This window comes from Letharia lupina, assembly GCF_014066315.1.
Source record: "Letharia lupina isolate WasteWater1 chromosome Unknown contig_19, whole genome shotgun sequence".
Classification (NCBI taxonomy): Eukaryota; Fungi; Ascomycota; class Lecanoromycetes; order Lecanorales; family Parmeliaceae; genus Letharia; species Letharia lupina.
Window position 1 is genome coordinate 74,507 of NW_023502988.1, and position 129,290 is coordinate 203,796.

The 129,290-nt window shown below is 45.1% G+C and overlaps 26 protein-coding genes across 26 annotated transcripts; 11 read left to right on the forward strand and 15 right to left on the reverse strand.

Moving 5' to 3' along the window:
- Nucleotides 1-946: 946 nt before the first annotated feature.
- On the reverse strand, nt 947-3,132 carry HO133_003906 (uncharacterized protein; the record flags this gene model as incomplete). Its single annotated transcript, XM_037294828.1, has 6 exons — nt 947-1,199; nt 1,384-1,715; nt 1,805-2,248; nt 2,278-2,418; nt 2,477-2,553; nt 2,610-3,132. 6 exons carry the CDS (start codon nt 3,130-3,132, stop codon nt 947-949), a joined length of 1,770 nt encoding a protein of 589 aa, XP_037148875.1.
- A 5,804-nt stretch (nt 3,133-8,936) lies between these two features.
- On the reverse strand, nt 8,937-10,744 carry HO133_003907 (uncharacterized protein; the record flags this gene model as incomplete). Its single annotated transcript, XM_037294829.1, has 2 exons — nt 8,937-8,971; nt 9,055-10,744. 2 exons carry the CDS (start codon nt 10,742-10,744, stop codon nt 8,937-8,939), a joined length of 1,725 nt encoding a protein of 574 aa, XP_037148876.1.
- A 611-nt stretch (nt 10,745-11,355) lies between these two features.
- Nucleotides 11,356-12,172, reverse strand: HO133_003908 (uncharacterized protein; the record flags this gene model as incomplete). The annotated part of the gene is made up of 2 exons (XM_037294830.1): nt 11,356-11,538; nt 11,915-12,172. The coding sequence occupies 2 exons, from the start codon at nt 12,170-12,172 to the stop codon at nt 11,356-11,358; spliced, it is 441 nt and encodes a 146-aa protein (XP_037148877.1).
- Nucleotides 12,173-14,057: 1,885 nt separating this feature from the next.
- Nucleotides 14,058-15,587, reverse strand: HO133_003909 (uncharacterized protein; the record flags this gene model as incomplete). The annotated part of the gene is made up of 3 exons (XM_037294831.1): nt 14,058-14,636; nt 14,694-15,397; nt 15,470-15,587. The coding sequence occupies 3 exons, from the start codon at nt 15,585-15,587 to the stop codon at nt 14,058-14,060; spliced, it is 1,401 nt and encodes a 466-aa protein (XP_037148878.1).
- A 1,364-nt stretch (nt 15,588-16,951) lies between these two features.
- Nucleotides 16,952-17,711, forward strand: HO133_003910 (uncharacterized protein; the record flags this gene model as incomplete). Its single annotated transcript, XM_037294832.1, has 3 exons — nt 16,952-17,062; nt 17,400-17,631; nt 17,689-17,711. 3 exons carry the CDS (start codon nt 16,952-16,954, stop codon nt 17,709-17,711), a joined length of 366 nt encoding a protein of 121 aa, XP_037148879.1.
- Nucleotides 17,712-19,467: 1,756 nt separating this feature from the next.
- HO133_003911 (uncharacterized protein) lies at nt 19,468-19,958 on the forward strand (the record flags this gene model as incomplete). Its single annotated transcript, XM_037294833.1, is given in 2 exon segments — nt 19,468-19,816; nt 19,831-19,958. The coding sequence occupies 2 exon segments, from the start codon at nt 19,468-19,470 to the stop codon at nt 19,956-19,958; spliced, it is 477 nt and encodes a 158-aa protein (XP_037148880.1).
- Nucleotides 19,959-32,465: 12,507 nt separating this feature from the next.
- Nucleotides 32,466-34,166, reverse strand: HO133_003912 (uncharacterized protein; the record flags this gene model as incomplete). Its single annotated transcript, XM_037294834.1, has 3 exons — nt 32,466-32,614; nt 32,683-33,620; nt 33,673-34,166. The coding sequence occupies 3 exons, from the start codon at nt 34,164-34,166 to the stop codon at nt 32,466-32,468; spliced, it is 1,581 nt and encodes a 526-aa protein (XP_037148881.1).
- Nucleotides 34,167-36,493: 2,327 nt separating this feature from the next.
- HO133_003913 (uncharacterized protein) lies at nt 36,494-37,305 on the forward strand (the record flags this gene model as incomplete). The annotated part of the gene is made up of 2 exons (XM_037294835.1): nt 36,494-36,623; nt 37,166-37,305. The coding sequence occupies 2 exons, from the start codon at nt 36,494-36,496 to the stop codon at nt 37,303-37,305; spliced, it is 270 nt and encodes an 89-aa protein (XP_037148882.1).
- Nucleotides 37,306-38,424: 1,119 nt separating this feature from the next.
- Nucleotides 38,425-41,884, reverse strand: HO133_003914 (uncharacterized protein; the record flags this gene model as incomplete). The annotated part of the gene is made up of 3 exons (XM_037294836.1): nt 38,425-38,463; nt 38,520-41,135; nt 41,189-41,884. The coding sequence occupies 3 exons, from the start codon at nt 41,882-41,884 to the stop codon at nt 38,425-38,427; spliced, it is 3,351 nt and encodes a 1,116-aa protein (XP_037148883.1).
- A 567-nt stretch (nt 41,885-42,451) lies between these two features.
- Nucleotides 42,452-43,632, reverse strand: HO133_003915 (uncharacterized protein; the record flags this gene model as incomplete). Its single annotated transcript, XM_037294837.1, has 4 exons — nt 42,452-42,939; nt 42,987-43,360; nt 43,410-43,465; nt 43,528-43,632. The coding sequence occupies 4 exons, from the start codon at nt 43,630-43,632 to the stop codon at nt 42,452-42,454; spliced, it is 1,023 nt and encodes a 340-aa protein (XP_037148884.1).
- Nucleotides 43,633-43,678: 46 nt separating this feature from the next.
- HO133_003916 (uncharacterized protein) lies at nt 43,679-45,754 on the reverse strand (the record flags this gene model as incomplete). Its single annotated transcript, XM_037294838.1, has 6 exons — nt 43,679-43,686; nt 43,748-44,001; nt 44,063-44,486; nt 44,540-44,952; nt 45,005-45,293; nt 45,346-45,754. 6 exons carry the CDS (start codon nt 45,752-45,754, stop codon nt 43,679-43,681), a joined length of 1,797 nt encoding a protein of 598 aa, XP_037148885.1.
- Nucleotides 45,755-47,093: 1,339 nt separating this feature from the next.
- On the forward strand, nt 47,094-48,685 carry HO133_003917 (uncharacterized protein; the record flags this gene model as incomplete). The annotated part of the gene is made up of 4 exons (XM_037294839.1): nt 47,094-47,141; nt 47,194-47,375; nt 47,428-48,126; nt 48,190-48,685. 4 exons carry the CDS (start codon nt 47,094-47,096, stop codon nt 48,683-48,685), a joined length of 1,425 nt encoding a protein of 474 aa, XP_037148886.1.
- Nucleotides 48,686-49,335: 650 nt separating this feature from the next.
- On the reverse strand, nt 49,336-55,232 carry HO133_003918 (uncharacterized protein; the record flags this gene model as incomplete). The annotated part of the gene is made up of 36 exons (XM_037294840.1): nt 49,336-49,390; nt 49,519-49,555; nt 49,693-49,716; nt 49,785-49,847; nt 49,992-50,139; nt 50,192-50,206; nt 50,270-50,299; nt 50,373-50,421; nt 50,596-50,613; nt 50,666-50,691; nt 50,752-50,782; nt 50,921-50,984; nt 51,037-51,063; nt 51,113-51,119; nt 51,209-51,258; nt 51,316-51,356; nt 51,504-51,583; nt 51,721-51,733; nt 51,870-51,886; nt 51,961-51,987; nt 52,040-52,105; nt 52,162-52,208; nt 52,367-52,390; nt 52,442-52,489; nt 52,548-52,739; nt 52,791-52,820; nt 52,889-52,927; nt 53,068-53,127; nt 53,245-53,612; nt 53,673-53,710; nt 53,865-54,128; nt 54,180-54,226; nt 54,277-54,529; nt 54,600-54,641; nt 54,730-54,818; nt 54,956-55,232. 36 exons carry the CDS (start codon nt 55,230-55,232, stop codon nt 49,336-49,338), a joined length of 2,706 nt encoding a protein of 901 aa, XP_037148887.1.
- A 745-nt stretch (nt 55,233-55,977) lies between these two features.
- On the forward strand, nt 55,978-56,343 carry HO133_003919 (uncharacterized protein; the record flags this gene model as incomplete). The annotated part of the gene is made up of 2 exons (XM_037294841.1): nt 55,978-55,986; nt 56,053-56,343. The coding sequence occupies 2 exons, from the start codon at nt 55,978-55,980 to the stop codon at nt 56,341-56,343; spliced, it is 300 nt and encodes a 99-aa protein (XP_037148888.1).
- Nucleotides 56,344-58,033: 1,690 nt separating this feature from the next.
- HO133_003920 (uncharacterized protein) lies at nt 58,034-60,507 on the forward strand (the record flags this gene model as incomplete). The annotated part of the gene is made up of 3 exons (XM_037294842.1): nt 58,034-58,425; nt 58,498-59,197; nt 59,260-60,507. The coding sequence occupies 3 exons, from the start codon at nt 58,034-58,036 to the stop codon at nt 60,505-60,507; spliced, it is 2,340 nt and encodes a 779-aa protein (XP_037148889.1).
- Nucleotides 60,508-61,776: 1,269 nt separating this feature from the next.
- On the reverse strand, nt 61,777-63,522 carry HO133_003921 (uncharacterized protein; the record flags this gene model as incomplete). The annotated part of the gene is made up of 1 exon (XM_037294843.1): nt 61,777-63,522. One exon carries the CDS (start codon nt 63,520-63,522, stop codon nt 61,777-61,779), a length of 1,746 nt encoding a protein of 581 aa, XP_037148890.1.
- Nucleotides 63,523-64,182: 660 nt separating this feature from the next.
- On the forward strand, nt 64,183-65,029 carry HO133_003922 (uncharacterized protein; the record flags this gene model as incomplete). The annotated part of the gene is given in 2 exon segments (XM_037294844.1): nt 64,183-64,268; nt 64,282-65,029. 2 exon segments carry the CDS (start codon nt 64,183-64,185, stop codon nt 65,027-65,029), a joined length of 834 nt encoding a protein of 277 aa, XP_037148891.1.
- A 3,514-nt stretch (nt 65,030-68,543) lies between these two features.
- HO133_003923 (uncharacterized protein) lies at nt 68,544-69,937 on the forward strand (the record flags this gene model as incomplete). Its single annotated transcript, XM_037294845.1, has 2 exons — nt 68,544-69,124; nt 69,157-69,937. 2 exons carry the CDS (start codon nt 68,544-68,546, stop codon nt 69,935-69,937), a joined length of 1,362 nt encoding a protein of 453 aa, XP_037148892.1.
- Nucleotides 69,938-71,366: 1,429 nt separating this feature from the next.
- HO133_003924 (uncharacterized protein) lies at nt 71,367-72,304 on the reverse strand (the record flags this gene model as incomplete). Its single annotated transcript, XM_037294846.1, has 2 exons — nt 71,367-71,643; nt 71,733-72,304. The coding sequence occupies 2 exons, from the start codon at nt 72,302-72,304 to the stop codon at nt 71,367-71,369; spliced, it is 849 nt and encodes a 282-aa protein (XP_037148893.1).
- A 5,716-nt stretch (nt 72,305-78,020) lies between these two features.
- On the forward strand, nt 78,021-79,258 carry HO133_003925 (uncharacterized protein; the record flags this gene model as incomplete). Its single annotated transcript, XM_037294847.1, has 2 exons — nt 78,021-78,073; nt 78,127-79,258. 2 exons carry the CDS (start codon nt 78,021-78,023, stop codon nt 79,256-79,258), a joined length of 1,185 nt encoding a protein of 394 aa, XP_037148894.1.
- Nucleotides 79,259-82,801: 3,543 nt separating this feature from the next.
- Nucleotides 82,802-84,762, forward strand: HO133_003926 (uncharacterized protein; the record flags this gene model as incomplete). Its single annotated transcript, XM_037294848.1, has 3 exons — nt 82,802-83,202; nt 83,258-83,835; nt 83,894-84,762. The coding sequence occupies 3 exons, from the start codon at nt 82,802-82,804 to the stop codon at nt 84,760-84,762; spliced, it is 1,848 nt and encodes a 615-aa protein (XP_037148895.1).
- Nucleotides 84,763-86,153: 1,391 nt separating this feature from the next.
- On the reverse strand, nt 86,154-87,949 carry HO133_003927 (uncharacterized protein; the record flags this gene model as incomplete). The annotated part of the gene is made up of 3 exons (XM_037294849.1): nt 86,154-87,075; nt 87,148-87,371; nt 87,440-87,949. The coding sequence occupies 3 exons, from the start codon at nt 87,947-87,949 to the stop codon at nt 86,154-86,156; spliced, it is 1,656 nt and encodes a 551-aa protein (XP_037148896.1).
- A 2,842-nt stretch (nt 87,950-90,791) lies between these two features.
- On the forward strand, nt 90,792-92,470 carry HO133_003928 (uncharacterized protein; the record flags this gene model as incomplete). Its single annotated transcript, XM_037294850.1, has 6 exons — nt 90,792-90,874; nt 90,942-91,014; nt 91,184-91,392; nt 91,526-91,665; nt 91,744-91,864; nt 91,918-92,470. The coding sequence occupies 6 exons, from the start codon at nt 90,792-90,794 to the stop codon at nt 92,468-92,470; spliced, it is 1,179 nt and encodes a 392-aa protein (XP_037148897.1).
- An 18,208-nt stretch (nt 92,471-110,678) lies between these two features.
- Nucleotides 110,679-113,315, reverse strand: HO133_003929 (uncharacterized protein; the record flags this gene model as incomplete). Its single annotated transcript, XM_037294851.1, has 1 exon — nt 110,679-113,315. One exon carries the CDS (start codon nt 113,313-113,315, stop codon nt 110,679-110,681), a length of 2,637 nt encoding a protein of 878 aa, XP_037148898.1.
- A 2,692-nt stretch (nt 113,316-116,007) lies between these two features.
- On the reverse strand, nt 116,008-119,422 carry HO133_003931 (uncharacterized protein; the record flags this gene model as incomplete). The annotated part of the gene is made up of 5 exons (XM_037294852.1): nt 116,008-117,922; nt 117,976-118,555; nt 118,616-118,872; nt 118,962-119,261; nt 119,313-119,422. The coding sequence occupies 5 exons, from the start codon at nt 119,420-119,422 to the stop codon at nt 116,008-116,010; spliced, it is 3,162 nt and encodes a 1,053-aa protein (XP_037148899.1).
- A 793-nt stretch (nt 119,423-120,215) lies between these two features.
- On the reverse strand, nt 120,216-122,050 carry HO133_003932 (uncharacterized protein; the record flags this gene model as incomplete). Its single annotated transcript, XM_037294853.1, has 8 exons — nt 120,216-120,448; nt 120,511-120,619; nt 120,684-120,900; nt 120,968-121,109; nt 121,162-121,549; nt 121,605-121,687; nt 121,749-121,930; nt 121,998-122,050. 8 exons carry the CDS (start codon nt 122,048-122,050, stop codon nt 120,216-120,218), a joined length of 1,407 nt encoding a protein of 468 aa, XP_037148900.1.
- Nucleotides 122,051-129,290: the final 7,240 nt, after the last annotated feature.

Genomic DNA, 129,290 nt, shown 5'->3' on the forward strand with positions numbered 1-129,290 from the left:
CTGGCGGGCGCTCTCGGCTGGATGCTACCGGAGCACTAAGCCTGAACAGGTGCGTGTTCGGCTTGGCATCGTATGCAACTAAGCTCGCGGAAGGAGTGATAGGCGCTGGGTGTCTATGTCAGCCCGCTGTCCATTGGCCCTCTACATGTTCACCGAGAAGTGGCATAGATGCAACGCTGCAAGAGATTGAATCAGCAGCCACGGTTCTTACATCAGCTGCCACATCGGCCGCCACGTAGCCCCCACTAGCGAGTGTCACCCTTTGTATACGGATTTGAGGGAGGGAGATATAATGCAGTACAACACACTGTTGTAGGTTGAATGGATGCGTTTTGGCCCATCCCTAAAGGACTCTGTAGAGTACCAAGCGCTCGCGCTAAACCCAAAACATTCTATCAGATAAAGTTCATATGCTTGGATCTTGGCATCGTCAATCTGATCGAAAGATGTGGTAGTCTTCCCGCTCAGCTTGCCACTCTGTTTATCTCCACAAGGCAGGGTAGAGTGTGTGTCTAAACGTGCGATGACCTGCCTTCCCACACTCCTATCCGATCTACTCGTCATCGTCAGAAGCTACGCGATGAAACACAGATATTAAGATCTATGAAATCAAGTTGTAAGCAGGTTGCGGAAGGAATTGATAAGATCTAGGCTTGACCGTTCATGTCGGTGGGGCACTTGGCTTCCGGCATTTTACGTCCAGGGAGGTAATGTAGGGTAGCCACAATTCTATGGGAACAGTACGTTGAAGTGGACATGTCAGTATGGAGTGATGTGTATAGAGTAAAGGAAACAATTCACGAGGTCCATCATATGTACCGACCATGACATGCAGAGACCCCGAACCAAGAAGCCAATGAAATCAGATAATATTTACCTTCAAGCACTTCGTACACGCATGGCCAGCATGGTCCGTCTCCCTCGCTTTGATTCCCTCACAGCACCCTTATGATGGTGACTCCCCGCACCCACTCGGATAATCCGTCCCATCGAACACACAACAAGGGTTCGCACTCTTAACCGCCGCAGTGAGCCCACTGGAGATGTGATCACTGAAAAGTTGCGACGGTGCCGCTGGCGAATTGGCACTCGCGTATAGACATCCGCACCAAAATTGCGGATCGGTTTGTTCATTGGGCGGGTAGAAGCCGTAGACGCTGTCGAAGTCGAAAAGTTGGCAGACGGGGAGGTTGAAGACGCTAGTAGAGGAGAGTTGGGAGTTAGCAGTGTGGATGTTACTTCTTCGGGGTGTAGGTAAGGCTCAGGCAAGTATTTAGGAGAGGATGGGGCGCATAAGATAGGGCTAGGAAGGGAAGAAAAAAGAGCACTTGGTGGAAGGAAGAATGTCTGCAAGTTCGTTGATCAGAGAAGTAATGTACGTACCCTTCAGTAGTCATCGGCAGATCCCCAAGACTCTGCACATCGCCCAAATCAGACACATCAATGTTCCCTGTCTGCAAGCCCGCGACGAGCGGATTCGAGATATTAGCGTTGAATCCCGTGTGCTGCCAAGCACCCACACTGGACGCCATAATGTTATGATAGTCAAAGGGGGTCCCGGCGATATCGATTGTGCTGCTGTATCCATGGGGAGCGACGCCAGGACCGATGCTAGGGTTTGAGGCGTCGCCGACAAGAATGGTCATGCCGTCGCCTTCACACAGCGTGGGAGTTGCCCAAATATGGGACGTCAAGAGAGCTTGGCAGTCTGATTGCTATGGCGGTGGGAGAAAAGGTCAGTCAGGATCGATAGCAGAATCATCACAGCGAATGCCTTCACGTTGGAGAGACGGGAATAGCGTACTTGAAAATTGGTATACGGCGGAATGTGAGCGTTATAAGGCAGGTACACAATGAATACATCTGCATCTCTCCACACCGTATTGATAGCCGTCCAGCCAAAGATACGGGCAGAACCATCGCGCATATTTTCATAGAATGTCTGGTCTTCGATCGAAGAAAGAAGGCTACTTTGGCCGACCCCCTCATCAACGAAGGCGCCTCCCTTGAGGAGATCCTGGACTTGGGGGAAACCACCTCCACTGCCATTGTTCCAGAGCAGGACGGTTTGATAGGTAACGGCTAGTCCATTGTTGAGTGACCAGTACAAAGTCTCCATTGAACCTTCCAAATCATTTATGCTGTCAATCCGAGGGTCTGCAGGGGCTGCATCTCCAAGACTGATGCCGCCTACAATCCCACTCAGGAGACTGCCAATTACACCGGTCGCGGCGGAAGCAGTGCCGAACTAGCACATGTTGAGCCACCAAAGCTTACCAAGCGCTCGAGGGATTGAGTGAAATCCTGACTCACTGACAGAGCTCCAAGAATAGCAGATACACCTCCAATTGCTGGGGTAGCAGCAGATGTGGTCTTGTCCCACGATGGACCGCCAGAAGAGGTATCGTTGCCAAAGGTCTACCCGATGGGTGTTCAGTGAGAGATGCTTACGGTACTAGCGGGTAGAATGATATACTGATCCAATGACGCTTGCAACACTAATCTGATTGACTTCGGAAGAAGCCGTTGCTACATTCATCTGGTAAAACAACTCTGAATATGATGTAAGCTGGAAGGGCGGGCGGTCATTGAGGACGGATCTCACAAACCTGCAAGTGCCCTCCAGCCATTATAAAACACGTAAGCACGGATGGCATCGAACGATCCATTAGGCGCTGGTGTCAGCCAATCGGAGCACTGGAGAGAGACAGTGATGCAAGCTACACGTTGTAAGCACAATGACTCCGACTGGGTGAGGGTGGATGGCTCTTTACAGTCGGCTATTGTGCACGTGATGCCATCCCGTTGATATATTTCGGATATCACATACGGAACGGTGGGAGGTGTAACATGATTGTTGTAGTATATTGCTGGCACGTCAGTCCAGAAGATATCGAACCAGTCGTCGATCTGAAGATTTATCCAATCCGTGACGGTAGGGATGTTGAGGTCCCCACTTTTGCACTGTGCTACTGCGGATGCTTGCTGGGCCGGACTGAATGGTGTTTGTCGAGCCTGGAGAATGTTGTCGGATGTTGGAGTTTGTCGATCTTCAATCACCGGCGTAGCCTTTGGAAGAGCGGTTGCGAGCGCGGAGAGATAAAGTATGGAAGCGACAAAAGTTGGAGACATGATGAGGAACATATTGGAGACTTGAGATCCATCGAAGGACAATGTCGATGATGGTCTATGAAAAAGACATCCGAGGCCATATATACACCTTTTCCGCAGAACCAACAGCAAATATATCATGGTACACCATGGTCAGTGATGCAGAAGGTGTTTCCACCCGTCGTTGGAGGGGAAAATCATTTTGATCTTCGATGTACTGGTGTGACACACAAAATCGAAACACTGCTCAAGAGAAGCGATATGAAATACGGTTCCTATGCCAGAGCTGTCTCAGAAGAATTAGGCAATGGCGAACGAAGCCGACGAAGACTCCAGTTTTGCTGGTGGAAGAAAGAACGTGGGCGGCGTATGTGCCGGTCCCAGGGGACATGTGTACGAATACCAGAAGGAGGTGGTAATGGAAGCCGACGAACAGTGTCGTTTAGCTCCTGATATGTTTGCATGAAACGGCGCTGTAAAAGTTGAATGATTACAGGAATCAGTCACGCGCGTCACGGGTACCGGGGTTTCAGCCCCTCTATCCCGTAACGAGAGTAGAAGATGGGAAAGCTGAAAGTCTCTCCAAGTCATGCGATATGTGAATCTAGGAGCCGACGGTAGACACATAGGTGTGAGATACTGCAACCTGGGGTAGAAAACCATGCGGGCAATGAGGTGATGCTCGATTACCATACGCGCTCCGATACAAATTGTGCACTTCATTCCCTCACGCTGGGCATTCCGATGCGCCATCATCTCAAAAGGTCTTCCGGACAGTTCAGACTCCAAGTGGTCCTCAATTAGAGCCTCCGATACGGAAGAGCGGATTTTTGAATGGCTCAGCAGTTGGGACGATTACTCTATAGACGTTCTCGATTGATTAGGTTTGAGTCTGCCGGATGAATGGAGACGGTACCCACGACCAAGTAGCCATGTTATCAAGACACGAGAAAATCCTGCCGCGCGTCCATTTCCAAGTCTCCTGCGTTGAGGTCAAGGATGAAGGAGATCTCCCGAAACCTCTGCGCTCTGAGATCGAATGGGATGACAGACCTGCATAAAATTCGGGTGTGGGCCCGCAAACCGTCCCCAACGAGGAGGAGGTGTTGTGTGGTTTGGCGAAACGCTGTGCCGCAGAGTGGTGCAAAGTCTATCTTTCCAACCGGCATGCTTGATTCAAGAGTATGGATGAAGTTTCTGCCCGCCGCACGGCACATCCTTTAGCTGATCCCTTGTTGATCATGGCCAACTCGTTACGTGTGACGATGAAAATTCAGTCACCCCCACCCCCAAACAGACCTCCGAGACTTATATATCAGGCCAATCATGCTTGTTCTGCGCCATTGAAGTCTTTCACTGGGACACGATGATGGTGATGACGGCGTTTCACCAGTCTCAACGTCAGATTTTAGACCATGAGAGTGCAGGCGCGGGTCTTACTTTAGTAGTCGTCTGGTTGCAGTGTTGATGAGCAGTGACATTTATTTACTTGAGGGGTGAAATCTTGGCATAATATTTCGAGGTAAGACACTAACCAAGAAGGAAAGAAGGAAAGAAGGAAGATGAAACATGTTGTTGGCGGTATTTAGTTCGTATCAGGTTCGATTCCTAGTGGCGCTGGTACAATGGTGTTGCCGTGCTTCTTATTTTCTAAACAGCGGGGAACCATGTTCAATTTTGGCAGTACAGCGCTAGTCCGGATTTGGTCGCTCGTGCCTCGATGACGTCGGTTGCTATTTTTATCTTTGGCGAGGATTGGTGGATCTCAATCTTCTCAGATACAAAGTACCATCCACCATCAGAGTGAAAGTGGTACGCAAGGCCAAAGGGTCAATTGTACCTAGAAGTGACAATAATGCATACATCCTCTGTTCACATAAAGTTGGACTCTCGCAATTACTACTATCTAAAAGACAATGCTCCGAGCCAGGTGTGTTGACTACCTTTCAGGTCAACCAGGAAGGTTGCTCCGTAGCGGAATCGAAACGAGGCAAGGGCAATCTATCCCCAAACTCACACTTCCTATTCATGCTGCCTGCCTATGACACATCTTGTGACATGGCTACAAATATCACAAGCGAAGGAAGGTAGCACTATGACATTGATGCATGCCCCCTGAGCAAGGTTCCCGCCGTCGTCAAATTGCCCAAGAAAGAGACATCGCTTTGCAGAGTCGCTGGATTACTTGGATGGATCCATGCCGGAAATGGCGCGCTCATGTAGTTATTCATCGTCCGGTCAAATCCCGATCCATCCTGCCACACGAATACCGAAAGCGATGGAAAACCTAGAATGCCTTTGAAATGCCAAAGTCATTAGCGACACTCCCGGTCTTGAAAATTGGATATTGAGATGCAACCTTACCATTGACTACAGCAGCACCACCTTGATGGTTGGAGGCAAGACACGTCATCAGCGTCTGCAATCCAGCGGCGAATATTTTCGACCACGACGTAGCCGAAAGTTGAACACGCTCCTCACCATGAGCATAACTCAGCAACGCAATGTTGCAATGCCCTAGGTGCTGTCGTCAGTCATGGGCCTCGTCACAATGCTTCAGCTAGACCGACCATGACTCCACAATTTCGGCACCTGCAGAACTCCTTTCTGCGACCCACTGGTACGAGGATCAGCGAATCGCGCCCAATTGGCTTCTGGTAATCCTGTACGGAGCTGCTGCTCGACGAAAAATTGTACCACGTCATCCGTTGGCACTGCCGATAGTGCGCCCATGCAGTCTCTATAGCTGGGGACCCCGAAAGTTTCTCTGCTACAGAATACGAAAGCCTCCACAACAGACATATGAGCGAACCCCAAAGCTAAGCAGAAAATGTGAAGATAGTTCAGCGACAAGTATGAGGCTCGCTGTGGCAACATCGTGTGTGGATGGCCCGCCTCGCCCGCACGGCATCTGAAAATTAGATCAAGGAAATAAACATCGGGACTTCTTGGCTGTGCTGTCTGGGAGTTTTCAGGCTCGTGGTGGGTTCTGATTAAGAGAGAGAGATTGATCAATCATGATGTCAAGACGTAACCTTCCACTTGAAGAAACATACCTAATCGCTTGGGCCTTGAAAAATAATCGGTATAGGCGCAGAGCCGCCCGCATGTCTACTTCCGACGCACGTCCTAATGCGGATATCACCTGCCCTGTTGAACGCTGAAGGCCTGCGCTTCTCCGTGTGAGCATAGACATACAATTCCAGAAGCTTCATCCGTCGAAAATATAGAATCCCCTCCCCTCGGTCATACACACCGCTCGTCAAATGGGTCCAACCTACCATTTCCACCAAGGACACGATGTTCTCCTGCTTCAGTACAGGCATCCTATTTCTATGCAGCATCTGTTTTCCGCTTGTCTGCTCCCTCATTTGTAGCGAAGAGATCTTCGGCACCCCAAAGGTAGACGACTGCAAACAAGCTCTGCTAGAAATACCTTTCGCCAGACGACCTGTGGCCAGCTACCAATCCCAGTACTCTCACCTCTTCGCCGAGCCACAATTTCAAGAGCCCCCTTTCCGTTCGGTCACCAACAACTTTCGTCCACAGGCGATAATACAGCTTCCAAAAATCTGGAAACACAGTAAGTCGCATTCCCCATGTCCACATCCGCTATCAGCAATTCGCCATTTGAATGTTGTGCAATTGGCTGAACAAAAAAATTAGACTCCTGCCGCATAGCGCTCATGAGTCAAGGCGTCTCAGGTAGTCCAGGGGTTATCGACCCGACGTTTACTGCGACATGGAGAAACGTCATAGACCGGTCCGCACGGCTACGAAGTTGTTTTGCGTTCAATCCGCCTCGAGGCGGATGGATATCCTTCCTGTGTACCTATTTTTCTCCCACGCTTTCTCCTCCTCTCACATCTAAGCCGCGCTTCACTAACTTCAACCAACGCAAATAGCAACCACAAAGCAGCCAGCGGCGACGCTATACATGTACGACAGCGATTCGCTATTCAGCGCTCTCATCAACTGCTACATGAGCAGCGGAATCCCCATCGTTCCTGTCAGCAATGAAGACTGGGCCGATGTACTGAAGAATGCAACACTTCGTCTTCCGAGTCTAAGCGTGCTCACGAATGTTACCCGAACGCTGTCGCCAAGCGAGTATAAACTTTTGGATTCGATGTAACCAAAGCATCAATAGACAACGTGCAAGGTTCTTCCGCCATAGGTAGAACCCCTTGCTTCGAGCTTCGGACAAATCGGGCCCTTCATTTTCAAACTCAATCTCGTCATATATTAGAATTTATAGCCCCAAAAAAGTTAGCAGATTTACGCGCGCAAGTCCACAAAATATCAGGGTCTTTTGGCCTCGATGAGTGTTGTTACTTTTGCCCCAAGTCTCATCACATCACTTCCTCGCCCTTTGGCAGTATATTCAGAAAACAGACCGGAGCCAAAGAAAGCCAATTCCACAGCAACGTGCCTACCCAAGAGCATACCCAGTCGCCCGACCGAGACGCTTCACCCGTATTATCATCCAATACTCGACTTCCGCAATCCCAACGCAGCAACACCTCCTACCCTCCCTTCCGAAAGCTTTCCCATCCACCAACTCAAACGCCGACATCTCATTCACCGTCACCAACACCGATCGTTCCCTCCACCACCTCATCAGACCTCAAAGTCTCCCGCAAGGAACGCGTCTTCGATCTCCAGCATGATGTCGATAATCCGAGCCGGACTCGACGCTAATCCTCCACTCCGATCTTGAAAATGTGACCGCCCAGTACAGATGACTTGATACGCAGTATGCAGGTACTAGAGTGCACGTAACGTGATGTGTCGACCAATAACATCCCCAAGAGAATCTTCCGTGAGTCTTGCTATCAAGACAGACCCGTCGCCGATACCTATCCGAGGAGACCGGCTGTCCCATAAAAGCTAGTTGGCGAACGAGGAAGTGGGTGATAGACACAACCATCCCCTCTCCTCTACCCTAAACGAGTCGAACACCTCCCCACACGTTCCTGTTCGCGTTGAGAGAAGAAGAAAAAGAAGGACGTAGTGGCGCTGACTCGCTAGTTCGCAGTGAGAATCTCTCCGTGACCTCCATCCATCGACCATATACACATCCAGCCTACTACCCCGGTGTCCCTTCCAATGACCCACACCGAAAACACTGCCCGCCACAGAATGACGCGATCTGAAACCAAGTCAACTCTCCTCCTCCTCCTCCTCCTCCTCCTATGACAGCGACCGACTCACACCCACCGCCAAAACCCCGTTGGAAAGCCAAATCGTAAGCGCGTAAAGTAAGTAAGTAAGTAAGTAAGTAAAGTAGCAACCAAAGCCGAACTGCTCCAATACATAACACTAGCACTCGACCAACCTCGCCGACGAAACACCGGATACCATCCCGCGGCATCTTCCCTTCTCTTCCCCGACTGGTACCGAAAGATGCGTCGAGGACGGGACAGGATATATTGGGGTTGAGACGGGGCTTGCGGCCTCTAGGAAGCGGGTTCCGCATTTGAGAAAATTCGCTCTGCTTGCGGTCAGTGTGGTAGGAAATTGGGATAGGGAGCACGGGGTGGGGAGATTCGGCATTGTGGGGGGTGGGAGGGTTGAAGGAAGGGGTGAAGGTTGGAGTGCTTGGCGGGCTTTGGGTGCCAGGATGCCCAGTAAGGGATAGCGTGTAAGGATTCTCGGATTCAGCACTGCCGAAATCTCGTACGGTTTCGCCCGTTCACTGTTCGATTTCACCCTGAGCGTTGGAGATTTGAACGGGTGGCATATGAAGGTGAAGTAGGCTTTGGCTTTGGAATTATATAACACTTTAAATAGGAAGACTAGAGGATACTGAATGCCAGTCCATTTTATATATCCGCAGCGTCGAAATTCCGTATCATCTCTGCTCACGTCATCAGCGATATCCTCATCGGTAGTCCTCGGAGATATTAGGATATAGGAGTGAGGACAGGACTCCAGACTCACCGTAATATACCCTCATCCCCTCTAGATGCGCCGTCATATCAATACGCTCATCAATCGTATGCACGCCGAATCTCGTGCCCTCCCTTGCCGGCGAGAAGCGGTAGATATTCTTCGTCAAGTTCCAGTATTGGATCGTATCGGTGTTTCCTTGCATGATATCGCCGACGGGGATGACCTTCTTACCTTCGAGGGTTTTGGTGTCCTCAAAGACTTGGCGGATGGTGCCGCTGAAGACGTGCCAGACGGGGTTTTGGATGTCTGTGGGGGATATAGGGGAGGGTGAGAGGTCATTCAAGCTCTTGAGGTAAAGGGTCCCCAACGATGGTTTTGCTTCCTCACTGTTACTGCCCTCACTTCTGCGTTCTCCGCTACTCTTGCTGCCAAAGCCTTCGACTTTGACATTATGTTTCCGAGCGATGGGTTCCAGTAGGTCTGCGATCTTGCTCTTCACGATGTCCAGCGAGTCATGAGGAGCGATACGGTAATTGACAATGGCGGAGACAGTCTCAGGAAGCGCGTTCACTTTATCACCACCTTTGATAATGTCCACAGCTTGCGATGTCTGCATCGAAAACCGAATCTGCGGTCCTCTCTCATCAGCAAGCTTCTTCCCAATCTCCGTACCATCATCATCACGCTGCAGAGAACGCCGCAGCCAGGGTTCTAGCTCCCCCGGCGTGTACTTGGCTTGACATTCCAGTAAGCCCCGGAGAGGGTTCTCCTTGGTCAGTACTGGTGTGTAAGGGTTCTGCTCTAGAGCAACTATCATTTCGGCTATAATTCCAATTCCGCTGTGCGCTGGTGGTCGCGAGCTGTGGCCACCGGCGGTCTCGAGGATGAGCTGCGCGTCCATGTACCCTTTCTCCGCAACACCTGGGCGAGCGTAGACATACTCGCCGACAGTCGTGAGACCCATACCTCCTTCATCCAGGATCAGAGCGAAGCCATCACGACCCCAAGCTTTCTCTAGTACTTCGGCAATCTTGGCAGCACCGCGTACACCGCCGGTTTCTTCGTCGAAGCCAAAAGCTAGCACGACAGAACGCCTGGGCTTCCAGTCTTGTGATAGTAGTGATTCTACGGCTGACATGACGCCGATGAGATTGTTTTTGCAGTCGCTAGACCCGCGGCCCCAGAGGTATTGGCCGTCGTAGTGAGGCTCGAATGGCGGGTAGGTCCATTTCGAGATGGAGGAGGCGGGGACGACGTCTTGATGGGCGGTCAGGAGGAGTGGTTTGAGATGTTGGGATGCACCTTGAAAGGAGTACACGAGGCCATATCGGTTCACTTTCTCCAGCTTTGCATGGCCGTGAATAAGCGGGAAGAGATCTTTCAGCGTGTCGTGGAAGCCATCAAAAGTCCTCCATCGCGGATCCTCATCAACGTCACCGTTGTCATCAAAACTTTCTGTTGGGCACTTTACAGCCGCCGAGAGTCTTTCGATTTGCTTTTCCAGAGAAGCATCGAGGCTAAAGTCCTTGGATGGCCGTAAGTTGTCGGTACTGGCTTTCATGGTGTCTGGGTCTGCGAGAGGACACCAAGATTCGAAATCACCGTGGTCTCCGACTGTAGCAAAGGTCATAGAGGGTCCAAAATGAGCTGACAGTTGCCATAAAGCTAGAAGTATGACGACGAATACCGCGATCTTCTTCCAATTCTCCTTGATGGTGGTTTTCTCCATCGATTTCATGGTTCCCTGCTTTTCTGGCAGATAGGACTGTTGGATGAAAAGACTCATTCTACAGTTAAAAAGGTGCTTTCTGTTGTTCTCACGAAGCAAGCCCGCATGATCATTTTGACACTTTTTGTGGAGAAGATGGAGTTTTTGTTTTCCAGACCCCGCTCAAAGCACAAAATTAAAACTTTTGGTCAGGACTTTCGGATAGGACAATGCTAAGAAAAGGAAGAAGAGAAAAAAAAAGGGGGTTTCCGGACTCTAAGGCGAAAGTGATTAACGGACTTTTTCTATGCTTCCTTAATTCCAAACACTCAAAATTTCAGTCCTCAAATATTACTATCCGTAAAATGTATGTACTCATCAGGTCCAAAGAGATACGATCTGACAGATGGCACTTAGTGAAGCCTCTGCCTTGAGTTGGTCTGAGCCTGTCCATACCCACCGCCTGCTTTGACCTAGCCTGAAGATACTGCCATCAAGCAACATAAAATACTACGTTGTAGGTTATCAATATGCTATGATATACTTTTCAAGAGACCCTCTTCCCTCATTCCCAAAATGTCTAATGCAAAGCCAATTACATTCCCATCCATCGTCCAGTATTCGATGATACGGAAGAATGTCTACACAAGAGACATGGCCACGCCCTCCTCGCTCTCAAAAACGCCCGATTCCATTTGCCACGCTCGATCCAAAGAGGAAGATGAAGAATGTTTGTCGGCGTAGGCAGATGCGGACCCTTTTGATCTGGCTGGACTTTCCAGACCCTGTTCCAACGGCGTACACGGCTTTGCCAGTCGCCAATACTAACACACGTTCAATATCATGTGATTGGAGGGGAGAGTCATAAAGCACAGGGCGCTAAAATGGTTATGAACTTGTAAGTTGACTTGAGATCCAGAACTCTAGTCAAATCGTCTATTTTCGCCTTTACTTCCCGCAACAGGATATTTTCAACAAAGTACCGTTGAAAGCACTGTCTACGGGCCGGCTTGAGCCTCGCTCTCACAGCGTCAATGCTCTCGGATTGACGGTGCCGTAGTCCATTTCCGGACCGCGAGAGCTCCACCTGGGTACTCTCTCCAAGACCAAACCTTTCCATTGGTGGATTCGGCGAAGTCTCGAGGGGCTGAGTTGTGAGATGTGCATCAGAGTATGAGCCTCAAATCAGGCTTGTGTTACAGTCCTGAACCTCAAATGCAACTTTCTGCGGGCCCGTATTATCATGAAGGCACAATCTAAAGCAGTGACCGGTGCCGTTCCATAAAGACGCACGTACGCCATTTCTGATAGCACACCACCGTTCGAGGTGACGATAGTATCGACGGAGTCCATGTTCAAGACCCCAACGCCTCCTAGAGTAGTAGCTGGCTTTCCAGATCTGGTGGCGAGTCCGAAAGACACGTTCCGTGGATTGGGAAACGGATCACACAACGCCATCTCACAGTTTGTGCTTAGGGTATCATTGCCATTCTGACAAAGATGTTCTCGATAACCCAAACAAAATGATACGAAGATAAAGAAATTCCAAACCTGCTATTCGATACAAAACTCGACAAAGTCTTTCTTCACAGTCCACGCCGCCAGCCTCATCCACGCGTACTCCAGTCCTTGCTGGTCGTATGTGTAGCGTAGCCCCAACGCTCCAATCATGACCGAGACGACGATTGCAACCGAAGTCGAGCAAGGCCGTTCCCGCGCATACCCCTGACCTATCGTTCGAACCTTGGACCAGCTTTGACCAACTCGCGTCCAAGTATCGGTGAGCAGATTTGTCAATCTTCCCGAAGCCGTAGACTTCCTTCGTCAACTGACCTCCGTGCCAGGCAGGCTGCACTGTGCCATAGCTTGTGCTTGCGAGCTAGACATGGTCCGGCCCCAAACGCTTCAACAAGATATACTGAGGGCAGGTGGTACACCTCAATGGTTACTGACCTAGGAAGGATACTTGGAAAGCATGGCTCTACCTTTGAAGCTCCGTAACCCTGTTCATAGAATCCCGGCAGCCCGCATGAGCGTGAACTGGATTTTAGAAGCTCGGTCTCGGGACTTCCTTCTCCCCGCTCCTCCACCGGTTCACATCATCTTTCCCGACAATCTATCGATCTCAATATATTCGAAGCATAGGTCGATAGCATCCAGATACGTGAGACAGAGGTCGAAAGCGTGACGCCAAACCTCCAGATCCAACCACCCAAGTAACATAACAAAGCATCATAGTCACAGACCCAATCAACCCGAAAAAAGAAAAGAAAAAAAACTACAATAACATCCCCAGTCCAGCCTACCCAAACAGCACAATCCCTAACAATCCCAGACCCACCACCCAGACCCACCACCCAGACCCACCAAATCCAACCCACCCTCACAACCTCAAAAGCCCCCCCCTCCAACCCATCCCCAAACAACCAACCCCACCCACCCACCCTCCCTCCCATCCCATCCCATCCCATCCCATCCCATCCCATCCCATCCCATCCCACCCCCCCCCATCCCATCCCATCCCACCCCACCCCCGCAACCCAACCCATCCCACCCCCCCAAACCCTTCCGCTCAAACACCGCCCAAACCCTTCCGCCCAAACCCTTCCACCCAAACCCCACCCCAAACCCTTCCGCCCAACTCCACCCCAAGCCCTTCCGCCCAAACCCTTCCGCCCAAACCCTTCCGCTCAAACACCGCTCAACCCCACCCCAAACCCTTCCGCCCAAACACCAACCAACCACCCAACCAACCCCTCCACCCCCACAACCTCAATCCGCCACTCCACTCCACGATCCGCCGCGCCGCGCCAACGGTGGAGTGATACCTTGTATCCGTGACTCCGATTCGTCGCGCGAGTTCGAAGGGAGTGACGCAGAGAGGGAAGGGAGAGAGAGCGAAGACAAGCACGAGGGGTGTTTCGACGCTGCTAATCTTAGTCTATCGGCGGACGGACTTCTGTCCGCACGGGGAGGATGATGTTGTTGTTGTTTAGGTTTTTGAACTCGATCGAGGTGGGGATGGAGTTGGAGCTTTGATGGGGGAAAGTGGCCTCGTGGCCATGACCGAATAGATATCATTCCGCTGGTTACGATCCTGCTGTGAAGGTAGCAGGTCTTTCGCGGGTGACGCAGGGTGATTGTAACGTGTTTCAACATTATATTTTGTACAGCTCACGGCAAGCCCTGACAAAATCGACGCCAGGTGTAAATGCTCATCAAAAAAAAACGCCAACTCAGCCCAAGGCGCAAGCCAATGCTGTCTATCCACCGCGCGGCTCTATTCATGATGGACCATTATCAAAAGACATTATGTGCCATAGCAAAGCACTCGGCTTCGCGATCACGCGATCATCCACCATGAGCAACCAATCACCGATATCAGTACCAGACACGTCAGGATCCCAGCACCAGCTTTTGACCCTCGCGTTATCACATTCTGCGAGAGCGCCGGATTGCTTGTGGAGATGCCGCCTCCGCCGCCAGCTGCGGCATTGCCTTTACTCGTGCCTCCAGTTTTATTCGTCACAGGGACGGTGACCTGGTCGATCAAGTTGGCCTGGATGATCGAGAGCGCTCCCATCTGCTGTCCCACCCCTTGTGTACCGTCCCATGTAGAGCCCTGAGTCCATTTCATCCCGCACATCTGACCGTTGGTACCGCCGGAGCATTGCAGTGCGGCTGCGGTGGCGGAGGCCTGGACCCATGGCATTACGGTGGGCTGGATGAAAGGAGCGTATTTGATGGATGCGACGAGCCAGCGTGCCAGATAGGCCTTGAATGAGTAGTTGTCTGTATCGCAGGTGTTGGGAGGTTCGCAGGCGACTTCATACATGACGTCTGGGGGATTGGTAGCGAAGAAGATGGAGGTGGCATTCAGGATGCCCATAACTCGCTCTTGCCAGAGCGGAGAACCATTAGTCTGCGAAAAATCATTGTCAGTGCGTGCTTCTCTTCATTGAATATGGGAGAACCTTACGTAGTTGTACATGACAGAAGCTCCAAGCAGGAACACTCCTGCATTGTAGGTCCATTGGACCCTGTTGATGTCGCTGCAGTTCAGAGTTGTATGAGCACCGTCGTAGAAATGATAGTTTTGATCCATCAAGCTGACGGCTTGAGTCCAATTAAATGTCTTCTCGGCCCACTGCGCATAAGTGTCATTGCCGGTGTACAAGGCCAAGCGAGCGCCTAGGTTGAAGAAACAACCGTTGGAAATTGAGTTCTTGTAGTCGTATCCAGTGTTGAAAGTGAAGATCTGCCATCTCAGGCCGCCATCGCAATACTGGTTGTCCCATCGACTAGCTTGATCGTTGAAGACAGCCTGCGCTAACGCCAACCACTGAGGCTTGGTCGATGGAGGGTCTGGGAATTTTTGCTCCGCAGCTGACATGGCAGCCATGCCCCAAAAGCCTTGATCATCATTCCCTTCCGTCTTGGTCTGATTGGGCGTCATATAGTCATTGTCTGGCCCCACCTGCCAAAGCATGCCTTGTGTGACGAGATCATTGTATTGGCTGTCGTTGGTGTAGTAGTAGTAGTCGATCAAGATGCCAAACATAGCTCCGGCTTCCCACCAGTAGTAAGGTTGAGGCAGATTTCCTGGTACATCCCCAGTGTTGTTACCCGTGTAGAAGGTCAAGAGATTGTAGGCGCAGGTAGAGGCAGCGGACTTGATGGAATCTGTGATAGATGGTTAGTCAGGAGCGATTGCTAGCAGCCCAAAGTAATGAGCCAGAAGGGGAGATGGCTTACTTGGATCTTGTAGGTCTAGGGTGATGGCGGTGGTCAAGGTGCTCCCAGCCAACAGTGAGAGCGCTGTGGTTGATAACCATGACAAGCATGATTTTCGACTACAAGGGGTGAGTCTCATGATGTGCGAAAATGTTTCAAGTGCCCTAGATCTGTTGACGGCGGTAGCCGGTATACACGATTGAGGTGAGGATCTGATGGCGCGGCAACTTCGCTATTTGAATAGCAAAAGTCCAAAGTCGACCAGGAGGAGTCGAGCAGATGCTCAGAAGGTATTCTCCAATAGTTTCTTCAATCCGACTCGGTATAATGATTCCCAACTCTTCTCAGTCTTACAATCTCTTGTACAGGTGGTGGAGAGGTGGCGTGCAGGGAATCCAGGAGTTGAAGGAAGCGACGGCCTGCTGACACGACAATACACTCATAAAGCGAGCGACAAAGACTGACAAACGAGTGACGGAGGATGATGCCACTATGCTGACTGCAGCAGTGACGGGGGTGAGAAGATGATGGGGGAGTTGAGGTTGAAAAAGAGTGAAGTTGCTTTGTTCAGCTGATCTTTGAATTGATTGATTGTTTGACTGGTAATGTAAATTTCAAGATTAGAGTACTTTACTTTACGAGAGGACCCTTAGTTTTCGATTTTTAGCTGACGCGGCGGCGGCTATCCGGCTTCCGTTGCTAGGGGCAAATTTATGAATGAAATTAGTACGCAGACTCGGTCAACGAACGTAAGCGAAGTACATTTACTGTGATCTCCTCTCTTTTGACTCTGGAGATGGAGCTTACGTGACAATAAAACAAAGGAAAAGAGAAAGACCATGCTGACGCTGACGCTGATGCTGATGCCAAGTTTGATATCCACGGGGGTAAAGTAACGCCCGAACGTTGGCAATTTCGCCTGGGTCCGGGCTAAAACGCGGTTTGCTATCTTGGCTTACTGAATGTAGGTACCTAGGTACCCCTAACGTTTCAGAGCCTCAATTACTGTGCTTTCTTCATAAGACTGTACCGGGAGTAATTTAGACTTGATCTCTTTCCTAGGACCACACGGGAAAATGTTGCAAAATGAAAGTGTAGAGCCACCATGGCTGAAGCGTTAGAGAACGAAAGAGGCTCATCTCATCTCTTTGTCCACGCCAAGCCCGCCACGTCACGTGATGCTCCAAAATTAGCGCTTTTAGGACTTTCCAACCTTTGTACCTCACCATCATCCAAACACATCACCATTATCGCTCCTTAAAGTCTCAGCAATTCAGAATCACAAGTAACGACTGCGAAGCCATACTGACATATCAACACCGCTATCAGCACAGTCGCACGCCCGCCGCCCGTCGGACGCTCACTCCGCATTGCTGACACCTAACCTCCAACCTGACATCTCCACCGCGAAATTACATCAACCACACCAACTTCCTCTTACCTCTCACCACATCAACACTTCTTTCTATTTAAGCCCCGCATCCTCCGACACAGCTAGTAACAATGGCAGGCCGTGAGCTACCATACGACCCCTACATTCCCTCGGGCGGTTCAGGTCAAGGTGGAAGCGCGGGATATGAGGGCGGCAACACACGGACTGCTGCGATTCAATCGGTACGTGCACATACCTTATGAGGGGTTGATGGAGCTTGCTGCGCGTTGGGCCTCAGAGGTGGCTTCTATAGAGCGGGTGCCTGAAGACTACACTCCCCACAAGCTCTTCCTACGATGGGCAAAGCTACGATCCAGAGGCGATTCACATCCAGTGGCACTGCGCCTCGCAACTCGCGATTTTGAGACCTTCAGCTGCGATAGCGGTACCATGCGCTAGCACATCCCACTTCCGTCACGAAGCCGCCGCCATTTACCGAGCTGCCCACTTTGCTACAAGCCTCATCTGCTCTCCTCATACTCTACAAAGCACAATCGCTAACATCGCTCTCCTTGGTAGCAAATTGACGACACCGTCAATGTCATGAAAAAGAACCTCGAATCCGTAGCCCAGCGCGGCGAGCACATCGACCAGCTCCAAGATAAATCCGAGAACCTCAACCAATCCGCCCAAGGCTTCCGTCGCGGCGCCAACCGAGTCCGCAAGCAGATGTGGTGGAAGAACATGAAGATGAGGATCTGGATCATCGTGGGCATAATTGTGCTGTTGTTGATCATCATCATTCCGAGTGGTGAGTCCCACGGCCTTTTGTCGTACAAATGCAGAGAAACTGACAAACTGCGTGCAGTGGTTGCATCGAAGCATCATTGAGCGAGGGAAGATGGAGAGGGTCGCTATGTCCCGCGGCGCTGGAAATATTGTTGCGGGCATGACTGGGAGAGACGGATTCCACTTTCAACGACGGATTCGGGTATCTCCTACGCTTGCTCTGCAGAGCATGAGACTGTGAACGGAAGAGCCGCACCTCAAGCCATCGATCTCTCAGCGCGCGAGATGGAGTCCGGTGTCTTTTTCCCTTTGTGCTGCCCATCCGCCTAGAAAATGCTTCACGCCAAGGCGGCTTGCGTATAAGGCTTCTGTAAAACACGCTTGGATCGAGGACTCGTTCCCAAATTAAAGTAATGAAAACCCAATTCCCCCAACGAACACTCCGTCCCGAACCAAGATCCCGCTCCCAAAGTCCACATCCCCTTCCCTTCCCAACCTGTGCACCGCCTTCTAAACATCACCGACCGAAACTATCAAGCGACAAAAACATCAACGCGTGACAACCCCTAACCATTTCTTCCTCAGGTGATGGCCCGGTAGACCTATGTAGTATATGTAGCTTACTTGCCTCAGCGGGCTACGTACCGCTGCAGCCGCTTCATAGATTCCATCAATCCCCCCCACCTACCCACAAGAACCTCGTCTTCAATCTCACCCTTCCAGCTTAGATACCCTCACCACATACACAACACACGTATCCCAATTAGGCCTAGCGTATCTTGGCACTATGGGCTTCAACACCGACATAAGGTACTTCAGACCTCCACAGATACCTACCTGCCTTAGGATCCCATCCCCATTGCGACACCACCGAGGGAAGAAGAACCGGAGCGACGCTACGTCCAAAGCCTGACGTTCGGCTCGGACGAGGGTGGAAGGGGTGGAAGGGGTCCGGACGGGTTTAGAAGTGACAACGCCTGATTCGTCTGCTCTTCGCCTTCTTCTCTTCAGATGACGTCTCAAGGGACGAAGGCGGAATTGTATGATATGGCGAATGCTGAGCTTTTCTTCACCGACTTGGACGGGGTTCCGAAGGGATCAAAAGATAGGAGTGGGACAAGTGCATCCCCGCCCCCCTCCTCAACTCGAAGCGCTGCTGTCACAGAAAGCTGGGGGCGAAAGAGGGCGAAACGGGGGGGGAATGAAAAGTCACGAATGTCTGACAGGTTCCGGCCCTGTTGCCCTCGACTCGAGCTCTGGCACACACGAAAGCCGCCCCGATCCCGTCTTCTGGACTCGACGCTCTGCCACAGGTGAGATGCGCGGCCGGAAGCGGAAGATGTCTGACGAGGTCCGCCTTTTTCTTCTCGACTCGAGACTCGACCACATATGAAACACGTAGATGAAGCTGTAAAAACCTCCCAAGTGCTTGCTCTCCCCCCCCCATCAACTCGAGCACGCCTCTCCGGTGCACAACCGGAGACGTTTAGCCATTTCCTCCTCATCTTCGTTTCACTTCGTTTCGCCTCGTTTCGATTCGTTTCAAGCCTCCCAGTCTCTTCGTCCCCAGGCTGCACTGTCTCGGGTTTCCAGGCGGTTGTAAAATGGATATAAGAAGGTAGATTCTCTCTGCAGAATCTTTTGATTTTCCTTTCATATCCTCCAGCAATCACAGACAGTTCAAGACAGTTCATACATACCCATTCATCCAACAAGCATCCACAACCACAAGCATCTACAACCACAAGCATCCACAATCACCAGCGTCCGCACACACCAGCATTTCCACACTGCACCAATCTCAGCGTCAGGAAACCATCCATCACCAGCAATACCAAGCCACTGAACATCAACCACGATGTCCTCAGCCCAGAAGTCCGCAGCCCAATTAAGAGAGGAAGCTTCCAAGGCCGTGATGGAGAACGGCTACCATGTCCTTCGGCGTACTTTCAGAGTGGAAACGGACGGCACGAGCCCAGAACCCCCCTTCTTCCCGATACCGTTCCTTGGGCTCATCCAAACCGATGATCTAGACCGTTTGCCTTGTGATAGTGAACGTTTGGAACTTACTGGCCCCCACTGGAGCCACCTAAAAGATACAGGACCCTATCACGACCCTGTCACTGGAAAGTCTGATGTTATTGTCATGAAATTCTCCCGCAAGGCTGGCAAAACCAACGCAAAGTGGCACATGGACATTGACAAACGTACGAAAGGCTAGTAAGCGTTCTGGGAGGCCTTGGTGGTGTGAGCGTGGGTGGACCGGGGGAAGGGGTCCGGCAGGGCGGTATCTCTCGGCAGCGCCGAGGATCGGGGTCATCAAGTTTCGTTGAGGCGCAGGCGTCATGACCTATCGGACAACGGTGGACTGTTCCGTGCTCTGCTTGCGATGGAATAAATCGGTTTGGCGTTTGGGGGGAAAAAATCATGCGTTGCTATTCTTGCGGACTCTGTTTCACCCTGTTCTGATACCCCTCCTTTTGTCAGAGCACCAGACACAGCACCTAATTCCAAATGAAAATACTCGTAACCCAATCACCGAAACTCTCCGTCTCTGACGGGAAGAGGTGCAAGGATCTTCTTTGCGTGATTCCTGATCGGAGATTATGTGAATGATGGAAACCCCTATTTTGCCAACGTAATTGGTCGTGGACAGGGTCAGGGCTGCGGCTGCGGTACATGAAACATGCAATGACGCCATGCCACTACCGTGGAAGGATCTGGGCCCTCCCCAATTTAGCGCCCAGTATGTAGTCATGCTGTCAGATCCGCTGGTGAAACACGACAAGCAGCCCTATGCGGGCACTCGTCATATCCCGGTGGCAACGTGGTATTTCGAGAGATGCAGGCAAGGCGAATGGAGAAGGTGGCAGTCGAAATGATACAGATCCTCAAGTGATCGGCAAAAGGCATGCCAAAGAGGAGTGTTAACCATGACAGACGGAAATTTTCTGGGGTGATGTCCAGAACCGGTGTGACGACCAGAACTTCTCGAGCCGCAGAATGCCACTTTTCTAGGGTAGTCTACCAGGATGTCTCTACCATGTCGCCATCCTGGATGTGCTGATGGCAAAATTCTGTACTTGCTCTCCTCATCGTCACTGAAGTCCCCGTCCAGCATGTGGAAGCGTACATAATCTATCCTCCGCAATGCCGCACCTTCTCGCAAAATAAATGTTTCATCGACCTCTTAGTCCTGATGCAGGAGATCGCGGTGTAGACGACGGATACGATCTCGCCGAACGCGTCTCTTCGCATCTGCGCAACTGACAAGGGCCTTTCGATTTCTAATTTGCTGCTCTTTTACCTCTGCTTCCGTATCGTCCTTGGCAGTGACGCCCATGCAGCCATCGCAAATGAGCTCAAAGAATAGCGAGCGTTCACAGTCGATACAGTGCCAGTCCTCCTGCCTGAAGCCACGGTTCTCGAGTATCTGATTGAAGGTTCCTGGCTGTCTTTCCGTGAGTCCACAACAGAAGTCCGACATTGTGAAGACTGATTTAGCTCCACGACGGAGTACTTCTTCTCCTCGGCAGAGAAGAGTGAGAACAGCTACCTCCAACTAAACGTGGCTGTCTGCTCCGTGTCATCCACGGTGAGGTCTGGGAGGTATATATCGTTCATCTGCGTGCGTATCTTCACTACATGCTTGGTAGCAAAAACATGATGTACCTCCGCCTTGAACAGCCTCGAGATGCGTCAACAGTCAAGTCAGAGGTGAATGAGGTCTTCATCTGTGGTACCAAACTTGCCAAAAACCATTCTCCATAGTTCGGCAGGCCATTGTGGGACATCGAAGGAAGGGTTCATTGCAGCGGTTATTCAGGGGGTCTAATTTCAGCGGGCAGCCCAGCTCACGATCTTGGAATACTCTTGTAGACAGAGAAAAGTAGGTATCACGATTGAAGAGGTCTCCACCGTTCACCCGCCATTTCTGTCCTTCCGAGGGTCGGTGACAAAGGTCGTTGCACACCGATCCCCGCTAAGCCCTATGAAAAATATGTGCTGGGGCGCGGGCTTCCCAGTAGTGAAAAGCTTGCCGAGTACTGGTTTTTGACTGTTTAATTCTTAGAGAGACCCCCTAAAACCCCTCGAACCCTTCGAGAACTCTTTAAAGGCTCTTCGAGAGCTTCTATCGAAGAGGCTATTAAAGTAAACTCGAAATTTAATTATTTTAGTAATATTTAATTAATTTCGAGTTTACTTTAATAGCCCCTTCGATAGAAACTCTCGAAGAGCCCTTAAAGAGCTTCGAAGGGTTTAAGGAATTTTAAGAGATCTAACCTTAAAAATCGAGAGAGATAGTTAATATACTTAGGGGGGGATCCTCTAAAACCCCTCTAACCCTTCGAGAGCTCTTCGAGAGCTCTTTAAGGGCTTCTATCGAAGAGGCTCTTCTCGTAAACTCGATAATTTAAATAAAAATCTTAGTTTTTAGTATATCTTTATAAATACTTTATTAAATTTTATTTTCGCTATATTATTTAAAAGTGTATAATTAACTCTATAACTCTATAAATTTATTTTATTATTATTTATTACGTAATATTAAAGAAATTAAATAGAATAAATTAATAAAGTTAATATTCGAGGTTTAGTCTTATAGTGCTTTCTCTTTTAAATATATCTATATTTAAATTAAAAATAAAGAAATAAGGTGTATTTTAGACTAGAAATCGTAAAATCCGATAATTTAATTAATCACTAGCATCTTAGCGTAGTATTCATTCTCGTTTTCAAGTCTTAAGTATTAAAAAAGCAAGCTTTTCAATCAATAGTATTCTTTAAAGAGATCCTTTCATTTTCTTTCTATTATAATTATTATTAATTATAATATTTAAGACTAAGCGTAAATAAATTAGTATATCTATATTCTTATTAGATTTAATCGAAAATTTAAAATAGTTTACTTTTAAATAAACGCGTGTAAAATAAATAAAGAAGTTAAAATATATTAATAACGAGATTTAGTAAGAGATTAGTATCTTACGATATATATAATATATTATTTATAAAGTCTTAAGTTAATATATTAATAAGAAATAAAGTAATTAATCTCTTAAAATTAATTAGAATATCGTTATAAAGATAATTAAGATTTTATAAGATAAATATAATTAGCGTAAAAAGCTATAAGATCTTATTACTAAGAAATTTACATATTTATCTTTAATATATTCTTTATCAAAATTTAGATCTTTTTTAAATATATATATTATTAAGAGATATATAAATAACGCTAGCTATTATAAGTATCGAGTTTATTAAAAAAGCTAAATTAATAAAAAATAGATAAAGAATTAACTTTATTAATATAAGAGATATAAATAATTAAAGTAGAAATAAATACTTATTTATTAGTCTGATAAGTATTATTTTTATTAGAATTCTCGCTATACGAATTAGATTATATATAATTCTTATAAAAGAATATATTTAAATTATATTTAAAAGCGGAGATATTAGTATATCAGTATATACAAGTAAAGGCCTATAAATTAAATTCATGAAGTTGGATTTTTCATTTTTCTAAGTTAAATGGAGTTGAATTTTTCTAAGTTAAATGGAATTTTAGCCCTAGCCCTAAGTTAAATCGAACTCTAATCGCTTACTATACGTTTTTAACTTACTTCTATTATTACGAAATTAATAAAGAAGGTAAAAGCTCTAACTTTAAGTTAAATTAAACTCTACTTGCTTTTTATATAGTAAATAGTCTACTTCTATTACTATAGATCGCTAATTAATTATATTCTTATTTAAGAAAGTAATATCTATTTGATAATCTTATTCTTAATATACCTCGTCGATTGAGTGGGTTGTTTTCTTAATAGATCGCCTAGGATTATAATTAATAGGCTGATCTTACTAATAACTCGACTTAGAGCTATATATAATTAATTATAGATAAAGACCTCGGGATATAAATATAAGCTAACTTACTATAATAATTAGTCTTAGAACTTATTAATTATTATATTAAAGATTAATTAGATTAAGAATTAAATACGTTAAAAGAGAGTATATAGATCGTTTAAATTAGGCGAAGCTAGAGGGATATATAATATATAGTATTATTTATCGTTATATTCGCTCTTAAGAATATGATAATTAAGTATCTTAAACTTAATATACTTAATTTATAGATATATTCTATTATATAAATCTATACGCTACTCTAAATTTCTTAATAGTATTATTATATAATTTTATTTTAACTTTAAATAATAAGGTGAAAGTAAAATCGATTTAAAGGTATTTATTATTTCAGTAGATAGGAGGAAGCTATTTTCCTTATTAACGACTTAATTCTTATTATTATAAATAATCTTAGTTTTAGAAAACTTATTAAGAACTTAACTATTAAATTAAGCGATATTCTTATTAAGAATATAAAGAATCGCCTTAAATATGTAGAAATTAGCTATTTGATATAGATTAAGGTTATTATAAATAGTATTAATTAATTAAGTAATAAAGTCGTCTAATAGTTACTCGATAGATTAATTAATAGCTTTTCATTTTTCGAAGCTTGTTAAAATATTATTATCTATATCTAATAGCCTTTAAACGAATTTCTCTATATTAGTTTAATCTTAATTAATTAGATTAGAATTTCGAAGTCTTATATTTTCTATAAGCTTAAGGATTTAAATATAGTTTTAAAGGTAGAATACTTTTAATATAGTTTAAGCGATATGATTTAACTTAATATTCTTAATAATTGAAAGAATTTAATAAAAATTATTATAGAAGTATATAACTATACTATTAAAAGGAGTAAGGTTCTTTTAAATATCTTAAAGTATACGATTAACGACCTCGATATTATAGTAATTTTATATAGAGACCTCGTCTTAGAAAATAAGCTCGGTCGCCTTTAATAATTAAGTTAAATTAGACTCTATCGATATATCGTAATTAGATTAAATAATAATATTAAGAGAAATCTTAAAGCGAGAATAAGTAATAATATTATTTTAAAGAAGAATAAAGATAATATTAGATAAAGTTATAGTAATAGCTACTTTAGAGTTATATCGTACTCTTCGCAATATAATATTCTAAAGTATAGTCTTATTAATACTTTTATAGCTATCTAAAAAGAAGAGTTAGCTATTAAAATAAGAGATTATATTTTAAATAGCGTCGACTATAGTAATTTAATCGTTATTAAAACTTATCTATATCTACTCTTAGATATTAATTTAATAGCTATATTCTTCGCGTAGAAGTCGATTTTAATCGTTAATATAGTATTATTTATAGTCTTATTAGATTATTAATAGATTAAAGCTAATAGTAAGACTAATATCCTTTATAGAAGTAATATTATTCTCCTTTAAGCGAATTTAAATTAAATAAAAATAGAAGTCTTTAATAATAGCTTATTTATATTATATATCGTCTAGTAAAGAGAGAATATAATATTAAGTCTAAAGGATATAAATATAGTTATTAGATAACTTAAATAAAGAATAATATATATTAGTTAAGAAATATACGCAAAGTACGAAAGAAAAACTAAATTATTTATAGATAAAAAAGGAAAAAATATATCTAGCGCGAAAAGTTTTAGTATATAAAAAAAGAAATACTATATTAAAAAAAGTCGCGATATTTTAAAATTATTATTAGCGCGATAATCTTCTTATTCTATAATTTAAAGTACTTTAATTTATTAAAGAAATTACTAAGAAAAAATATATCTAGCGCGAAAAGTTTTAGTATATAAAAAAAGAAATATTATATTAAAAAAAGTTATAATGTTTTAATATTATCGTTAGCGCGATAAACTATTTATATTATATTTAAAGTTTTTTTATTTAATAAAAAAGAAATTGTCTATATATCTTAATTTATAATTATTTTATAGATCTAGAGAGTTATTAAATTTACATTATAGTAGAATTATTATAAAGAGATCTTATAAGCGATATTCTCTCTGCTAAGCCGCTACTTTATTTAATACTTAATTTTATTTAACGTTATTATAAAGTAAGTCTCTCGCTATATAGATATTATAATAGAAAGAAAGAATATTATTATTTACTATATATAAGTCTTCGAAGAATATAGGATTTAATATATTTAGAAGGAGATACCGTAGATAGAAGAGCTTTTCAGCGTTTAAATTAATATAGTATATTCTTATAATAATACCCCTACGCCTCTAATATGAACTTTACTTAAATATATCTTACTTATTTTTTTTTTAGATATATTACTTCGATAGATCGATATAGAAGAAATCTTCTATTTATCTTCGCTATTAATATTATTAATTTAGTTAAAAGAAGGCTACTAGCTTAATCTAGTATTTATATACTATATCGACTATCTAATTTAAGTTATTATTATTATTAAATATTATATTATATTAATTTAAAAGATAAATAAATAATCGTTTAATAGAAGGATTATAATTATATAATTTAAAGTTAAAAATCCTTTAATAGACTTTCGTAGAGCTTATTTATCGTATATCTTAATACTCTTAAATCTTATTTATCTAGTTTAAGCCTATATCGTCTTAATCTATATCGTCTTTATACTCTATTCGAAGATTAGCTTAATCGCTATCTTTATAAATATATTTAAAGATATATTTATAAGCTTTAACGTTAATATAGATCTCTATATTAATATAAGCGTTATACTTAATTAATAAATAGAGACTATAAAATATTACCTAGTAATTCTACTTAAATTTATTATCTAGTATCTTAGTAGGCCTACGTCGACGGTATATAAAATATTTAAAATCTAATTTAAAGACGATATAGTCGCTAAAGTTCTTCGAAAATCGCTTATTATATATATTCTTATCTAAGTCTTAATAAAACGAGATAATATTTATTCTACTAATAATATACTAGCTATAGTTTTTATAAAGTATATATCTAGTAATAATTGTATAGAGATTAGAAAATAGATTTTAATTAGAAATCTTAGTATTAATAGCGGTATTTATTTTAGCGATGTTAAAGAATCGATCTTTAGAGTGTAATATAATAAGAATATAGATATATAATAGGCCTTATTTTTGAAATTCTATAGTATAGATATAGGCGGGAACTTGACCTGTTACTTATAAAGTTAGTTAGAGTTAAAATTAATCGATATTTTAACTAGTTATACTTCGCCTTTATAGAAGTAAAGAAATTTTTTAGATAATATATAGGGCTAATCGATAGAAATTACGATATATAGTAGATTAAATTATATTAGAAGTATCTTTAGAGATTATAATCTATATTAATTATTTAACTTATATATCGTCTAAGAAGCTACTCTATTAAATAAAAAGAAGAAGAGTTATTATACTATAATGGGGGGTAAGAAGAATAAAAGTATATCTAGTATCTTCCCCTTTAGAATATCGTTTATAAGGGTCTTTAGCTTTAATTTAAATATTCTAATAATTAGATTAAGTTGATTAATAGCCTATTCGCCGAGTAGAAGATTTTTGATAATCTCGATTTATTTTAGATTATAGATAAAAGTTATAAAGAGGTTTAGTTAATCGAATTTGATAAATAGAGTAATAATATTTTAATAGAGTTATTTTATAAATTATAGGCTTTCTTAATAGAAGAAAGAGAGGACGATACGTTATTTACTAGCCTAATTATGTGTAATAGCTTTATCGATATAAGTATTAATAACTACTTAATAGATATTAGCTTAAATAGTCTTCTAATTTATTTTTAATTAATAAAGTTTATTACTTTCGATAGCTATATAGATATCGTAGATAAAATATTATAGTAGTTTACCGCAGTAAAGAAGGCGATTAAACTTACTAGAATAAATTTATATTATATATTTATAAGAAGTTAGCGACTAATAAAATAGAAGAAATAAACGATATAGATCTATAATATAAGATAAGCGTTATTTATATAGAGTTATCTTAGCTAATAATTTCACTAATTTATAGAGTAATTTTATTATTACTACGTCGATAAGTAAGAAGACTTTCACTTAGTATAACGTCTATATTGAATATATTATTATACTATAATTATTTATTAAATAAGAAGATAATGAGATAGCGTAAAAGTATATAGACTAGATACTAATATGAAATACTAAATCTCTTATTACTTCGAGCTTTTATTAAGATATTCTTAGTCTTAAATAAACTTAATAAGTTATCTATATTATTCTTTTAAACGATAGTAATCTTATCTGAAATAGAATAATTATAGATGCGCGGATTATAATATCGTAGGTTCTTATAAAGTAACTTATAGCCTTATATATCTAGATTAGCCTTTAGCTTTTTGAATATTAATTTAAGAGTAGTAATATATAAATTAATGCTTTTAAGTATTATAGCTATTTTGCGATAAAGTATTTAATTAGTATATTTATAATAGCTATGTCTAGCAAAGTTAGTATAGAAAACGCGATTAAGAGAAAGTTATATCGTATTATAAATTAATCTTAAATATTATTTATAATATAGATTTAATTAAAGATCGATTTTTCGTCTTTTAAAGATATTAGAATAAGTATATAAGTAGTAATCGCTTTCTAGATTTTATATATATAGAAAATAATTAAATGATTAATAGTAATCTACTATAAGGTTATAAAGATTATATTATTATATTAAACGCTATAGCGGCGGAATTCTTTATAATTATTAGTAAAATTTAAGATCTTTAATATTAAAGAATAGAGGATTTAATTAATAATATGCTCGCTAGAATTAATCGAATTATTTATACTTATTTCGACGCTCTTATAGCTCTATTCTATATCGTTTACTTTTTAATCGATATCTATTTCAGGTATATCGACTTTAGTCTTTCCGCTATCGCAGTACTACTTAACTATCTTATCTTTTTATAACGCCGTATCGCAGCTATCGTAAATTTGATTTATAAGATCTAAATTATATCGTATAGGCTTTATAGTATATGGGTGACGCGTAATATAGCTAACGAGCCTTGCTAAAAACTAAGTAGGATCTAAATAAGAGCTAAAAGGTGAGCTGAAAGAACGTGGGCTGTCGAAAGAGTTATTGTTAAAGAAGTCTGCTAGTAAGTCTTATAATAGAGAATCTTCGATAGCGTCTTCCTCTCGTTTAGAAGTTTTTTCTTAACGATATTTAAGATCTAATACGCGTTAAGAGACTTTAAATTAAGATAATAAAGAATAAATAAGAGAGAAAGACGCGTTTTAAGAGGTAGCATCGCTAGGTAAAAAGATATTATCGCTAATTTAGAAGGAATCTATAGAGGAGGATATATTCGTTTAGACTCTTTTTAAAAGTTTTCTAACGCGTTTATAAGTAGTAGTAGATAGCTATTAAGCTCGCTTATAGCCTCGATTATTAATAATAGCGAATTTATTAAGAGATAACTTAGAAGCGTTAATAGAGACTCTAAGAGGCGAGTAAAAGGGATATATATACCTAAAGCGTTTAGTAATATTTTCGCGAGGGGTATCGAGAATAATTATATTTATATTAATAGAATTAATAGAATTAATAGAGAGATAGAAGAATAATAATTATATAAATAGGTGGAAGGATTATTCGATTCTAGACGCGTTTTATATAATTATATTTAAATACTACTTCGCTTTACTAATAGTAGATTAAACTTTATAATTTTTATAGCGTTAGAAAGTATAAAGCGAGTTTTATAATTTAAGAAATTATAAAGTAACTATATATATTATAAGCTAAGTACTTTAAAGTATAAGACTTCTATATATAAATTTTTAATAAGAAAGCTTAAAAGGGCTAATAGATTAATTTAGTCGATCTAACTAAAGAGCGTAATAACTCTAAATTTATAATTAGCTATATATATAAATTTAAGATTTCTAAGCTTAGCTCTATCTTATTCTATTATATATATTAATAATAGAATAAGATAGAGCTAAGCTTGAAAATCTTAAATTTATATGTGCAGTCAATTATAAATTTAGAGTTACTACGCTCTTTAATTAGATTAGCTGAGTCATCGCGGGTAAATAAATTAGCGTCCGCAACCATTAAACGTCCGCAATTATTAAAAAAATAGGTGTACGTTATTAACATATAGAATAACTTTTTTGTTTTCTATTAAATTTTTGAGATTTTTTTTTTAAATTATAGGGCGTAGATTGCGCTTTTGAATGCTTTAAAAATTTTGAAATTTGGTCTTATAATTATTAAAAGGTAAGGCACTCAAATATCGCTCATCAAAGATCGCTCACCAAAGATCGCTCCCCAAAGATCGCTCACCAAATTTACTCGATAGGCCTGATTAAAAAAATGATTATGAATTTAATTCATATGTCTTTACTCGTATAATAGAATAAGATAGAGCTAAGCTTGAAAATCTTAAATTTGTATATACAGTCAATTATTAATTTAGGATTACTACGCTCTTTAGTTAGATCGACTAAGTTATCGCAGATAAATAAATTAGCGTCTGCAACTATCAAAATCTCGCCCTCCCGCGCCTCCCTTATTAAATTATAGATGTACGTTATTCACAATAGTAATAACATTTTTATTTTCTATTGAAATTTTGAAATTTTTATTTTTATTTTTGAAGCGCTATTTACGCTTTCCGAATTTTTAAAAAATTTAAAATTTTGTCTTATAATCATTAAAGCGCAAGGAATTCAAATATCGCTTATCAAAGTTCGCTCATCAAAGATCGCTCACCTATTTACTCGATAGCCCTAATTAAAAAAATGATTATGAATTTAATTCATAGGCCTTTACTCGTATATTATAATAAGTTAGTTTTTTATATAGATAATAGTCTTAATAAGCTTTAAATTCAATCTAGTATTCTATATATATATCGAAGAGATAGATAAAGAGTTAAAAAATAGAAATATTCGATAATAAAAATAGAAATTTAAGAAATCTATAATTTAAGAATAATATATTAATAAGATTCTTTCTATTATAAAAAGAAGAAAAGAAATATTTAAGATTAAAGAAAAAGAAATAATCTTTTAAAAGAATAATAATAAGAGTTATAATATTTAAATTTTTAAAAACTATTATATCTATATTAAAAACGAAATAAAACTTAATTATATTAATAATTAGTCGACTAATTTATTAGATCTTAACTCTATTAAGAATATATAGCGAATTTTTAAGTCTCGAGTTAAGTTATATTATACTATAAATTATAAATAGCTTTATAAGATTATTAAAAAGAAGTAAAAGACTATCGAGTAATAGAAGATTAATAAGTATATTCTAGAGTCTTCTAAAAAGCTAAATAAACGAGGTAGTTTTAAAGAAAAGAACTATTATATTTAGAACCGTATGAAACAGTATATAGAGCGAAAAGGCCTAGCAATCAAGTACTGAATAGATAATAAGAGAATCACACTTATGTCTCCTAAAAAAGGCCGAAAAGGGGGCTTTTTTGATAGTTAGGCCCGGAGAATTCTCGGGTGTGCAACGACTTTTGTCACCGACCCTCGTTCTGCGGCTTCTCGGTGATCTAGCCGCATGCGGTTATCTTGCCAAGGCTACTCATAATTCAGCCCTAAATCTTGGCATCACTCCGCTCCGACGCTTCAGCATCTTCAATAATCTGACATATACAGTACAGAAACCGCATCAAGGCCACCTTTTGAATATGACCGGGAACATTACGCATGAAAAAAAGAGACTGAGATTTGACACATGCTAAGGCGTTTCCTGAGAATGGGAGTAGCTACTGCCCATATCGTCTCGTCAACAAGGAAATCCCTCCGGCGTAGAGCAAGCGCGGTCTAGAGTGCTCCGTAGATAAACCATGTGGCTATATCTGTATCGAATCCAGCTGTCCATCATCCGTCCCAGCCGCACCAACTCTACCGGCTACGCACTCGCGCTCAAATCCAACCCGCTCTGCCACCTCTTCGTACCGAGGCCCTTGAGCATCTTCGATGGACCGAACCATTCCCACTGCGACGCCCCTACCTAGGCTGCCTCGGTCTTGCTTCTCCTTTCAATCTTCGCTGCCTCTGTTCTTGCAAATCTCGCAAGAACCGATCTTCATTAGCGACCAGTGCACTTCCGCCAGGAATCTGTCACCCACGGACAGAGGGCGTCCAACGATAGCAGGATAGAAATGAGCAAGGCGAGTTTGGCGTGCAGCGACTTTAACGAATCGGAGGCGAGCGAGGGTTTGTGGAGAAGACTATCGACGCTTCGATGATGCTTCATTAGGCAGCGTATTAGACATCGCCGCATATCTTGCGGTCTGGTGAGGGGAGTTGATGGTGTGAAATTGAGCTTAAAAATCGTAGTGGGATCGGATTACTGTATCATGATGGCAACAAAGTTGACTGACAGAACCTAGCAGAAAGCCTACCAGATGGGCCAGAATGGGACGAAACAAGTGCTTCTCTGTAAGGAAGGTCGACACGAAATCCTTCCAATCGAGCTCTACGATCCCAAGCTTAAGGTTCACACATAATCGTGGAAGATGAACATCATTGATGGTCGTCCCAACCCCCACAAGATGGACTGGGCGGATCAACATTTTTTTGATAGTATCACCCTGGACGAATCTTGCCATGGAATCTTTGGGAACGAACTCTCCTTGAGCCGTTTGCTTGCAAACAACGCTTTCCGCTAAACACCGCTTTCTGCTTGTCGTCGGTATAAGTATCAGATGAAGGAACCGGACTCGTTCCGGACGCTTTGAGAAGATCGGCAGCACCCAAATCACCTGTGTAATACCTCTCATGGGTCAAAGATATTTAGATTATAGTCAATAGGATTTGGAGGTAAGGAGATTCTAGTGCAATCCAGAGTCGAGGATTGTGTTAGGCTGTGCATCAATATTCCGTATGCTGGATAGCGATGACCACAACATCAACTTGCTTGATCTACCTAACGGTCTCATTGCCAGTCAAATTTGCCTCTGCTTCTTCGCGCCTCAAAGTTTGTCCTCTATACCCCCTCTTTCCCCGCGCAAACCAGTCCACGACGATAATGAACACAACGACTCCATATACAGCAGAGACGTAATTCATATCTGCAGTGATTGTCAGCCCTCGCACTTTCCGAAGCAAAACTTCCTTAGACAGGGATTGGACGACTTACTTCCTCCGGAAACGGGTTTTGCCGGCGGGAATGAGTACATAATAATCGTAAAGCAGGTCCACAACAGCAACACGATGTTGGCGAATAGTCCAAAAGAACCCAACCAGAAGGGACCATGATGAATATTGTTGCGACCTTTGATCAGGAGACAGATGACCGGAATCGAGTACGAGACATAAAGCAGAACGATGCAGGCCGTGACCATGCTGTTGAATGCTGTATAACTTCCCAAATAGAGTAGTCCCAGAATGGTCACGATAACGCAACTGACGAAGTGCGCACGGAGAGGGACATCCACTCGAGGATCAACATGGCTGAGGAATTTGCTAAAGGGTAGGCCGCCATCGCGAGCAAAGGACCAGCATAAGCGACTCTGCCACGTATGACTTGCGACTAGACACCAAATGCCCGTCGCTATGAACAGACTCTCCAGCATGATGGCTCCTGCCTTACTTCCAAGGGCTTGGTAAAACAACGCCAAGATCGGTACGAGAGTAGAAGTGGTCTGGAGATCGCTAAGGTTGTTCATGCTGAAAAACAGGGCGATGGAGTAGAACCATGAGGTGACGAATCCAATGGCGACGGTACCCATGATGGCGATAGGGACCATCTTTTCAGGGCGGTTGACTTCCTCGGCAAGGTGAGTGGCACAATCGAGGCAGGCGAAGGCGTAGTTGGTGTTGATTAGGCCGACGATGAAAGCGATCCCGTTTGCCGACCACCCAGTGTTGTTTACGAAGTTGGCAAAGACGAACTTTGCATCCTGGTGCGTTGGCGCCTTTGCAGGGACCGTGACCAGAATAACGAAGAAGGATATCAATGAAGTGAATATTGAAATCTGAGCTATGACGGGTAGCCATTTTGCATAGCAGTTCCACATGAAAGCGAAGACATTGATGACGAGGTATCCAACCCAAACATGCCATGGCAATATCACGCTGCTTCCGTCAGCGACCTCGCTCAAAAAGGCAGTATGGGCGAGATACATACAAGTCTGGATGCGACAGCTGCCAGCAGCCCACCGCGGCACTTGCCGTTGCCAATGCGACACTAGCACTGGTGAAGATACTTCCCGCCCAGGCAAACCACCCTGTCAAGTAGCTGGCGAAGTTCGCGTATCTTTTTGGCGCCAGCTCATTCGCCCAGAAATACTGCCCTCCCGCATTCGGCAGTGCTGATGCCAACTCTGATAGACTTATTCCCACGCATGTTGAGATGAGTGCGAAGAAGAGCAAACCGTAGACGATTTGCACAGGGCCCCCAGAGTTGATGCCGGTGATGAGGGCGGCAGAGATGCCCCACCAAGAGTTGGTGAGGGAGAAGCCAACGCCGAGGAGGGAGAACCAAGTGTAATTGCGCTTCATCTCTTGGGTGTAACCCATCTGCGCCAAGGCGAGAGCGTCAGAGTCTAGAGATTTGAGGTCGACATTGTCATCAGACGTATTGCGGGCGATGTCGTCGAGGGTGGACTTTTCGTTCGCCATGGTCGCGAATGCTTGTCCTGAATGGTGGAAGTTGTTTGGCAACAACGGTAAACCGCCCTCAAAATCAAATTCCTTGGTGTAGCGTATAGGATGGGTACAAGCGTCGCGTCTAGCAATGGAAGTAGAAGACCAAGTAGGTGTACAAGAAGAGGGAAAATCCCGACTATAAGACCGAGGCGTGGTCTACAAAACCCGGTTAGAGTTCCTTGCTCACGTAGAAGGTCCGCTCTTGCGTCTTGAGTATCCTTCTGTTGCTGTGTCAACGTAGCTTTCGATGCCTATTATCTCGCTGGGATCGATTCAGCTTCGACGCTGAATGAGCAAGGGAGAGAATGCGATCAGCTCAATGGAAGTATGCGGCATAGATCTAGGTCGGGGTCGCTAGGGCTGATAGCCTTTTTTTTCACATGCACCCGAGCAAGCCTGGAATTCTGCTTCTATGCTGATCTTCTGAATTCGATCTCCGCGTGCATCCCTTAACCGACGCGTGATCATTGAGATTGGGTTCCGTCCCTAAGGTACACCAATAAAATCATATTAGCGATCATTCGCAGGCTGCGCGCGCTGGTTAGACTGACCTTTCAGAGTTGCGCACAACTCCCCTCTCTCCTTAATTCCTGAAGTCACTCTCCTTATCTGTAAGTCGATACTCGTATGCTCGAGTACATTTATCATTACCAAAAGAAAAGATCACTCAAAATCCTGAGCCACAGGCGGGGGAAGCGGCACACGATTGGCCCCCAAAGGACGCTGACTTGCATCTAGGAATATAGGGACCGCGATAGCGCAGCCTAGGGATCCTTCGACTACCTTAGGCAGCTAGCTAGTGGGCTCAGGCGTCATTTAGCACGCAGCTACTGCAAGCACCCGCGAAGAGGTAGGTAAGGTAGGTATTCCAGAGAAGCAGTGGGAGACTGCAACACCAGCACAACTGCTTGTATCTAGAACGTTGGCGATATATCATAGGGCCGCAAGGATCACAGAGAACGAATGCAGGTAAAGAGGCAGACAAAATATATCTTAGAATCTGCGGGCATGGAAAATGATACCGTACGAGGCAAGCCCGCCAATACCGTTGCAGCCTAGTGTCTCGGGACTGCTTTTCCCGATAGAGGAAAGCGGCAGTTTGCAGCACGCTAGAGAATCGTATCTCCTCGTTCAGCCTTCCACTCCAACATTCGACAACATGCAGGTAGCGCCATGTCTACTTGATATATTCAGAGCATCCAGAGGTCCATCCGTGTACTCGTTGCCAGCTGTCAGTATCACGTCAAGTCGTCGTCTCATTCCGGAAGATCCATGCCGAAGAACCTTCGCTGTCGCTTCCTGCAGTGCTGCTTCCCACCCTCACAAGTCGGTCATCTCGGGATGATAGTACCATTGTTCGATGTGTTCAGTCGCTTTGCTCGTCCTGCAGCTCCTCTTCTCCCCAAAATGTGACTGCGCCGCCTTCGATCCCACCATCGCCTCCAATGTTCTATGTCTCAGAAATCGTTAGGCTGAGACAACTCAACCTTGTTCTCCTTCTCGTTATAGTGAGACAACGCATCAAGATGATCTGACACTTGGGACTTCCGTGTTCTCTATAGACTCAGCATCGCTGCAAGAACTTCGCTATCCGCGGCCTAAAGGTGATGGTATCTCGATGGAGCCTCCCCCTCCAATCAACCGCTCATCGACCCGCAAGGTAATGACGACTGACCTCAAAGGCTAGCGCTTAGCATATAAGCAGGGACCCGAGACAAGTTGACAATGATCCACTATGTATCGAGATAGGGCTGGCTAGTACGAAAGAGACTACTGATGGACGTTCCTGCGTTGGAACCCCGGGGAACCCCGGAGAACATCAACAACTGGATCCGGGCGAATCTTCTTGGAAGATCCAGCGAGCTCCCAGAGAGTAGACGTGATTAGTAAGAAGACGTCGCAGTAGTTGAGGATGCCCTCGTCGCCACCTTTCGGGGTGATGTGAATGTTGAGTCAAGACTGCGCCATGTATCCTATTCTGGCAGTGTTATTGACCATCTGAATTGTCGTGGTGCCAATAAGCGATCGATATCTTGTCCATGTTGAGTGTTTCATGAAAGGACCGTCCCCTAAATGTCAACGGGCTTGTCAACAGCACCAACGTTGAACACATCAAAGCCAAACGAGACCTTGTTCTACTCAGGCGCTACTTTGAGGTACTCGAAATGCTTGTCGTTCTTCCACATCATGGAAACAGCAATAACTACACCCCAGATCGCGATACGTCGTTGCAATTGTTGCCCTTCACCGTATAGAATGTCATCAATGACAGTGTTAGCTCAGTAATGGGGGAGATAAGAATGTCTTCCGCCGGCAGCACCCTCACTCCAGTCTTCGAGAGTCTTCTGTTCGAGAGCTTCTACCGTGGTCATGAGACATGGAAGAGGCAGCTTGCGCCGATCGCATTCATCTCAAAACACCAACGAAGTGGTACGCGCTCAATACAGCCACTGATCTTAAGCCAGGTTAGATTAGATTTGAAGCTTCAGTCATTCAATATTTTGATTTAATCTACGTTAAAGATCGTTCGCAACTTCTGTCTGATGTAGAACCAATCCGGAAACCTTCCACCTGGACTGACTGCGTTACCAATTCCTTGACGCCTTTATCAGCGCTGGGAGCATTTACAGCGGCACTCCAGCAGGCACTCCTGGAGGAACGGTTATGCCTTGCTCAACTCATGCTCTACACTGAAATTTCATTTCTCAGTGCTTGTCGTACTGACAGCCAAACCCCGCTTCGGAGCCCGTGCTTCTCTTTCGAGCAAGTGCCCAGGAAGTGCGCCAACAAACCGTGGCAACTATGATCTCAACGCAGCCAGTGGCTAGGTCTCACGCACTTGCAGCAGCTGACGTGTTTCCTGCCGTCATTTGAAACAGTGACCGCCGTCTCTTTGTTTGATTCTAGCATACATTCAACCTTCGACCCTTCAAATCCACTTAAACCCCTTCAAACCCTCTGCACATCCCAAGAAACACTGCATCCCAAGAAGCACTGCACAACTCCTCAATCACCAGACGACATCCGCTTCAAGGTCACCACGTCCTCCGCCAGCGGCTTCGACAAATCCCCTCCCCTCGAACCCAACAACGCCGACCACACCAACCAATGATCCCACTTCATCTCCACCGTCCTCGGCCACCACGGAGACGACCCACACCCCGCCAACACCGAACCACCCCTCTTCCCCATCGGCTTCATCGAATTCAACCTCGGCGAGCACCACCCCCTCCACCCCTACGACGGCGGCAAATTCCCCCCCTTCAGCTCCCAGGTCAGCAGCGGCGGCCCGACCACGCAGCGGGAAGCCGTGTCCGTCATTCGCCAGGTGTACGGAATCGCAAAAGATAACTTTGTCGACAGGGGTCTCCCTTCGGCACGGGTGCGCCGAGCACGGGGACAATCCTTACGGGGTTAGGGGAACGGTGTATGGATCCGCGGAGGCGAGCGAGTCGTTCGAGACCTATAGGACCGAAAAGGGTACGTGAGCCGGGTCCAGGATCCCAGACTTCCGCCGTGAAAGCTGACACTGCATCAGAAGCCGAAGGGCCGCAAAGCGAAAGCACGCGCAGGGGCTGGACTGAGGTCGATTTCATAGAGCGGTGATAGAGTAAAGTACGCCTGAGGGTGCAGGGAATGCAACTCACACGATCGATTCACAGTGTTAATATCACGACAGCAGCAAATCCGTAACCAAACCTCTACGTACTTGCCCTCTCCCCGACTAGTGCACCAAAATGTCTCGCCCATCGCTTCCCACCGTCTCGGCATCCATCAAGCGCCCCTTTCCCATCATCTATCACGTCGGTCATCAGGTGTATCACTCGGGCTCATGGGCAAATAATACACTGCTGAATGGAGGCGATGTGCGCTGCGATATGGACTGGGTATAGACAGCTCGTGCTCGCGAGGTACTGACCCTGTTTACGTTGTGAAGAATTTGGGAACCTGTAATCAGTGAGGATGGGAATCCACGGAGGGAGAATACAGATGGATGAAGGCTTCGACGATGGAATGACGGATAAGTGATAAACGTCTGCAGTATCCTGATTGATACCTAGATAAGTCTTCCCCAGCTTAAGTGGGAGACTTCCAAAACGCCTCTATGGCCCCTTTTCTCATTTTCTGCCCCCGGTAATCTAAAGGAGGTATCTTCTATCACGTAGCCCGAAAGAACGCCGTCTATAGTCATTACGCAAGACTCTTCCCACCATCTAGATGTCTCATATGCCTATGCATCATCATCCGTGTCTGGTGGATGAGGCGTGCCCTATCTCTGTGTTAGCCTACGACCCGACATTCGATGATCCGAGCAGGGAAACATACCTTGGGCGAGTTCAACCACTCAATATGCCTCAACCTCCTCCTCGTCTCCCTCTCCTTCATTTGCGCCCTCGTCAACTTCTTCGTCTTCTTCTTGACCTTGAAATTCATACCCCCATCACCTTCCGCATCCGTGTTGACCGCGCTCGCCGTCGCGCTAGAAACATTACTGCTCGCCGCACTGCTACCCGGCCTGCTATCTTCAAATCGATCCATTGAGACAGCCAAATGCCCTTTGTGCGTCACTCGCCCGTCAGCGACGTGCCACTGCTCGGGGCATAAAGCGCCCACGAATTCTTCGTTGTGGGAAATCATGACGACGCCGCCTTTGTACTCGCGGATAGCTACGGCGAGACCGCCTAGTGAGTCGCGGTCGAGGTAATTGGTAGGTTCATCGAGGACAAGAAGATGGGGGTTGTTCCACATGGCGCCTGCAAGGACGACCTTCACTTTCTGTCCGCCTGAAAGACCGGAGATCTCGTTGTGATTTGCGATCTCAGGGTCCAGGCCGATGTCTTCAAAATGCTTGGAGATCACTTTGGGCTCGAGGAGGCGGAAGCCGAGACCTTCACGCGAAGCTTCGTGGTCGTCGAATTCCTGGATCAGCTTACCAAAACCGAGTTCTACAAGCGTTTCGCGGGAGACTTGGGTGTTGTGTTTGGGCAGCATGCCTGCCCACTTGACTTCGTACTGGAACGTCTTCTTGTATTTCTGTCTTCCCATCAGGTTTTCGACCTTCCGCTCGCCAAGTCCTGGCAGGGCGACAATTTTCTCCATCTGAGCCTTGTCCTCTGGAGTGAGCACTCTGGTCTGCTTCATCAGCACTTCTCGATCATCACCATTCGCATACCGCCATTGGAGATACTGATTTGGGGTCTTCTCCATATGCATTTCCACATGCTCAAGGGCATGCTGCTTGATGTAGCCAATACGCAGATTGGGATGCTTCTCGACTCTGCCGGTCTGAGGGATTGTCTCGCCAGTCAACAATTTGATCAGAGTAGACTTGCCCGCACCGTTAGCTCCGATGATTGCTGTTCGGGAAGAGAGTGTGAGGGCGCATGTGACGTCTTGAAGGGATGGTTTCGTGGATCCAGGGTAGGAATATGTACAATTCTGCATGCGGATAATGGCCCTCGTGGATGATTTAACACCAGTCAGGATACCCGGGTTCGGGAACTTGAATTGGACCTGAGACGCCGACAGCGTATAATAACTCTTCGCTTCAGGCTTGACTCGGACAAAGGCCGCAAGGTTTCCAGGGTAGCAGACCAGTTTTTTCTGCTCATAATGGTAGATGTCCGTACACACATTGTCGAGGAAGCCAGAGTCGTGACTGACTATCAGACTGGTGATTTCGGTATGGCTCCTGAGGTACTCCTCTAGCCACTTGACGTTCCCAACGTCCAGATGATTGGTAGGTTCGTCCAAGAGCAGCACATCCGCACCCATGAGCATAGCTCTAGCCAGAGCCAACTTCATCTTCCATCCACCAGACAGCGATCCGACTTTCTCTTGTTGCCGTCCATTGGGACCAGCAGTGAATCCAACTTCGCTCAGAACCTCTGAGATACGCTCTTTTCCAGAAGCTGCCAGCTCAGGATCCTTGGCAACAAATTCAAGGATGCTCAAGTCCGCGTCTTCGCCTTGGTTGTGCTCCACGAAGCAAGTCTTGAGCTGATCCTTGCTCGGAAAGCCTTCCAGCTTGCCCTCTGCGATACTTCGCATAAGGGTGGATTTGCCAGCCCCATTTCTTCCGCAAAGACCATATCTGTGACCTTTATGCAGGGTGATGTTGGTGTGTGACAAGAGCAGCATACCACCGTATGCCAAAGAAAAATCGGTGTTCACGATCTCGATCTCGCCTGTGTCTTCCTTGATGGGCTGTCCAAACTTGCGATGGTCTTCGTCGACAAAATACTTCTCCAATGCCTGCGAGACCAAGTCGGCTTCTCCCGTCTTCAACAGCTGCTGTAGGTAGCGACCGGTGCAGGAGCCGATGCGAGAAACCTGGCGAAGGTTTACATCCTCCTTGACCATTTCCGAGATATAACCTTTTGTGACTGTCCATAGCTCGACATCGCCTGGCTCTCCGGTAACACCACCACGCATTTTGACGTCTTTTTCCAAGACTCTCAGCACGTCTTCGGCAGAAGTAGGCGCGATTTGGCCACTCAACAAGTTGCCGTCGTCATCTTTCATGGCAGTCCTTATGACCTGCAATGCCCTCGTAGCCATTTCTCTGACTTCGGGTAGAGATGCTCGGTCTTTGACTCCCTGGACACCAGGCTTCAATTTTGGCAGGAAGGTTCTCGCCTCAATCGGATCGTGCACCAGTTTTGTCAGATTCTCCACTACAACCACTGTCTGCCGTAGAACTTCCTGAGATGTTGTAGGGGTATTCAGAGATCGCTCAAGGAGCGGCGTGAGGAGGGCGAGGACAGGAGATGTGACAATGGCGACAAAGGTAGTCTGGGACAAGGCGTGTATGGCCTTTTGTAGGGTTTCAGTGGAGGGGTTTTGCATAGTCTTGATGAGGAGCGGTATCCGAGGTGCTACATCGTCATTAGACAGTAGGGTTGTAAGGGATGTCATCGTCTTCAAAGCTTGCTTGCCAACCTGCAAAAATTGGTTAGGATAGGCATTGCGCTTGGTCTCCTAACATCACATACCTCAGCTTTCAAATCGTGCATCCCTGTCTCAACTATCGGTATCAGCCCCGCCAACTTCTTTCCCATACTCTCCCTCAGCAAGTCCTTGGTCCTTTCTTCCTCCTTACTACCTTGACCCATCTTCGCCTTGACCGCCATTCTCCCCAACATCTCATACGCGCCCACGGCTCCCTGCCATTTCCCAGACCTCTTACCCAAGTATTGTGACAGTACGGGAATGAGACCAACGACCAAGCTCTCGGGGGATAGATTCTTGAAAAGCGCATCCAGGGCATACTGCGCAGATTCCTTCACCACGGCGCCCTTGTCCGCCAGTGCATCCAGCGCAGGCGAGACGACGCCCCCATCTTGTAACAAAAACACGACCTCGCTGATCGCTTGCGCAGGTGGAAACTTCTCGAACAGCGCACCCAGAAGATTCATCGCGCTCTCCCTCTTCGAGCCATCTTTCTTGTCTGCAGCAGCCTTCCTGATCTCGTCCAGTACGCCATATGCGCGAAAGCCGCGGAAGCCGACCGAAGTGATTAGGAGGTTTGTGAGAGCGTAAGAGGCGTCAACTGACTCTTGCGAGGTCTTGGATTTGAAGATTGTGTCAAGGAAGGAGGAGACTTCCTCAAGGGTTGGAGGTACGCCTGAGGGAGCGGATGATTTGGTGAGCATGATGGGGACCGTGGGAGGAGAAACTGAGTGTGGCATTCTCTGCTGGTGGTGTAGGAATGGAGTCGTACGAGTTCGGGGTTTCCAGAGTGCGGGGAATTAGATTTTTCCGAGGCTGTGGCCGTAGGAAATCGAGGCCTAACGCTGCGCGGACGTGCAGCCTCAGGGGAGTAGGGTGGGATATTGCAAAGATGCAGTATAGAGGGATATGGAGGTCAGATATGAGGGTGAGCCAGCAACCCTCAGAAAGAGAATTTGGTGTTGGAATGGGGAAAGTTGGAGCATGTGGAAGGGCCACTGGTCAGGAAATTTTCAGCTGCTTCGGCTCAGGACTTTTGGGTGCGTCAGCAGCACAGGAATTCTTTGCGGCTTCGGTCAACCGGGCAAACTCTTCCTCCTAGCGGCGGGCACTACGGATAGAGCAAGACAACATCGCACACATTTGTAGACCAATAGACTGACCCATTAACTCTGGTTGAATGCAAGAACTCTACATTTCTCTATTGATTATGAGAGGACTGAAAGGAAAGACCTTCTGCGATCGTTGATGCGTCCTTTGAGCAACGGGCTTTCGAATTGTGATCCTCATCTGGCCAAACAACCCACTCAGCTCGTCTCTTGAACCTCGTTCAGACCATCACCAAGTCTCTGAGCCTTGCCCTCATCATGACTCTTGAAGAATGCATCATTCTGAGCCTTGAACTCGGGGTATGTGCCCAGGCTTTTGATCTGGGCCTGGACCCTATCATGCTCTGCAAATAATGCTTTTACACGAATGTCATCCTCTGTCTCTGCCTTGTCTAGGGGCGGGTCGTCTTCGGCCTCCGTGTCTCCATGAGGGGTGTCATCCTTCGTCTCTGCCTTCTCTTCAGGCGTGTCATCTTCGGCCTCTGTCTTTCCTTGAGAGGTGTCATCCTTCGTCTCTGCCTTTCCTTCAGGGATCTCACTCGACGTTTCCTCCTCTTTACATGTCAGGTAGACTACGATGTCGTCGAGACGAGAGTTTATGTCCGCAAACAACGCATGCATTCTTGTGTCCCTCCAGGTTGACAGGCGTTCGTGGTATTCTACTTCCCTTTGTGCCCAATTCTCCTCTAATACTAGGTCAGGATCAGCAAGATCGTTGGGTAGGTAGACTAACGTTCCACAGCACGTTCGTGTTGTTCCTGTTTTGTGGGCAGAGACTCTTCGAGCTCCACGTAAAGCTGCCACAAGTGAGCAAGGTGTGCCTGCTCTTCCTCGGTCCCGATTTTGCCAGCGCGCGCTTTGTACTCTTCCATGTTGCCCCCTAACGTCAGGAATGTGAGTTTGATGACTGCGAGCTTGCGCGTGAATTCAAGCAGCCCTGCAAACGTCTGTTCACGCACCGCCGTGGCCAGGTTTCTGCTTCTTTTCTTTTCCGTCAGTTCGCGATCCCCTGCCATATCGACCAGCTGGAAAATTCCGTCCTTGCAAGGCGTCTTAGGCTGGTCTTCAATGGTGTTTTTGCGAGTTGAATCCATGGATGTTTGGTCACTGGGGGATGTTAGAAGCGTGTTTCTTAGTTATGCGGTAAATTACAGACCGTTTGAGTAGTGGGTGGTGTTGTGCCAGTGTGCAATAACGGTCTTTGTTGGCTAGCTGTTATTGCTTTTGTGCAGCTTGCTCAACGCAAGTCGCAACGTGTTGGGGCAAGTATTGACCAGTAGCAGGAGTTTCAGACTGATCAGAGGTGCCTCAGCATTATTGTGGATGGCGTTTGTGCAATGCGGAAGGAATCTGTTGATGCACAGGTCGGCAAAGTTCATAGGGCTGAATCCTGGCGTTCTGATTTGTTGTGCCTATAGCTTACATCTAGAAACCTGTGGACACAGACCTGTCAGTACGCAACAGATAAAGATGTTCGCAAAGAGATTGATATACCTGTCTCTGTGTTTCCCTCACCCATACTCTTGCTTCCACTGCTTCCGCTCTGAATGGCGCCCAATATGCCGTCAACATAGGCCGCTCCGCTCCACTTCTGATGAGTCAAGACGTCCACACCGAGCTCCTTCTCGCGTCTCTGAATCAGCTTCACATAAGCCAGCATGCCATCCTCCTTGAAGTCTCTTGAAAGCTCTGCTGTTACTGCTGCGGTAGAGTGCAAACCAGCCAGAGAGATCAGCTGCAGAACGAAGCTAGGAGCAACAACATCAGCTGTTTTTGCTCACTTAGTAGGGAAGAGATATCAGTGCTCACCCGTGTTTGGCAAGATCCCAAATGAAAGACTTCAAGGAAGCTTCATTGAAGCCCTGGCCCATCCAATTGAATGACGGGCTGAGATTGTAAACTAGTTGCTTCCCAGGATGAGCTTTCCTGATCTCGTTTGCAAACTTCCCACCTTTCTCTACGTTCGGATCCGCAGTCTCGAGCCAAAGCAAGTCAGCGTACGGAGCGAACTCGATTGCCCGCTTTGTGGCTGCTGCTAAACCCGCACGGTAGTGGTAAAAGCCCTCGCGAGTTCTTGGAATGTCCCAGGAAAAGAACAAGGGAGAATTGGTATACTGTGCTGCGAGAGTACGTCGCCTTGATAAAGGGAGATTGCGATCCATTCTCACATGGGCGCCGTACTGGAGGATCTTGCTCTGGTCTGCACCTTCCGACTCAAGGTGTTTCACGACAGCTGAAGATGGTCAGAGTATGAACTCGGTCTGGAGACGAGTGTGCTTCCCCTACCTTCATCAAACGTCATGAGCTTATGCTCCTTCACCCACTTCGCCTCATAACGGTCAACTTCCTCTCCAGTGGTACCTTGGAGCTCCATCGCTTGCAAAGTCTCGGCCAACGGCTCCGCGTCTTCGTCTACACCGAGAATGTATTCATGATCCCGAACGTCTACAGCGCTGCTGAGAAGCTTTCCAGACTCGGAGTCTGTTCGAGCAATTACGAGATTCTCGCAGCCCATCAGATCCCATTGGAATCTGGTAGCGACCAGTCGGTTAATGTGTTCGCCCACGGGGACCAAGACTTTGCCTGCCAAGTGGCCGCACTTCTTGCCACCGTGCAATTGGTCTTCGAAGTGTACGGCTGCTGCACCATTCTCCGCAAAAAGCTTGGCCAATTTCATAACAGCAGTAAGGCCTCCGTGTCTGAAGTCATATCAGCATCCTGTCCTCGTTGGCCAATGTCACAGATCCTCACCCGGTATCCCCGTCTGCAACGATTGGTCGCATATAATCTATGTATGGTGCCTTCGTCCTTTCGTCCTTGCTCATCTTCCTCCTTGCATCCCAATGCTTCCGATCATGCAACTGTTGTGCTTTGAATATTCGCTGCACTTGATTCGGTACCGTGTTGTACGGGTAGTCTCCGAAATCCGGAGAGACCTCGTTCGTGGAGGTAAGCACAGAGGAGCAAGCCCACCCAGAAATATACAACACTTCCTGGTTGACAGCTTGTTGGGTCATTTGAATAGGGTCAATGGCTCCCACTACCGATTTGTCAGCCCTCTTGATCGAGAAGCCTCACTGGTGGCTTTTCACTTGTATGGACAGGCTGCCCAACGGCAGCCCTCTCTTTGAAAAGGCTGAACAACTTCCTCGCCATCACAGAGCTCGGGTATGTTTGCTGCAGTGTCCCTCTCTTGCCGACCACATCCTCCGCAGAGTATGGTCTCTTAATACCCTCATATCGGGCTGAGGCCCACCATTGCTTGACGTCTTCCACTTCTTGGATGAAGAGGGCGTCTTCAGCGGCGCCGCTCTTCTCGGATGTTGGAAGGAGCTGGTAGGAGTCCGAGGGTAATGCAGTAGAGAGCGGAGGCTTGACGGCAGGGAGATGGGAGGACAGTGCTCTACCAGTGTGTCTTGGCTGAAAGCAAAGTATAGGGGAGGAGGGCATGCATCTCTGGGTAGCTTTCCTGGGAAGGCTTCTGGCAGCTGTTCCAAGCATTGTCTAGGATGGAATAGCAACTCTATGAATCTTGACTATGCTCGTGCAATTTTATAGCTGTCTATTGACTGGGAATTGCTTGTAATGATGGCCGGATACTAAAACTTGATGGCAAAGAGACGCTCGAACCATTCCAACTAGACACTAAATTGCATATTCGATGGCTGTTCCTCGCGAGCATAGGCCGTCTTTGGGGTCTTGGGGAGGCGAAGACGCAAATTGTATGGGCCAATTCCCCCACAAATATGTTTTTTGGCCGAGGTCCGGCACCGCCGCTTGCCCGCGGAATTATGAATTGCAAATTAAATAAGAATGCTTGGCAAAGCTGATTCAGCTCCGCCTCCGACTTTTTGTTAGCGCCATTCATAGAAAATTGTAGAGAACGTACTTGCCACTCTTGTACCAGCCCACAGTCCCACTCTTACCAGCATGCTTATGCTCTGGAACGATTAGGTCAGGGAGAAGGTCATAGAGAAGGTGGAGGATTTTGATTGATATTACGTAGTATTTCATTGTAATTACTCTGTTATCTCCATAGTCAGATGCTTCAAATCTCGTTCAAATGCCTTAATTTCGCCGTCAAATATGTAGCCTGCAGTGCTCTGCTTGAAATGCTCCACCGCAAATCTATCACAGCCACTAACATCGATTGCATACTTCAGGAATCCCGCTGGTAGTTAAGAAGAGCGTCTAAAGCAGCAGGTGAGAGGCTGCGGCATCGCCCTTGTGTATGAATATACCTGTCATGAGGGATCACGGTGTCACCATAGATAGCAAGGTTCCGCTCCCATCGATACGCCGTCGATACACTGGAATAGGCATCCGCAGCTACGGCTTCAGGTCGCCAATGGAATTCGAGCAAGAGTTAGGCATGCTGGCGTATAGAGGGATTCTTTCTGAATGGTGGCATCGCGTCCGGAGCAAGGGCTGGCGATGTGGCTATTACACGCCTAAATCAGAGGTAAAATACTAGGAAAAGCGTGTATATCCACTAGCTTCGGTATCACGAATGTCCAACTGAGGTAGCAGACGACAGTGGCTATTGCAAGAGTGGTAAGTACGTTCTCTACAATTTTATATGAATAACGCTAACAAAAAGTCGGAGGCGGAGCTGAATCAGCTTTGCCAAGCATTCTTATTTAATTTGCAATTCATAAAACGTCACCTAGGTGGAGCAATAACAGTCTTAATTCCGGGCATCGCTCCCTCAATTCCAGACATCAATTGCAATTGTCAAGCTTCTCAAAGAACTCCAAACGGGCACAGACTCCACTGATGCCCCTATAGACCACTAAACCGCCCCCAAAACCTCGCAATCCCTGGGGCACTTACCTGCGCCATGCTCTCGACGACAAGGGTAGCACCAAGGGCTGCCGTGCTACTACAAGTATTTTATCCATTGAGCAGTATCCTGCTCATGCTGACCTTGCTTGTGACAGCCTAGACTCTTATCTTCCATCGCCCACTCGATACGAACCTACTCCTCCGCCTCCGAACCAGACCTCAAAACCACCCTTAAGGAAGCCATACCAGCAAAACGCGAGCTTCTCAAAAAAGTCAAGAGCCATGCCAGCAAAATAATTGGTGAAGTCAAGGTGGAGAACACGCTTGGTGGCATGAGGTACACCAGTCACCACTACTATCTCCTGCGGCCAGTCTGACAAGCATTGCAGAGGGCTTAAAGCAATGTTATGGGAAGGATCCGTCCTCGACGCAAACGAAGGCATCCGATTCCACGGCAAGACGATCGAAGATTGCCAGAGTGTCCTGCCCAAAGGCACCTCCGGCACCGAAATGCTGCCCGAAGCCATGTTCTGGCTGCTTCTGACCGGCCAAGTCCCCACTACAACACAGATCCGTGCCTTCTCTCGAGAACTCGCTGAGAACTCCACCCTGCCGAACTTTGTCGAGAAGATGCTAGATAGCTTTCCTACGGACCTGCACCCTATGACTCAATTTGCCTGCGCTGTTTCTACACTCAATCACACCTCTGCTTTTGCGAAAGCGTATGAGAAGGGTGTCAACAAGGCCGATTACTGGGAACCTACATTCGACGACAGTATCTCACTGCTCGCCAAACTTCCTACGATAGCCGCCAAAATCTACCAAAACAGCTACAAGGGTGGAGGGTCTCTACCAGCACAGGTAGATCCAGAGCAAGACTGGTCCTACAATTTCGCGGCCATGCTCGGCAAGGGCGGCAAGGAGAACGAGAACTTCCAAGACTTGCTGCGACTCTACCTTGCTTTACACGGTGATCACGAGGGTGGCAATGTCTCTGCGCACGCTACCCATCTGGTCGGGAGCGCGCTGAGTGATCCGTTCCTCAGCTACAGCGCCGGTCTGCAAGGTCTTGCCGGACCACTGCACGGGTATGCTCCTCAACCTTCAACTTTCACTTCTCGACTCAGCAGATGCTAACGCCAGTCCCACAGTCTCGCAGCACAAGAAGTCCTCCGCTGGATCCTAAAAATGCAGTCACACATCGGGACCTCCTTCGCCGACGCCGACGTGAAAGACTACCTTTGGTCAACCCTGAAATCAGGCCAGGTAATCCCCGGCTACGGGCACGCCGTGTTGCGAAAACCCGACCCGCGCTTCGAAGCCCTCATGAAGTTCGCCTCTTCCCGCCCCGAGATCGCCAGAGATCCTGTCTTCCAGCTCGTAAAGCGGAATAGCGAGATAGCGCCGGGCGTGTTGAAAGAACACGGGAAGACGAAGAATCCTTTTCCGAATGTGGACAGTAGTTCTGGCGTGCTATTCCACCACTACGGCTTCCACGAAACGCTCTACTACACCGCCACCTTCGGTGTCTCGCGCGGTCTGGGACCGCTGGCGCAGCTAATCTGGGATAGAGCATTGGGGCTGCCGATAGAGCGGCCAAAGAGTATTAATCTGGAGGGCTTGTTGAAGCTAGCGGAGGGATCGTAGCTAATGACGGGATGAGGATTAGGAAGCGTGATAACGGATGATGTGATGTGTATACGAGAGCCATGTAAGATGTTGCAAAAGCAAAGAAATGTAGAGATATGGAAGATATATCCCGTATGATTTAATCCATTGCGCAAGGAATACTCCGAGTCTGCTTAGCCAAGCAATGATTCAACCTGTACATAATGAGATACGTAAGATGATGAAAAGCAGGAACTGGACATTGGCCTGTTAATTTCACCCTTCTCCCGTTCATGAAGCGTGCAAAAGCAGAGCAAATGTAGGACTCAAACCCTGGAATATAGCAAAGCCAGGGGATCGAAGCCAAAGAATATATAAAACCATGCCTCGTGCTGTGCTTGTCATGGCTCAGGTTGAGGACGTGTTACCTGCCTGTGTGACTCTCCTGTCGGCCTTTCATATCCGACATTCTGGCTCAGTCAAATTGCAAGACGAACATGCATCTTTCTCCCCTGTCATATCGCATCGAATTTGTCCTATCTACAAACCACTCTCCAGTCACATTCTGGACGTATATAAACATTCAGTCGTCCCCTCCCAATACAGATTCATCCAAGATGTCAATGCTTCACGGCATTTCTCGTATATGGTCATCGATATCCACAAGAATCTAACTCACTCTGCAAACCCTAGAACTTCATATTCCCGCCGCGATCGGACTCACAAAGCGGAATGCCTTCATATCTAGATGGAGCTTCAGTCAGCAATCTGTCATGCGAGACGAGAGAAGTCTGGAGCGTGGGGTGCCGGAACGTGTTCCGCGACCCCCGAGAAGCTTTAGCTAAAGAGATTATGGGCTAGAGGAGACTCACTCTGAATATCCTCTGGCAAGGTTGATATTTTGAAGAGCTGCAATTCTGAAATCAGTAGTTTTCTTTTTGAGATCAAGATTTGAGTCCCAAGACGGTGGCGGGAGTCACTACAATCCCACAATGTGTCTTGCAACTCAATTCGGAGTGCGGATTAGTACAAGAAGGGCTGCTCACCCTGCGTAGCTGCGCCTTTCAGCACTACACCATTTTGCGGTCAGCATTCCTCTGAGTCTAGGACATATTTAAGGAGCATGGACGTGTCTTACGATTGTCAATAGTGGCGTTGATCACTACTCTCTTGCCGCTAGAATGTACACCAAAGCCGCCGACTATTCGAAAGTCAGTACTGCTTGTTTGCGATAGAAAGCCGAGTCATAATCAATGCATGCAGAGTATACACTCCCACGGCATGTCCCAAGACTGAGAATCCGAGATTAAAAGAATGGAGGAACTTTGACACCGAGTATACGTACTTTCGACCCCGTGACTACCTGCGATCGTCTTCACAGAGGGAGATTCGCCTACGACCTTTACGAGCGATTCCCCCTCGTATCTCTCCTGGTAGAGGTTTCGGATATCTCGGGAGGTAAAGGTCTTTGTTAGTGGGATGTTAATGGAATGCTTGGGAGATGATCAGTGACGCGTCAATGGAAAGAAACGGCCGTATATTTACATGAATGCCTTGGAACTATTGCCATCGTCAGCACAGTCTAGCTTCGGACGCAATCAAGTGACGCCAGGGAAAACGCACCCAAACAGCCACGTGAGGAATGAATGACACCTAAAGTTTCTGGTCAGCGACCTGCTACCAACAAGTTTGGCTACAGCTTCAAGATTTCGAGGTGAGCCCTTACAGAACATCCAAGTTGCTCCGAGATCTCTCGCTCGTGGACGTCTAGGGCGCTTTAGTGACGGGTCATGTAAGCATGAGCCACGATTGCTTACGATCTGTCAAGCCTGCGTAGGAATTGGAGTCAGCGTATCTTCTTTGAAACAGAAAATCGGAGCTGAGAATGGTCCCGGAATTTAAATTGGGTCTTTGCTCGCATGATAGGTATTGCATTTCAAGATATGGACATACTGTACGGTATAATACTGCAGTCCTTTAGCCTAGTTCCCATAAAATGACGGACTTCTGACGACGTACTTGTTGGTCAAATTCTCTACGTCATTCTAAAAACAACGTCAACATAAAGGGGGTTCTGTTTCTCGTTATGACGCGTCAATAGATACCTTTGGACTCGGCTTCGTTCCAGCGCCAGAGCTGTAGGAGTCAGCATTACGTGTTCAACACGAGACTGAGAATTAGAATCATGAAACAACTGTAAAGCTCACACTCCAAACTCATGTCTCACGGTCCAAGATCCGGTAGTGAGGCAACATGGAGTCGGGAAATACTTACTAGCCAGATACGCCAAAAATCGTTGGGCCGGCTGGTTCCTTGGTAATATAAGGGAGGAGAGGAGCTGTACTGGATGAGCATTGAGCAATCAGGAGCGCTGCTAGAACGAGAAATACCTATGCCTAATTGCGCAGCAGTCGCATCTGATGGAGTTTAGTACCTTGGTGATTGTAACTTGAACAGTATACTCACAACAACCCTATAGAGATTTCGTAGTCAGCTTCTTTCGTTCACGACAGATATTGGATTTAGGAAGCAATTATGAGGGGTGAGAAGGGCTTGACGGACGGGATTTGAGATTCGCTTGGCTCTAGCAATGGTCGAGCGGTCCACCAGTTCTACGCAGGAAAATCAGCATGTCTCATTATAATTCAGTCTAGCATGAGTCGACGTACCTGGCAAGCCATATGTCCAGTTAGGATTGAACCGATAATCCCTATTCAAAGTCAGCACTGCTTCCAGGGCAAGTGCATGAGTAGAGAAAGTTCGGGACAGTATAAGTTGTATCTCGCGCTCAAGGAAACGTCTCGTGAACCCAAGGCTCGATGTTGAGTGAAAAAAAGGGAATCGGAGATTTACGTACGCGCTCAGATCGATGATTAAACTGTTGCCGTTGGCTTCTTCGATGGAATCTATCCAAGGCTTCGCGACTCCGTTGGGAAGCTAGTGGAGTTCTCTGGTCAGCAATCACATTCGAGACACAAACCGAAGTCACAAAGCATGTGACGGGAGCATGGGAGTCATGACTTGTGTTTCCAAAGACGTCGGTATAAGGCAGCTTGGGGCAGGGGAAGTCCTACGGCCATAACCCACCTAAACGATGTCGGAGTCAGCAAGTCTCTTTCGGAATGGGGGCTAGGTCGTAGAACAGGTCCCGGCAATGTCGTACTTTCCTACCGAAAGCCTTGCCATTCGAGTGAAATACGATGGCCCGGAACAGATGACTTACACGTCGATATCTGTCATCTGGGCAAATTAGCATTCCTCTTCTGCCTAGGAGCGTGGACGAATCTGGAACCAAAGTCTAAAAGCACACATACCTTTTTGACATCCTCATGCGATAAATTCTTTTATATTACTGTCAGCAACGAACAACTTGGCAAGGTGGGCAGTGTGCACCTCGTAAGTGATATCTCGCTTTTCGTATCCCACCAGTGGCCTTCCGGCAAGCTCACGAGATGAGACCTGCGCTGGAGTTAGAACAAGAGGAACTCGGAGAGATCAATTGGGCAATCGCTTACACTCCGTAGGTCCATATAGGGGTGCAAGTTAAGTAGGTTGATCAAGGCTAATGACAAGTGCGCAATCAGCATTCCTTTCTCAAGATTGAAAGGTGGGTCCTGAGGCACTATCAGGAAGCATATATAGAGCACCAAGAGTTCTATGCATTTGATGCATGTCTTGCAGCTACGACTGCAGACTCGACTAGAGGGGAACACTCCATACCTTGCCCCGTGTAACCTCTGGCACCTAATTACGATTAGAAGCAGCTCTGAGATTTGGGAGAGTCTGCACACTTACCGATAAGGGCAACTTTTGATGGCGTTTGATTGGAATTGTTCTTGGTACCTGCAACGATATAAGCAACAACTATGGAATGGTGGAGGACTAATAGCGGAGGTTCTACCAAAGGGAGGGTTTGGATTCGTGGTTTGAGTAGCGTATGATCGTGTAAAAGGCATCAAGGGTGTTCTCCGGGAATGCCGCGAATCTCGCAGAGCGTTCGATGAACGACTTGTTGTGGAATAAGCCCTCATTTGTTGCTGTTGTGGGATATTCCTGGCGGCTTTCTGAAGCCTGTTCTCGAGATTTACATCTCCTACGAATCCGTAAACAAGAGATCTAGGTCAGGGACATCATAACCGCTCACCAAAGAGCTCCCTGCCTGATCTCCCAAATTCTGATTGTGTTCTCCTATCAGCAATAGAGAACACCCAATAGAGAAGTTTGAGGCTGGAGAAGGCCTACCTAGCATCAATTTCATTACCTCGTCGCCGGTCTCAATGCCTAGTATCTATCTTAGAATCTTCTTCTTTGAGCCGAGACACAGGCCGTAAGACAAATAGGGAAGCAAGTCTCGCACATTGTGTCGTTGGACTTCACGCAGGATGTGGGCTTGGGAAGAAAGGGCTGGAGAAGTAGCATACCTGTCCAAAAGAGTACTTCCCCCTCACGCGAAAGGCTGCCTTCGGCTTTATCAAAGAACCCTGGATACGAGTTATGCAATCAGCATTGCCTATTCAAAAGGAAACGATGACCACAGAGCAAACGCTTCGCAAGCATGACTGAAGACTCGGAATCTAAGTCTAAAGAAGGATGCTTACACGTCAAGTTCTCGTCGTCACTTTTCACAGTCCAAACCAGCTTAGGATTATCTCTGAGCAGCGCAGCGAAGACGTTGTCTGCCACGTTGGTTAACCATCCGGCCTTCGTTATGGTGAATGTGGCGAGCTGGGCCATTGAGGCTCCTCCTTGTGGGGGAAGAACGATAGCGAGAGCTTCCATAGGCTCATCGAAGTATGCCTTGAAGTCTCGCTGGTCCAGATGCTGTACGTATCTATCGACGGTCGCGGCTGCATCAAGTGCTTCTCGGTCCCTCACAAGAACCTTCTTGAAGGCTTCGAGGTCTTCAAATTGAGAGAGCTTGGTGTTGACGTGAACTTTGTTGCCTCTTCTTATCAGTGTTCCAGCACTATGAACAATTGAGTCAGAATTGCTTCGTCTCGGGCAGGAAACCACGAAATATACATACCCAGTGTCCGTGAACAACTCTTTTTGGAGGTCCGATGGCTGTCAGAGAACACAGTGTTAGTGTTGCTCTTCAAGAGACAATCCGAGTATTCAGACAGTAGTGGGTAGCAAAGAGAGCATCAAGCTCCCGTAACATGTCTTGAGATTCGATGGACAGTCCAGAACGACGAAATACCAGATGGAGATAACATACATGAATGATGGCAACGCTCGAAGTTCGAGGGAGGTCAGCCAGCAGGTCGTTCATCTCCTTGATCTTCAGCCTGGTACCGTGACGTACCCACCAGTGCCTCCCTGACATCAAATCTTCGTATTCCTCATCTAGGTTGATGGCGGATATCTTTTCTTTGGTGTCACCATTGAATAAGCCGCCTTTCTCACTCAAATATACGATCTTTAGCGGTTGCAATGCCCGTGCCAATTCTCCTGCTGCAACATCTGCGTTCACATTGAGAACCTGACGGCCAAGGTTAACTTGGTAGCTGGGAGAGGCGATATCAATGCTTACCTGGCCATCAGAAGTCTCACTCATCGAGGTCATTATAGGTAGACAGCCTATTTGACGATCAGCCGTGAAACTTGAACTTTGTGGAAGTGCTGCCGACCCGCCCTGATGCTGGCCTCTATCGGGTTCTTGTCCACGCTAGTTATCTTTCCGACCAAATCGTACTTTTCCTTGTCAAGAAATTCCGCACCGAAAACACCGGATGTGATGGGCCTTGCGCGGACACCGACATTCTCCAACTCTTCAACAAGCTTTAAATTTTCTTGGAGGAACAAAGATCTTGCGATCCCCAGTGTCTTTCCATCCGTTATTCGTATGCCTCCTTCAAATTGTGGTTCGACCCCTGCGTCCTCCTGTGGCACATTTTGGCGTCAGCATCACCTCTTCAAGTGGTACCGGATAGGTAGGAGGTCAAGTGCGCACCAGTATCTTGTTTAGCTGCGGACCCGCCCCATGAACGACCACCTAGCCGAGTCAGTACTCTGTATTTGAGAAGGAGCAACAACCCAGGAATTGGATAAAAAGAGGAATCATCAAATCGGGATTCACGTACAGGATATAGCCCAATCTGTGCCAAAAATGCCAGCGCAGAGACCAGAGCCTCGAGATGTTCCGTAATAATGGCTCCACCCACTTTAATGACTGGATATCGCAGTCAGTTCTGCCTATTCGAGGGGACTATTCGAGCCTTGGTGCTGTTCCGATAGTAAACACAGACGAGATATGTTTGAAAGACCAATCTTTGTCCAAACAATAAATATGGACTCCGAGATACGTACCAGCGAATTGTTGTGACGAAACGGAGGAGAAGTGGCTCAGGTATTGCTGCACCTCCCGCTTCGAGCCAATGTTGCTGAGCAGTTGGATGACAGTTGAGCGTGTGGTGAGGGAGGAGTCAGCAGGAGATGCAAAGTGTCGTCGCCATGGCTCGGACACTTGGGCAGCTGCTGCTGGGACGACTGCTCGTGGCAGGCGAAGGCTAGATCGTAGAGGGCCCTTCGCAAGCCGACAGCCTCTGACTGCGGCCAGGGCAGCGGAGGAGCGGAACGAGAGCATGGTTGCTTCTAGGCCCCCAGCATGCGGCTATGGTGGTATTCTCCTCGTATCCTGAGCAGAGACGAAATCCGGGGCACGTTGAGCGCCACGTGAGGCTTGTGGGGGGGTCACAACTTTGTGGGAGCGCACACTTTGCAAACGGGTTCACTCAAATTCAATTGTAGAGGCGAGTAGGCAGACCGAAAGGGAGGAAATGTGTGTCGAATTTGTGAGCGTTGACGGGCTCACGTGGAAGTTTTTGTTTAGGGAAAAGCAATTCGTGTGTGGACGTGCCAATTTTCCCCACCAGAAAATTCTCCATCTGACGGAATTTCTCGCTTTGCGGCATCGGATGCGGAGAAACTAGCGCCCGATGGCTATAGGGCTGACCCATCCCCTCGAGTCCTTCAAAACCCTCTCATCTTTCTTTTCTCAATCAGGGCATCGCATTACTCGTTACCGTCACACTATTGCGCTATTATTAGCTAGCATGGATCACGCCTGTAGCCACAGCGACCACCCATTTTCAGCTTGGAAGGCATGCCTTACGCAACCTTCGACCCAATTAAGATCAAGGCTGGAAGCCAACGGCCCTTCGCCCTCTCAGGATGCAATATCTTTTTTCGCAAATGCTTTATGGTCATGGATAGATAGACGACCTATCCTCAAGCTCGGTCTATCAAGTGGACTCGGAGCCCAGCGTTGATTGATTAAGAGCCAAGGTGCCTTGCGAGAGGACGTCCTCTCCAAGATTCCATACACTGCAATGGCTACTGTAAGTGACCCGGATAAGTCACCAGCCAAGCACGGACATGGCTCTAGCAATACTGACACGGCTTAGAGACCATTTTGTATCCGGCTCCTACATGTTGCGCTCTACGATCGAGGCGTACAGGACGCCAACGCCACCCTACCCACTCTGCACGACACTACAGATCCCATAACTTCGGGTACTACGCCCCATAATCTTAATACCGGCTTCGCTAAGACAGACAAGGATCTCTGGCGCTTCGAAAGCAAGAGCATTCCTCAAACTGGCCCCAGCCTGCTACTGGTTCGCATAACCATCATCGAGGTAGTGACTAAGGTCAGCTACTCGATATTTGGAGGGTGGGGTACTCTGGTCCGGTAGGACATCGAGACTGCACTTGCCGAACCTGGCTTCGTGATGCAAGCGACGCGGAGACCGAGACGACATCTTGGGTCCGCGGGTGATGGAATGGGAGAATATTGAAGCGCAAGCACGTGCGTACGTAGCGAAGAGAACTTCGGCGGACAGATCGGGAATGGCTGGGCCTTGGGACATCAGGATGTCGACTACGTGGAGCATCCTGGAGGGCAAAAAGATGGTGACTTGACGTCAGAGACAGAAGGTTGTGGTGAAGCCTCTAAGTATCAGCACTTTTGGACTGATTTTACCAGATGTGAAGATTAGTTGAGGACCCAGTCAGCACCCGTATGGCAGATGACAGCGTTGAGAGGTAGTGACTTGCTCCCAACCTGGAGCTCTATTCAACAACGTTCGGGATCCGGAGAAGGATCCCAGCCCAGTGAAGATCCGCTGGGCCACAACAATGTCCAGAAAAAAACTGAGTGACCTTCACATCATATATTACCTTGTGCATGAAAAATTGCGTGAGCCAGGACTTTTGGAGTTGGAAGAGCAGAATCCTGGCACCACAGAACATTGAGAGGATGTGGGTGTCGTTACCAGATTCATCCACATCAAGGAGAAGCCGCCTCAATCCAGGGTTTAGGTCACAACTACACCCTGAATGCTCTCTTTATACGGCATTGAACACGCCACTGAGATGCAATTCCGATTCCTGAGTCAAATTCTGCTGCATCCTCATCACAAGCGTATAACTTTGCACCTTTGTTCTTCTTTATACAATTCTCACTCCGCAAACAGTGCTAACGCCGCCATCCCAGCAAAAAATCCGAAAAGATTTTTCAATTTTGGATGGAGTACGTCGTCAGGGTTATGTAGCTCAATTCAGCGGTTGAGACTGGAGGACACCAGACTCAAACAGAACAGTGAACCGCGGCGTCTAGTCCCAGATCGTAGGAAAAACCTTAGTTTTCTATAGATCATGCACCGCTTGAAGCCGCCGTAACGCCACCATTTCACGTGCATCCATGAATATTACTACTCAATACGAACACCATATCTCCAATACCCCTCAATTTCGATCTCTCGTGCAATTAAAAAGCCTCATTATTTTATAAGAAATCTCCCTTCTTTTCTTTTCTTATCTTTATCTTACTCACTCATCTTCAATCTCATTTTTGCTACCAATGCATCAACAAGAGCTACATCGTCTGTTCCATTGGCGAATGGCCCACAGCCTTCACAAGCAAGGTGGCAAGGCGTGCTTGTTCTTTCCAGTGCAAGGCTGACGACACAAAAGCCGTCTTCATCAAAAACCTGAATGCGCCTCCAGGATCCCTTCTGGACCCTGGGATATCCCAATCAATTTCTTCGCCAAAAATGCTGAGCCCAGCGCCTTGCAGCGAGAGTCTGAGTGGAGTATCCAATCATACCTGGACACACATGCAAGCTTATCATGATGCATTTGCTAGCGCAAGGCTGAGCTGAACAAAATGCGGCGGAAAAGGGGGGGTGGGCTTGAGTGTCTGCCTGCTTTCCGCGCTTACTTTTCTTTTTCTTCAGTCATACTTACTCTGTGCTCTGCCATCTCATATATCAGCAACCTGAACATTTGTGGCAGCGGCTTAAGGCAGCTCAGCTAGATTGCCACTTCAAGTATCAATCTACCTGCCCCGTGATCCAAAGCAGTGAATCATCCACTGTCTTTGTAATGGATCCCTTCTCCCTCGCCGCAAGCATCATCACCGTCATTGGCGCTACCAAAACCGGCATCAACGGCATCAAAGTGCTACGAGGTGCTTCCGACGGGCTGGAGGATCTGCTGGCCGACATCTCGCAGTTCGAAGCCGTGTTGGAAGCGATTCAAAACCTACCTGGTGCTCGCGATAATGCTGACTCCGAGCTGAAAAGGCTGCTTGAAAGTGGTAGCAAAAAAGTGGTCGAACTGAACTCTCTGGTCCAGTATCGGCTGACGAAAGCTGGGGAAAGCAGCAAAGTCGACAGATTGCAATGGATACGCAGTGGGCATGACGTTGAACGGCTACGTGGGCAATTGAGAGATATCATAGCTAATCTAGTGGCCTTGGTCGGCGTCAATACCTGGTATGCCTAGCTTCTCTCTCTCTGCATCTACATGTGAGAGGGACTTTATTGATCGCTAAAACTCTCTAAAAGTACAACCGTACAACACGTATCCCAAGTCACCAGTCAAGTACTCTTTGAGCATCGACAACTAAGCAGCCAGATGGTCGCTTTAGCTACACAAGTGACGCAGCTACTGGAAGGATCTCCGTCCACTCGAGCCGCTCTGGCTGCATCGATGGGCGATGTTCGACATCTGGCCATCGAATCAAGTCCTCGACCAAAAGTTCCGGTTACCGAGAAGACTACAACACTTGACCTAAGCCAGCCCAAGTCCCATCTCGATCCTCAAAACGATCTCTACATCCGACGAGTTCGGACTATCAGCTTGTGTAACAAATATTGCGTCTGCAAGTGTCATCTTCGAAGACAACTCGGCCCCTCAGGCATCTTCTCCAAACTCATCGGCAGTGGCTATATCGAGACAGCTGGTCCTTCCATATTTGGGACTCAGTGCGATATCGAGCTATGCAGGGCTCGCGCTGCACCGCGCGTATCTGTACAGTATCGTTTACCGCAATGGTTGATAAGTCGTATGATCTTCATGTGGTTCACATCATCTCCGCCTTACGCTCCAGAGTTTGTGCTTAGAGTTCCACGGGTCATAGATTTTTGGAGCACCAACGCTTTCCAGGCAGTGGGAACGGGAGATCTTGGTTTGCTGAAATCAGCTATCACTAACGGAGATTGTACGCCGTATGATATTGATACATCTGGGAGAACTCTTCTTGCTGTAAGAATAAACATAAAGATATTCAATTTTGAGGTGAACTGTTAATGATTCTTGTTGTCCAGTGTGCCGCTGATGATCGCAAATGGAAGATAGTAGAGTACCTTTTAGCTTACGGCGATTCCTCCAATCGATCATCTATCACACCTCTAGCAGAAAGTATGATATGGGAAAAACTCGTCCTCGACCCACTTTCTTTTGGAAATGGTTTGAGGCTTACATACATCTGGCCAAGACCATTCCGAGTTGACATACTCATGTTCCCTATGATTGAATGGGAATCCTGTATAGAGGGTCAAGGCTTCACAGTACTACACCAAATGGTGTGTGGACTAAGCCGTCGTTCGTTAGATGTCGAGCTGCAAAGCTCGAACATCAACGAACTAGATAAAGATAACCGAAGCGCTTTGTGGTATTCGGTCGCTCATGGGAAAAGGGAATACGTCCACTTATTACTAGAGCGAGGAGCTGATCCGAATGTCGGCGATCTGCCTATCCTGATCGCTAGCGGCGTACGCTCAGACTATGAAATTACAAAAGCTCTTCTGGATGCCGGTGCGACTCTTAATTTCTCTAACGACAAAGAATTCTGGAAATTGTGGCCGCGATGGCCAGTATGCTGGGAGAAACGTGAAGATGAAGATGATACTATAGCAATTGATAATCTACTCGTCAGACATGGCATTGATATCAACCACCATGCGGAGTGGCGTGGCGTCGAGGATGTGACTATACTCATGCTCCTATGCGATTTTAGCCCTCGATTCATTTCACCACTTCGCATACAGCAGATGATCGATTTGGGGGCCGACCTCGAAATGGTGGATGAGAACGGGGAATCTGCCATAATGTATGCTCTCCATGACATGAGTCCCAAGTCCTTCGAAGTGCTTGCCCGCGCTGGCGCCCGCCTTGATGTCCGAAATGTAGCAGGAAACAGTATTTTACATCTTGTCATCAAGTGTACTTATAGTATCAGCTTTTTTTACGAGCTTTATCAGGTTTTGCGCAATGCAGATCTCACCAAGCTAGATCTGCATGCAAGGAACGCAGATGGGCATACAGCTTTTGACCTTCTGAAGATGAGGAATGGGCTCAAATGGGATGGGTATTGCGAAAGCAAGGGGATACCGGATTGGAGAAGGCCACGCAATGATTCTGACGAGATGGATTTCATCCGTGCTTCGGAGGTTTTATTCCATGATATTCAAGATCTTCAAGACGTTCCAGAAGAAGATCGGTACCCGCCCCTCGGCGAACATCTCAGCGGCGATGATGAAGAAGAGGTAGTCCCAGGAGCGTGGCCTGTGTGACAGATGCAAACCCGAACATCTGCATCCGAAGCTAGAGAAGACACGCTCTCCATCTACGAATCTCATATCTAAGACTCTGCTCCTGCAAGCTCAGCACTCGTGCAAGTGCCGCGCTTCCAGCCCAAGCTCAGAAAAATGGTCCGTCAACGGGTCTAAGTCCAAGGTCTCTACGCTGGGTTCGGAAGTGCGATCACAATAGACAGTTCTCAGATTTTAGAATTCATTTTTCAAATTCCTTCACACTTCAAGCCACAAATCCACGCACTCCTATGCTTATGATCCCTTTTCTAAACAACACCTCGCAATTATCACCCCCAACACACCCCATCAGACACCCTCCCTCTCAGCCTTCTCCACCCCACTCACTCATCTCCAATCTCACTTCACAATTTCCAGACCCCACCTCTCCCCCCCCCTTCTCATCTCACCAAACCCACGCTCGACCCTCTTCCTCCACCCCACTCTCTCTTCCCACAAAATCCGCCATCAAACCCTCAACAACTCCATCGAATATTCGCCCAAGAACATCCATCTCCCATCTCCCCTCCAAAACGGGGCAATCTAGGACCGACATTCTAGAATCTCCCAAGGCGCCAACGTGAAGAGAAGTCGAGGCGAGGGGAAGGAGCTCGCTCTTGTTTACATCATGATTCATCATCTCCTCATCACGATCCGAGTAAAAAGCTAGCCGTTTTCGGCCTACTTGACTACGCCCTCTTTGAACGGCTTTTATATCACGACCCCCCTACCCACCCCCTCGCCCCTTTACGCCACCCAGACGGACTAGTCCATCACTGGCGCGCTCAGCGACGCCTACATGATCTCCGTGGTGCTATTCACATCTAAACACATCGCCTTTACTGGCTTCACATGTTGAGTACTGATCACTCAAGTCTCGGCGCCTCGTCATCCACACTTCCCCGTCAACGGCTCCAGGCTCAGAACTCTTACGGGCCAGCCAGCCATCTGGCTTGGTGACGTCTGAAGCTTGCCAAGCGAAGGAGCCATATCGGATGGGTGGGTGGGTGTCTGACGGTAGCGCCATGTTTGGGTACCTTGTTGAGCGTAATGCTAGCCTTTTATTATGGACTTGGATTTGTAATAAATCGAATATAAAAAGCGTGACCTGGTCTGCCGGTTGATTGTAGTAGACACACCTGCCAGCTATACATACATGCCAACGACAACTCGCTCGCCAAATCACACTTGCTGTAAAGGTATCAATGACTAAATCAGACAGCTCCTCACTCAACACCCTCTCCCGCACGTTCAGCTCTTCTGCGGATCATACTTAACGCGATGCCAAGCCGCCGTCAGATTCCCCCTGAGGTTGAACGTAGGCTCGTGATGCTCCGGCTGCCCGTTGTACGCCTCATCGACCGCTTTCACCACCACCGTCGCGCCCACCAACTTCTTCTCCGGCACGGTGTACTTCCAACGCTTCCAGCTCCAATCGTGAATGCCGTTATTAACAGGGTCAATGTCCGTCTCGGCCTGATCCCACGTACGGCCGTCATCCGTGCTAACGTCCACGCGGATGATCTTCCGCCCTCCGCCTGAGAAAGCGTACCCCTCGATTACAACATTCTTGATCTCGTCCTTTGCCTCTTCTCGATGCATGCACGTTATGGCGCTCTGAACCGGCGTCTCCTGTATCGCTGGCGCCATGTCCCAGTTGGGCTTCTCGGTATCGTTCGGCCCAAAACACTTATAATCCCTTCTCTGCCACTGACTCGTGCTCTCTTCCTCACTCATGATGATCCTAGTAACCCACTTCACGCTCCTTGCCGCCACATGACCGGGCGCAACCACCCTGAGCGGAAAGCCGTGGTCTGGGGGGATAGTCTTCCCATTCATTTGACACGCTAATATCACATCGCCACGTGGATCGATGGCTTTAGATAGTGGAATCGAGGCGCCGTAGGTTTCTGCACCGACAAATTGGGCATGCTGCACCTCATCTGGAGGATCAGCGACGTTGAAACCGGCGTCGGCCAGAACGTCCCTTAGCCGTGGGCCTGTCCACTCCGCGTTACCTATTGCGCCGGCTTCCCATTGCAGACCGTTGGTGGGCCGGGAGCCTTCGGTCATATGGGAACGCCGGTTGCCGGAACATTGGAGTGTAGCGGTGATTTTGTGCTGTTTGAAGTTTTTTCGGAGGTCGGACATGGTGTATTCTTTCTCTTCGCCGTCGTCGAGCTCGACTACAAGCTTATGCTCTTTCTCTACTATCCGAGGAACCCAGAGATGATTCCTCACATAGAAGATGTCGGAGGGTGTGAGGAAAGTGGAGAGGAGTGTTGTTGGCGACTCGGCATTCATAGGCTTGTCGGAATGGACGATCAGCCTTGGGTCTCTTTGTGGGTCCTGGACAAATGGATCCTCGATATCGTCAACAGGAACTTGTCCGTCTACTAAGTCTTGAGGATCCACGTGGCCAATCAGAAATTCCTCTAGTATGTCGTAGACTTCTTGCTTCTTATGGATACTGAAGATGTTCCAATAGGGATCAACGCTGCCGCCAGCTGCACGCAAAATCACGTTGCCGCCGGGGTGACCGGCGATCCAGTCTGTGATGTCGTAGACTTTTGTGCCTTTGATCACCCATGGGCTTTCTGAGTCTTTGTCGTGGGAGGATACTTCCGATAAGCGGAAGACCCTCTTGGCGCCATCCACCAGTCCTTCTTCCTTAGTGTTCTGGTCCTTGTCATCTTTGTGCTCGGATGGCGCTTCAGCGTGTAGAGTTGATGAGAAGTGCCAAGCTACCAGGATTGTCGCCGATAGCGACGCAAGGGCAGTAAAGACAGTCGGCTCAGAGAATTTCCTTTGCTTCTTGGGTAGAGAAGAGGATGAAGAGATGGAACGGGCTGGCCTCGTAGGGAGCAAAGATAGTACAGCACATCTTGGGCGGCCCAGGTGCTTAATGGTAGTGGTGCAGAGGCTACGTGTTTGATATGGAGCCCGCTTGGTCAAAAGAGCAGGGGTGTGAGTGAGATGCTGTACTATTGAAGCCATTCTCAATGTTTCGGTAGATAAGACGTTGGTTTCAGGCAGGAAAACTCGCCGACACTGAGCACAGGAGAAGAGATTTGATAAGGAAGGACTCCAATACCCAGATCGATTTAGCGCTATATCATTTGACTAGCCTGGCATGTGCCTGAGGTGAAGGAGACACTCCCGCGTTTCTGAGGTTGATCTGGTATTCTCTGGAATGTGTAGTGACTCGTAGAGTAGTAGCTACAGTGCAGGGAACAGGGAGGTACTCGGCCGAGCTAAGCTCCTCAACGCCAACTTCCTTGTTTCGTCGACTACTCGTATTCACTAGGATTTGCAAATACGAGTATCTCCGCCCGAATTTCATCATTTAAGTGATACCGACATCAGGTCAGTAAAGCTCAACTTCCACTGGAGCCCCGAGTCATCCGAAGCCTACAACCTACAACAGGCAAGCTCGACACATAGGTTGGTAAGGTACCTAGATGTTGCTGCTGTTGAGGGGTCCAAGTCAGCTTGACCGTTTCGGGTCGGCCGGAGAAGCTAATTGTAGATCCCGCTGGACCCTCCTTCCCCGAAGCTGCGTTCAGCTTAGCCTTCCCGAAGGCCCCGATACCGTACTTTATCGACTGAGGGATGTATTACATACGTTGGAGTATAAGCTCCTGTATCCTTGATATCATGCTACCATTCGGAATCCCTAGTTGCCTAGCAGAACACCTGGTAGACTGGCTTACCCTTCAGCAGATAATAGAAACCTGGGAAACGTATGTCTCCAAGACGCTTCAATGAATTCGCTCGCCGCCGCCCCGATGTCACCATCATACCTACAACCCATCAGTCCTCACGACCAACGTCACCTCAACCCGTCAGCGTGCAACAAAGGGACCCCTTGGGAACGAGGCTGAAAGCACGCCTGCACCAATCGAAAGCCCACTTCCAATCAGAAATCGCAGACGACCTTTTCCTCGAAGCAGAGCTCATGATGTTAGCCTTCGCGACTGGCATCATGGACGTGGTGACCTTTCCCGACTACCATGTCTTCGTCTCCAACCAAACAGGAAACAGCGCGCTCCTCGCCGTCGGGGCTCTTGGCCTTGGCGGTGATCTCATCAGCCTGCCGCATGTGGGCACAAGTCTTGGAGTGTTTGCTGCTGGTGGCCTGATCAGTGGCCAGCTTGGGAACGTATTCGGCCGCAAACGACGCCTTTGGCTCTTCGTCACAAATCTCATTCAGACAGCCCTGGTGTTTACTGCGGCCGGACTGCGCCAACGTGCGAGCCACAAACCGAGCATGGCGCTGAACCTGGGCATCATCGCACTTCTGGCTTTCGCGTCAGGTGCACAGGTTGCCGTGGCAAGGACGGTCGAGATACCAGAGGTCTCGACTGCCATGGTCACTTCGGCCTATATCGACTTCCTCGTTGATAGAAACATTTTTCGATTACACAATCGAGCGCGTAATCGACGTGCTATCTTCGTGGCGTGTTGTCAGAATATCAGGTATGGTAGAATAAGTAGTGTGTAGATTGCATGAATTCTTCCATCTCAGGACTCCCCTGGGCCAGTATTTGTACCCCTCACAAATTAGGTGGTTGTTCCAACAGGTGGCTGGGAGGAGGCTGGGAACCTTATTTCGACGCGTGTCTCATTCTTGGGAGCTTTATTGGGGCTATCGCGTACTTATACGTCAGTCCGTTCTTTGCTTTGTACATTTCAGCTCTCGGCCACTTGATCGTTTCTTTTGCTTTCCTGTTCAATCACGGAGCCCCCTCAGCCGTTGATTGCAACAGCTAGCGATAGAGATGATGTCGGCCCACATTGGTAATTCAGCTCACTGAAGCTATAAATGGGAGCAACACGCTTTCCCTTCTCAAAATCTGTGTCAAAGCGTCTTCACCGCCACCGTATCCATCAGATCGCCACTTTCAATCACGACACTTACTCGCTCAGCTCTATAATTACTGCCAATATCGCCAACACTGCTGTTACTTGCCTTTGACTCTAATGAAAGCATCATAATTTTGATTCGCGGAGCGGCTTCACTCACCATCTGTGTCATCTTAGCCGGACTTTGAGCATCCATCGCGTCCGTATTGTATGTAGTCTAATTCAAAGTCCTCCAGATAGTGGCCGACATGCCCAAGGATGCTTACTTGAGTTTCGATAAGTGAGGGACCGGTCGTGTTGGTGCTGCACGAATTGAGCCGAAGAAAAGAATACGCGAACGCTAACACCGTTGGGGAGCTGCAGAGGTGTTAGCTTGATGAGAGCTATTTGGAAAGTTATACTTCCGGGACAGAATCATGCGCAGAAGATCAGTGAACGTTCCAGAATGCGTGCCAGTGGTTGTCTTTCCAAAAGATTTGACGTATACATTCGTCCAAAAGGAAGGATAGAAACAAATTTGTGAAAAGTCGGATCGGAACAATTCTCCGTCTCCGGGGTGAGAAAGTTTAAGGAAGCTTTGCTGTATTCACCATGCGCGTATAACCCGGTCTGAGAGCCTGGCAAAAAAAGCAAATTCAAACAGTAGAAAGCGAAGAAAATTGACAGATTGTGATCCATCGAATGTGCACTCAATTTGTTTTCAGGAACGAACGAGGGTTTGCTATTAGCAATGGATCCGATCAGGCCCGGTGCGGCGATGTTATTGGTCGGCAATGCTAATATGCGAAAAGCACTCGGTCAATAACTAGGGCTTTGATCGTTGGTTTGACGAAACTTCAAAGCCATGCTGAACCAACTCGTCAAGCACCTGGTCATCGACTTGCTGGGAGAAGTATTCACTCGGTTCGAGCAGAGCTAGACGAACAGCGTAGCCTGAAGAACCAAGCGAAGCGGCAGAACATATTCTCAAGGCTCTTCGCTTCTCCACTCTTGCTTTCTGAAGCCGAAAGGGGGTCTCCAAGGACCCACGGAGATGATCATTGCCGCCTCACAGAACCACATCTTCGCTGCTGTTCACAGTGTCCTGTGGTTATCTATGCATTTCTGCAGAGATCCATGGTGAGGCCAGACTGTTTGGGAATAACTCCCGAAGTACACAGTAATGGTTACCTTCTTTTGCCTTCCGTCTGCTCTCTGGTGAGCTTGATTATCCCCATCAGCGATATCAGCTGATTGCATTGAATGAAGGTACTGCATCTCTACCGTTCGAGCTCGACATTAGGTGAGTACGACTGTATAGGGGAAAGGTATGCCAGAGGCCTTGCCGTCTCAAAGCCTTACGCATCCATACCCATAATAAAATCCCCAGTGAAATGAATCCAAAGCGGTTGCAGGCTTCTCAGTAGTCTGCCTGCTAGAAAGAGACTTTGGCAAGGTTCGTCAGCCGTACAGGCTGAGATACAACATACAAGGTCTGGGAATAGGACTTTCAAGGACGGTTCCTGTTCTTGGTATTGGCTGACTAGCTTGAATGTCCTCCAACATATCTGACCCGAAAGTCTTAGGAGCTAAGGTACTCTAGGGGGCAAATATCGGCGTTTGTGATTGTCCGTCGCCGGGACTAAGCCGAGTTGCGTATAGCATACCCAAATAGCGTGAATTCAAATGACACAATTCCCACAACCTCATGTAACTGTGAAGTCAACATCTTTGCTTGTGTGTCAACATCCTTGAAGATGGAGGAAATATAAAGGGTGGTACAAACCCTTCTCTGATATATATCCGTACATATATAAACCCTCGATAATGATTTTACCTTCCTTCCTCCTGGCTGCTGCACTCATACCAGATTGCCAGTAGTTGGATGGTCACGCACCATCCACGTCAACCATCACTTCATTTGCGCAGAACTCTTCTTCAAGACTGACCTTCTCGCCTCAGTAAGATCCACCAAGGTCATGCCGAAGTGTTTGGCACATCCGACCGGCTACTAACTCATACGCAACACTCACTGGCTTCGACTGGGGTGCTGGCTGGGCTATCACAGCCGCTTACGAAGCCATGCTCGCTATCTCTGCCCGCTGAAGCCACTCGCCCCACCAGTCCCAACGACCTTAGGAGAAGCTCGTCCGGACGCCACCGTACTGAATACTTGCGGATGAGGAAGAGACGAAGAGGACGAAGGAAAAGACTGAATGTTAGGTCCACCGCACCATGGGTTGCCGGTGAGTGGCCATCGCTAGCAGGACCCCAAATTTTTCCATGTTGGCGCCAAGAGGCTGACAAGCTCTAGAAATGACAAAGGAACCCATCGTCGGATGTCTGAAGGCCTTAGCGACGTCGATGAGTCCGGATGCCCAGCAGAGTACCAATCTCTCAGTCATCACTTTCCCTTCTCCGCCTCGCCATAGTCTCACTCTCCTTGGGCTGTACCTCACACGATGCCAGCAGCTGCGGCAATCAAGCCCGATACGTGAGCAGCGTAGCAACCTTCCACTCGGACCTTCACCTTATCCAAAGTGGTCAGATATGTCTCCAAGCTCTTTAAAGCGTCCTTGGCCACGCGACGTAGGTACGCGTCTAGAGGACTCCAGATGGTACAGCTCGACGGAGGTAAAGGAAGGCGCCTGTGGAGCTATAGAGTGAGGGTGTCAGCCATTGTCCTCTGCTTTGGCTTATTGGAACTCAGTGTTGTGGAACCTTTGGTAGGTCTTTCAGCTGCAGGGCGTTCTCCGTCTTGGGCTCTGGTGTTTCCTCCGAAGCTGCCAAATATAAATATAAACTGGTGGGGAGGTCAAGGATATCAGCCTATCCTCGAAGCAGCTGCATTCATGATACTCTGCTGGCCTAGGTGAGAAAATGTGGCAAGTAGAGGGCTCCCGGAGAGCTTCGGTTCAAGGATCTACCGGATCAGGCAACACGCCAAGCCTTCACAGAATTTCTACTTGCTACTGTCACTGCTGATCCGTCACCCTCACCATCATCAAAATCACCCACCGCAACATCTTCGCAGCTCATCTTGCATTTTCGGAAGCCTGTTGCACCTACACGTCTTCTGTAGACATTGAAGCTCGTGTACAGCCTTCTGTGCATCCATCCATCGGGCCCTCTTACACCTCTCAGCGGGTCTCAGCTCTTACGTTCCCACGGTCATGGCCAAGCGAAAGACAAGGGAGGAAGACGTCACGGATTCTCAAGACCAAGACGATCATGACCACAAGTCACCAGCAACGGACAACGACAACGAGGGTCAATCCTCTCATGATCACAAGTCACCCACAACGACCAAGGACAATGAGAGTCTAACCCTGCCGCCATTGTCTCATGCAACACAAAGCCGAGAAAAGAAAAGAGCCAAGGGAGATGCCAGTAAGGGTGAGGCGATCGATCGCTTGAAGACAACACATCTGAGCAAAAAGCCTCTCATGTCCCTCAAGTACGTACCAACAACACCCAACAGAAGTCACCTGATGCCTTTGAATATTATTTCATTGTTTTTGTTGTCCACTCCATCGACTTTGGAGCGCAGATACTTATTTTTCTTCACGATAGTGTTGGTAAAGCCAGGAGAAGCCGAGTACGCAAATCTGGCGATACGGAATATTGCGGCATTCCTTCTGAACGCATCAGGACACCGGAGCCAGCCGCACGCTCCACAGGTGATTACTTTTGCATTATATGTCGCTCAAGGTTTACCCGAGCTGAAGGCGTCAACTATCACTTTGGATCCTGTGTAAGAAGGTTTGGAAATCCGTATGGCAACAGGTGGAACGATCATCCATCCTGCGCGCCCAAGGGTACGCGTACAAATGATGTCGCTACTGGCCCATCGAACTCTGCGGCATACTTGGACCTAGAAGAGGGGGAACAAGGGGTGGAACAAGAAGCGGAGGCCGCAGTTCCCATACGATATGATCCGACGACTCTTGCTTCGGACTTTCTGCGGGCAATAGGCGAGCATCCAACCCTGCCGGCGCTCAACGCGCATATGGAGGGTATCAGACTTGTTTCCGAGCCATCTGCTCGCGGCAGCCTCCTCCTCCGTTTCCAGTTCCAGAAGCCTTCAACCGAAGGTCAGGGGAATGATGAAGCTGAGAATGTGGGCGCGGAACAGGAGGCAACTGCAGCCAAACGGAAGGCTTTTAGGGAGAAGAGAGAGGTCGAGAGGAAGGCAAGGATCGAGGCAGAAGAGGAATCCAACCCAATGACACCACGCCAATCGAGTCGACCTTCTCTCAGTCAAGACCCGAGTGGCAACGGCACTTTGAGTCAGAATCCTAGGGCATCACAGCCAGGGGTACTGCCCAGTGAATGGGAGATGCGCCGCACCAATGCTGGCTTAGTGCACTACGTGCATCAGCATACTCAGATCATCACTCTTGACGATCCTCGATTGACAACTCAACCTCGGCCAATAGCACGACACGGTGGTTTGCCCAGTGGATGGGGGATCAGTCTGTTGGTTACTGCAAATGGTCCACGGGTCTACTTTGTGGACCACAACAATGGAAGGAACACTTGGGTTGACCCTCGAGGGCCGTCGTGATAAGGTGGTCGGATCCATGAAAGACGGAGGGTAACTGGAGAACTGCTGAGACATTGTCTTGTTCTTAACGGTACTGATGTGGCAGGTGCAAATGCTCGACGACTACTGGTGGAGGCAGATTATATAGCTCTGCAGAATTGAAGCTGTTTGTCAATATTCGCACTACGAATATTGTTCGGTTTAGATGGAGTTCCAGTAGCAGAACGCACTCATATATCATCAGAGCGATTGTCTCATCATACTGAGTGTGAGATGAGAGGTATGAATGTACATTGACCCTCTGATCTAGCTAATCACGACACTACTCAGCTCGTATAGTCAGAATTCGCTGCGCTAGAGCGAGTTCATATAGTGTCCAAGAGAAAAAGAGTAGGACCTTGCATCGCGGAAGCTTCTCCTTCTCCAAACAAACCCCAAAGACAACTGCGGAAGATGGAGATGCTCTCTGAAAACCCCTCACCTGCATCATTACCCTCGACTCATACCTTCGCCAGAAGGAGCTCGACCAAATGCAGACTCCGCAACTATCTCACCTCGCTGCTTCGATCCTTCAAACCCTGGCGAACGACATGGACCGCTTCCTCACATCAAGAAACATGGTTTGTTACAAATGGATGAGAAAGTAGCATTTCGAGTCCGTGGACACTGATCACCTCCAAGCCCGTCTGCCCTCGCACATACCAGCTATTCTACAAACGAAAATGCAATCGAACCCCTTTAGCGCCAGAAAAAAGCCAAAACCGTACCCCCGGCTCAGTCGGGGCTCAGGCCGCTTTGAGGGTGAGTAAAGTACGAGTGACACGGCACCCCGTCGAGGCCATACAGCGATAATGAGCCCTCGACGCTCATCTCTCACCTACCCAAATCGCCAAATAAGGACTACCCGGAAGCTTTCGCACGGTCTAGTCTAGAGGGTTTAGGAAATGGATGCCGTGGTGGGTATGAAGGGGAGCGTTGCGTGGTCCACTCTGGGTCTTTTGTCCGGGAGGGTATGATTACCACATTCTGCATTACCCTCTCTGGTTCAGAGGATGATAGGTCGCAAAGCAGTGCCAAGCGAGCAGAGCAGGTGGTTCGGTGCGTTACGACCGGGCCAGTTGAGGGAGTGCCTTACGAGATGAGATACCCTTGATAAGGGACTATGCATACGGGGTTCGTAGAGATCATATCTTAGGATCGTGAAGTTCAAGAGCGCACTAGGACTCCCTGTGCTGGGTTACATAAGCATTGTTGAGCAACCCCTGACTACGCCTGTCGATGTTGGCCCTTCAGCCCTTTCTTACCACCCCTCGTCCTATTTCTACAAATTCCTTCCCTTACTGCTAGATATTATATAGAAAAAGGCATCCCTACTCCACTCACATCATCCAGTTCGCTTTTTCTCTTCAACCTTGTCCGCGGCAAGAGCCAATTTGAGAATACTACAGAATCAAGACAAAGACGTGACACCCGGCCGGATAGCTTCCAGCTTCTGCCTCAGCTCCACCCAAACCCGATCTTGCAGCTCGGCCCCCGCATCGCCATTGGTGAGGCCCGCCGTCGGCGTGATGTTGCAGTCCGGCACGTACTGGCCGTGGGATTCCGGTCCTACGCTGGCGCCGTGCACGAGCGTGCGCGCACCAACCTCGGTCGGGCGGGCCAGCATCTTTATAATGAGACGGACGGCGCGGTTGTCGTATTCGCGGTGGAGTTCGCTTTGGCAGAGGCTAGATGCGGCGAAGAAGGTTTAGCAGTTGATTGGATGACTGCTAACCAAGTGCAGATTCTTTTCCCACGGGGGGTTAGGGGGGCTTACCCAGGAGCCACACAGTTTACGATGACCCCGCTGGAATTGATGGGGGACAGAACGGCGATTTGCTTGACGATGAAGATCGCCAGCAGCTTCGAGACGTTGTAGCGGTCGAACATGTTGGCCGTGCTTTTATCGTTGAGGGTCGCGAAGAGCTGGCCGGCCGGCGCGTTGCGTTCTTTGAACTTGGCGACCTCATAGAGCTCCGAGGCGGTCACGGTGAAGTGGGTTTGCGTGCTGTATTTCGCGGCCGTCTCGCGGAGCTTAGGGTGGAGGAGGAAGGCGAGCAGGGACATAGAGACCACATTGGTGGTGATGGTCTCTTCGTTGTCTTCGGTCATTCGGAACTTCTGTGTTCCTAAACCGGCGTTGGCGATAAGCACGTCGACGCGTGGCAACTCAGCCTTGACTCTGTCGGAAAAGGCCTGGACTGAACTGTACGAGCTCATATCGAGGGGCCACACCTGGAGGGTGTCAGATGAGCACAAAGTCGTTGCTTCAATGTCCTTTGCTGCCGTCTTTGCCTTGTCGACATTCCGACAAGCAAGAATGACTTGCGACGCCCCAAGGCGAACCATCCAGCGGCAGGCTTCCAGACCCAGACCCGAGCTGGCGCCCGTGACAATGGCAGTCCTGCCCTTAAACGATGAGGTTGGGATGGGCGGTTCATGGATGAATTGACGATACACGAAAGCCGCCAAAAAGGACATGTTGGGCGACACAACTCCTTAGCAAAGCCGACCTATACTTTTGCTTTTCTATTCCGACTGTAGTGTGTTTCTCTACTTTGAGGGCAGCAAAGGAGTAAAGGGAGAGCAGAGATATATAAGCAGTAAAAGAAATTATGATGGAACAAGGACAGCATTCGCAGTATGTAGGAGCGATCTTGATTTCTACGGGAGCAGCTGCAGGCTATGTAGCCCACCAAGCCAAGTAAGCTATACTACATATGGCTAGCTTTAGCAAGAAGCACCTTTCAACTGCAATGACTCTATAATGATATTACATCTTCTGACAGCCTCTCTAGGCATGTACTAGGACTCACTCTTCGCATAGTCCATCTTAAAGTCCAGTTCGCCCTTGAGAAGCATGCCGGAGGTGGTATAGTACTGTATCAAGCCCATTATCACAGCCAATGAGCCTCCCTTGAAATGTACTTCGCTCTTCTCCCGGGCTTAACGATTTTAAGGGCCCGAATTTAAGGTATCTAGGGAAGTTGAGACCCCATTTCGGTGCGCCTATCTATTGCGTCGAAAAGCATGCCGTATGTGGCATAGTGTCGCATCAAGCCGCTGTCATTGTCACAGCCAATGAGACTCTTATGGGATATTAGTCAGCCGATCTCCCACGGAATACCTACCTTAGGTGTAGGCACGCGGGTGACAGAAAAACCTGCACACATTTATGAATTGCAAATTAAATAAGAATGCTTGGCAAAGCTGATTCAGCTCCGCCTCCGACTTTTTGTTAGCGCCATTCATAGAAAATTGTAGAGAACGTACTTGCCACTCTTGTACCAGCCCACTCCATATTTTTGAAGCTTCTGTATAGCCCAAACACGAATACGGTCAATGCCTCGGAATACCGTCAAGACGGCCACCAATGATCAGGGACCCTCTGGATCTCGTCGTCGCCCCTCCTCCAAGCGGGTCTCTTTCGCGGATAAGCAGGGCGATGCTGCTGCTACCACAGCCCAGCAGAAGAAGGAATAAGAGAAAATCCGAGTTGCTTAGGCAAAGACCAAAGCTGCAGCCGATAATCTACCTCATAATCTTCTTCGAGACTTAAAAAGAGATATATTCGTCTTTAAGGCCTTGTGGAGGGAGACTTACCAGCATACTTATGCTCTGGAACGATTAGGTTAGGGCGAAGGTCATAGAGAAGGTGGAGGATTTTGATTGATATTACGTAGTATTTCATTGTAACTACTCTGTTATCTCCATAGTCAAATGCTCCAAATCTCGTTCAAATGCCTCAATTTCGCCGTCAAATATGTAGCCTGCAGTGCTCTGCTTGAAATGCTCCCATCGCGTCCGGAGCAAGGGCTGGCGATGTGGCTATTACACGCCTAAGTCAGAGGCAAAACACCAGGAAAAGCGTGTATACCCACTAGCTTCGGTATCACGAATATCCAACTGAGGTAGCAGACGACAGTGGCTATTGCAAGAGTGGCAAGTACGTTCTCTACAATTTTTTATGAATGACGCTAACAAAAAGTCGGAGGCGGAGCTGAATCAGCTTTGCCAAGCATTCTTATTTAATTTGCAATTCATAAATTCAAATTAGAAATCTGATGACGCTTTCACAACGAAGAACCCTAACAGAAAGCTTTTGCGTAGTAAATTGAAAATTTCGATAACACTACTATATCGATCACCCAATCTAATTCATAAAGAGGGCATCCGTTGAGTTATTCCAGCTGACAAGGTGAAGAGATTTCTTGGTGTGTGCAGGCTTTTCTGTCACCCGCCGTGCTAGGTGACGGGCGGCAAGCCTCATGCGAACGCCCATCCTGCCAACATCTCTCAACGATCTCCCCGCCGATAACAAGCCCAGGAGCTCATCACGGTCCTCTGTGAGAAACCTTCAAAGGCTTGCGAAAGACGCAGAGCTCGAAGACTAAAGGTGAGTCCCAAGTCCGGCAATCGGTCTCTCCCGAGTCGAGATATATTTTTGAATGTAGTGCGATCTTCGAGTGGTGCTTGTGGCCAATGTCTCCTAGCGACTACTCTATGCCTTGTTCAGGATACCGGGACACACGGCAACTTCACATTCGAAATGAAAGCCAGTCTGTTGCGAGGAAAGTACTGAAAAATGCACCTCAGTTCGGGCCATGGCCCATTCCCCTGTCGATTCAATTTGCAAGCTCGAGATGCTGCACTAGCGACTGCTAGGGAGACATATATTATGGCCTTACGCATGGCCAACAAAACTCTGAAGTCTTCCCAGGAGGCAATCAAAGACACTACGTTGATGGCGTCGCTTCTTCTTGATCTCTTCGAGAAGATCGCGGACAGTGAACCTCAAAACAACAAGTCATAGACATGTCATGTCAATGGGGCCCTTGCTCTTGTCGAGTTCCATGGCCTTGAGCACTCTCAGGACCCTTCCGAGTTCAATATGCGAATCTACGCATCGAAATTCGGAAGAGTATCTTGTCTAACGATGAGTACATCGGATTGTCCATGGAGCTTGACGGAAAAATACAAGTGCTGGACTTTGAACTGCCACCATTTTGGCAATACTCAACTAGATTTCTGGACCACGATTCGGACAGGACTTTCGATCTTCACTTTGACTCCTACTCCAACCCAAGAGTGTGTCAAGCACGGATTGTTCTCCGAGTTATCCGAATCCTTCTCAATGAGTCTCTGCTTGAACATCATTTGGCGTCTTCTACAAGCGGCAACTATTTGGCACTGATATGAGTCGCACATGACAACATTGAAGTGTTGGCGGGCCAAGCATGTGCGTGTGTGCCGCAGTATGTGGACAGTGGTGACGCTACATCAGAGAAGTCGGATCTTCTGCACGAGACTCCGGATCAAATCCTGGATCGTGGCCTTGGGGGCCTCGCCATCCTATACTCCCAACGCCAATTAGACCGCTCTATGCTTGTTTCCCCACTTTATGTCACGGGAAGATCAAAGGCCGTTCCAGGCGTTTGGCCATGGGTCACCGGACAGTTACATTACATAAGCAGCCACTTCTACGTTCGAAATACTGAAGTCGTCGCTCAAATCCTTCAACGAGAAAGAGATGCCGATCCTTGGGAAGTGTATGCCACGCTTGGCAGCTACGCATTGGCCTCTCAATTGGGGAGACCACAGCCGTGTGACGCCCAGGCATATGAGGACTTTTAGCGTATTCAAAAACATCTGGAATGCTTAGCACCGGAGATCTTTCACATCACACACCCAAATTCGTACTGTAGCATAGAAATCTCCTCGCAAAATTATTCAAATCAAGTAGCCACATCACAAATAGTCGCATTTAATCAATTTTAAAACTATATAACCTCAGCTATACCTCCCAAACGCACTAATAAGGGCGAATTACATTTTCATACCCCAAACTATGGGATTCTTACAAATTCATACCCCATCTTACATTTTCATACCCCAATGGGGTATGAATTTGTAAGATACCATTAACAGAGGTATGATTTTGTAAGATACCATTAATAGGGGTATGATTTTGTAAGTTGCCATCTATAGGGCGGGTTGGTGTTAGGAATTATTCCTCCGAGGGCCCTGCGGGGCCCCTTAGGGGTGTCTGCAGCGTGAAGTACAAACGCCCCTATTTAACCCTTTAGCGGTAACTCGGGTTACTAACAATTGAGGTAGGGAGCCAAGAACACCCTAAAATACCCTTCTAATGATTTACAGGTATAGGGATATTGGTGGTATCTTACATTTTCATACCCCAAGAAATGGTAACTTACAAATTCATACCCCAAAGACTGGCAACTTACAAATTCATACCCCATTTTTTTGGTGAGGGGTATGAAAATGTAAGATGGGGTATGAATTTGTAAGAATCCCATAGTTTGGGGTATGAATTTGTAATTTGCCCCACTAATAACGTAGCAGCCATCGAACCGCCGCCGTCGCAGTAAGAACTACCCCCTTATAACTACTGAAATAGTCTCTGCTTAAGAAGCTCAGAAATAGATAAATGAAGGGCTAAGTGATAGCAGCAGTCCCTACAAATGCCCTGCGATAGCCCTATGGGGGCTTTACGAAGGCCCCACAGGCCAAGTATTTAGGTCTAAATAGGGGTGTCTGACTGTTAAGCGCAGATACCCCCCGAGACTAGGCTTTTTTAGCTAAATTGCTAACACTAAGGAACATACTAAGACTTCAATATAGCTTCATCTTTTTATTTAAGATCTATATTAACGATAGCAGTGTTATTAATTTAATTTACGGAGAGATTTCTATGCTACAGTATAAATCTGGGTGTGTGGTGTAAAAGATCTCCGGTGCCAAGCATTCCAGATGTTTTTGAATACGCTAATTGGAAATCTAGGGTCTTTCAACACCATCATTTGAATCTAAGCACAATCATCCTTTCATGGCATGAAGTCGTCCACGCGTGAATTTCACATGCTCAAGAACTTCGAAGAACTTCGCTAGCTCTGAAACTCTCCACCAGTGAGTGCCGCTTGCGGCCAAGATGAGTCTGCCTCTCCTGCAGCTCAATGCTCCCGATGGTCCAAATGGTCCGTCCAAAGACCTTAGACCGTTCAAGTTCAATTTGGACCTTTAGTCCTAATAGTCAACGGAGTTGACATCAAAACGGTTAGTATATCACTTGCAAGAGCTTAATTAGTGCGCTTGATTGCTGCCAAGAAGCTGACTAAGAGTTCCATTTTCAATCGAAAGCCTTGAATGTGATCCCAAATTATCAGACACTTAATTTGGACCCTCCGTCCGCATGCCTTGGACGGTCTATGGTGCGTCTAAAAGATGCTCGGATGGTCCAGAATGGACCGTTCGGTCCGTCCGTCCACAAACTGGGGACGGACCATGGGGAGTAATGCTCCTGCTGAACCTAATTATGACCCTTCCCTGAGCCCACTTTTACCGCTGCATGAGTATTACGGCACTCCGAAGGAGCACAGCGCCCTGGAACGGAAAACCTTTCTCTCGCAGTCCTCAATGCAAGTCCGCGGCCGATATGACTCTGCCTTATCATCTGACGTAAGCTGCGCATAAGCTAGACACGAGCCGAGCTCTACCGAGAAGGAAACTGTTCATACTGCTCCTGTCCGCGCGTCGGACATCGGAGGAGGATTTGTATTGTACATTTGTAGATCGAGTGTGAACTGCGCAGGTGGCAGACCATATCCAAGCCTTTGCATTATGTTTCATGGAGGATCTTCATGCGTGTCGGCTGGGACGGCCCTTGAGAGGATACCTAGCTAAGCTCAACCTTGGGAACTTTGATGTCACCAACAAAAGGCACGGATTGAGAGCGAAGTGATCGGTGGTCAATTCAGGCATCTCTCATCCAGTGCGGAGGCTGTGCCTCGCAGTCTTGACCATTAAAGCAGTCGGATCCGTGTGCTGTAGGATTGGCTTACGGAACGTCAAGAAATCCCTTTCACATCCTCAATTACTGAAGTGGTCGCTTCCGTTTCTGGGGCGAAGATTCCAGCACATAAGAAGGCCTAAGGATATCGAAACATTCCCTTCTGCGGTTTTCGAGACCGAGCTTGTCGAAGTTCTCCGATGAACCCGCGCTTTTGTCGTGAATTTCTCAAATTTTCACGTATCTCGAACCTACGCAATGCCTTCCCCCTCGGCGTATGATCTTGCGGAATCGGCCTCTGCAAAATGGAGGTACGATCAAGTCTGATCCACTTCGTATAATCGTACCTAACAAACCTCTTAAGACCAGGTGAAGAATTAGCAGCAAGCGGCTTCGTCGCCATAGTATTCTACCTCTTCGTCGACAACAACCTCAGCATCTACCGGATATTCAAGAGGAAGAAGGGTCTCTACTACTGGTGTATGTTACTCGGAACCTGGGGCTGTTTGATCGATTCCATTGGGGTCGTCTTGAAATACTTTGTCCCTAACCCCGAGCCCCTGTGGCCGCTGTACACGCTCTTTCTCTTGGGGGGCTGGACCATATACGCTCCCGCACAGCTTCTGGTCCTCTATTCAAGACTCCATCTGGTCAATCAGAATCGCAAGCTCCAACGATGGGTACTCATCATGATCATAGCCGTTGCATCCCTGACGATCATTCCAACCTGGCCTCTAGTCTGGCAAGCATTCAATCCCTATAAACCCCGCCTCTCTGCCATCTACTCGCCCAGAGAGGCCATAGTCGATCGGTTCACCCAGCTCGGCTTTACCTTTGCCGAATGCATCCTCAACGGCATCTACATTTGGTCCTTAGCCAGGGTACTCAATCTTATGTCGGGCCTCAGACAGCGCCGCGTCATGACTGACCTCATTTGTGTCAACGTGATTGCTGTCTGCCTAGACATCTTGACCGTGGTCCTGGTATTCCTCAACCAAACGGGCATCAGCCATCCGATCCAGACTTTCAGCTACATTCTGAAGTTGAAGCTCGAGTTCCTGGTCTTGAACCAGCTCATGGCGGTAGCTGGGGGAGGACCCCAGAAAGGTATAGGTGCTGACCGACACTACCATCACCCCTCCACGTCGGTCGAGAAGGGTGCGTCTGCTGCGAGTAGCAAAACTTCGAAGTGGAGACTGAAATCTCTTCTAGAGCGGGCAAAAGCAGGGTCTGACGAGGAACTCATGGTACCCTCCCCTACATTGTCTCAAGTCCAGGGGAGGCCCGACGGCACGGGTTCGCAGATTACGCACGATCACGCCGACGGTGGGAGATGGCCTGTGAAAGCGAAGGTCAAGGAGCGCGGTGCCAAGGGAGCGGTCGGTATTGCTGAAGAAGAAAATGAGGAGGAGGAGAACATTGGAGTCCACATGTGGGAGAACCGCGGAAAGTTGGCCATGGAGGTCTCTGAGTTTGAGACGGAGTGTCATGCTTGAACGAGACACGCCTTCCTTTGGGCGAGCTTGAAGATTTCAGTCTGTGAATGGAGCGAGCGAGAGTCTAGGAGAATGGTTTCCAGTGCAGTATCTGCACGATGGTGACGTCTGCAACTGCAGCCGCTGAGTAGATACGCCTGATGCTTTCATATGCGCTATGCCTAGTCTTAGATGAGCAAGCCGTACTTACAGATCAGCTGGCAAGTGCCAGAGTGTCTCAAACGGCCCCGTTTCTCGAAGCCCAGGATTTCCCGCGAGAACTATTCCGATCTCCGTCCGATTCGGACCTGCGGCCCATCCATGCGCAGGTCCACAAAGGTGCCATCTGCAATCCTGTAAGATCTGGATCCGTTCGGCCTTTTTTTCTCCTCAAAATTGGTAAAGCGCATCGGAGCCTGGGCGGTGTCACCTATTGCGTATCCGGTTGCAAATAGGATGCGCGATCTCGTTGCCGATCCTTTACGATACGAAGTATCAATCCCGAGCACGGCGCAGATATCGCAGTCTGGACCTCCTCCAATGTAGATGTCCGCAAGATCTTCCACAGGACGAGGCGCGCCATCTCGTGTTCCACCTGCATGTGACCACTGAGCATCCGGCGACTTTGGGTTTCCAGAAGCCTGATCTCAGCGTTTTTAGAATCTGTGCCGCTGATCCAAGGTCGTGGAAGTTTCTCAAGTAGTGGAGCCGTTTCGGCGATTTCTCTCTCGAAGAGGGTTACCGGATTTGAATGAGATATCGGATGTCCTCCCAAAACGAGATCGTGGAGAACCGAGAGCTTGCGGATGAAGCTATTTTGGCCGTCGCTGAGAGGTTTGGAGAAGAAACGGAATCTATGTTGAAGGAACATGATCTCCCCTTGAACACCAACGCGAGGCCTCTCAAGAGATCATGTCCCGCAAGGACTAGAATTGGAAAGAAAAAATGGCAGTTGAACGCAAGCAGACTAGACTCGACATGACGAAAGGGTCTTAGTCGCCCAGCCCTTGAAGCATGGAGCATGGGTATCCTGTATGCTTCTGGGGTTTCCTCGGTGCTCGATAGTACACATGCTTCTAAGGCAGAGGATCGATAGATTGCATACTTGCGGAATTCTCCGAAGGGTCAATAGCGTGCAATCTTTTGAAAAGACCATCAAGTCGAATACAACTTCTCAAGATTTTGGTCGATTAGGGTTGAGAAATCCCAATCTGCTTTGTGAAAATCCCCCGGTTTGCCATGTGTCTCTAGACGGGCCTATTGCATGATCTGTTGACATATCTTGTACTCAGGAATCTTCATCCGGTATTTGTAGGTTAACGCATATGCACCGTTTCTTTAGACCGCCACATTTTTTACTAATTAAGATTCAAGTAACGACGATATAGATATAAAAGTGAGACATGTATGCTCGGTCATAATAGCGTGATGGTTGAAAGACGGGCGGCCTCAGCGTGGCCATGCAATGGTGGGTTAGCAAGGCAAAAGAAACGAGTCGACTGTCTCTCCTCGAGTCCTGATCTAGCTCTCCAGTAAAGAGACGACGTTACTTGTATTCAGGACGAGTCCTTGTTTGGAAATCAACCGCAAAATTCCATTGCTTTTGAGGTTGATAAGAAGAATCTTGCATGGAGAAGAAAAATTGAAAGATGACGTCGATGAAACGGCTGGTCCAGATCTCGGGCGGGGAGACTCGAATTTTCATTATTAGGAGTAATACAGGCTGCAACGAGGGAAAAGCCAGCATTACGCTGAGAAGCCATCAAAGGTCAGCCGCGCAATGGTCGAGGAAGGAAGGCAGGCAGAGGCAAGCAGAGGCAGGAAGGCCCAGAGCGGCCGAGTCTAGGAGATACCATGGTCCCTGACAGTCCCTACACGCCACAGAAGAGAAGCATCAACATCCGTAATCCACATCCCAATACCGAGAAGAGCCCAATCCCGTTGAGAGGTATTGAATGAAGATTAAATTCGAGGTTTGATCAACAGCGCGCGAATTTTCGCTGCCGACGAGAAAGATTGCTACGCAGGATGCTTTGAACATGAAGTCGAACCGAGGATGTTTGACGCGAGGTTTCAAAAGAAGGTCGACAGGCTCGTGCTTTCGACTAGAGCAATTGATAGAGCTTCAAGAGCCGAGATGATGAACTTAGATTGCAGGATGTCTGCAACGAAGCCTGGATAAACACGTCATAGAAGGAAGGTTGTCACATGTCCTACCTCTCCCTCGAATCGTATGAATCTGGGACACCTCGGACCCCCTGACGAAGATGATTGAAGTGCTCAAAAATACCCCCACAATGCCAACTATCATAATCTCCACAAGCCCGACACTGCCACATACGGCTGTCCTGCTCCCAGCCATCCCTGCAGAAAGAGTAGAAGAACCTTCTATAACCATCACAGTCGATCATCACTGTCGTCTTCCGTCACGATCCGTACTCGAATATCGTCCGTATATATGCAGTCCTCTCCGCCTCCTTCTGCAAGCCAGCTACCCGGCGACCTTTCCAAGCACGAACTCTATCATCAAACCTCGCCTCGTGATATACTCCGCCCACTCATATGTCGTCTCCATCAATCTCCTTCAAGCTTATGACTTTCCGCCGCAGTATCTATACCAATCGATTTAAGATCCGACCCTTTCTTCCTAGCCAAGTATCTTGAGAAGCAAGGCGTGGCGCGTAGATGCGTCTCCAGATCCGAATCGACGCCGAAGAGTACGGGCCAGTTCGTGCAATTGGTTCTTGCATTGTCAGTCGCCAGCGCGGTGGCAAGAGGTAGGGCAGCCATTGTGGAATTTGTGGCATGCACAGCGGGAGGTGCAGTGTTGTGCGCACGTCCCGAGGGGGAGGGGATGGGTTCTTCGACCTAATGGGGCTGTCAGAGGAAAGAATAGCAGGAGTAATCGGGGCTGTGGGTTGGACCATGTCTTACCTGCGTGGTTTCTACATCGCCAATGCCAGACCACGAGAGGTCTGGAGAGCTATACTAACGTTCCCCAGTCGTGGGCTTCGGGGTCGAGCTGCGCTTGATCCATCTCAGGGCGCGCAAGGAAGGGAGCGTTCATGACAGGGAGCGAGTGGAGTAATTCAAGACTTTAAACCATCTTCAATGAAGCGACCTCGCTGTCGACAAGGGTACGCGTGGCTGTTTTGAAACCATCTCCTCCCAAAGAGTATTGCCCTAATCTGACGGCGACATCCAGGCGGTGAAGTGGCATTTCATATTCTCCAGGGTCTGACTTCTAGGCGGGGCTAGCCTGCAGATAGCGCGGTTCCAGGGCCCACAGGTACAATACTCCACTGGATCCTTGGCTTCCAGACCACTTCGGCTCCATCAAACATATGATTTTGTCCCCGCTCCCACGCTGGTCGGTGGATTGAGCCATGTGGGGTTGTTGGCGTATGTTTATTTCATGATGCTTCTTTCAAACCTTTGGCCAATTGGCCGATCCTCTCTTGCTCCTTTTGATCCTATCGCCATCTGGTGTCATTCCCTTCTTGCCAGTTGAGAATTGAATTGGAGACTGCAGTACGCCCGGACACAGCCTTCCTGTCAGCAAAAATGGGCAGCACAGACGACCACCCCAGTCTCACCTCCTTCCTCTCCCACAAATACACCCACCTCGTCATCGGCGGCGGTACAGCCGGTCTCGTTGTCGCAGCCCGCCTCTCCGAAAACCCAGATATCACCGTCGGCGTCTTAGAAGCTGGGCCCGCAGCTTTCGACGACCCGAAGATCAACGTGCCAGGTCGCTTTGGAGAGACGTTGGGCTCGGACTACGATTGGCAGTTTGAATCTACACCGCAGCCTGGGTTGAATGGCAGGAGCTTGCCGTGGCCGAGAGGGAGAGTGCTAGGAGGGACGAGTGCATTGAATTTCATGACGTGGAACAGGGGGTGTAAGGAGGACTATGATGCTTGGGAGGAACTGGGGGCGGAGGGGTGGGGTTGGGAAGGGCTGCTGTGAGTCTTTTATGACCATGGGCATAACCTGCATGTGGGATTGACGATCAAGTAGACCCTACTTTAAAAAGAGCGAGACATTCCACCAACCAGACTCCGAACACCAGTCCAAACACAAATCGATATTTGACCCCGAGCAACATGGTACCGCAGGCCCTCTACAAACAACGTATTCAGTCACATTCGGAGCCTCCCACCAGCACTGGCACGCTACCCTTCACAAATTGGGTATCGAGACCAACAGTAGTCATTTCTCCGGCTCGAACGTTGGTGTTTGGACCTCACTTACAGGCGTGACGCCAGATAAGCGGGAAAGAAGCTACTCAGCAACTGCATACTACAGACCCAACAGTGGCAGGAAGAATTTGCACCTGTTGACAGAAGCGTTTGTGCAAGAAGTGGTTCTGGAGAAGGAAGGGCAAGCGTGGGTTGCAAAGGGTGTGCGGTTCACACATGATGGTGAAGAGCATATCATTAGGACTGAAGGAGAAGTGGTCATCTGCGCTGGGAGCGTGCAGTCGCCGCAGCTGCTGGAGCTATCCGGGATTGGCAACCCAGAAGTTCTTGAGGTTGCGGGTATCGACGTCAAAGTTGATGATACAGCCGTTGGGGAGAATCTACAGGAGCACATGAGTAAGTCTCTCGGGCCGCCCGTTCGATCATCGATAGCATATGCTGACACATTCAATAGTGACCGCCATGATCTTTGAAATCTCCCCTTCAATCGTCACACCTGAAGACCTGCGTGCCGATCCAAAATTGGCTGAAGCAGCAGATAAAGAATACGCCCTCTCGCAATCCGGCCCCCGTACCGCAATCCCCTCCTCTGTCGCCTACCTACCCTTCTCCCACTTTGTCTCTCGCGAAGAGCTTTCCTCTCTGGGCAAATCCTTGCTCTCCCAATCTAGCCCCAAATCAAAGCCCAGCGACCGCATCCTCGTTAACAGACTCTTGGCCGATAAGAATCTGGGTCAAATCGAATGGAACTTCGACGTCAGCAATTACAGTCCGTATTTTAAATCGCTGTCGGGAAAGAAGTACGCGACGATGCTGCAGATGCTGCAATACCCGTTTTCAAAGGGGAGCATACACATTCCTCCTACCCAGAAAAAGAACGGCTCCAAAGCAACCGCCACCGAGAAACCCGTCATCGATCCAGGATATTACGACGGTAAAGGCGGGGAAGTCGATTTCAAGATGATGGTGGCGTCCCAAGCCTACGCCGACAAAATCTGTTCCACCCCTCCGCTCTCAGACATCATCGTCTCCCGTGTCTACCCTCCTTCAGATCCTACAGACCCAAACTACAATTTCGCGGACTGGGTCCGCAACTCTACGATCACGGACTGGCATCCTATAGGCACTTGTGCCATGGGGGGAAAGAGAAAAGAAGATGGATATGTCGTTGATAGCAGACTGAGGGTCTACGGCACGAAAGGGTTGAGAGTATGCGACGCGAGTATCATGCCACTGCATATCAGCGCGCATCCGCAGGCGACCATCTATGCGATTGGCGAGAAGGGAGCGGCGATTATTGGGGATGATTGGAAGGAACGGTAGAGAGGAAGAAGTGGGAGAGAGGAAGAAAGCAATATACAAGTAGATATACAGAGACTTGGCTATATAGTAAGCTATATTTACGAAAGTATTTTAGCCATAAAAATGTACAGCTCTCAGATTTCAACGTCCATTTATAATATAAATGATCTGTCACATACACACCACAGATACCAATCAAGGCATCCCTCCCATCCCCCACCTTTTCATCCATCCCTCACTCAACTCACCCAACAATATTACCCCAATCCCAACACCCTACCCCAGAATCCTCCCGCTCCCAAACAAACTCCCCCCCTCCACTCCCTCCTCACTCACTCACTCACTCACTTCCCCCCTCCACCTCCCCCCTCCACCTCCCCCATCCGCTCACCCCCTCACTTCCCCCCTCCACCTCCCCCCTCCACCTCCTCACTCCCTCACTCACTCCTCCTACATCAATGTAACAAACAGCCTAGTACCCTCCCTCTCCTCTCCCCTTCCATCCTTCCTCTCTTCCATCCTTCCATCCATCCATCCACCCTTCTTTCCAGCAGAAGCAGCAGAAGCATCACCAGCAACGGATTTGGGGTTTGATATTTTTCAATACATAGGCCCGTGCGATGTGGGTGGATGGATGGATGGATGGATGGATGGATGGATGGATGGAGCATTGGGAATAGTGGTGAGATGGGATGGGATGGGATGGTGGTGGGATGGGATGGTGGTGTTAGGATGGGATGGGATGGTTGGAGTATTTGGGAATAGTGGTGGTGGGATGGGATGGGATGGGATGGGATGGGATGGGATGGGATGGGATGGGATGGGATGGTGGGATGGGATGGGATGGAATATAGATGGTGGGATGGGATGGGATGGTGGTGTTAGGATAGGGCAAAAAAGGGGGGGTGCTAGGATAGGGTGCAAAGGGGATTTTGGGGGGGGGGGTGCGTGCGCAGGGGGGGGGTACAGTAGAAAGGATGGTGTGGGTGTGGGTGTGGGGGGGTGATGGGGGGTGATGGGAAGGATGGTGTGGGGGATGGGGTTGGGAATTTTTGGTTGTGGGGGAGTAATGGAGGAGAAAAAAATAGATAGATAGATAGATAGAGCTGGATGCATAGCTTTTGCGTCTGACATACGTCTCTACGGTATTAATTTACCTACTTACGTACCTTCATCAAAGTACTTGCGGGACAGTCAAAACCAGATCCCGAACCGAAACCGTTCTATTCAGCCCGCCTAGCGCCGGGATAGATGATAAGTACCTTAGATAAACATCACCACTTCTCTTTTCGTCGAAAAAGGATGGATGGCTGGTCGGCAATCCGTCGGATTACATAGACAGACGGACGGCGATCCATCACATCCGGACACGCAAACCCCGCACGGCCCGCGGATCCGCTCGCTCCCCCTCATCACCGCCCCACAAGCTTCAACTCCAACCAGCGCATCGGCGGAAACGTCACGCACGTAAACGCAATGGCGACCCAGGTGCCGATATCGCCTCCGTAGCCGCCGACGTGCTTCGCCACGGGCCCGGCGTACCACGCCTGGTACATGCCGATGATGGCGCCGGCCCAGCCGATGAGGAAGGCGACGAGGGCGGCGACGCCGAGCGGGAGGCGCTTCCGGTCCTCCCAGGCGGACCAGTCGAAGGGGACGCCGCGGAGGCGGCGGAACAGGACGTGCTCCTCGAGCATGATGGTGACGAAGATGGAGATCCAGTAGCCCATGAGGGCGAGGAAGTTTTCGAAGATGTCGAAGAGGTGGTCGCGGCCCGCGACGCCGCAGACGAACTCGACGATGACGACGGCCACGACCCAGAGCCAGCGCGGGACGGCCTTGAAGTGGCGGCCGAGGATCTGCATGTCGATGGCGGCGGCGTAGGTGCCGGGGATGTTGTTCTGGATGGCGGAGAGGGCGAGGATGACGGTGCAGAAGCCGCCGAAGCCGCCGAGGCCGCCGTAGCCGGCGAGGAGGAGCGCGCCCGAGGACGTGGCGTAGGCGGTCTGCCAGGCCGGGGTGATGGCGACGCCGCAGCCGAGGCCGACGCCGATGATGTTGACGAAGATGAAGGACGAGGCCAGGCCGAGCCAGGTCATGAGGAAGGTGAGCCTTTTGCTGGTGTGGGTGGGGTAGTAGACGTAGAAATCCGAGCCGGCGGCCGCCCAGCCGACGGGGACGGAGTACTGGAGGGCGAAGAATGAGAGGCGGTTGGCGGTGATTTCGCCGGCGGTGCCGGTGATCGGGGCGCTGGATTGGAGAGCGGTGTTGAAGTGGGGACCGGCGGCGCCGATGAGGACGAAGAGGGCGATGACTTGGGGGATGAAAGCCCATCTGATGAAGGGGATGAGGTTAGCTATGACTGGGGGCCGGGGGTGGGGGTTCGGGAAGGATGCATCTATGTACCTTTCGTATACGTGCAGGACAGCCATGCCGAAGATCGCGACGACGCCGATGATGAGAGCGGCGATGATGATGCCCACGATGATGGTCATGTGCCCACCGTTGACGGCCGAGAGCATCTGTCCGGCGATAATGCAACTGATGACGCCGTATCCGACCATCAAGATGGCATTAAGGATGGCGATTAGCTTCGCTGGCCAGTATCCCATTACATATCGAGACACAATCTAGAAAGCCTATCAGTAAAGAGTCATTGCTTTAACTGGCCCAGTCGTATGCCTCAGGGCAAGCATACCAGTGTCCGATTACCACTTTCAGCACCCCATGTACTCGTGTATGAAGTTGGCACGGATCCCAGCGCGCAACCAAATACGGTCAGTAAGACACTGTCCACCCAACCCAGATTAAAGGCCAGTGGGCCAAGAAAGCCGACGGCTAGGTTGTTCACCGTGACATTTACGCTGAACCACAGGATGCACATCTGGGCGTATCCCATGAGTGATATGTCGTGTTTCTCCTCTGGTAGCACGCGAGTGATGCCTCGCGCCTCGAGACCGGCGAAACCTTCGATCTTGTCGTTCCATCTTTTCAGCCTGCCTCCGAGGACGACGGGAGTGGGTGGTATGTCGTGAGGACCGAGAGAGGAACGGGACGTGTGAGTAGTATTTTCTTCCGAATTACTGCCCGTGAACGAGGACACGTTGATGTCGGCATCTTTATCGTTCAATTCGCCACGCTTCTCCACGTCGTTTTCAGGTCTCTGATGCGCGGCGGGATGGTTGAGGGGATTGTTGGCGAGAGTCATGATGGCAGTCGGAGAGGCGATGATACTTGTCGTTGAAGTATCTGTCGCACCTGCGACGAGATCAATCGAAGTGGGCGATATTGGGGGGTGGGGAATGGGAAGATTAATAGATGGGGTAGAAGGTAGTACGCAAGTGTTACATGCATAACGGTAGGATGATGCATGGCTGTAGCTCAGCTCGGGAAAAGGCGAGCCATGGGTCTCGTTTCCAGTAGATCCAAATGTGCCCACTCCACGGTGAGCACGGGATGCCTCATGGCTTCATGCACGGATCAGCAGTACTTTTATTAGTAATGAGCCAGGCCGGATCATGTCTCGTTGGCATTGGCGTGCCTCTCTTTCCGTTGGCTTGGGAGTTGGCTTACACCTGAAGCTTCCAACCTGCTGTGCATTAGATGATTAAAGGTTTAGAGGTATCATGTATGATTAGTGGAGGGATTAGTGGGGGTATTAGATGCATATCTAGTGTCATCCAACACATGGTTAAGTCGCAAGTCGAATCTAACTCATGCAAGTCGTAATTGACGATCAGGGTTAGGTCTTATTTTTGATTACTGCATAACCTTTACCTTATTTACCTTCCTTACTTGCCTTTCCGCTTGCTGTACCGTCCACTGAACGCAATTCCCGCATCACCTTCAGCGCTCTAGATCCCGGAGACTTTAGGGATCACGCAAATCACACTTTCACAGCAGAGTTTCACCCGAATTTCACCATTTCAAACTCATCAAAGTCAGAGGTATAAAAAGCCATCCAGGCCTGACCATCTCTTCACTCAATCATCAGCTTAAGTACTCCTTGCTACACCTTACCACGTGCTTTAGATGATTTGGCCACATGGCAGTTTGAACTCCTTGCTACGGGCGCATGAACAAGTTCACGCACTGTTGTTGGTTTGATGCCTGAGGAAGGTCCAATTATCAGCAGTTCGTAATTGTCCTCGTGTTTGCCAGAACTTGACCCAAGAAATGATTTGGGGGCCCTGAGGAATGTCCAGGCCTTTTGAAAGGTCTGGAAGAGATGAAGATCAACGAGATCAGATCAAGGCCAATTGGATGACTGTCCTGATCTACCTTAGTCTTTCTCATCGACTCTTATCTAGTCTTCTCATCGACTCTCATCGAAAATCTGTTGGAAAAAGGAAAAAGGAAAAAAAGGATGAAAGCGAAACCGTGGAACGTTCGCGAGTGCCAAGAGACGATGTTGATAAACCCCACGCTATATGACACTAGTCAGGGGCACTCTGATCTCCTACTCGAGAGCCCGAGGAGTGGTTGAGCTTGGGCCTGTCCCGCGCTGAAAAGTCCAGGCCTCACACGAACCTCATTGGCTTTTTACTTTACGCTAACCCCTCTTCAAGGAAAGCGCAAACGGGGAAGCGGAGCCGCAGCAGTCCGGTGTAGTGGGTCCAAAACGCCACTGTCACGCCAATTCTTCACGTCACCCAATGGCCTGCTCGCCTGCTCGCTTGGCTGATCTAGCGCATGTGGCTAGCAGGTGGCTAGCATGGGGGCAGGTGGGAGGGATTGAGGAATTGTACATGGAAAAGGATCAAGTATGATCCGATGCTTCGGACCGCTGTCAGCCTAACTTGTAGCTATTCAGCCGGTCGAAAGAAGAGGCGAATAAGTAAAGATAGTCTGGCTTTTCCTCCAATCATAATACGAGTAGATGAATAATGATAGTCATGCATTTTACCCCAACTCATTTCATCAAATTATTCCCCTTGCTACGGATATTTCATCGTCAATTATTGCTCCGATATCGCTGCCGAAGCCTCCAAGAGCCATGAGCTCAATGCCGGGACGAACTTGTGCGAGACTATCACATATGTTATCACAGACTCGCTAACACAAACCGCATGCGTCCTCACCGCACAACTTCACAAAATGCCTTGGAATTGGAACGCAACTTATCAAGCGAGAAGAAGAAAGCAAGGAAAAAAAGGCCCAATCAGGGGCTGGGCGATATTGACTTTGTTACGTGAAAGATACCGTGCAAGCATATTTCCCGGTTGGAAAACCCGACGCCAAACCTTTGGGACTCTGGGAACGGGATGGATCTGGGCTACTTACCGTCCCCTGCTTCCCTAGCCAATAATTGCCCACCCCTTGTGCCCTTCTCTCCTTCCTTTTCCTTTTCCTTTTTCCTTGACGTTCTGCATCTGCACCTGCACGCATCGGGAATTCACCTGACCCTCTTGCATGATTGCAGGGAGTAGGAATGTCAATGCTCCACCCACCAGTTCTACCTACCAGTTCTATCCAACTCGGTGTGTTGATCAACGCTCGGCAGCTCTTGCCAGACTTAATATACGGTACGTGGGATAACATTCAGACCGTTCTCTTCTCATCCTTACTTCCCAACACTGCTCTATCCCTTTTGGGCAATGGCCGTTGAGACTTGCTGGGATCGGTCCGGGGAAGAGAGGCTGGCTCCCGATCTCGTACCCTTAGCTTCCTATTGTCGCTGCTGCCCAAGCAGCCACAGTCACTTTGTCCTCTGTGCCATCCCATCCATTTTTCCTAGCGTAAGGTACGTGCAGTTCTCTGGAGCACAATTCTCCATTTTCGAAGCACTTCACATGTCACAACCGTCAGATAAGGTACGGTAAAGGGGAACGGCCGAGGCTGATAATAAACAAGGACCGACGCACCATCTTCGGGACAAATTCGTCTTCATTTCTCCGAACTTCCAATCTTCCAACATTCGATGCACCTTTGGTACACTCTCCGCAGTCAGCCTTGACACCAAGTGCTCTAGTAACGTCGTCTGCACTCCACCATCGTAGCTCGTGTGACTCGCCAGGCGAGGGCACGAAAATACAACATCCCACTACATCATGGGGATGAGCGAAGCACAATCGCTGGCCATCGAGTCATGGACCCTCTATACAATTGCTATTCTGGTCGTCATTTGCAGAACGTAAGTGAAAACCACCCACAAGACTCTCTCTCCTCTCGCACAGGCTAATTGACTGACATGCCTCCAGCTTGTCTCGACGGATTCTGCTTGGATCATTCAAGAAGCTGGAAATCGATGACTATATTATGTACTTTGTCGTCGTACGTTCCTGATCCTTCTCCCCCCACCGCACATCCATTTGCCCCGTGATCCAAGACCCCTGTTTACCATCATCCTACTCAACCACCATACCCGAGCACAGTCCTACTCCCTCACGCAGCAAAGCTCTGGTCGTCGATACAAGGCTGACCATACGATCAACGAGGACAGTGTTGCTATACCATAGTGATAGTCGGGATCAACCAGACGGCCGTGAATCTCAATGCCTACCTACCTCCGGCCTTCCTCGCAACTATCACACCCGCTGAAATCCAGAACGCAATCTACGGCTGCAAGTGGACGTTCGCCACGGAAATGACAAAGTTGTCAACGGTTTGGGGTTGCAAAGCTTGCCTGCTAATCTTGTACAACCATATGACGTAAGTCGCACCCCACATAAGCCTGCCTCTAATGCTCCTGGTGGATTGTGAAGGTCCATTGGAAGACACACGAGAAGCTTTGGAAATGGACGTGAACGAAAAATGAAAGACGGCTAACCTGAGGACGACGTAGTAAGGGACTGCCGAGATATCATCGTGCGGTCAAATACGTTGCAGCGTATACCCTGCTCGGCTACATCATTGTGATGATCCTTTTCTTGGGTGTCTGGTGTCGGCCTGTGAATTGGTATTGGAAGGTCCCTGTTCCAAATTGTGAGTATCTGTCGTTTCCATTAATCTCCCCCTGGGGAATGAACCAGCGGCTGACGAATTGCCTTTTCAACGCCACAGCGCAATGTGCGAGTTACTACAACCATCTCATTGACGACGCCGTATTCAACATCACATCCGATCTGTTAATTCTCTCCCTACCCATCCCATTGCTAATCAAGGCACAACTGCCCCTCAAAAGGTCCGCAAACAACCATCCAATCCGAAACATCCATCCACTAACCTCTCCTCCAGAAAAATCGTCCTCTTCGGCATCTTCTCCCTCGGTACTCTCGTCATCCTCTGCGCCATCCTCAACCGCTACTACAACTTCACCGCCGGCTACGGCTCCCTCATCTACCTCAACTGGTACGCCGGCGAAACCTCCACCGCCGTCATCGTCGCCAACATCCCCCACCTCTGGCCCCTCATCTCCCGCGTCTTCGGCCTCGGCGCCTTCAAATCCTCCGCCGGCCCCGACTCCTCGAACCGCTTCCACCTCTCCTCGAACCAGGGCATCACCTCCCGGCGCCGCACCGCCCACCACGGCCTCGACCACGACGGCTACATCCGCAGCGAGAGCGAGGAGAGGATCGCCGGCGAGGGCAATGGCGGCTGGGGCACCAAGAGCATGGGCGACGGGGACGTCGAGCTGGCCCACGCGAACGGCGGCTTCGACACCAACGTCGTCGGGGGCAGGAGGACCGACGCGCCCATTTGGGGCATGCCGATCCACGATTCCGGCATGGATGATAAGGACCGCATTATGAAAACGGTGCATATTAATCAATTCAGTGAAAATGACTGAGAGGGGGGATTCCCGTCTCGGAGACGGGAGAGGGGCTCCGTCCTCGTAGGGAGAGAAGACCGGACAGGCATCGTTCGCAATGTGATGCCTCTCAGAGCTCGAGCATCGATTGGCGCGGTTCCGTAGTACCGATGGATAAATGTTTGGGGCAACTCGAATCACATACTTCTCTGCCGGGTATCTGCGGCGAGGTTTACGTTGCCTGGCTTGGATCGGGGCTGGTTCCGGCTCTGGCGGTGTAGGATTGTATATATGTGTGTGTGTGTTGCAGCGTTTCTGAAGCGATGATACTCTCACTTTTGGCTCTTTTGGGTTTGTATGTGTGTGTATATAGAATGGATATAAATTTCCTTTGGCTTGTCCAGGGCTTGTCTTTCTTTTCTTTACTTTCTTTTCTTTTCTTATCTTTTCTTTTCTTTTCTTTACTTTCTTTTCTTTTCTTTTCTTTTCTTGTCTTTTCCCCCTTTCCTTTTCTTTACTTTTCTTGGCTTAGCTTGGCTTAACTTAACTCGATGCTGATTTCGGCTTTGATGGTGTAGGATTGTATATATGTGTGTGTGTGTGTGTGTGTTGCAGCGTTTCTGAAGCGATGATACTTTCACTTCTGACTTTTTGGGGTTTTAGTGTGTGTATATAGAATGTATATAAATTTCCTTTGGCTTTTCTTTCTTTTCTTTTCTTTTCTTTATCTTTCTTTTCTTTTCTTTTTCTTTTCTTTTCTTTTCTTTCGTCTTAAGCTCTTTTCTTATCTTTTCCTTTCTTATCTTTTCCCCCTTTCCTTTTCTTGGTTTGCCTTGTCGCCACAGTGGGACTGGGGGTCACATGACATGCCCCTATTTCATGGCCCTGTCGGTACCCCTGCAAGGGGTAAGGAGATAGATATCCAGTACGAGCTTAGAAAGCCCCCTGTTTTGCACCCGTCAATGGCTCTTCATTCGATTTCGTCTCTTTCGGAGCCATCGCATACTTTTTTGTTCCACCCACCCACCCACACCTGTACATGGCCGGCTATCATTCCAACTCCAGGTCTATAGAAGTTTCTTGCGCTGGGGTACGACCGTACGAGGAATTATGCCTGTTCAGGCTTCTGTGTAGGCCTGTTCAGGCTTGCTATCCTCGGCGTGGGACGGTTTAATTACTATTTATACTCTATGTGGGCCCCTGTGCGTGCGTTGATGCGTGGTTTTTGTGAATGGGATAATTAGGCTTGGCTTGGCTTGGTTTGGCTTGACTTGGCTTGGTTTGGCTTGACTTTCCCCTCCCTCCCTCTCCTTTCCTTTCCTCTCCCCTCCCTCCCTCCCTTCCAGCGAAATCAGCAATAGCCAAGGGAGAGGCGGTGTCGGTGCGTGCTCATCGGATGAGACGGTTTTCTGCCCTTGAGGGGAGAGAGAGTGTTTTTTCCCCTCATCTTTTACTTTCTGGTTCTTTTACGGGTCTAGGGAGGGTTTGGATTCACGGGGTCGGGATGCTGGTTGGGGAAGATGATGTTGCGGGTTTATGTGGGGTCGTGTGTGTATGGGTAGGGGTGTGGGGATGTGTGGGGTTGTATGGCTATGTGTAGAATGTGGGGACTATTTCGTTTGTTTGTTTGTGTGTGAGTGTGTGTGCGTGTGTGTATGTTTCTTTCCGTCGCACTCGCAATCGTGAATAAGTGAGTGAACTTTGATGATGATGATGATGATGATGATGATGATAATAATAAATACCGAAAAATGGAATCACTCAAGCTGTTCTCGATCAATAAACCCATGAATGGTTATTTATATCTATCTACCTAATCGCTCCCTCTCTTCCACCCCCTGACTTCTTCCCGAGAGTGCGTTTCACCAGCTCTGGAATCATGTTTTTCGTCTTGGACGTGGAGATGTAGTACCGGTGCCGTAATCTTGGTTGAAATGGATACATCGGATGGGGAATGTTTTGGGTTCGTGAATACAGCGTTGGCGTTGGGAGTCGGGGAAGGGGTGTGGTTGTTTGGTTTGCTGATGCTGGTCGTGATGGTGTTGGTGTTTTACTTGTGCATATGTGTGTGCTCTGATGTGGGGATTTTTCCTTTCTTTCTTCTTTCCTCTGTACTTTTTTCATCGGGTGCTGAGGGAGCGGCGAGGGGATTGGCTGGTTCGTAGGTAGAGGTAGAGATGGCGGATCTTTTGAAAGGAGGAGTGCGTGAGGAGCAGTATATGTTGCACGAGCATGTTGCTGTGTCATGGTTCGTGGAATGGCATGCTGCACTCCAATACTACATTTGTTTTGAGTCCGGTGTCCCGTTCTCCATTCTGGATTAAAATTTCTTTCTTTCGGGCGCGGCCTATAAACTATCGGGGCACGACGTGAAGCCGTGGCCCCTTTTCCCAGCTTGCCACCCTTTACCACCTCCGCCATTCACCCCAACCGGCCCCTCGCTCCTGTCGGTCTGAAGCCGCGCTCCCGTTCCCGACCCTGCCAGTCTCCATCTGCGATTCCAACGGCGGCGGTTCCATCTTGTGGCGAGCGGAGCTGCACGTTTCCACGCGCGATAGTGGGGCCTGCGCAATCTTCGGCGCTGGAGATGGGGCTGGTGGATGCTGTGGGGGATTCAGTTGTTTTTTTCGCTGTGTCTGTGCTGCGGTCCGGGAATGAGGGAATTTGAGCTTGTTTGCAAGCGAGTTTGTCTTCAGTGTGTATAAAGAGGCGGTCCTTGTTGGCGTCCTTGTCATTCATCATGCGGGTTCGGTTCGTGTGCGGTGCTGGCTGAGGGCGGTTCTTCATTGTTTTTCCGAGACTCTGGGATTATGACTTGCTTTCCGAGGGTTCCGAGATTGGGTGAAAGGATGACCTTCCGGTTTCGCCAGAGACCTAAGTTACTTCGTTATAGCCCTGACTTTAGCAGCTGTCAGTCGTACTAGGAGCTCTTGCCGCTCAAGGCTCAGCTGAGAAACTTTCTTTGGTGACTCAAACTGTTGCAATATTCGTATTTGGGGCTCGATGGTTTTCTGGGAGATCCATTCCTTCTCGAAGTCGTTTCAGGTTTCCTCACTTGCCTTGGCCAACAAGTTCGATAGAGCGTACAGTGCGCGGACTCGTTAACCGTTACTCCTACTGCCCCTGGGCTTGATGCATGTACGCAAAGTTTGAGGAAAAATACCAATCCCATGTCGGTGTACAGGATGTATGAGGTATCTCGAAGCGTACTGACTCAAGACTGCCGTACTGATCGCTTCCAGAGGAGCACATCTGGACTCGTTCGACAGCCTTAGGTCGATGCAAGTTGAGAAGATTCAGCCTCCGCTTGAGATCAAGCAAATCAGTAGTTTAACAATATACATTCAAGTCGTGTCTTTTTGATTCGCTGCGTGGACGGGATGCCGGATGTCCGTCCAGATGTTGAAGTACAAATGCATGGTCAAAGGGAGCCAGATCCTCAGCTTCCTTCGTCAATTGACAGAAACATCGGAACAACTAGTCTTAGGATACCGATGCGTAACCATTGAAGTCAAAGGCAAAAACTTGTCCCATTTTTGAGGAACTTGAAGTAGAGCTGGAATACTGCAGATCTCAAAAAGAGCCTTATTGATGTGGTTCTTTGATGATAAACGCTCTGATCAACAGTATCAGCAAAGAGTCCAAAGCATTTTCATAACCTGGCGGAAGATTCTTTGCAGGGGACGGATATCTAAGCCCGGACTCGAAGCTCTTATTTCACTATCTGGCAGTCGTCTAACAGGTGCAGTGAGCCCTTAACCTGCAGCATTAATCCGATGATCGTTAGATAAGCGACACTATCCCATTTCCTTTGGCGCTTGATGGTGGGCGAATTACTAATTCATACCCCAAAAGTATGGATCCTTACCGAATCATACCCCTAATTACTGAACCATACCCCTACACCAAATCACACCCAAATATGGGGTATGATTCGGTAATTTGTTATTGCTTGGGGTATGATTTGATAAGGATCTTAAATGATAGCTTTCGGGCGAATTACTAATTCATACCCCAAAAGTATGGATCCTTACCGAATCATACCCCTAATTACTGAATCATACCCTCACACCAAATTTCACCCAAATATGGGGTATGATTTGATAATTTGCCATTGCTCGGGGTATAATTTAATGAGGATCTTGAATAATAGCTTTCTAATATACGGTAAGAGGGTTTAATAAAGTTAATGATAGCGGTAAGCTTACTGAGTATCTGCTGATAGTAGTCGTCGACTTAATTATTAATAACGATGGTGTTTACGCTACGCAACGGGGCGGGATTCGAGGCGAGATTTGACCCCCTAAGCTTACCCCGCCCCGTTACACAGCGTAGTAAGAATTATTCCTTCGGGGGCCTTACGGGGCCTACGGGACCCGAATAGAGGTGTCTACAGCGTGAAGTGCGGACACCCCCGAGCTCGAAATTTCGCTCACTCGACTTTCGTCTGATATTTTTAGGCTGATAGAATTCTCATCAAATGCGATTAAAAAAACTCCCTTATTTCTATAATCGATTAAGTCAGATCGCGGATTATCTCCTTCGTAGTTTGAGGTCACTTTGATAACTTACCAAATCATACCCCAAGCAATAACAAATTGCCGAATCATACCCCATATTTAAGTGTGATTTGATGTTAGGGGTATGATTCAGTGATTAGAGGTATAATTCGGTAAGAATTCATACTTTGGGGGTATGATTCGGTAATTTGCCCGATAGCTTTCTGATACGAGAGGGTTTAATGAAGTTAATGGTAGCGGTAAGCTTACTGAGCGTCTGGTAGTAGTCGTCGACTTGATTATTGATGACGGTGGTATTTACGCTGCGCAACGGGGCGGGGTTCGGGGCGGGGTTTAACCCCCGAAGCTTACCCCGCCAAATTATTTTGTTAGGGGCTTTACGGGGCCTACGGGACCCGAATAGGGGTGTCTGTAGCGTGAAGTGCGGATACCCTCGGGCTCGAAATTTCGCCTACTCGGCTTTCATGTTTTTAGGTTGATAGAATTCTTATCAAATACGGTCGGAGAAATTCCCTTATTTCTATGATCGAATAAGTTAGATCGCGGATTATCTCCTTCGTAGTTTGAGGCCACTTTGATAATTTACTAAAAAAATTATACCCCAAGCAATGGCAAATTACCGAATTATACCCCATATTTTGGTGTGATTTGGTGTAGGGGTATGATTCGGTAAGGATTCGTACTTTCGGGGTATGATTCGGTAATTTGCCCCTTGATGGTCGCCGTTTCTTCAACCTTGAGATTTCTCTAGTGGGATTGGGTAACCTTGTGGAGGTACTCCAATTATGTCCGGAGTATGCAGAGCTCATCTTGCGCTTCTTCAGCGTATTTTGTGCAATGCCGATGAGTGAGTCCATATGTGAATCTCGAGGATGCAGAACAAGGTCGATCAGCGTACATAGATTCGAAAAACGGCATTGATGGCGTTGTTCTCGCTCCTCGTCGGGGAACTGTAGCCATGAAGCGTAGGGTTCTAACCTCGTTGACATTCATCACGCTGCTCACTCACTCGCCAACAAGCTCCGGCTCCAGCAGTGTTGCGGACTGTGCCTACACAACACAATCGACACCATGCTGGACACCTTCCATAACCACGACTTTCCTTTCTACCACTGCACCTAAGAGTCCTAAAAGCTCGTCAACGACCCTAGTATCACCAAGGACCACTTCCTTAGCCCTGCCGCCTAACGGAAAATGAGCAACACCGATGGATTCATTACTAGCGTTACTGCCGCGCCATCCACAACTCGCCACAGCTTGACTTGGGGCTAGAGAGGGGAAGGCACAGCACACACTTATGGCAGGATAGCCGAGATTTGTTGGCAATATGATAGGCTATGCCCAATACAATTAGGGCTAGGGCTATATATAAATACTATGTAAATAGATCGCATATATAGATAGATAGAATATAAGGAAAGAACTTTATGTAAGTGAGCATAGATCTAATATAAATATAAAAAGTCGCTTACTAAATTACTAAAGATTCGTTCCTTCGAGTCATTCGATTTTAACTTATAGCCTATAGTAAATTAAATTACTTCGAGAATTATATTTTAGTCTTTTAGATATATTAATTTTATATATATATTAAGTAAATTAATTATTTTAATATACTATAGTTATAATTATATAGCTATTATTTATAGCTATATAGCTATTATTAATAACTATATTATTTATAGCTATATAGCTATAGTCTTTAGCTATATTATAGCTAATAGCTATAAGTTATAATTAATAATTATAAGTCGTTAAAATTAATACTTTCTCTTTATTTAATTATTAAAAAGATAGAGATAGTAGAGTAAATAGTTAATATTACTTTTCGAAAAAATCTTTATAAAGAAAGTAGAGAAAGTAGAGAAATAATATAAACTTTTAATATAGCTCTTTAATTTATTCTTCTAGAATACGTAATAACTCTTATATATAATAAGATTATTTCGAGAAAGTAGATTTAGATCTTATATAATATCGAACTTCTTTAATAGCGATCTTCTAATTAATTAAATAACTATATATCTCTAATAGTTTTCTATACTATTTAAATAGCTTCTTATTTAATAATTTAATAAGAATATCTATTATTATTTAAATTATAAATATATAATTTATAATAATTATTTCGTTTTTAATTAATTAATAAATATAATAATATTAAATATCGATATATTTAGTTTTTTAATAATACTCGAAATTCTTTATAAGATTAATAGTCTTCTTATTATCATCGAGTAGTATTATAGAACCTTCATCTAATACTCGAAAACGAACTTCTTATAGCTATCGTGTGGTTTATACGATAATCTAAGAGTAAAGATCTTATAAAAGTCGATATTTTCTACTTACGTAAACTCTCTAATAATGAGTCTAGTCTTAAATTTATTAATAGTTTTATCGCTATTATATTTAATATTAAAAATTTATTTATAAGTAATTAGACGTCTATTAGTCGATAGAGTAGCGAGCTTCTAAATCCTTTTAATAATTAAAGCGATAATTTTCTTAATAATAGCTTACTTTTATTTATAAGCGTTTAATCTATAAATAGCTTTTTAATAAATAAGAAATTTAATTATAATATTTATAAGCTTAGTCTTATTCTTTATATCGAAGTTATTATAAAACTTATAAAAATTATAATTTAGCTTCTTAATATAAGACTATTATATAGAGATAGTAATCTAAGATATAAAACGTTATTTAATATAATTAGAAGAATTAAAAATAAAAATAAATATAATAAATTATTAAATATTAATCTTAGATATTATTTCTTAATTTATTATTTCTTTATTATTTAAGATATTAAGAATCTCTTTAGCTTCGCGAAGATTTAGTAAAGATTCTAATTTAATTTAATATGCGTTTAAATTATTTAATCTCGAATCTCTATTATTATTCGTATTTTCTAGAGAGTTAATAGAAACTTCTTTCTTTACTTAAGAACTTTATATATCTTTAATTTCTTTAATTTATAGCGACGGTATAATATCCGATATAAGTCTTTTATAATCTTTCTTATTATCGTTATTATTAGATATAATCTTAATATTATTTTAGATAAAGATATTATTAATATTATTATCGTTTTAGCGATTAAAGATAATATTTACTCGTATAAAGTTATAGACTATTAAGAACGAAGTTAGAGTTATTAATTAAACTTTCTTATAATTTTTATAAAAATAAATATTCATAGACTATTTAAATCGATTATTTTAAGAGTTATAAACTCGATACTAAGTGAATAAATAGTAATTAATATATATATCTTAATAGACTATAATATATAGCTTACTTTCTTATTTCTCTTTTAATAGATAAATTAAATATAGATAATCGAAGACTTTTTTATAACTTAGATCTAATTTCTTATTAAACTATAGTTTATAAGATAACTTACTCCCTCTACTATTATATAATAATCTATTTTTTAGATAATTTATATAGACTATAATCTCTAATTAAAAGTTTATAAATAGATCTAATTAGCTAAATATAAATCTTATAAATCTTATAAATCTAATTAATATTCTATTAAATCGTTTCATAATATTATTCTAATATAAAATATAGATAATCGTAAATTTTATAGTAATATCTCGTTTTTTAAATATATTCTCGATTAACTTATACTCTTCTATATTATTAATTCTAATTAATATTATTTCTCTTACTCTAGTCGTTTTATTAATTATAATTATATTTTTAAAAATAAAGATATAAATTTATTTCTTTAATATAATAAACTCGAGATTTAATTAATTAATAATCTTATTAATAAGAGATATAAATTACTTATTATCTCTTATAATATAAGCTATAAAATATAATCTCTAGAAATTAATATATATTTAAGCTTCTAATACTATTTTCTTTAATCTAAGATTCTTATTAATCTATTAAATTATTTTCGTAAAATTATATATATTATATTAAAATTCTTTCGATGATTTTATTTCCTCTATATCTCTTATATAGAGATATAGATTTTTTAGACGATACGCTTTAATATAGTTTAATCGTTAATATATTAGTTAAAAATAATTAATTTATTCTTATTTCGTAGATGTAGATATACTTTTAATAGAAGATTTAGACTCTCTAAAAGCGAATACTCTATTAGATATCGATTTAATTAATTAATATAGACTATTTTTCATATAGTCTCTTACTATTATTTTATTTATAGATATATTAATAATTCTAATATATCGACTTTCGAATTATATCTTAAAATTCTTTTAATTTAATACTATAATAGATAGTAGATTATTACTTATTTTTAAAATATATAGAGTATCTATTATAATCTATATATAATTATCTATATGAATTCGAATAGTTCTGTTAAGGAATCATTATGGTTTGACTCATATATGTATGTGGTGTAAAAGATGTTGATTATCTATGTGGTCTGCAGGGCAGATATGTGCGGTGCCAAGCCTACGCTAGTGGCCCTATGAGTATCCCTGAGGCATCTCATGACAATTGCCCACAAAAAACAGAGAAATGCCATGTCCTCATGGCAAGAAGCATGCATGCATGAATGAGTTTTCGAAAAACCGGAAAGGAGTGGAGACACCGGGCTAATTAGTGGTGTGGATCTCACAAAATCTCCTGCCGTAGTGAAACCTTTCGACTAATGAAATGGCTGTCAGAGCAAGACATCGGACGGTTTCAATTCGTCCAAATATGCATCGTCCGATGTCCTCCTGCAGAGGCCCAATTGGCTGTGATCGTCGCAGTAGATCCTCCTCTTGTAACGTCATTGCAGTGATATACCATATTAATGCAGTGGGGATGACAGGCCAAGTTGCAGTCGTGTTCTCCGCTTGCTGAGTGATGATTTGGTGTGAAACCGTGGAGAGCATATGACGTGGGATCTTGGAGAGCTGAGCCGTGTTCTTGGTGATAGTGATTTTGTTATCGCTTGCTTTCTCCGTAGTGTTCTCCGTAATATTCTCCTTATTTGCCTACTGTAGTGATTCCTCCTCTTACTCTAGCTAAGTGAATTAGTATAAGACCGTAGAGAGTATACCTATTATATCACTGCCGCTGCTGACTATCTCCGTAATTTTCTTTATTTCATATTACTTCTTCTCTTATAGAGTATTAGATTAAGTAGCTAATTAAGTAGCTAGTTAAGTAACTTATAGAGTAACTAGCTAAGTAACTAGCTAAATAACTAGCGATCTCGTCTATTAAATTATCTTATCATTAATAGATAGTAAATTAAATACTTTAAATACTTATAGCTCTATAGAAGTTATACGAGATTTAATTATTACTATTATCTAATTAAGCCTCGCAAGTGGATCTAATTAATTAAAGGTATTCGAAGCCATAGTGTATCGATAGGCCTATTGAAAGGATCGATTGGACGGGGTGTCAAAAGGTACTCGATGACAGCGAGTGTGTTGGAGGTCCGGCTTGGAGCGTTGCACTATTAGGTGTTGATGTGGGCTTTGCGTAAACGTCTGATATGACGCTTGGATGTCCTATGAAGTAGGGCCAGGTGTTGCTACCAATTGTTAAGGAATCATTATGGTTTGACTCATATATGTGGTGTGGTGTAAAAGATGTTGATTATCTATGTGGTCTGCAGGGCAGATATGTGCGGTGCCAAGCCTACGCTAGTGGCCCTATGAGTATCCCTGAGGCATCTCATGATAAGTTCCTCTATCTATCGCTATTAACTCGCCTTAATTATCGAATTCTACTTCTTTTAAATAAGATTATAAGTTAATAAATAGTTTCTTATTTAATATTATATAGCGAGTCGCTTCGAAGTTTATTAGCTAGCTACTATCTTCTAAAAAATCTACTATTATAAAGAAATTCTTTATTAATAATATATTATTTATAGGTCTTAACTTTTCCTTAATTATTTATAAGTCTTTCTTTTAATTATATATATTACTTATATCGCTAATATTACTATTATTATCTAATTTATTCGCTACTATAGTAATACGATCTAAGTATTCTCACTTACTATCTTTAAATATCTTTAAATTCTTTAATTAATTCTTTAATTTATAATCTTATCTATCTAAATCCTTCGCCTTATAATTCTTATTCTTTTTATTCTTCTTATTCTTTTTATTCTTTTTATTCTTTTTATTCTTTTTATTCTTTTTATTCTTTTTATTCTTTTTATTCTTTTTATTTAAATACTTTCTTTTATAATATCTAATTTTCTTATAGCTATAATATTCTATCTTACTTATATTTCTAAAAGATCTTTAATTTAATTAGCTCTTTCGTTTATTATATATAAGTAAGCCTTTATTCTTAATCTATTTATCTTATTTTACAATTTATAGATATTTTATAATTATTTTAATAATAAGATTATCGTTAATCTCTAAATTATATTTAATTATATCGAACTTACTTCTCTAATAAGCGTTTATAATTATTATTACTATAGTAAGATTATATAATATATAAACTAAATTTAAATTTATAACTTTATTTTATAGATTTCGTAAATTTATTATTATTTAATTAATTATCTAGTTTACTAATTTAATATATTTAAGAAACTTCTATAGTATAATAGAAAGACGTTCTTTACTACTTATTTTATAAATTTAATAAAGCTTATTTTATATAAATTTAAAAGTAATAAGATAGACGATATAACTCTTCTAATTTCGATTAATGTTACTTCTAATTAGTATAGCGATTTATCTATTTAAAATAATCTATTATTTAGCTAACTCTCTACTAAATTATATAAATATTAATAATTCCCCTAATACTATTTTAAAGATATCTTATTTCTCGAGGAATTATTAATAATTTTAGATCTATAGATAGTAGTTTAAGTTCTTTAAAACTTTTATTTTAATATATAATTTACTAATAAGTCTCTTATTTAATTTTTTTAACAAATCGACTATTAGCAAATTATTCAAATCGAATAAAAGATTCTCTTTTCTCTCTTCTTTCTTCTTTCTCTTTAGATAAAAAAGATTTCTAATTAGTAACGCTATCTATTTAGCGAATAAACGATCTTATTTCTTAGTCTACTATAGCTTTACCCTTAAGTATTCTTCGATAAAATTTTTAAGACGACTATATTTTTTAATATTTAAAAAAATTATAGCGATAATAAATAGATATAGCGAAAGATTAAAATCTCGATTAATAGCTAATCGAGTTTATAATCTATTAATAATATAATAGATTATATCTAATATAATTAGAATTAAAGCTATATATAAATATTATATAAATAAATTATATATATAGATAGATAGAATATAAGAAAAGAACTTTATATAGATAAGTATAAATATAATATAAATATAAAAAGTCGCTTATTAAATTACTAGAGATTTATTTTTTTTAAGTTATTCGATTTCGACTTATAGTCTATAATAAATCGAATTACTTCGAGAGTTATATCTTAGTCTTTTAAACGTATTAGTTTTATATATATATTAAGTAAATTAATTATTTTAATATATTATAGCTATAGCTATATAACTATTACTTATAACTATATAACTATTATTAATAACTATATTATTTATAACTATATTATCTATAATTATATAACTATTATTCTTAGCTATATTATAACTAATGATCATAAGCCGTAACTAATAATCATAAGCCGTTAAAATTAATAAGATTGTTATGTTGGAAAAGCCTTGAATAGACGGTGTCCCCCCCGTTTCTTGCTTCTTATTCTTGTTCCTCTCGTCGTAAGAAGAGGTTTTTTAAACTTTTCCCATTTCCTGATATTAGACGAAAGTAATTTTTATTTAGAAAATATATTATTTTTCTATCTATACTATTGTTAGTTAGCTATTACTAATAGTCTCTAAGCGTTTTTATAAGCCTATTATAAAGGCCATAGCTATACGTTAAACTATTATTAGATTATTATCCTTATAGAAATTATCTATTAAATTTATAAGAGGGCCCTCTAATAGACTCTTATCTCTCTTTATTCTCGCTATATCTTTTATTTATTAGCTAGATTCTTTAATAAAATCTTTTACTTCGTTAGACTTAATTTTTAATTTCTATATTATTTAATTATAATTTATTTATTAAGAACTCGAATAAGAATAAGTTAATAAAAATAATATACTTTAGAATTATAATAAACTCGCTTATATATAAAGCGAGGTTAATAAGATTTATACTCGTCGCTAGTCGACTATCTCTATCTTATATTAATTTATATTCTAAATCTCTATATTATTAATATATTAGTTATTTCTATTCGCTTTATCTTTTTAATTATTATTTATATCTCTTTAAACTTTATAATTAACTTTAATTCTATTATAGTAAAGAATATTAATATTATTTAAAATAAAAGTAATATTATATTACTTCTTTTTATATTAAGATAATAACTCTATAATAATTCTTCTTCTTTTTTATTTTAAAGTGATAGATCTTAAATATATTAAATAAATTTATTATAAAACGTTTAATATTAAATATTTTAATAAACTATTTAATAGTTTTATTAATTATCTCGCTAATAGCGATAAAAAGATTAAAGAATTTAAAGAGCTTCTTCGATATTTCGAGGTCTATAACTAAATTATATATTTCTTTATTTATAAAATAGTTATCTTATCTCTTTAAAAAGCTCTATCGAATTATTACTACTATATTTCTAATCTATTAACTATTTATATCTTTTAATTAATATACTATTTTTATAAGATCTTCGTTTATAATAGAATTTAGCTTTATTAAAACGATATCTATATATAGCGAATACTTAATAATTACTTAGAAAATCGAATTTTAAGATAGCGACTTTCCTCGATTTAATTAAAAGTTTATTTACTATATAATTTATATTTAAATTAAACTTTACTCTAGATATATCGTAATATTACTCTTATATCTTTTTATTAAAATATCTAAAACCCTTAATTATTTTATTATAATTAATTTAATTATAATAAACTCTATAATACTTAGAGTTATTATTATCTATATATATATAATATATATAATTAATTATATTCTACTATTAGCTATATTAATAAAGTCTTTATTAATATTATTTTATTAGATATAAAACTCTTTTCTATCTCTTAATTATAATTAATATTAAAAAATCTTAAATCGATAGTTAAGTTATTTTTATATATACTTATCTCGCTAAGTAAATCTTTATTAAAGAGATATAGTTTATTAAAGAAAGACGATTAGAAGAAATAGCTTAAGAATTACTTTAATTAAATATTCGCTAATATCTTATTTATAATTATTATTTATAATATTAAAATAGATTATTAAGACTTTAATTAGTTATTATTAAATAAACTCTATCTTAATATTACTATAATATTTAAAATATTATTTAAAGATCTTTAAAAGTAAAAGAATAATAATTATCTAATAAAATTAGATATAAAACTCTTAAAATACTTTATTTTATCTTTATTAAATCTTATTTTAAAGTATAATAATAGCTAAAGAAGAATTTATAATCTTTTCTTTTTATAACTATACTTCGTTAATTACTATATTTACGAAATTTATAAAATATTCGAGTATATTATACTAAATATTATTATTAATACTCTACTTACTTAGAGCTAGAGTATAATTATAATTAAATAAGATCTCGCTAATATATTTAAATATATTTCTATAATCGAGTTAAACTTTTAATTATTAAGTTTCTTTTAAGACGACTTCTATTATATTAATAGATTCTTATTATTTAATTTATATATCGCGCTTTTTATTTTTAATCTATTCGCTAAGATTCTTTATTAGATATTTATTATTATTCTATTTTAAAGTATTATATTTTACTATCTAGATAACTTCTTCGCTATTCTTTTACTTAATAATAATATAATTTAATTTAGCGAGAATTTTAATATTATTTATAATAATTATAATTTAAAGATAAATTATATTAAGAATAAGAAAGATATTTTTATTAAATTTTTAGAAATTTAATTTAATAGTAAGAAGATAAAGATTAGATTCTTTTTTAATAAGCTAGAATAGACGAGAAAGTTGATAAAAGCCCTTCTAAATAAGCGAAGTATTTTTTATAACAAGCTTAAATTAGCGATAGATCTATTATTTTTCTTCGCTAAAGTAATAATCTCTAATAAGACTTTTCTAAGAAGACTTTACTTTATATTATTTAAAAAATAAGAATATTATTATATTATCGCTATAATCGTAGCGAATCTACGCTAATAAAATATCTTTTTATTTAAATAGAATAAGATATATTTACTTTATCGTATAGCTATACGCTATTACTATTTTATATAAATAAATACTTTTAATAAGTATAAAATAAGAGAATATATTCTTAAGAATATCGCTATTTATTTTAAACTAGATAATATATTTAATATATACTTCGCTATTTACTATTATAAAAAGAATATTTAATTTAAAGAGATACTTATTATTCTTATAATTATTTATAAATAACTATTTCGCTTATATTAATTATATTTTATACTTTATTATAATAATAACGCTATTATTAAGAGTATTTATAATAGTTCTATATATAAACTAATTATAATATTACTTAGATAAATAGTTATACTATTCGCTTAATACGATATTATTTATAATATAATTTAAATTTCTATTAAATAAAATACTTTAGTCGATTTACTCTCTCGCTTTAAATTTAATAAAATTATTAATTTATATTTATAATTAAGCGCTTTAAATCTATATAGAAATTATTAAATCGCGATTTCTCTAAATTATAATATTATAAGATATCTCTAATAAGATTTTATTAATAAAATAAAAAGTAGTTATTAAATAGCGAAGGTCTTCTATATCGAGTTTTATATCTTATCGAGAATTATTATATTTTCTACTATTATTTAATTATTTATTAATTAGATAGTATATCTAATTAATTATTATATCTAGATTAAATCTATTAAGATTTATCTTATAAATATTTAATTAATCTATATAAATATAAAATTTAAAAATCTTAAGATCTTTTACTATTTATTATTATAGCGAGTAATTATTAATATTTATAAATTACGTAGTAAGGTTAATATTAAAAAACGTAATTTAATTATATAAGATCTATTATTTTATATTTTTATTTAATTTAATAAAACTTTCTTAGAGAAAGCTATCTTATATATTTTCTTTTATTTTATATTTATTATATTTCTTTATATAGACGAGTTTATATAATCTTAGATTAAATTTAAGAATAGCGATTTTAAATAATAATATATTATAAGATATTTAATTACGCTCTATAGTTATTATATAAAGCTATTTTTATTAATCTCGAAAATAAATTTATTTAAAAAAGAAATTATCTTATTTATTACCGCTATAAATAATAACGTCTACTTTATTTATTCGCTATAAAACTTATTTACTCGCTTTTCTATTAATAGATTATTATTATTATTTAATTCGAGTAAGATCTTTATAAGATAATACGTTATCGCTATATTACGTAATACTTTATATATATTTAATTACTCGAGTTATTACTTAGAATACTCTTTTTATAAAGAGATTATTATCTTTATAAGAGATATCGATTTAATTAATAATAAGATTTAATTACTTAATTATTAAAAGTCTAATTTATATTATTTATATATTAAAATATATTTAATCTATATTCTTATTATATTATATTATTTTTAATATTCTTATATAATTTAAAGCTAATAGATTTTTATTAAATATAAATCTATTTTAAAAGTTTTTTTTAGAATTAAGCTATATAATAAATTACTATTTATATATAATTAAATTTTAAGATCTAGCTAATTATTATTTAGAATTTATTTATATATATAATTTTTATAGAATATTATATAAAATAATATTAGTTATTATAGCTTAATTAAAGATTAATAAAAAAAAGATATAATATTAATATATATAAAAGAATAAGGTAGGGCTGAACTAGAAAACCTTGAATTTATATGTGCAGCCAATCATTAATTCGTTAGATCTACGCTCTTTGGTTAGACCGGCTGAGTCATCGCGGGTAAATAAATTAGCGTCCGCAACCATCAAAAATCTCTCCCTCTACTTTTAACCCTTTAATAACTTTCCTATTTTCTATTAAAATTTTAAGATTTTTTTGTAAATTATAGCCCGAAACTTGCGCTTTTCAATAATGAAAAAATTTCAAAATTTGGTCTTATAATTATTAAAGCGTAAGGAATTCAAATATCGCTCACCAAAGTTCGCTTACCAAAGTTCGCTCCACAGCCCTGATCAAAAAACAGATGCACATTATTTGATTTTAGAATAACTTTTTTGTTTTCTATTGAAATCCTAAGATTTTTTGTTTAAATTATAGAACGTAGTGTGGGCTTTTAGATAATAAAAGAATTATTAAATTAAGTCTTATAGATATTTATAAGTAAGGAATTCAGATATCGCTCATTAAAGATCGCTTATTAAAATTTACTCGACAGCCCTAATTAAAAAAAAAGGTTATGAATTTAATTTATAGGCCTTTACTCGTATATTTATAGTAGAATAATTAAGATTATTATATTAAAAAAGCCTTAAATAGACGATATTCCTCTTATTTCTTACTTCTTATTCTTATTTCTCTTATTATAAAAAGAGATTTTTTTATACTTTTTCTATTTATCTATATCTTATTTTTTTAGTATTTTCTTATATTTAAACTTTAAATCTTCTATTTTATATAGAGAGAGTTTTTCTAGAGCTAAGCTATATAGTAAATCGCTATCTATATATAACTAGACCTTAAGACCTAGCTAATTATTATTTAGAACTTATTTGTGCGTGTAGTTTTTATAGGACGTTACGCGAGACAGCACTAGTCTAATCTTAACGTCGTACGGCTTTAAGTGCACGCAGCTCTGTCCAGTAGATCCTCTCGCTCGAATCTCTCCCAAAGTCTCCTGGCTGACTATCACACAGCGAGGAAGTCTACCAATCAGGCAAGAACCCAAAACGGATCAATACGTGCATCTGCAACGATGGAAGCAGGCCGAGGGTTACCACGTCTGGCATGAGTTTCGTGTGTCCGTCGCAGGTCAGGATTATCATGGATGGCTAGGCCGGTATGGGAAGGGCATACGGGATGTATACCAACTGTAGTTGTAACTCGAGAATGAATATGATATATAGAGGTTGACAGTAGTCGCTCCGATCTGCCATCCAGCCGATCTATTCGCACGGTTGAGAATGAAGAACCGAATCGATTATCTGGGCGGGTAACTACACACTCTACTTTGACTCTACTTCGGCTTATTTGTAGGTGTTCAACATTTAAGGAGCGTGGCTTCAGCGAGTCAGGCCGTCAATCAATGATTGATGCCATGGATATACTACTGAATTAGAAACCTTTTCAATTCCCAGACAGTGACACAACTGTGGTTCAGCTGGAGCGCGTCTTGCATCGACATGTTCTTCGACTACTTGCTCTAAATGTCGTAATTGACCGCGAGATATTTGATTCTGTACCCAATTTCGAGGCAAAAGCAATATACATCGCCGAGTTCAACATTATTGGTCGTGTACCGCAATCAAATCATCCGAGAGGGAAGTATGAGATGTGAGAAGCCTTTCCCCATGATCTGTCTATCTAAGCATTCATCAACCTAAGTCTACCAGCCCAGGCCCTGACGCTCTATCCACTTTCTGGTCGCTAGACGCGAGCCTTTTGATCCAAGCCTGACCTCGAGTCTTCAGTCTGACCTGACTTCTTAAGTACCCTGCCCAGCACCACTCTCGTCGGTAGCAAAATTTGCACGTTGCCAGCCGAATCTCCTGTTGCACCGTCTCCCTAAACTCTGCAAGATTATCGGTCCCATTTCGGTATCTGGATGAGGTCTGTGGACGGTGAAGCTTCTTTTCTGTGGAGCCAATGTGGTATCCGGCAGCATAATCTCCCCCCTGAACTCGAACGTAGAGCCTCCGCGATGCTCCGCTCGAAAGCCCAAAGTCGTCATCGCTGCCACAAAGTGAATCCAGTCGGCACTGGACTCCTCCTTCGTCATATCCTCGTTAGGGTCTGGGAACATCAGGCGAACCACCTTCTCTGCGGTTGAGGCTGGCTTGAGCTTGTACAACACAGGTGGCGTCTCTTCAACAGCACTTTCGTTGTCTTCTGATAGGCTGCCGGATTCTGAAGCATGGCCTCGTCGGGTTTTGGTCTTGGTCTTCACGGGTTGTGGCAATCGGTCCTTCGCCTCGACCTCTTGCTGTGTGCCGAAAGATCTGCATTCTTCTTGTTGAGGTGCCGCTTTCCTAGCTGAAGCTCGCTCCCTTGCGGCCTTGAGGCGGTCCAAGACCATGCGTCTCTCACTGTCTAACTGAGCAGCATTTTCCTCCGAACCAGACTGTCTCATCCACTCCAGCTGAGGATCTATACATTCTTGTGGTATGCCATTTGTCTCTAACATTGTCTGGTATGTACTTCTTGCTTTTGCCCATAGACTTTTTAGTGCCGAATGTGCGATGTCGCGCCGAGCTAGCCAGTTCTCGTCTTTCCTGCCAGTCGGCATGCGAAATTGGTTCAGAGGGTTGATAAAAGAACCGAGTCCCATTTCTGCCGACAGCATGATGACCAGCTTGTTCAAGACCTGCCATGCTCCTCGGGTTTCTTGGAGAATGTCTGGACCGGGCAAACGGAAGGAGGGTCTGTGAAGATCGAGTAGCTTCATCATACGTGTGATAGCTGCCAATTCGGATATGCATCTTTGAATTTCCTGGTCTATTCTCTCGGCTTCTCGGCGGGGACAACTGTCGAGAAAGTCGTCAAGATATTGCAATACCGCCGAAGGTTCGAAAACATGTCGCTCATCGAAATTCGACGTCAGCTGATAGAGGCACCAGCCGATGCGATCGTCTCGATGGAGGGTAGTGTAGTCTCTGAGCTCGAGAATCAAAGCGGTTCCCAAAAGTTGCTGCTGGGCAGTACCTGTGACCTTGAAAACCTTCGAGAAAGCTGGAGACCTTATCAGATGTCTTTTCAGGTTTAGCTGATGATAGGGCAAGGATCTCCGCAGCATCATCTCTAAGCTACCGAGCGCTCTCTCATATTCCTTGGGCAGAGGTTTCCCAGGACCAATCTCTGATCCACTCCTTTGCAGTTCTCGCTTAACGTTCTGGCATTCCTCTAATAGCCATTGCCAGTCCCTAGCTTGGAGAATAACTTTGAGTGTCATGATGAAGCCAATATTATCAAACTTCTCCTTCGCTGTGAGGTTTGGCCGATGCGGTCCCTTCTCTATCTTGTCGAACCATGTTGCTTCGTGGTATCTGGAGCGCTTATAAAAGTACTCTAAGTCTGTTTGCAGAAGCCATAGCTCGTCTTGTGCTTCATCTGCCTGATTTTCAGCTATGTCAATCATTGTGTCAATGTTGAAAGCGGGGGCAGCAGAGTAGGGTTGGTTGGAAAACATTGCTCCGAATGACAGCCAGGGCTGATCTTTCTTCTGGTCGGCGTTCAGAAACTGCGACCATTCCGTGCAGACCTCAAGGCCACGAGGGGCGATAGCATCCGTAGCAGGATCTGTGGAGATGACTTTGGCGGGCGTTTTTAGTGACTTCGAAGGTTTTGCGCCGTCTAGAATGACCGTAGTCAAATCACGCAAGAACTTCAACAGAGTTTGCTGTGACTCTAGGATCATCAAAGCTCTAGGCGCCCCACATGCATCATTGCGATGCACCGCAACGGAGTCGAACGTGGACCATTTGCCAAACTGGTCACCATGCATCACGATGCACCCATCGGCGGACTTCTCTGCAAGAGTGCACTGTTTCCATCCCGACCACAGCATTGCATAATCAAATGGCACCCACTCTTCTGGAAGGGAGTTGGTCCGGTGAGTTAGGAGGCCGAGGAGTTTCGTAGGGTCTCCTGACAAGTCATCCACATTGAGGTACGGCAACATGTAACCCATGCGATACTCTCTCTGGTGCCTTAGCTGCTCCACGCGTGATGGGATGTCGACGAGTGGGTTGCGGTTTCGATACAAATCTGGCTTGGCCTTCTCTAAGAACGCTTTGCGCTTTCCAACTCCCGCGCGCCATCTGTTGAGAATGGATAACCCAGATTCCGAGATCTTTCGACGGAGAAACGCGCGATCGACTTCAATAGAGCGGGAGTAGCTTTTGGCAAGCGAGGCAGCGTCCTTTACATGGCCGAGGTAAACGAAAGGGATGAGATCTTGCTGATCGAGTGTCCTGTACTGACGAAGGCAGTGGCTGCACTCACAAGGAGGCTTGAAGTTCATTTCTCGCATGACCGCAGCTATTTGATTCCTCGCTCTGACTACTTCCGGGTCAGAGTAGTCAATGGCCTCACCCTTGGCCTTGGTGACATTTCTGGTAGCCATATTCAATCGCCCCAAGGCTGAGCCTTATGGGACCACAAATATCTGAATGTTACGTGAAGTCTGAACCAATGTAGCTGACGGCTCGAAGCCTTGAGTCTTGTTTGATGCGAAGTAAGTCTGGCAAAATGAAACGTCTGTTCGAAGGTCGCCTTTGTATGAGATTAGCAATTTGCGAGGCTGAGGAGGCTAGTAAGAAGAAAATGTAGGAGGGAATGCCCTGTTTCCTGAAGGAGGCGAGGGGAAAGAAGTGATGAGCTCAACTTGCCTTGCTGGATCTCACAATGGTCAAGCCCCGGGTGGCCAAAGTGAGTCGGTTTCACTTTGATGGATGCCCGAAAGTCCAAAGAGATATTTTACAAATAGGCAGATGAGCTTTGAAGGCAATGATTTGAGGAGTGAGTGGTGAGAATGCGAAGGAAACGTTCAATGGCATTGAGGTCTTGGCATCAAACACTTCACTTATGAAGATTTGTGATTGGTCGAAGAAACACGCCGCTCAGTAGTATTCACCCATCGCTGCTTTGCTGGTTTCCATTCGAGTGACAGAATAGCATTCTCAACTAGTGGTCATGTGTGGCACAGAGGGGATACAGCAGACAACGACCTCCTCTGCTGATGAGAATTCGATGGATTTTGCTACCAATAACACTACTGTTGCCTACGGCTCTTGTAGTAATCACAGCTCTGAGAGTGGCAGCTCCAACGGCGACATCGATGCAACCAAGGCTTGTTACAGCAACTGAACGCTCACCGACGCCTCCTTTCGTGTCCTACGGCAAATGGAGGTTGATTTTCAATACCATACCTCACCCCAGAAGGCTTTAACGGTAGAGATATCGTGAACATTACCCTGTTGCAAGGTTTGGACGAGTCAAAATTAACGACTATCTGTACAAGTTCTTACGTCAAACCTTTCCCGCCTTGTCACTTTTTGGACATGCCTATTTAGATTCGGCGGAAGATCTACGAGCTCATTGTTGATGGCAACCACAGAGTTCAGATCAAAAGCGACCTTGAAGACTTCATTCCGAGAAGTATCATTCCTTGCAGTGATCACGGTTCTGCTGGATGCCTCCTAAAAATCTACCTCCATGAGTACGTTCCACAAACACATCGCCCAGGCACGGGAAACTTCTCTCATATGCGTTGCGCAAGCTCTGAAGCCAACCACAGCTGTCTTACATGACATGCGGACTGGCAAGCAGCAGATTGCTACCAACGTTACCTCTGAAGACCAGTTCGCACTGTGTCAAGATCCATCCATCTGTGCTGGCCGTGTGCAAGACTCGAGGCTTTGGAAGACTTGCCGACAGATCTGCGACGAGGAGCGCTCGTTCCTATACCACAGCAACACATTCGTGTTCTTGGCTTTCGCCACTTTTGCCGTTTACTTCGGGCTCATCGCCCCAAAATCAAGCGCACATACATCGCTCAATTGAACCCAACAGACTGCGCGCCATCCAGGCCATGACCAAAGTAGAGCTCCACGGCCGCTTCGGCGGCACATTCTCTCCGGGTTTTCTCTCGGCCAGCCGTCTCATCTGAACGGGACTCGGTTGCCTCACAAGCCTCGAGCTGAACCTCGAAGATTGTGCCGACAGAGAGAAGCTACCACACTGGAAGATTGACGACTGCATGTTCAACCAGCCATCATCGTTGAGAAAGCTTGTAGTTGATGTGCAGACTTTCATACCGCGGAGCCTCATTACTGAAGACCAAATACTGACTACCAAAAAGCAAGATCTTAACAAGGCAGAGGAAATCTTGCGCCGAATTTTGAAAGAGGAGCAACTTTGTAACACGGCAGAGCAATTCCTCGGCTATGATAGGACGGCTGCTTTTAAGGTCACCGATGCAAAGAGGGAAGGGTTCTTAGCTCGGAAATGAAGGCTTGTATGGATCGGAATGGAGGATTGCTGGTACGGACTGACCAAAGAGATCCTTGACGAAGAAGCCATCTAGAGTGCTATTATTCGTTTCAGTCCAGGGGGTATGGCGCGGTAGTACAATGTTCGGATTATGGCACCCTAAGCCATCGTGGTACTCAGGAGACTACTACGAAAGGAAAGCACAAATTCGCTGAAAAGCTCATTGAGCGAATTTGGAAGAAGGATGGATTTCAGAATGAGAAGGCAACATTCCTTGGACCGGTGTGAAGTGGAATCGGTGACTGTTGGTGAAGCTTGAAAAGTAGATGCGCAATGGCTCGTGAGATGGATATGGAAGGGTTCCTAGAATGAGATCTCAGGATGGATTCTCACCAGAGAAGCTGCGTAGAGCGCGGTGGTTCAATTCGTGCTAGTGATGGTTCTTCATATATACTTCGAGGTTGCTTGAGTGGAAAGTGGCCGATGAGCCGTCTCGAAGACGCCTAAAGTCACATCTTTCAAATTGAATTCGTTATGTCTAAAAATCAAAACCGAACGCCAACCGTTTATCCACTTAAGAGATACAATCCACACAGCTCCCGTCGACATAGACCCCATTTCCCTTCCACTGCACCCTCCTGAACTCCTCCGCCTACGTGTCTTCCCCCTCAAACACCAACATGCTCCACACAATGAGTCATTCCCCTCCAACTCCACAGCAACATATCGATCAACATGAAATTGGTACCCCGCCAGCCGAGCCTTTTCCGACAGCGACATCGAAGTCGCCAAATCACGATCTGGTAAGAGCGAACGGGTTGATGTCATGAGGGCACAACCTCCGAATTTTGAGGCCCGTTTCGCGAGCGTGCCTCGATGGCTGTACGTAGGATTTCCAGACATTCCTCTTGCCTTAGCGCCAGGGCATCGTTGTTCGCCTGTGACTTCCAATGCTGTGGCCCCGTTTCCTTTACCAGAGCAAGCACATCCCGACCCTCGTTATCCCTCGTGTCTAAGTCAACATCGGGATGTGCGCACAAGAGCCTCACAATCGCTGCGTTACCATCTATGACCGCACTTGCAAGGGGAGATACTCCCCCATTCTCTTTCGCGTTTACGTCGATGTCGGAATGAGATAGCAGGAGCTTCACCACTGCTTCGTGGCCTAAATGTACCGCATCCAAGAGCGGAGTCCTTCCATCTCTGTCTTGCGTGTTTACGTCGATGTCGGAATGAGATAGCAGGAGCTTCACCACTGCTTCCCAGCCTGCACGTACCGCATACAAGAGCGGAGTAAATCCCAGTCTGTTTTGCGTGTTCACTTCAATGTCGGAACAACCTAGTAATATCTCTACTATGCCCTGTTGACCGAAGGATGCAGCCAATGTGAGAGGTGTGTCTCCAAAATGATCCTTCGAATTGATCTGGACGTTCTCGTGTTTGAGCAGCTGTGTGACTACATCCGCTCTGCCAAACGCAGCTGCAAGCCACAAGGGCGTCTGGCCTGCATCGTCTCCTGAATCTATTACAATATCTCTTCGTGTCAGTAGCAGTTCAACAACTGTACTATGTCCTTCTTTTGCGGCTGATGATAGCGGAGAGCTATCGAAGGGACCTGGCAAGTTCACATCCACGTCTTCACGCTCAATCAAAAGCTTCACTGTTTCATCTTTGCCCGCTTGTGCAGCAATGCCCAGTGGTGTCGCAGTATAAAATAGACGCCCGAACATAGTAAAAAGGCCGCGGTTGTTCACATTGACATGGCTCTGTGACAGTAACAATTCCACCACGCCGTGATGTCCTTGTGATGCCGCCCACCACAACGGTGTCCGGCGAAAATGGTCCTTGGCATCTGCCTCGAAACCGTGGTTCAGAAGCTGTGAGATCATTTCTGCATAACCGAAATACGCGATAATGTGCATTGCAGAAAGTGGGCTGCGCGACATAGTCCCATTCATATCTAGAAAGATAGAATATCGTCCGTCTAGCACCAACAGCACTTGGCTGGCACTCGAGACTCTGTGATCGTCTTTGGCGAAGCTCATCATGAGTATTTTGACGTTCTGCTGCTTACACAATCTTGCATGAGTCGCCCAATACCTAGCGGCGTATTCGAGAAAAGGATATTTCTGCAACCGAGCTTTCACAGATCTTCCACAAGGAAAATCCCAGTCCTCTTCCCCTTCGTCTTCGTCTCTATTCCTGAGGGTATCTTCGGCTCTGTTTCCTTCGGCAAACTCTTTTTGTCGTACTTCGTTGGCCCAGCCATCTTTAAAATTCTCGTAAAGCAAATAGGTAAGACAGCTTATCGCAATGTCCTGCTTGGCACAGGCTAGAACTCTGTCACCGTTTCGCCTGAAGTATTCCTGGGTGGTGTAGTGGACCAGTCTGATGATCTGCGTTTCTTCGTCGACGATAATCAAGCCGGCACAGAAACCCAGAACTTCTTCGATGTCGCCCAGATTATCTTCATCAAACTCTCGCGTCCCAGGCTCGATTGCCAAGGCATGTTGTACTTCTTTTACCGTCATCAGCCTCTCCGAGTAGGTAAGCCAACCCAGTAGCTGTTTGGCAAGAAGTCTGAAACCTTCCATTTGGTTCTCAATTCTCTGCATTGCTCCATCGTAGGCCAGATCGAGAGCGTTCGATCCTTTTGGCAGTATTTCCAGCGCTTTCTTGATCAGCTTAGAGCTTGTTTTGTCCTTAAGCGAGTCCATGTGTAGCTGAGCCAGAAGAAACCTTGCTCAATCCATCAGCAGAACTCGCACGCAGATGGCAAGCCAGCAACTTACATTCCCTCGACCGAGTCAACTATAGCAGTCGCTATGGCCTCCTGTAAGCCCGTACTCTCCCTCACACATTTTGGCAGATCCGAAGTGTGCCCCTCCACGTATCTCCGTATATCTTCTGGGCTGGCCCGAACATCCATACATAGAGGATGGTGGAAGTTCAGAGCCAGAGAAGGGATGTAACGCGACGTCGTCATCAGATTGAAGTGATGAAGATCCTGCAGAGGACGTAGGCGTCCGATTAAGGTCTGACGAACTTGACCAGCGTTCCCTAACTCATCGAGGGCATCCAATATAACATAAACCCGCGACAAACGTGCCATCGAGGATCCTGTCATCTCTAACACCTCTTCAAATGTAGGTCGAGTCTCCATTTTTTGGTGGTGCTGGTACATCTTTAAAATGTTTTCCGGAATCAAATCTTGGTGCTGGAGCAGCTGCTTTGTTACGCTTGCTGTAAGGTTGATGGGTGTCTGTTCATCTTGTCTTTTGTAGTCGCAATATATGTAGGCGGTTACAACGTTCTCCTCACCAGGAATTTGCTGCAGGCGATCTATGACAAGCGATGCTAACATAGTCTTGCCTGCTGATAGTCAGTCTCAACGTTTTTTTGCGAGATCTTGGCACTGTCAAGACTACTAACCAGCACCTGGCATCCCTTGGCAGACCAGAGTCTTTCCCTCCTTATTCACCCATTCTTGGAATTCATGAGACCCCAAAAGCCATGAACCTGTCTCTTTTTGCCGCCTATTAGATAAGTCACTTTGCTGTGGGGCAAAGTTGAGAGGTGAGAGCCATTGCAACAACTCGTTCCGCTCTTGTTGGTTTTGGTTTAGTCTTAGATTGTGAGTGTCTTCAATTATAGAGTCGACCTTTTGGTTTGTCGCTCGGGACGCTTGACTGGGTAAGAGTGAGCTGATACAGAACTTTTCATATTCGCGATATCGGATATATCAAGATGCAATTTTCTTTTAGCAGATAACACTCACCTTGCAAGACTAGTGTTGAAGGCATTCAGAAACGTTGTGCTAGAGATCATGCGATCTCGCAGCTCATTGACGGTAGCAGAGTCCCATTTCAACTTTCTCAAAGCCTTCTGAGTCCTGGAGCTCACGCCAGAAGACTCGGTACCCAAGCTCTCGTTCTTCCGTATCAGCTTCTCAGTGTCATGGAGGACGCCACGACAACCTTCAATCAGGACCGGGAGATCGTCGGCCTGCTTATCAGTAAGCTGGATTCCAGAGAGGTTGTTCGCAATGTCATCGAGGACGCGGTGAAGACCAAAGACGCTGGACTTGATTAGTCAGTTTATTCCTGAACTAGTGACAGTCAAGGTATACTCTGTTTGGATGGCATTGAATTGATCGGAAGCGTCGCGAAACCTGCCCCAGATGGTACGTGCCAGAGTCGAGACGGCTATGATATCACCGACACCGTAGCCAAAAGACATGCCTGCTGCTATTCCACCCCGGTGACCCCTGTAGAGAGTGAGAAGAAGATAATAGAGAATTTCCCACAAAGGCGATAAAGTCTTGTGAAGTATGAAGAGGAAGGAACAAGATAGAAAATGGAAGGTGCGGGGGCCTCAGCTCTCAGCCTTGCTCACGTTGCGAGGCCAATGCAGGCTGACATATTGCCAAGACGCTAGCCACTTTGAGATCGAGCCTGTTTAAAATCCCTCAGCAACGATGCCGTTGTCGTTGTGTGGCCGTGTTGCTACGAGTCTACTAAGTAGGTAGTAGCGCACTTGCTTTAGGCTTAACCGCAGATATGCCAATAGTCCCCGTGAGTCTCGTCGTTTGTAGAGAGTAATTCACACCTTACGGGTTCCCCCTTGAAACGAAGCAATTGAGTCGTCTTAGCCCAAAGCCCAGCAATATTCACAGATCACCTATCAGCACCAAGTTCAAAGTCTACTCTCTACACATAATCAATCTCTTCCTGCTGCAAACATGGACTTCCTACCGTAGTAATGCGGGCATCAGCGTATAAAGTATGCCGTACGAAGGTGTACTACTCGTTACCCATGTCCCAGAAGCCTGTCTCCATCTGCTTCAACAATTAGCAATCAACCAGCCAGGCGTATCAGAAAGTTACATCCACAGACCTTAGTAGCATGTATGAATATCTTCACCAGCGACTCAATCTGGCTCGGTGACTGCAGCGCGGCATGCTTTTCCAATATCGCTGCCAATGACTCACCCATTAGCATCGGCCCAATGAACAACACAGCACTCTATCGGCTAGGTATATGCACCTTCCCCAGCTTCAACCGCCGCCCGATAGTCATCCGCCACATAATTCTGTATCCACTTCCAGTACCGATTGCCCTGCTCTTTCACGGTTTCCGGGTCGTCCCACAACCTTCTTGCGATGATGCCGTAGCCCAGAAGGCAAGGCGCGAAAGCCATTTGTAGCGCGAACCAGCTTTCGGAGTGCGCTATGTCGAGGACGTAGCGGGTGTAGGCTGTGCAAGCTGTGGAACATGAGCTCGTCCATGTTTTTGTTGACACAGTCAAGATAGGAATGGTTGATTACCTTGATGTTCTTCCTGTTTCTCAACCTCTTTCTTCGAGAGTCCGAATTCGGCGCAGTAGTCTAGGTGGAGGGACATTTCGCGTTGGATATGGAGGATTTCTTCTGCGCCCTGGATTGAGATTAGGGCTGTCATTTCAGAATTGGAATCGTGGTGGAGGAAAGGATACACATACCGCAGCAATGTCTTCCATCGAATTCGTCTTGTACGCGCTGAGAGCTTTGGCTCTTGCGAATTGCACCAGGAATAGGTAATCCTGGACGAGATACCCCTTGAACTTCTCAACCGGCAACGTCCCATCGCCAATGCGCTTCACGAAATCATGGTGGACGTGAGCATGCCACACGGGTTTCACATCCTCGCGATTCAGGAGGTATTCGATGAAGTATCCCCTAATTAACATCTGTCAACATCAAGCGAGGAAGCCAGCTACCAGTAGTGAAAGGGAAAAGAGCGTACGGAGAGAACGGAAGAGTATATGTAGAGTGGAAGTAGTCGATCAGGCCCTTTCCCTTGCTAATCCCAGCCTCGACATATCGGCACGCCTTCTGAGTGGCCGACGGCACGGCGTCCCCGAGGGCGAGATTCGAAGCGATTGCAGCTGAGGAAATCAATATTTGGGGTGCTCATAGTCTCTGAAGTCGACAACATACAAGCAAAAGCATATTCAACCCCCAGCGGAAGACTCGCACCGACATATGCCGTCTTGATGAGGCTGACATCCGTTCCATCGTAGAGAACGTCTACAATAACCTGCTTATCAGAGTCGTGTTTCGGTACGTCGAGATTCCCCGTCAGAGGTAGTTGGCCCCCTTTCAACAAAACAAAATCCGGTCCGAGACTATGCAGCGCTTTAGCAAGATGAGTCAGATCGTCCAGATTGCGGACATCCGGTTGGTGAAGAGCTCCCGCCTTATCCAATAGCAGTACTGCCTCTGAAATGCTTAGCGTCAATACCGTGGTCAGCGGGAGTAACTGCGTGTGGATAATATGCACTGCCTCATCTGACAGGAGCTGCGTTCCGCTCATAGACACCACGACCTACACTCGTGTAAGCCCGAGGCTGACAGAAAGGCGTAGAAGCTAGCCATCGTACGGGATCGAGGACCACGAATCTCGGGCCATGGCGTCTCAAGGCGTCAACTACGATCTGGACAATTTCTGCCGAAGCCAAAAAGCCTAGGCGAGAAAGGGTATCAGATTCTCGCTACAGACAGCTTTCAAGACAAGGGATCAATACCAATTTTGACGACCTCCACCCCACCACCATCGAAGCAGCCGTCAATCGCCGCCTTCACAAATGCCACGGATGGACTACACGTTTCCAATGCGCTCCCAGGACCATGCGCTGTCAAAGCAGTCGTCGCGGTGACGGCGTAGCATCCGTGAGCGGCGATGACTTTCTGATCGGCTTCGAGGCCGCTGTCCAATGCGGTGGTGCCTCAGCACACCAATCCTACCCAGCATCGGGAGCTCCAGGGATGCTTACCTTACACCAGAACTATCGGAGTCTGCTATGACGAGGATACGTTTTGGAGACATGCTGTGTCCAAGGGGTGGGTTACAGCTCGGTAAAGTAGGCGTGGAGAAAGGTTCCGCGCGGGTGAGGCCCGAGCAATTGCCGAAATATCTCCTCGGAAATTAGCGATTTCGAAATGGATAAGATTGCTTGGCAAAAAAAATCGCGCCCCGCCTCCGACTTTTTGTTAGCGCCATTCATAGAAATTTATAGAGAACTTACTCCCCTTCTATATTTGATCTTAATTTATATTTAAAGCTTCTATATAGTTTAAATACGAATATCGTGATATTATAATATCTCGGAATATCGCTAATTCTCGTTAGACGGCCTAAGTAGCCACTAATAGTTAAGAATCTTCTAAATCTCGTTATCGCTCTTTCTTTAAGCGAGTCTCTTTCGCGAATAAATAAGACGATACTATTATTATTATAGCTTAATAGAAGAAAAAATAAAAGAAAATTCGAGTTATTTAGATAAAGATTAAAGCTATAGTTAATAAAGTAATCTTAAAGAAATAGTGAGAGATTATTAAACGCTGTAAAAAGAAGAAGGCTATATATTATAAAGAGTAGAAGAATTATATAACTCGTTTAAAGGCTAAAGTAAAGACTTTACGACGTAAGAAGAAGCTTAAAGAATAACGTGTTACTACTATTCGCCATAAATAAGAAGTTTATACTACTATTATTTATCGCGAGAAGAAAAAATAGATAGTTATATAAAGAGATATTAGAATAATAATTGAAGAGCTTTTAAATAAGGTAGAGCTTAGAAAGCTTTATTCACCTCGAACTTTTACGATAATAAAGAGAAATGAGAATATAAGAAATAGACTCTATAAGTACTCTATTAAAGTCGTATTAAAGATATAAAATAAATCGTAAACGTTTATTAAATAGAATAATAAGATTAATAGTCTATATCGTAAAGAAAGCTTCGATATCTACGTTTTAAATATCGATCTTAATATAGTTATAAAGTAATACGATATTAATAATCTTAGTAAGATTCGAGGATAAACGAAATCTACTTACTTTAAAAAAACTCGTTAAAACTTTATTTTAAATATTATATCTATTAAATAGTAAGAATAACGAGTTAAATCTATTACTATAGTCGAGTAATAGAAATATTCTAAATATATCCTCGATATAAAGCTTATATATATCGATTATATTAATCTTAGAAGAGATATTTAGACTATCGACGAGCTTATATAGTTATCTTCTTATTACTAAATGAGAACTAGTATTCTAGAAGATTAGTATACTATTATTCGTAATTGATAGAAGTCTCTTAGTAATATTATAAAGCAATTAATTACTAGATAAATATATTAGATTACGAGCTATAATTATTAAAATATCTATTAAATCGATAAGAATAATAAATATTATAAAATAAACGCTATAATAAGAGAGAGATAGATTACTATTATTTAAAACGGTTAAACTACTTAATATTAGTCTTCTTTACTCGTATATAAGATCTTTATAAATATAAATTCTAGTATTAATAATAATAGTTAAAAAAAGAAGAAGACGATTTTAATAAAGTAAATAAAGACTATAATAAAATAGTAAATAAAGCTTAATTTATTAAAGAGTATAAAGTCTATAGCGAGTATAATTAGTGAAGAAAGTTAGTTATTATACTTATAATAATTCTATTAATCTTCTTCTTATTAGCTTTCTTCTTACTAATCTCCTCCTTCGCCTATATATTCTTTTACGTTATTTTAATATTTCAATAACTATTTATAATAATAATTAATTAATATCCTTTCTTCTTCTTCTCTTATTACTACTATAGAGATTTCGCGAATAAAAATATCGTCTTCATAACGATTAAGTTCTATCGATATATATACTAAGAAGAAAAATATTATTAAGCGCTTTTAATAGTAAAAGAAGAAAGATATAAATAAAGCGATAAGAAAGCTCTAGATCTATTAAATTTAGACGTTTATTAAGTAGTAGATATAAGATATAAACGATATAAAAGCTCTATCTAACGCGTTTATCGATATCTATAAATATATAATAAGTAAAGATCTATCGTATAATCTTCTTCGAGATCTAAAAGAAGATTTATTAATCTTTAAGATCTTATAAAGAGAGACTTATTAATATATCTATACTCTAGAATAATTAAGATAAAGATAGAAATAAAGTAAAGGATTTAATTAATATTATATAATATTTTATTATAATTACTCCGCGATCTCTATAATTAAATACTTTAAATCTTATTTAAATATCTTAATTTTATCGTTAAATATATAATCTATAGTATTATACTTAAAATACTTTATTATAAATCTATTATAACTATTAATATCGATTATATACTTTAGAAATTCTTTAAAGTTATTCTAAAAGATATATTAAAAGATCTTAAAATAATATCGTATTTACGTCTTAAAAACGCTAAATATTAATTTAATAGAATTATAGTTAGATGAGTATAAAGGAAGGTACTTAATAAGATAGTCTTTAATATAAATAGTTTTAATAATATGAGAATCGATATAAACGCTAACGTTATTTAGAATAATAATATTACGCTTTTTAAGATACTCGTTATAAAGAAATAATAATTAATTAATTAGTTAATTAAGAATATCTTTCTTACTATAATAGCTTTTTTTAATTTCGATATAAAATAAATAGCTAGTAGTAATATATATAGATAGAATATTAAAAGTATTATCTTATTTATATTACTATAATATCGAGTAGAATTATCGATAGAAGTATAGATTATAAATTATTACATTATTTATAGCTTAAATAACGACTCGTTAATAAAGACTAGCTGCTTTATTTTAATTTAACTTATAAACGCTTATTATATAATACGTAATTCTTCGCTTTATAGATTGATTCTTTAATTCTTCTTATATATAACTCTAATCTATTTTAGAATCTTATAGATAATAGACTTATAGATCTTAATATCTTACTTCTCTTTTAGATATCGCATTAATTCGCCTTAATATAATTACGATTTTTAATATTAATAATTAAGAAGGGTCTTTAATATAGTAGATAATAGCTTAAAATATCGTTTTTAATAATATCTATTCTATAGAATTATAATATAATTATAGATAATAAGATTTCGCTCTTATCGATACCTCGTTATCTTACTCGAATAAATATTCTAAGCTACTATATTAGATCGTTAATAAGACTTAAAAAGTAGTCTAGCTCGCTAATAAACGAAGAAGTCTTTAAAGTTAGAAGGCGGTAGTAATATAGACGATAGAAATATTATATCTTAATCGAGAGTATCTATAACGATCGAGTTAGTTAAAAATATTAAAAAAATCGTATATATATACTATTAAGGTCTTACGAATATTTAATTAAGATAGTAAGCTATCTAAAAGAAATGAGTTATTGCATTATAAGAGTGGAAAGTACGTTCTCTATAAATTTCTATAAATAGCGCTAATAAAAAGTCGGAGGCGGGGCGCGATTTTTTTTGTCAAGCAATCTTATCCATTTCGAAATCGCTAAAAGACCCCACACAGGTAGAAGGGCATGACGAATTTTTCGGCCTGGAAACAAAGAGGGTTTCCAACCCACCACCATCCCTAACAAAGGGAAAATATCCGGATTTTATCCCTGATAGAGGTCGTTGCATACCGTATGCCGTGCAGATGCTGAAGTCTAGAAGGGTTTCAGAGGCGCTCGACGCAGTCGCCCCCCGGGAGGCGCGCCGGAGGCTAGGGGAGTTTGGGCTGGAAAAGGGACATATGTGCAGAGCGCGTCTCGGAGTACCCTAAGCTACAACAGATACTCGGTACATGCTGAGTATTTGGGGCTTCACTCCTACGCAGTCGCATATGTATGCTGGTTATACGCACCCCATGCCGAGCCGTGAGCCCGTCGAAGGGGACGGGTCTGGAAGCTTTGATGGATGGTTGGTGGGTGGATCGGGTGTTGTGAAAATGGAACCGCACTGCACTGAGGGAGGGAGGGGTCCGGGAATCCCGAAGGAATGTATTTTCTACCACCTTTGATGACTCGACAACGAGAGTCTTGATGACAGAATTTTCGATTCATTAAGGATTCTGATCGACTAGCTATAGATCTTTTGTACCAAAAGTATGAGCGCATGTTAAACCGTTGAAGAATGATCTGACTCCAAAATTTCGCCTCTGTGCATTTTATTCTGAAGAGGGCGAGCCGAGTAAGGGCAGCTTCAGACGTGCTATCTGCCACCTCGCTAGTCGACGCTAATGTGGCGGCCTTCGAATTTTGCCGGAAACAACTTGGCCGGTCGCCGACACTAGCTATCTAGACCCGGCCTAGGATCTAGCGGCGGAGGTGAAATATCTGTAGGTTGCGAATCTGAAGCTAGGAGTAAGGCGGTGCTGGAAGCGGGATGGATGATGGGTCGGGCCTCGTTGAGATTGGGCTGGATCGGGGAATTCCTTTGCGATGGGAGTTGCCGATTGACGGGGTAAGCGAGCAAGAGGGTGCGGAATAGTTATTTCAATGCGGGATTGGAAATGATGGGATTGGTGGCGTCATCAGGATGCGTTTTGTGAAGAAAGAAGGTATTTGTTACTGCTATGTACGAATCTTATGTACGAATCTTATGTACGAATCTTCTGTATCAGTGCGTCTCGGAAGACTCTAGCACGGCATGTTTTACCTGCCACATCATGCGCCGCTGCTTGAGCGTGGTAGGAGCATGGAGTTTCTAGCCCCGTTAATGATGATTAAAGCTTCTTCGGGCTGCCACGACAAGATAAAAACATCCACCCTAACAGGCAGCCTGTATGCCATTGCGCCACGAGAATGATCAATGAGGTCTAGAGCCTCGTGGCCCGTGGAAAGCCGGTTCGCGGGGATGGGGCGTGGAGGGATCCCCGGTGTGTGTGGGGAGGCGTGTGGGTTGCAGGATAGCCCTAGATTTATCAACCACGCAACTGCAGCCGAGCCAGCCAGAATTTTGACGACGAAGATGGGAGGAGAGACACCAACTTGCCGCTCACTGTCGCTGATCGAATCGAAAACAAGGCAGGGCAGTGAAGGAAAGCATCGATTTGGCTCTTCAGCCACTGCAAGGGAGTATGAGGATGTGAGCCATTGGTAGAAATCACCAAACATGGGAAACCACAACATTGGCATGAGCGGCGGCATGTCGGGATGACTGAATGCGGGTTTCTTGAAGCTTTCGCAGTCGTAGATGAGAATCATCGTGGACGACAAATACAGAATTGTTTAGCTGTCGCAGAGCATAGAGTGTAGCCACAGCAGGAACCTTCTCGGAGGAAAAATTGTTGGAACACCCTGCGTAGTTCTCAGGTAAGGGAGATTTCATCCGGCAACAGCTTGCTCGAAAGCGGAAAGTATCGGAACCGATAGAAAGGCCCTACTCTACCCGCCATCGAAGACAAGCACAGCTGCCATGTTGCCTGCAATTTTTTTTGGCAATTTTGGTTTGGAAATTGACAGTGCAGGTGAGCGCTCGCGCTCGTGCAAGTGCAGCCGACCGTTGTTATCAACCGAGCTGTTTATGCAGCGCTTGTCGGCGTTACTCGTCCGACAATCTAGCCTCAAAGGACTCATATTGCGAGACGATAGCGAAATGCAAATGGCTGCTTGTGCATGGCGTCGAAGTTGCAGTTGCAGATGTGCATGTACACAGCGCCAGACATCCCATAGGGCTAGATTCCATGTGCGAATGAAAGGCTCTGGGCATTCTGAACCGTTTCGTCCAATTAACACACTAGCAGAGAGGACAATCGATCAATCAGTCGACAGCGGCTGGAGCGGTGGGTCCCTCACTGAAGAATGCGACAAAGCAGTGAGGCAGAGAATACAAGACCGCAACGCTCGCCGTCATCTGGAAACATGAAACGTATTCAGTGGTACAGAGAATGTATGGAATATGTACTGTGCGCCTATGCTCTGTGAGCCATCTCATGCGACAGATTCAGCCAGATGAGTCACAGCGTTGGCGAAATTCGCCCAGACATACGATAACTCGAAGGGGATGTAGACACCGTGGAGTCTTGTCAGGCGTGTGAAAGAATTGAGGGGCATCGAATCAAAGGGCGCACTTTGGATGAAGTTCACGAGTACCGGTTAAAGCAGCCAGGCGATTCGCAGCGATTCTCCAAACCCTGCTTCATGCAAGTCAAAGCGGGGTTGATCCTCGTATTTGCAGTAGCAAGCTGCAGACCTGCAGAATCTATTGCGAAAATCATGCAGTGGAGAAAGTCGGGTCGCACCCACCGGAGAATTTGCTGGCCGTGCGGACCAGGGTCAGCAGGATCTGGCGGCAATGATGAATGGACGCCACTTCGGTTTTATCGCGGCCAGTTCAATCCATCCGCTTGCCAGAGTACGTTATGAAGTCATGGAAGGAGAGACACAATCCGACCCTACATGAGACGACCAACGGTAGGAGTTCGCCGCCAGCGGATCATAGGCTCGGTTGCGCACTTGAAAGGAAGAGGCACACGCTTGCGTGCATCCTGCCCAACGAAAACCAGGATGGCATTATTTTTCGCGGACATTGTCGCCGACGACCGAGAGCTTTTTTCGCAGGCCACAAATTTGGCGGACTCGGTGGGAGTGGGAGAATTACAAAATACGAGTTGATGTAGTCCCTGCATGGTGGTTCACTTGTGCATGCTCGCCAAGCCTCGAGGTACCTCGTAGTAACCGTACCACAGCAACATCGGGGACATGCCACGTCAATCAAGTACGTACCATGTGGAATGTGGAAGGGTAAAGGCCCCACTTTGTAAGTAGTAGATAGCTTGAGTAGTAGTGTGTACGTGGAGGGTGAATTTTGAGACCAATGAATTGAATTGCCTCTGAAGTCTGAATTTGCCTCGATGATGCCGGACCAGATGAATCGATAAGCCAAAGAAAGTACTTTACCGGGTTAATTGGCATATAAGATACTACCATATGGCCAAAGCGTCCATCTGGTCATCGTTTGGAACCGTATTTTATATGTAAAGGGGCCTTATAACACTGTGGTATCGTATGGCCTGAGGCGCTAGTCTACGGTCTTACTAAGCTCGAAGAGGCGTATGAGAGAATACCTCTGAAAAGGAGATGGTACCTGATTTGGGGGCGTAATATACCGCAAATGGCCTGTACCTACTCCGACTACTCATTATTCTACTTACCTTGCTATTAGAGGTTTACTCGATCGATTATCGATGGATTTGAATGCTACGGAGAGGGCTACGGAGAGGGTACTTCTGATTTTATCCTGGGGGCC